Source organism: Macrosteles quadrilineatus, unplaced genomic scaffold (genome assembly GCF_028750875.1).
Source record: "Macrosteles quadrilineatus isolate MER2022 unplaced genomic scaffold, UCM_ALF_1.0 Scaffold_9__3_contigs__length_116548681, whole genome shotgun sequence".
NCBI lineage: Eukaryota > Metazoa > Arthropoda > Insecta > Hemiptera > Cicadellidae > Macrosteles > Macrosteles quadrilineatus.
Genome location: NW_026542602.1, coordinates 110225451 through 110369629, shown reverse-complemented (window position 1 = coordinate 110369629; position 144179 = coordinate 110225451). Strand labels below are relative to the sequence as shown.

General features: G+C 33.4%; 2 protein-coding genes across 2 annotated transcripts; one reads left to right on the top strand and one right to left on the bottom strand.

The window, feature by feature from the left end:
• Positions 1–25076: 25076 nt before the first annotated feature.
• On the bottom strand, positions 25077–30326 carry LOC129003728 (uncharacterized). Its single transcript, XM_054432023.1, has one exon. The coding sequence runs from the start codon at positions 30324–30326 to the stop codon at positions 25077–25079; it is 5250 nt and encodes a 1749-aa protein (XP_054287998.1).
• Positions 30327–66062: 35736 nt separating this feature from the next.
• Positions 66063–119665, top strand: LOC129003118 (putative fatty acyl-CoA reductase CG5065). Its single transcript, XM_054431356.1, has 9 exons — positions 66063–66175; positions 88809–89025; positions 91244–91492; positions 107602–107747; positions 113350–113459; positions 114824–115016; positions 115704–115952; positions 117029–117286; positions 118495–119665. The coding sequence occupies exons 2-9, from the start codon at positions 88834–88836 to the stop codon at positions 118655–118657; spliced, it is 1560 nt and encodes a 519-aa protein (XP_054287331.1). The 5' UTR covers positions 66063–66175; positions 88809–88833; the 3' UTR covers positions 118658–119665.
• Positions 119666–144179: the final 24514 nt, after the last annotated feature.

Below are 144179 nucleotides of genomic sequence, written 5' to 3'. Positions count from 1 at the left end.
ACAATTAGGGCAAAAAAACTTATAGCTAAAGCTAGAGTTGAAATGCCTAAAGAGGGGTCAGGTATCCCTGAACTTGAAAAGTTCCAGGCACACTTAAAGAAATATAAAATAACTGTGTATAATTACGATAGCAAAGGCCGGAATGTATATTTCTCTGGCGGTAATAGTGAAGCAAAGTTTAAAATCAACTTATTGTACCATGATAACCATTATAATGTAATTACAAACTTAACAGCCGCTTTTGCCTGTGGTTACTTTTGTGACGCATGTCACATACCCTATGAGCATAAAGGTGAGCACCGCTGCTCGAACATCTGTCCATCTTGTCACACCTTCTCACCTCCTTGTGTAGAGGAAGATGCCGGCATATCTTGCCGCTATTGTAACCGATTTTTCAAAAATGAACGGTGCTTTATTGCCCATCAGAGACAGATTTGTAAAACAATTAAATTCTGCCGAGGGTGTGAAAAAATGATATTCCCGACTAAACGTAAATCGGCTCATGTGTGTGGAGAGGTATATTGTCACCCTTGTGGTACATTTAAAGATCCCAATCATAAATGTTACATTCAGATAGACAAGAAAAGCCCAAAAGACCGTGACTACCTATTTATTTTCTTTGATCTGGAAACACGCCAAGATGAGTCCCTACCCTCAGATCCCGAGACTAAGTTACATAAAGTGAATTTATGTGTTTCACAACAGTTTTGTTTCAAATGCATCAATGGGGGTGAATGTGAATCTTGTTCGGAACGTTATAAAATATTTGATAGCAATCCTGTTAGGCAGTTCATGAACTATGTAATGGAAGCCCGCAAACAATTCAAAAACGTCTGTGTAATTGCACACAACGGACAAGGGTTTGACTTTCAATTTATACTTAGGTATATCCTTGAAGAAACAAAATTCACACCAAACATCATCCCAAGAGGAACTAAAATTATTTTGATGGAGGTGGCTAACGTTAGATTTATTGACTCCCTTAGCTACTTTCCCATGTCCTTATCTGCCTTACCGAAAGCTTTTGACTTACCACCTGAAAAGAAGAAAGGTTACTTCCCACATTTTTTCAATACAGTAGCAAATCAAAATTACATAGGCCCTATGCCTGATAAAAAGTACTACTGTCCCGAATCCATGTTTGAGAAATCCCATAATGACTTTGACAAATGGTACAATGAACAGGCTGCTAAAAAGTATGAATTTAATTTAAAAAAAGAATTATTGGAATATTGCATGTCAGACGTTGACATTTTAGCTCAGGCATGTATCAAATTTAGATCATTGCTACTTAAACAATGTAATGTAGATCCGTTTCTTGAGTCCCTAACAATTGCTAGTGCCTGCAATCTGGCCTTTCGCCGTAACTTTCTAAAACCAAATACAATCGGTCTGATCCCTAAAAATGGTTACCGGTCTTCTACCCAATCAGCTGTTGCTCTACAGTGGCTTACCTGGGAGGAGGAAAGACGTGGGGTGACAATCAATCATGCTGGACGTAGTAAAGAGGTTGTTATAAAGGGGATGAAAGTAGATGGGTTTGACGGCGAAAACATATACGAGTTCCACGGATGTTACTGGCACGGGTGCCCTAAATGCTTCCCCTATAATCGCGATACCCCATTAAAAGAGGACCCTTCTGATTCACTTCATCTCCGTTACGAGAGAACCAAAGCTAAAATTGAAAAGCTCGGAGATGTGGTGCAGATGTGGGAATGTGAATTCCATAAGCTGAAAAAGGATCAAAAACTCAACCATCTAGACAAATTACCTATTTTAAGTACACTTCCATTAAATCCTAGAGACGCATTTTTTGGAGGTAGAACAGGAAACGCAAAAACTTACCATAAATGCAGCCCTGGAGAGACTATTCAATACGTCGATGTTTGCTCGCTATATCCTTTTGTAAATAAATACTGTAAATATCCTATAGGTCATCCAACTATATATGTTGGTAATAAGGAATGTAGAAAGAGAGGTATGGAAGTAGATGGACTGTTGAAATGCAAGATCTTACCTCCTTTCAACTTGTATCATCCAGTTTTACCAACACGTGTTCATGATAAATTGATGTTTGTTCTTTGCAGAACATGTGGGGAAATAATGTGCCAGGGGGATTGTTTTCACGAGAGTGAAGATAGAGCATTGGTTGGGACGTGGACAATGGATGAGATTAGGAAGGCTGTAGAGAAAGGCTACATTATACAGGATATGTATGAGTTGTGGGAGTATAAGGTAGCCACATATGAGAAAGGAGGGCTATTCACTGAGTTTATTGATAAATTTTTAAAACTAAAGCAGGAGGCATCTGGATACCCTGGGTGGTGTAAGACTGAGGAGGATAAGAAACAGTACATTGCAAAATTTCTTGAGCGTGAAGGTATAGAAATGACAAAGGAACATATTGTTAAAAATGGGGGCTTAAGATCAGTAGCAAAATTGATGCTAAACAGTTTTTGGGGTAAATTTGGGCAAAGGGAAAATATGATGAAAACATCAATCATCCGAGATGCCAAAGAGTTCTTTCGGTTATTAACCAATCCTGAGGGTAAGTTAAAATACTTTCAGGCTATTAACCAAGATGTTGTGCTAGTAAATTGGCAAAATATTGAAGAGGCTAGTGAGTCTTTAAGAACTGTAAATGTAGTTATGGCAGCCTTCACTACTGCTCACGCTAGACTAAAGTTGTATGAACATCTTGATGCCTTAGGAGATCAAGTACTATATTGGGATACAGATAGTATTATATATTACTACCACGAAGGGCTGTATAGGGTGCCTACAGGAGATTACCTCGGCGAAATGACCGATGAATTGGTAGAGTATGGACCCGGCTCATACATTACTGAGTTTGTCTCTGGGGGGCCTAAAACATACGCGTACCTTGTCTGGTCGACAAATCAACAGAAATTTATCCCGGTTTGTAAAATCAAAGGGCTTACTCTCAATATTAAAACATCAAAAATTTTGAATTTTGGGAAACTAAAAGAGATGGTTTTAAGTGAAGCTTCTAAAATCGTTGAAATTGATGAGCACAGGATTAGACGAACAAAATATAGAGATATTGTAACAACAGATGAAGTTAAACAGTTTAAGGTAACTGGTCCAAAGAGAAAGTACGAAGGAGATCATGATACTCTCCCCTATGGATACAAAAAACAGGAGCATTGACCCTTACATAGGTGGGTGTCATAGTATGTTTTTAATCACTTTACCGGTAACAGTCAGCGAGAACAGACGTATCATTGGTGATCTCCTCACTTGTAATGGCTGTATTTCTGAGGTTTCTGTCTAGAAAAGACATAATTGAAAGTAAGAGGTTTGGTATTAAAACTTCAGAGTTTCAGTTTTTTCTCACTGATTCAATAGATGTGTTGGAATGGCCAAGGGCATTTTCAGACCATATCATAGGAATAATTACAGAAGACACACCCCCATCATGTTTTATTGGGGCGTTATTAACATATAAAGACACATCTGGTAATATACCATTTATTCCTATTGCAACACTTACATCAGCATCATTTTCTAATTACTTTGACAGTATATTTGCTAAAATAGAATCAATGACCGGTGTTTTAAAAATTGAAGTGACAACCGTTTCCATACCAAGCAGGTATCGTTGATACATTAAACCCTTAATCATTTAACCTAAAAACAAGTTTAATCCTTGAGCATCTATGAACATGAGATATTCCTCTTAAACTTTCTCCAGAATAGCTACCAAATAAAATGTTGGAATATGTATCAAAGTAAAGTAAATTGGAACAATGTAATTTTATATCAGAATATAAATATTAAAAATATATAATTCACCTTAAATACCAGATTATGGTTCGAGGTGTTTCCTTGTGTGTATATGAGTATGTGTACTCGCCCAACAGGCAGGCTTAAAATCCATGAGTCCAGGGGCTGGTACGGAGGTTGGCCTAAAAATCGTAAAACATTGCGTTATCCTCCCTATGTGTGAGTGTGTGTGTGTGTGTGTGTGTGTACTCGCCCAACAGGCAGGCTTAAAACCCATAAGTCCAGGGGCTGGTACGGAGGTTAGCCTAAGAATCGTAAAACATTGCGTTATCCTCCATGTCACCTAATTTCCCTTTCACCTCGGACTATAATCTGACAAAAAAATAACAAAAAATTAAAAAATCTCTGTCATTCTTAGTAAATAAAATGTCGTAGGCTAAAATGAACGGTTCGCCTAGTAAATGGCCTGATGACTTTTAAAATGAACGGGTTGACAGAGACAAAAAAACATATAAAAGAAAAATATCCTTTGTCAATGGTAAAAAGGGTTAATTGAAAGGCTTCACCGAGTAAATAACCCTTTACATTTGTCAAAGGGCAAAAAATTGGGAGGTGGCAAATCTGTTATGGAGTGGCCATCACCGTAGGCTGCGATGGTTGGGGCAGCCTACCCCAGAGGTTAGGACTCTTGGTGAAGCTCTGGGTTAACAAAAAGAACGCACTGAGACCCTACGGCCTAGCCTAACAGCTTACCGTGGTGTGGAAACTGGGTCACCTAAGCTCTTTTGAGATTAGGCAGCTACATACAATTGAAATAAGATTAAAAAAGGTTGCAGCTATAGTTTAATTATATGTCTAGGTAGTGTTGACGTCTAAAGTCTTAAGCATGGAAATGATTTTTAAAACCATTAACTTAACACCATTTACTTGAAATGAGTATACTCCTCCTCCTCTTCTTTTTCCCCTTCGTCGTCCCTCTCCTTTTCTTCCTCCATTTCCCTCATCTTATCCTCTTCTTCCTCCTTTTCCTCTTCCTCTTCCTGCTCCTACTCCTTCTCCTTTTCTTCCTCCTTCTATTTCTTCTCCACCTTCTCCTCCTTTTTCTCTTTCTTCTCCTCTTCTTTCTTCTCCTCTTCTTCCTCCTCCTCCTCCTTTTCTTCTTCCTTTTCCATCTCCTCATCCTACAACTCCTCTTCCTTCTCTTCTTCCTCCTTCTCCTCCTACTCCAGGTATAATATGTTTAATTACATATTTAGAAATTGAATACGCAACCTTTATTTTATTTTTTATCTTCTGTTCTTTATTTATCCTTATAATGGGTGTTCTATGTTTACAAGTCCGTAAAATTATTAGTTTTCATTGCTCTAAAACTAATTTCAAACACATAATAAGAAATAAATTTACTAAAATAAACAGTACAATCAAATTGTTTCTCTATAATCCCTGGTAGGTATATAACTTTTACTGTAGATTTAAGCAACCATATTAACCAATTCCCATCTGTACTCTAATTCTGTTGAAAAGTGTAACTAGTTGACCATAGCATTCAGAAATCATCTAGACATTTTAGCATAGACCTTGACAAAAGGTGGTCAGGACAGTAGACTGTGTCCATAGAAAATAATCATTAGCACTATATAGGAATGACTAAATGTTTACACTATTAACCAGAGATAATACCAATTTAACATCAGTATAAAAAAAGGATACATTAGAAGTTGTATACTAGTAAATCTAAACATAGAGCTATTATCAGTGCATTAGGTTCAATAACTTAAGTCAACATACATTCTAAGCTCTCCACTGTTGGGATATGACAGGTATAAAGAAAGATGTTAGACAATAATGCACAGGCAAAAATCATCAGGTAGTTAAAAGAGTATGTTTACAGTTACAACAACAAAAAGTCATAGACAGTAAATTAAACACTTAACAAAGCCATTGATATTATTACTATGTGGTTAGCTAAACAGAAAACTGTGAACACACAAGGATTATAACAGGTTTTAATGTAGGTAGCAACAAGTTATACAGTAAACAGCTGCTGAGGTGGTGCATAAATGTGTATGTTGATCCATGAAAATATCAACAGGAAGTTACACCAGAAACCACAATCGATGGTGATAAAGTCAACACATATCAGTATTAGTTATCATATGTACAACTCTATAAAAGTTATTGTGTATTAGAACAGTACAATTATTAAGTGTAATACAATGCAGTACAAGTAATAAGTGGGTTCAGTACAGTACAGATGTAATACAGTGCAATACAAGTGTAATACAATATATTACAAGTGTGATACAGTACAGTACACATGTAATGTACCAATTTCAAGTTACAAAGATACAGGTAATTAATTTAAATCAGGTTACATTCATTACCATAAACTTGGTAAATTACCCTATTTGTTTCTTGTTATTCAACGTTTCAATAATTCAAGCACAAGTGATAAAGCTTCATCAACACTAGTTTAATTCCAAAAAGACTTGTTTTAGACTGTATACATAACTAAGGTTCAAAGTTAAGGTTATGTCACAGCTGATTAATTTGGCAGAAACATATTACACAAGAAATACCAGATATGAAGATGGGTATTAGTAAGATACAAACCTATAACCTCTGGGATCATAGTTCACACTACTCCCACTTCAATACTAAAACTCAAAGTATTAACCCAACCAGATCGGTGACTGATAGGATTCGAACCCACAACCTCTGAATTGAGGTAGTGCATAGATATAAAAATTCGGATGTTATGCCAGAAAGATGAAGTCATTCACTTATCAGATTTACAACACTCCACAAAAGTGATAGTATATTAGTTGGGTGTATTAAAATACATTACAAGTAATAGTAAAAAGTACAGTACTCATTTTTTAATATGTTGGTGTAATCTTTTGTAGTAAATCTTCAGTGCCGGTTCGTTAGTCTCATAGTAATAGTTAAATTAAATGTTACAGTGATACAGATAAGTCTGTAATGGTTACCATTAATAAATCATTTAAGTAAGGTTATCGTCATTAATATAGAACAAGCTTTATCAGGTATTCTGTAGATGCTTTGTTAGTTAATATATCATTAAATCAAATTACACTGGGCAAATTTCATCGAGACTAGCGCTCCAGTGTCACAAATATGAATGAATAGACTTGGTATAATACAGAAAGTGAGGTTATGTTACAGATACAATCTTGGCATGGAAATTCACAGCTGATTAATTTAGCAGGTACATGTTACAAAACCATAAGAAATACCGGTTATGAAACAATTAGATACTAGTAGGGTTTAAGCCCTAGACTAAACCACTAAACTCTCTATACCATACTAAAACTCATTTTGACCAAGAATGAAACAATCAGTGGCTGGTAGGACTCAAACCCTCAGCCTCTGAGATTGAAGGTCTACACTACTACAGCTACAATACAACATCATACCAAAATCAACATATCACCCCGACCGGAAATAAACATTTAGTGACTAATAGGATTCGAACCCGCAAACCTCTGGGATCAAAAGCTCATACACAGACAGGAGACTACAATACAACACCGAAAATCAACATATCACCCCAACCGGAAATGAAACATTTAGTGACTAATAGGATTCGAACCCGCAAACCTCTGGGATCAAAAGCTCATACACAGACAGGAGACTACAATACAACACCGAAAATCAACATATCACCCCAACCGGAAATAAACATTTGGTGACTGGCAGGATTCAAACCAACAAACCTCTGAGACCAGAGGCTCATACACGGCCAACTACTAGATAGAAACATTATTCAGATTAAACATCATTCCAACAATACATAGCATATATGAAATGACCACGTTGGTATCACCATAGATAAAACATACTCCCTTAGTAGATTTCTCATCCTTATGGAACAGCTGAAGACAATTTTATTGTTAGTTCTGTACGGTTTATGTAGAGGTCGTCTTTTGTTTACAATTTTTTCCCGTTATTACAGCCATTTAAAACATCGTTTAACCAAATAATACGATCTAATCATAAACAATAACTTTTCCCCTAGTTATATAACCAAACAGCAAAGCACAAATCAAGAAAATAACCCTAAAATAATAGAAACAAAGTTTCGTCGACACTAGCGCCTTTGTGTCACGTACATGAACTAGACACGAAAAACGTGCTTCAAAATTTACAATGGGATGAGAAGTATACTTGTGTTGGTTAGTCTATGCCGTCTATGGTATCACTTAGCAAGAGTTGGCGGTATCACCTAATTACAGAGGTTATATAAGATGGCGGGAACCTACGTATGCAATACGTAAAGTGAGGCTTGGCGGGAAGATGAGGTTACGATGTTTGGCGCGATAATAAAAGTGAGGTTATATTACTTGGCGGTAAGGTGTTTTTTTTTTTCATTTAGCGGGAAGGTAAGGTTTTTTTTTGTTTGACGTGAAAATAAAAGTGAGGTTATGTCACTTGGCGGGAAGGAGAGGTTTTTTTCGTTTGGCAGGAATTGGCGGGGAGTAAGGGGTTTTTTCGTTTGGCGCGAAAATAAAAGTGAGGTTATGTCACTTGGCGGGAAGGAGAGGTTTTTTCGTTTAGCAGGAATCGGCGGGAAGTAAGGGTTTTTTTAGTTTGGCGCGAAAATAAAAGTTAGGTTATGTCACTTGGTGGGTAGATAAGGGTTTTTTCGTTTGGCGGGAATTGGCTAGAAGGTAAGGTTTTTTTTCGTTTGGCGCGAAAATAAAAGTTAGGTTATGTCGCTTGGCGGTAAGGTGAAGCTTTTTTCGTTTGGCGGGAATTGGCGGGATGGTAAGGTTATGTCACTTGGCGCGAAAATAAAAGTTAGGTTAGACCACGTGGGTAAAAGTGTGGTTAGACCACGTGGGTAAAAGTATGGTTAGACCACGTGGGTAAAAGTGTGGTTAGACCACGTGGGACACCAGGGGGCATAGTTTAAGGGGAGGAGTGGGGATGAAATGCTGCTCTCTGATTGGTGCCCGCAAGAGCTGGGTAGCCTACTCCCTGTATAAATGTTGAATAGATATTGTATACATTAGTTAAAAGACATAAACATTAGAAATTAGATTATAGCTTAACACAAGTAATACAGTGTCAGTATACAGTTATTAAATAAAAATTTACGCAGGTATAAAAATAGCAGTTTATTTACGTTAGATAGATATAAATCTATTCCCCATAAGAACCCATGTTGGGCCCAAGGTATCGGCCCTAACTACTCATTAGCTAAACGGGTTCCTTGGTCGCTGTAAAACGATCGACGAAAAACAATGGTGGTCAGAAAAACAAACCTGATACTACTTTGCAGCTATTAAATCCTTTCGTTGTGTATTTGAATGTATGGGCATGATTTGGAAAAGAAAAATATGATGATTTTTTATTTCACGTGTTTAACTACCAATACCAAATCATAAGATATAGGAAGGAACGATTCCAGCTCTGAGTGAACAATTCCGATCATCGAGCACAATCGGATGACCGTTCACTTGGCTGCACTTTTTAATTGCTTCTACTCAAAATGTTGTATGATTGATATAGATAATTGTGGGATGTATTTCAAAATTTCACAAGGGGAAATATTTCAAAATAGATTGGATGTTATAAGCTGCACTCGGTCAAAGTTAAAGTACTATAAATCAAAGGACACAAGTTTTATATTTGTAGATAGAGTTTTTATTATTAGAAATATCTTTAAGAAAATACAATCAATACGTGACTGACACTTAATCAGTTGTAAATATGAATTCTAATTTTAAATACTGTTTCTCAAATCCATAAATAAGTTTTTTTTACGTTATACAATACAAATGCATATATCATTTACAGTCAAAAAAGTATTTATTTTTCCTATATTAGAAATTTTAAATTCAAATCATCGTTGGTGAGGACAAAGAATAAAACTAAAATAATCGAGTTTGAAATTCCTGTTGGTCAATAAAACAATCAAATATAAACATTCATCAAGCAAAATAATTTTTAAATAGTTATTCAAAATATTCATGGATATATTACAAAGGAAAAATAATATAAAATAAGATTACTAAGGAAAACACTTCCTATAAACTTAGAAATCTGTATCGAATTTTAAAATCCTATGTAAAACATATTATTTGTATTATTATATTTATTTTTACAAGCCTAATAGTTGTGTTCGATTCAATTAATCACTTTCAAATTTTTATCAGATTTCTCCAGTTTCTTACAGACTTTGATCTTAAAATACTTCAAGCATTTGTCATCTAAGATTTAAGCTCAAACTGACTGTTAGCGACACCTTCACTATGATCAGATATAGCTAAGAAGAAAATGAAACCTAGTAATAGTTAAAAGTAGCTCTCCATTGCCAGTATATAAAATGTTCAAATGACAACCATAATTAAAAATTGTTCTAGCATCAACATTCTTAAAGATATATATTTAAGTATTTGTATACTTCAAACGTAAAAATTAAGATGTTTATTGACGAGGGGATCGCTTTATACAATTAGTTGTGGCTGTCAATTTGACTTACTATAGTGTAATATATCTGTAATTATTTTCTATAAATACTCTTGAACAAAATAACAAGATAAAGGAGATATATTTTCAAGCAAGACTATCTTTACTCTAAACGTCCTCTTTGACAGACGGCAATAAGAGTCAATTTTGTGTGCTTGCTTTGTAACGTAATAATCCTTTAGCAGTAGAAGCTCTGGTGTCTTATATGTTTCAGTTTTCTTACAGTTTGAGGCCGTACCCCAGCTGTCTCTGATTGGGCTTTTAATAAATGTTCCTGTTTAATGCAACAGCTGGTCTTAGTAATTAACAACGCTACACAATGCATCACACTTTATTCCAAGTGATAGTAATAATGAAAATAGCTATTTCATTAAATTGGAGTGTAAAATTATTTTTATAATCCAAAAAAATATTTCCTCATTAAGAGTAACATAGAGAGAACTTTAAATAAATTCTACTTAGACTGAGCCCCAAAAAAATAGATCTTATTTCTTTATTTATGACACATTTACAGATCAAGGCATTTCTTTAGACACCTCTACAAAGTTTGTACGTCCAAAAGTTCTCTCAATTTAGTGTGGACGGATTAAAACCACTTTTCAATAAATTATATAGTTTTATCGTGAATTATTTACCTTTAGGGTTTCACTTGTGAGCAAATAAAATAAACACTAATGCCTGTAGATTATAGACATGTTACAATAGTGTATTGTAGTAAGACACGGCCATGTCCTCACAAGGCCTCGTATAAATCCACGACAAAGCCTAGATAACAGGGATATGTTCACAGCAACAATCAGGCTGAAAGCACCACTCATGTTTCATGGATAAGTCTGCCTGGCCAGTCCCTTTGCTCCATGAGAGACATCTTGGAAATTATATAAAATCTGAAAGGGAGAAACAGTTGCAAACCACATACTAAGTGCTATAAAACATATAAAGGGAAAACATCTGTACAGAATTCTTCTACGACAAGTAGTAAGATGATTTGTAATCTCAAGTGATTTCCTAATCTCTTGAATGCAAAACCTAGAAAAAATATAAAATTGTTTTGTATGCCTTAGTGTATATAAACATAAAGACATATACAGTTTCTCCTAAAAATCGTACAGAAATAATAGACTTTGGCGCTGACACTAAATCAATACCAATAAAAGGAGGGAAATCACGCATACGCGATTCAGTTACCGTTAGCATAAGAAGGGTGCAGAAGATGTTATCAATATACGAATTCAACTTTTGAGATAGAATTGAAATTCAAATATTCAGCCGTAAGTAACTAGATGGCACTGGTGAATACAGAATAACAATCAACTGAAGAGCTTCATCTCATGTTTCATTGATGACAACGATCTCTTGGCAAAATATATTTCAAATACATAATGAAGGAAGCCTCGGTTATAACAAATTATAGGCGTTTAACTTCAAGTTATATGAGCCATCTTTTGAGTTAGCATTCCATGCACTAATTAATATACAAATAAATAAATCAAACAAAGTTTAATCCAAAATGGCAACAGTTCTGACGACTTAAGCCGTTATTCCCTAATAGGGAAAGACACATAGTCAAATTATTCAACTCAAAATTTGAAACTAAATGAGTTTTCGTATAAAAAAGTAATCATGCTCAATTGGTTATAGGTTGTTTAATATATTTTGATGCATCATTAATAGACCACTCGTTTACTTTCTGAACGTAGAAAGTTTGTTGAAATCTGTCACTATCTTAATTGATAATTAAGTTGTTGCTATAATAGCCTACTAATGTTTTGACAATCTTAATCATTGTTTGAAAAGTAAAAAGTAAAAAAATTGATTGTGATTGTATATTTTCAATTTAATAAATAAAAATCTACATATTAATCAATATATATATACAATAAAGGTATCCTTTTTAGAATTTTTTTCATTTTTTAAATTTACGTAATGCTTCGTCTAAAATAAAAATAAATGTGTGATTGAAAAGCGAGTAAGTACAAATAATCCAACTGTACTCTTGACTTTTAGTGTGATATTTTGTTAGCAATTTCAATTACTTCACGATTCATTGAATTATTTTATTATATGCATGTTTTTTTCACTTTTAAATCAATGTTTGATATGGAATATTTTGAACATCGGTGGCAAATTACATCCATGTTATCAGGAAATGGTTTGCGATCACGGGAAATTATTAATCCCTTGATCAACATTGGTTATTGGCCATTTACTAATGGCCCGGTCCCAAACTCTGAATTCCCAAGTGTAGGTAAATAACACTTAGATTGCGTAATATATCCAGCTTCCTTGTTTGTACGGCTTGCCGTTATTCTCATTTTTCGTTCACACGTCCCTTTTGTATCTCGTACATACCTAACAGTTTTGTTAGACATATTTTACGACGATAAGATAAAAATACCCCCGCCGCAGCAAACCTGTAGACTAAGCAAATTTCAACTTGTCTGATTACATTTTTACTCAAATATTTCCATAAATAAGACATATTTATTCCCTATTTAAATAACATTAGATTTAACGAGTGCTTAGGTTTGCTGCTACGGGGGAGGTAAAAAGTGTTTTTTGACCATACGTGAATAGTATGGGATGAAATAAATAAATTTGCCAAATTTTATCAATATATATCCATAAACAAGTAAACTACAACAATTTTTATTTTCTCCATAAGAATAACATGGGAATTTTAAATTATACTATTTTTGAATTTTCTCCGTGACCGTTAGGCATACAACATCGCTTCAAAATACTAAATTATTTCTTTTTTAAGCTCTACAAAACGGTTCAGAAAGAAATTGCAACATTTTTTGTTTTTAGGGTAAAAAATGGGAAAAACACATTTTTACCCCATAAAACCCCCCATAAACCCCTGTTCCCATGGTCCGATTATGCTGGATCGCGAACTCATTCGAATAAACGTAGGTTTACACGTTTGTACCAAATTTCATCAAAATCGGATCATTTATGCTCGAGTTATCGCGCTAACGGACACATACGAATTTGAACGGATGGTGTTTTTGGCCTCTAGGGACCTCAAAATGGAAAAAAATCGGTCCCGCGTCTAGGTCTTACCATGAGTACTACGGTAATAGCTTATTCCCTATATGGGAAATTCGCTAAAAACTAATTTAATAACAGTTTCTTTATGGAGGATTCAACATATTCCAGGCTATTACTTTTTTATACGTTATACAGAGTTGGGTTTACTTGCAACAATGTGGATCCTAAGTAATGTAAAATATTGTATGGTGTACTAAGCACTTAAACACGTTTCCATCTTTGGTCAAAATTTGGTTGCCTATAACACGAAATTTGTTTTTTAATTGTTTATATCTTACATAAAAATTGTATATATTTGACAACGTTAACAACAATGAAACTCAACTTATAAGCATTAATTACCTGCATTTTTGTATCACAACAACTTAATCTATTTTGGCACCAGGTTCCAGGGGAGATGAACTTAAATAGAGTTAAATAGTTAGTTAAATAGAGATAATTTTTTGTGCAACAAACTTAGAAAATCAAAAAATATCAATTCAACCTATCAGTAAAATATACAAATATGTTACTAGTTTTAAGATTCGTTTAACATGATCAGTCTTTATCATTATAAAAAAACACATTTTTAATAGCTTTGTAGCTCCAATTCAAATCCTAAAAATGCAAAACTAAAGTACATGAAATTAACAATACTTGGACGATTGTCTTTTATTAGCTATATTTTTGCAAATGACAATGCAAACAATATTTTTCTCAAAGTTGTATTAAGTCTAATCAAAATTATAATATTTATTTGAAACGAATAAATTGTTTCAATATTATACAACAAACCAGGACCGTTCTGACATCAGTTATGAACGTAACTCATACTTTAGATTCCTAAAAATATTCACATATACCCTGTGTTGTATTGCTTAAATGGGGTTTTTATTACTTGTTGGAACATGACATAAAAAACACAACTTCTGTAAGAACGAATGAAAATATCTAAAATCCTTCTAAAATCTTAAATAAACTTTGGAAAATAATTAAATCCTTTTGGAAATGTAAAACACGACTGCATTGAAATCAATACTCTCATTTTATCTAGTATTCCTATTGAGGTCATATCCACAAGTCAGGAGACGGTTCAACCCGTTCAACCCATTCCAGTGATAGGATACGGTTGTGGAGATGTTCATTGGCTGTGGGATTGCTTTTGATACAATCAGTTCCATGTCTGCCCGCTTGGCTTACTGCTTTAATTGACGAAATTAAAAAGAATAAAAATAACACAACCACTTGATACAAACTGGAGCTATATAAGTAAAATAAGATGTATTTAGACCATATATGACATGTTTAATCTAAAACATATTGCTCGTAATAACAAATACTCATAACAATCGATGGGTTATTGGTCATAGTTAGAAACAAGATGAACTATGATATCAAGATGGCAATATCGTAGATATAATTGCTTCAAATTGGAATTCATTCAAAAATTTATATTTTACCGTTTCAACCCGTCTCAACCATTTCTTTAAATGATAATTTATACGCTCAGGCTTCGTGGTAATGTAGACATAAAAGTGAGGATTAAAGATCTCTACAATCCCTTAAAATGGTAGGAAGTATAATAATAATTATACACCTAATATGATCAGAATAAAACTGTATTCCAATAATCCGTAATTTTTTAGTTAACTGATGATGAAGACTACTATCAAGCACTGTTTATATTTCAAATCTATAAGTAAATTAAAATATTTGTGTGTTTAATGAACTCATCCGATCGAATCTTCGCTGTAAATAGATTGCATTTGCATTAATCAATTATGTAACAATCTTGACAGTTTGAAAGTAATATCAAATAAAAAATAAGCAATTTCAAAACCTATAAAAGTTATTTAGAATAAAACCCCTAAACTGCATACCATATTTATTCTGTTTTTTCTAATAAATGTTCACACGCTTCTTTTTAATAGGTGCACTATAGTACCATTTTTATAAGGTACAGCTTTTCGTTAAAGACCGTTCTTTGTACAAGCACTTCATCTATTTCCCTTAAATACTCGCTAAACATAGCATTTTTTTAGATAGCTTTATGCGCTTTATATAAAAAATTGTTACCTCTTACGTTTTGTCAAATTATCATTTTACAGAATTGAGAACCATTAACGATCTGAAAATCACAGGATGTTGAATCTTCTGCAGAAACTTGAAATTAGGTTTTGGCAAACTTAATAAATTAGTGTACAGAATATGTCACTTGCAATGCCAGAGGTGGGTGATCGAAAATCACAAACTTAATTTAACCGTTAACTGAACATGTTCATTAGTATACAAAATTATGCTAGTCAATTCAAAAGACCATGCATTTACACATTTGTGTCAATGTACATTTCTCAACTGAAGAATAAATGTTATCCATACTTCACTGTAAAGTTTTTTTTATAATAATACTTTAGTTGCATGTATAAGTTAGTAGTATTTGGTGTTTGGATAGTAACGGTACAATGGTAACAGTGACTAAAATATTTTCTTGAACAATACATGGCCGATACATAAATAAAAATAAATAACACATGAAAATTATTGCTGACAACATAAACCATAAATTTCCTTGGTAATTATTTTAAAACTACTAGTATAACACATTCCTTGACTATGACACGAAGATTAGATACTCCTTGCTTAAAGTTTTTTTTTGTTTTTGTGACTTGTCTCGAGATTCAACTATAACCTTAAATATTATTTTGAAAAGACAACAGGAACTGTACCATCAACCCTGTTTTAAAGCTCACGATGTTTTTTTTTTTACAAAAAGAACCCACTTTCCTTTTAAGCGGTTAAGATTCAATAAGTGTGATTTTTACAAACTAGTATGAATATTGCATGATTTGAAAACAACACTTCAAAATGATGTATATTTTTATTCAACAGTAAAACAGTTTTAAAGTTCTAAGATCAAGATTGTTTATGTCTTCAATAAAGAAAAGATGTTAACTTGAAAACTAGGGCAAGCTAACGTCTCTGCAGCCACTTAAGTATGACAGGGTGAAATAAAAGTATATTAGAGTATGATTTTACATGTTTGTCTTTCACAAGGTGGTAAATCTTAACGAGCATAGATACCTGAACAATTTTTATGTAAATTAGTGATATTTAGGTTTTTATGTTAATAGTATACAATAAAACGTAAAATTTGTTCTTAATTTATCCCTACCATGAACTACAGTATTTTCAAATAGTCAACAGTCATTACGCTTGTTACATGTAGAATGTATTTATTTAATCCATAATAAACCATAGTTTACCCTAGTATTTTAGCTTAACAAAACGATTATGTACTAAACATATTCTTTTTCTATTGCACTCTCGTATGAATTATAATTTACGTGTGTGATATGCCAGATTATTATTATAGGCATAGGAAAACATTTAATTTCAATAACGTATAATGCATACAGCCTCAGTGTTTATGTAAAATATAGCCAAAGTATCTCTGGTCTTGTACTGACTTATTGTTACGTAGTGCAAAAAGCTTCCATCTCTATAAAATAAGATTGTATTGTGATGAAAATAAATGTATTCATATTCCCGGATACATATTACAATGAAAGATTTCAATCTCGAGTAACTAGATGGCGCTGGTGAATACAGAACTACAATCAACTGAAGAGCTTTCGTCTCATGTTTCATTGATGACAAAGTTCTTATCTTCTCCTAAGAAAATTTCAAGAAGGAATCTGATGATATACAGGATGTTTGGTGACTCTCTACCAACCTTTTAAAGTATAAGTTCTGGGATTATAACACATTTACATCATTTGTACGTCAATTAATACTCACAGAGCCACCATTTTCTTTTTTTCAAACTTTGTCTATTTGCAATAACCATGAGACTTAAAACTTTAAAATTTGCAATTATATTATTATCAGTTTCACTAGTTCATAAAAGAAATTTCAAGAATTTCCAATGTAAAAATTTTAAATGGTGCCATTTTTTCAAGAACTATAGAACCGTAAATCTTATTAAAGAAACATAACAGTTCTGTTTTGTAGTAGATATAAAGTAAAACGTAATGACACAGCAACATTGAAAATACAATATAAAATCACTAATATCAGACATTTTCGTGGTGCGCGCCTATTTGCACTTATAAAACTTGCCATATTTGTTAGGTAGTTGTCACATCATTGCAGACGTATATCCAGCGTACATTAAACACCAATAGGCGCGCACCACTAAAATGACATATCTCGGTTATCTGAGTGTTGAATTTAAAGAGTAAGGAGTCGAAAGCAACAGTAACAGAAGCTTAACTAGAGTTCCAAATTAATTAGTGGTTTTGTTTTATGCAGTTTCTTTATTTAGACTCGTTTTAAATGTAGCTCAATGCAAAAACGAATTTTTTGACAGTCTTGTAAATCATATCACAAAGCCTCTACAGTATAAAATGAAATTTATGACATTTGATGTTTTGAAACTTAAGTTTAGCCATTAAAACTACATGATCCTGCTTAAACCCATATTTTAGTAGCATTCAAACTCTTTATGTGAATATTTCAATAGCTATTATATTTATTTAAGACTAGTCTTCTAGAATAGGTTTATCTTTGGAATCCATAGGTTTGGTTTTATAATATTACATACAGTATATACTATTTATACAACCTATGAACCTTGATTATTTGAAAATATTTCGTTGAGAGAAAAAAAGTCAGAACAATAGTTCACATTTCTTTGTATCAACTTTAATCAAATGAATAACATAAAAAACTGTATTGTTACTAATATAAATAATTATACTATAGTTTTTTTTATTAAATTAAATATGTGTTTCGTATTTAAGAAAATTACCCATTACTATCTTGAGCTGTATGGATTGTACATTTTGTAATATTTACCCTTTTTAGGAATTACTTTATTAGGTAAATAGTTTACGTAAGTGTGGCCTATAGTTGTCTGTTATGGTATGTACGGTTGTTTCATAACAAACAATAATAACCGTAATGTCTCATAATTGTTCAGTTTTCCCCCTATTAGACTACTGTATTCCTTTTCTCCTTTCATGGTCGGAACGGACTGGCCTTGCAGACTTGTCCACGAAAAAAGATCAGCCTAATTGTAAACATATCGCTAATGTTCATGATACTTTGTCGTGCGTTTAGAAAATAACACGTTAGAATGATAGGTTGAACTACAATACTTTTTAAATACAGTAAAAGGGTAGAATTATATACTTTATATGCAGTGCAGCACACTGCCTTATATTTCTTTAATTTCATTCGTAGCCAATTAATTTATTATTAGATAACCATTTTTCTGTGTGTTATTTCCATTACAAGTTAGACTAAACTTGTGTTTTATTCATGGAAGTTAGACAAACTTGTAAGAATCAATAGGAATTGATCGTCCATACTGTATCTAGCAAAAAGGATCAGTGGTCCAGTTGGTAGCACGAGTGCACGACGGACTGTGATACTGTTCCAAGACAGCGATGTCTTGGGATTGCGTCTGACGCCGCCACTTAAATGTCAGTACAGTTAGTTCTCATAGTTCTCTATTTACTTTACATAAATTTAATAACACATACTATTCTGATTACGAAATTGTTTATTTGACATTATAAGCGTGGGAAGACGTTTTAGTAAAATGTAAAATACAATTTAAATATTCCGCTAAAGCTTTTGTAATTGCTCAATAAATTTGACTAGAAGCAGATTTATGTTAATACCCCCACCGCAGCAAACTTGCAGACTTAGCGAATTTCGAGACCTACTGTAATAGCTACTTCCTTATTGGGAAATTTGCTAAAAGCAGGGTAATAGGTACTGTACAAATTATCTTTTTTTATTTAATTACCATTCCATTTGTGAATTACGTATAACAACCTATTGGTTGTACTAAGTATAATACAAAATATTGCCTTATTTCTTCAAATTCAAGAAATTAAGACTTAAGTTATAATATTTAAGATAAGAATATAATTGAGCCTGAAAACAATCCTCATGAGCCCAATGACGCTACAAAGTTTAATTATGAATCTAAAAAAACCTTTTGTCACTTAACGTAGCAAGCTTCGTGGAAGGTGGGGTTACTGAAACACTCATTATGTTTAACCTAATTGAGCATTGTACAACTATTTTTATCAGATAATTTACGAAAGATCAATGAATCAAATAAGCCAAGCGGGCAGACATTGAACTGATTGTATCAAAAGCAATCCCACAGCCAATGAACATCTCTACAACCGTATCCTATCACTGGAATGGGATGAACCTTCTCCTGAATTGTGGATATGACCTCAGCAGAAATACAAGTGAACACGAGAATATTTCATCCATTGTGGTCAATACCCTTGACGATAGAAAATGTTTAATTTGCGATATCCCTTAAGTTAATCCTTTTCAGTGTCCATCTTTTGGTTTTCCTTAACTTTATAAGCTTATTTCTCATGTCCATAAAGTTTTCTTTTTTACAAGCTTTACTTTACCGGCAGTCTAGCCGGTATCTAAACAATGAAACTGGTTTAAGGCTCATTCAATGATAATTTATAATAAAATTGGTCTTTATTCTGTTTTTGTCCGTTATATAATAACCCGTAAGAAGAATAAACGTGTACCTACTCAAATTATTTGTATATCTAAATACAATTCAATTATTCTTACAACTAAATTTGTTACGTAAAATAAATTATTTATCTATAAATGAAAATGTAATCATCAACAGTATTCTCTAATACATTAATTTTAAAGTCATGAGCTTTTGTTCCTCCCGAAAAACTTGGTGATCAAGTGACAAATCGGCAATTAAAAAGTTTCCAGTCGACGATGAGTGGCATTGCAACAAAAATAACATCAACGCTAAAGTAACTTTCTTTGAAGGTCCCACTTCGGCGGTACAGTATCACACACCTGTATAAATGCCACGGTTTACAGGGGGGATGTATTAACGTGTATATGAGTTTTAAACTCTACACATTACTTATTTGCTTATAAAAAAGGTTGGATCTGGTAATACTTAACATATAAATGGATCCCAATGTAGTGTAATGGTGGGTTAACCTCAGGGCTCCCATGAGGCATACTGGCATCTACTTTGTGTGACGTAAGTCAGGGATTTAACTCAGCATTGGCTTGTAAAACCCAACTTTATTAATAGCCTATAAGTAATATAAAAAATGCTAAGATTAACAATAACTAAAAGACAGAGTAAACTAGAACAGGGTTAATAATTTAGTGTAAAACAGAAACCTTAATTTTAACAACGACTCTAAACCCCAATTTTAGCTCAACTAAACCCAAGGCCTTAGGCTCCGCCTCCCCCAGCTAAGCAAAACTCCCAGATCAAGTACAAGTACACCGACCTACTCAAAGCCTCGGCCTTCTGCAGGTCAGAATAACGAACAGATCTTTTTTAACAACACTTCTAGTCTAATCACACACCATTGTCAACAACTTTATCTTCACAATACTTTATTCCCATTATTCTAGTAGTATAAATATACATACATAATATCATTAACTATACGCAGAATAGACTTTCCATGAAATGTAAAAATTTTAGGCCAAGAAAATATATGAAGTCCAGGACCATCTCACCAGAGGGACTAGTGAATAGGTTAAATTTAAAATCAATGCAGTATCATAGCAAACACCTCATTGATTTATCTCTTGACATAGAATATTGTCGTTGTTAGTAGGCCATCTCAACAGATTGCACCACATTTTTTTGCATCAAATCTTTACATTACATGAAAGAAGTCTAAGTCAATGATAATATGCAAGAAGTGCACATGGCTCTTGTGCTTGTCATTTAACGTAGGATTTGAAGTTATTAATACATTTATTTTTGGTTATATTTAGTTATTAGTATTTTGACGCCAATTTGTAGATATAATGTGTAAAAATAAAAGTGTAATCAAAGATATAGAAAATTGACGTAAAACGTAGTCTTGAGAATTGCGGGGACAATAAAATAAGCAGTTGGTAGCCCTGTCATAAAACCGGCGACCAATCCAACAGCTGGCCGAGGACATAAAACAGCTGATTGACAAGAGCACTTATAAACAGCTGGCACTCACTTACATTGGTCTCTCGCACTGCAGTGCTTTATTGATATAAAGCTACCTGTTTTGATATATATTTTACTTAGTTATTATTTATTTGATCTATGATTCATAAATCTTACTCTTTTACAATATCGTAACGCTATTGACCATAGTGTTTTGGGTAGGTATAGGTAATCCTGCCACAGTAAACCAGCAGACTAAGTAAATTTCCATTTCACTCGTTATTTTAACTGGATTAATTCCTTAATATTATAAAATCTATTCTCTTTTTTAATTATTAAGTTGAATAAGTAGCCTACTTCAGTTAGCTAATACAACGAAGATAATGAAGTGTTTTTACGTCGTATCCAATCTATATATCCATGTATTTTATAATTTCTAAAGTGCTTTTTTGTCAGTAGGCCAAAACTTTCTTATTTCTTCAACAGTTTTCATAAATGAGGTGTCATTTTAAAGTTTTTTTACCCACTATAGGCTACGAGACAAATCACTCATTTTTCTGTAGTTTTTCGTAAAAACGATCTATTATATCATTTTGCAAGTAATTTAAACTGGAAATTTTTATTTACGTTATATTCTATTAGATGAGACATGTGAATTAAATTAATCAAAACGAACGAATATTTATTTCTAAAATCAAAATGTGTTGTTTATACTTCACCCAAGACGACAAACAAACTTTGTAAACTGTGTGCTTTTTACGATAAATAAACCCAGAGATAAAATCAGATTATACACTTTAAAGAAGTCTAAACAATAACAACTCAATAGTAAGTACCGCATGGATTCTTTAGTTTTTATATTTCTTTACTAGCGATATAGCCTTCATTTTAACACTCCTACCAACCATTCTATGTATATTTAGTTCCATCTTCAACCATCGCCTCTTATATATTTCTGTAATACAGGTTTCAATTAATGGTTATGTTGTGTTGATTTTTTACTGACAGGAAACGTTTTTTATCAGTTTTGATTCGGTTCTTTACCAAAGGACATAGAACGCTCTGTTGTATCCATTACAGTGTTTTTCAACTCATTAAGGCCTCTAGGTTCGTTACCTCATAAACTCATGCTAAAAAGAACTCTATTATTAAGTTGATGAGAAACCTAAGCTTGGTCCAAGATTGGTTGTAGCTCACTTGAGCACCTACACTAACAAAGCGAAGTTGGCTGACTCCGGTCAAAATGGCATACTACGCAATAGTCCATAATCTTTTAAAACTGACTAAGAAGGATTTTTCCTTAAAAAGTTACCTTTCCCATGATATAAAAGAAGGCACATGGACAGACGCTAACGAAGGAAGGATTGCACGAACCAGACCCAGCTTTTTACACATTCAGTTTTTGTGGCTTTGTCAAGGGTACACTTTTTCAGTGTTAACGATGTCTGTGTAAAAACAAAGCAATCAAAACAAAAATTGTATATGGCCATATTATTACTTACATAGTGTTCAAATAGGTCCTGTAAACATGTAAAAACGTAAATAACTTAACATTATATTTTGAAAAGGTCAATTATCTAAAATGTAAGCCCCCATCAATTCCTAAAGTAAGGACCCATATTTAAATCAATGATCCACTTACTATGCAGAATTAACTGTATGTTGTATACCTCTGAATAAGCGGAATTTGAGAAGGATTCAGTGCAAATACTTCGCATGGGTCGGCTAGTATATGTAAATAGCTCAGTATAACATGAATAAAATTACCAAAATCAATAAAAGAATATATCTACAGTATAAACAAGCAAACTAAAAAAATGTATTTATTCTCCTTAGTAATACCATGAGAACTTAAATTCGCAGTTTTTATATTATTTTTCTCTGGAAATTATTTGTTTAAAAACTTTAAAAACTATAAACAAAAAATATTAATTTTAGAAACATTAATGTGTACTAAATATTGTTCTTCAAAAAGCTAATTGAGACGATTTCAACAAATCATTCCGTGTAACATCCCATCCAATAATGATTAATATTTTAAAGCCATACAATCACATATTGCCATGCTGTAATAGAGAACACTGGTATAGTGGAAGGTCAGTATACAACAAAGCATATCAGGGACAACCTACAAATTATTATGGTGACAAGTACAAGGCCGAAATACATCTTTGATGTTAGTTACTCCTTCTGTCATGATATATAAGCGATGTATCCTTTGACAAGCCCTATGTGTCATCTAATATCCTCTGGTTAACTTTCGTGAATTGCTATCTTACCGGGCAGTCGGATTTGGATGACCTTACTCAATACAAGCGGTTGTCTTACATAATAAAACCAAAATAAATTGTTCATTTAAGTTATTAAATGAATTAAACTCTTCCATGTTTTATTAAATTTCTAAATACCGAGCTTATCTCAAAGTGCAGTGTAATATCTTGCCTTTAAAATATTTTATTTATTTGGATGTTCTAAGTCATTGTTTACAATAATCTAGAAAATCTCTCAAATGGGTATTTTGATACTTTGCTTAATATACTAGTTTTACACAAGGTCTTATGTTTTATACGGTATTGAAATCTTACTTTGATATAGTACTCACAATGGTAGGTAATACATTTTGTTTGGGTTTGTTTTCAAGTTTAGTGTTCACTTGTTTATATGAATCCTAATCCGTATTATATCCCAGTTCCTCACAATATAATTGTTGAAATTTTTTGATTGAAATGTATATTATCTAAAATATTTATAATTACCTCAGTTTTCATCATCAAACTCTAACAGGGCATTATTCATTGATAAATTAAATGCGTCGAAAATAATTTACCAAACCTGGTAAATTAGCTTGTATGGTAAAAGAAACTTGTATATTGGGTGGTCTAAATAGCACAGAAATATTCACACGCAATTAAAAACACACAGAAAACCATTATTAAATATAGTTGTACAGGGATTTGATCAACTTTTTAATTAACTAATCATAACATGGCCTAATGCATAATAAGGTGTCATTATAAAGTTAGCACAATATTTATTAATAATTAGTTCTAATCTTTAAACTACTTTTACAAGTATTACAGTGTATTATAGTGATAACTTGCGAATTGACATTTATTTAGTAATGATATTGGTCTATGAGTGGTTGTATACAATTCATACTATAGCACTTATAAGGATGGAACTGCGAAATTTCAGAAAACAAGGCGTTCCAAATGAAACCCAAAAAGAAGGATTGTTTCGTAACAATAACTTTAGATTTATTAATCATGAAATGAACATACGTTCAAGAAAGCTATCAAGCTAAGATGAATTGAAGTTACTACAACTGAAATAAAATTGAATGCAATAAACCTAGCAAGGTACTTTGGAAATAGTCCATAAACTTGGACAAGAAGCTATCAAACTGTTTACAAACAAGTCGTTTAGGTCAGGGTTTTTATTGAATTTATATAAGGATTTATTCCTATAGTAAACGAAAGTGTAATAAAGTAAAGTGGGTCGTGGAAAATTGGGAAATTGGGAAATCACAATTACTGTAATAGCTGCCTTTTTGCTTCTGATTACTTGCTGTATCTATAATTTAGAATAATTATTCTCCTCCTAAAAATATGTGACATCCTTATATTAGAGTGTTCAAAATGAATAGTTTAAATTATTTATTATATCTGTAAATGAAAAACTGATGTTCCTTGGTGAACATTTAAGCAACACTAAAAATCTTTATTTATTTACAAATTGGAATAGAAGCATATTTTTTGTAATCATCTGTTTAAAGAAAGACAAAGTTCAATATAATTAAACCTTTAACTAACATAACATTTTCTCCGGGGCGAGTTTAAGTCATCAGCTTGACTAGTTTAGCAGTCGGTCTTCTCCAGGTGCCGGTGGACGTTTTAATGTCTGCCACCCTCACTTGGCCATCTCGTCCAGGGTAAACAGCTTCGACTACACCCTTTGTCCACCTTCCTCTGGCTTGGTTTTCATCAGTTATTAAAACCAAGTTACCGACTTGCAGATTTACTTGTTTTGTGTGCCACTTGGAGCGTTTGTTTAGTAAAGGTACATATTCTTTCAGCCAACGTTTCCAGAATTTGTCTGCCATGTCCTGTGCGATCTTCCATTGTCTATGCAGGTGCTTCTCCGTTATAATGACAGCTGGTGTGACTCTATCTGCTCCTCCCTGGAGAAAGTGGTTTGGTGTCAAAGGGAGCTCATCATTAGGGTCGTCTGATACAGGAAATAAGGGTCTGTTGTTGATTATGTATTCTACTTCACATAGTAGAGTAGTCAACGTCTCTTCTTTAGGAGCTTGGGTGTTTAAAATCACTCTTAAACATTTCTTCACCGATTGTATAAGACGTTCATGCGCACCACCCATGTGAGGGCTCGCCGGTGGTAGAAAAGTCCACTTCATCATCTTCCCCACGCAGAACGTTTTAATTTGTTCGTTATCAAACGACTCAAGTCCTTTTCTTAATTCGTTCTCTGCGCCCTTAAAGTTGGTGCCATTGTCTGATATCAATTCCGAAGGACAACCCCGCCTTGCTGCAAATCTCCTGATCGCAAGAATTGCCGAGTCTGTATTGAGAGAAGCTGCAATCTCCAAGTGTACCGCTCGCACTGACAGACATGTGAACAACACTCCATATCGCTTTTCTCTTCTGCGACCTATAGTGACTTCCAGAGGCCCAAAATAATCCACAGCCACACAGGTGAATGGACGTCCATAAGGTTCTAATCTGTTTGCCGGAAGAGGAGCCATCTCAGGATTTTTAGGTGTGTTTCTGCGCAGCTGACAATTCTTACAATTTGCCCAACAGCTCTTAATTGCTCGCTTCAAACGGATTACCCAAAATCGTTGTCTCAAATTATTTGCCACAGTTTCTTGACCTTGATGAGCTGCCTGTTCATGTTCATGTTGGATCAATAGGACTGTAAGTCGATGTTTAGGATCTAAAATTATGGGATTTTTCAGGTCTTGACTGATTTGGTTCCCATATTCAGTCCTTCCTCTCATTTTCAATAAGTTCCCTGTCAAAATAGGGCTTAGCTTATGAAGTCGACTTTCTCGAGGAACTGGCTTGTTCTCCTCAAGATTATTCATTTCTTTAGGAAAAGATTCTAGTTGTGAAAGTCTGAAGCAGGTTTCTTCAGCTCGTTGAAGCTCTTCAACACCAAGACTCACATTTGTATTTCTCTCAGATTTACATCTCGTATTGGAAATGAATCGTTGCATCCATGCTACTGCTCTTATGAGTCTGGAGTATTTTGAAAATCTCTCCATGTCGATAACATTTTCTTTGTTTTCAGGTAAAATTGCTAAGGCTACTTCATTGCAGTCTTCTTTTCTCGGAATGCTTTCAATTTTTGGCCATTCTTTTTCTTTTTTAAGTAAGAAGGATGGACCTTGGAGCCAACGGCAATCGTTCGTTAATGGAGTTGCTGATTCCCGTGTAGTTTCATCAGCTACATTTTCTGTCGTAGGTAACCACCTCCATTGATTTCTGTCTGAGTTGCTCAGTATTTTATCAACACGATTAGCAACATAGGCTGACTTTTGCTTTTGAGTTGCTTGAATCCAGCACCACACAATTCTTGAGTCCGTCCAAAAGTATGTTTGGTCTATTTCCATTTTGTGAAACTGATAGATCAAAGATGCAATTTGACTGCCTAATACAGCTGCTTGCAGTTCAAGTCTAGGGATGGTGGACGACTTTAGGGGAGCAACACGCGATCTTGCCAGTACAAAAACAACTTCCACGCAATCTTCTGGTTTTTCAGTCCTAAAATAAGCAACCGAACAAAATCCTTTCTCACTTGCGTCACAGAAAATATGTAATGATACAGTGCAGTTTGCAGTCAAGTTGTAGCATCGAGGTATTTTCAGATTTTCCGAAATCTTCACATCTTTCATCCAATTTCTCCATGCCTTTTCCAACTGCGCTGGAATTCTTTCATCCCACTGGACATTCATTTTCCACAGATTTTGTACCAGAATTTTGCCCTTCATTGTGATTGGAGTGATAAAGCCTATTGGATTATAAATGGACATCACAGCCTGGAGCACCTGTCGTTTGGTTGGTGGCTCTTTTAGATCAACGACTTCTTTCTTCACTTTTACAAAGTTGATTTTGAAAAAGAAGAAATCCTCATGGAAATTCCAGTGTATCCCGAGTACTCGCTCTGTGTCATCAGTTGTTATTCCAACATCTTCTTCTTTCAAGTAGTTTTTTGACCAACTTTTCTTTGGCAGACAGCTCATTAACTCTGGTGAATTGCTAATAAAGTTCCTCAAATTGAAACCACCTTTTTTACATATGTTTACAACTCCTTCTATTAAGCTCTTAGCTTCTTCCACAGATTGGTTGCTATCAAGATAATCATCCATGTAGAATTGTTGATTTACAGCTAGCTTTGCATCTGGATGTTCCTCTCCATATTTTTCACTATTTTTTCTAGTTATGTAAATGGCACTGGTTGGTGAGCAAACTGCCCCAAAAATCATTGATGTCATACACCACTCCTGTAATTTTCCGTCAGTTTCTTCCCTCCATAAAAAACGTAGTGAGTCTTGATCTTCTGGAATAATCTTTATTCTCAAAAACATCTCTTCAATATCTGCTGCGTATGCGATTTCATGTTTTCTGAACTGGAACAGAATACTTATCAGGCTATTGAATAAATTTGGTCCAGGTAGTAGACAACTGTTCAGGCTCTTTCCATGTGATTTTGACGCAGCATCAAACACAAAACGGAACTTGTCCGGTTTTCTGGGATTGTAGACAGGGAAGTGAGGAAGGTACCAGGTTTTCTCACTTTTGTTCTTTACCTCATCCAAATTTAACTTTTTTGCATATCCCTTTTCAGCATAACTTGCTATTTTCTGATGATATTGTTGACATAGTTTTGGGTCCTCTTTCATTTTATTTTCAACGTAGTTAAATCTCTTCAATGCAACGGAACGACTTTCTGGTAACCATGGTTTGTCTTCTTTCCATAACAAACCAGTTTGCCAACAACCATCTTCTGTTTGTGAACAGGTATTTTCCAATATTTTTTCTGCTCTAACTTCTTCATCACTTTTATTGGATTCCTTAATCGGGCAGTCGATAAAATCCCTCTCAAAACTTTCTTTAACTAGTGTGTTAAGCTCCAACATATCTGAATTTGTTTCATGTTTAAACATAACAAAGTCGTTGTCTATACGAGTTTGATAGTTTACATTTCCAGTAGGACCATTTATTGTCCAACCTAGTTTCGACTTCAAAGCAATCGGTGCATTTGTAGGTCCAATGATTACTTTCAGAGGCACTGTCAAATGTACATGTTCATGTCCAATCAGTAGTCGTGGACGACCACGCTGAAACACTTCTTCAGGGATTTCCTGTAAATAAGACCATTTATTTTTCATTTGTTCTGAATTCATAGACTGTATTGGTAACTGCAAGGCTGTCAAAGTCTTCACGTTGTTTAGAGTCAAGTGTTCGCCTGTATCTCCTATAACTGTCAGTGTTACAGTCTGAGATTCTTTTTCTGTATAAACAGATCCATCTGTCCAGGAGAAAGATACAGGTTTAGTAGGTCCATCAATTTCGAGTTCTTCAACCAATCCCTTTTCGATGACAGAAATAGTTGAACCGTCATCAATTAAAGCAAATGTTTCAATTTGCTTGCCATTTTTTCCTACCAATGTTACTGAGAGAACCCTCAACAACACTCTTGCAACAGGTTCTTCTTGAAACCCCATATGTTCACTGTGAATTTCCAATTTAGGTGTCTCTTTATTAGCACCTTCTTCTTTTGAGGTCACGTGTAACAGTTTATTATGGAAATAGGTGCAGCCATTAACTCCACAAGCAAGTTTGTTACGACAAGTCATCGCTCGGTGTTTAGTCTTCAAGCAATTGAAACACAGACTGTTACTCTTGACTGTCTCCCATCTTTTATTTACATCATACTTTAGGAATTGCTTGCATTCTGTCAATGTATGGTCTTGTTTTTTGCAGCAAACACATATACGTTTTTTAAACTTCTTGTCACCTTCATGTTGTACTAATACAAAGTTCTTGGAGTTTGATTCATTTCTTGATGACATGTTTTTAAAGTTTCCACTAGTAGATGTACTGGGAGTACATATAATTGCTGCATCCGCCACAGAAGAGAGCCACGTCGAAAAGCTGTCGAGGCCAATTGGTTGTTTCAATTGAGACTGTGGTGAAGTGACAAACATTCCCCAGTTGAGCTTCATGTTGGTGGACAGTTTTTCTGTGAGCTCTTCCATAAGTTGTGGGTTAAACAAGTAGTGGTCCTGCTTCAAGGATTTTACCGTAACTACTAAGTTCCTTACCATGTCACTAAAAGCAACCAAAGTATCAGGCTTGTAGTCCTTAGTTGGTGGTCGACCTTTCACGCTTGCTATGAGATTTTTAATAATTATATCTGGTCTTCCGAAACGCCGTTCCAACAAATTAACAATTTCTGGTACGTTCTCAGGATATATCAACAGTGCTGATATCATTTCTTTAGCTTTTCCAGTAATACACTTCTGAAGTCTTTGAAGATTCTCCAAATCAGTGTAGTCATTAATTTCAGTAGATCGCCTGTATTCAGCTATCCAAGCGGGCCATTGGTCTAGATCTCCGCTGAAATTAGGTAGAGCTGACAATATTCTCGCCGGCATCTTCTCTCTAAATATCATTTTATCAGGTTGACAATCTCGAGGGAAACACGAAACATCTCGAGGAATTCTCCTTCCTTCGCTGAAAGCTACAGTCCTTGCTTCTCGAGGATTTTCACAGTTTTCTTCTCGAGGCTGGAAACTAGACTGTACTTCGTGATGCGGCAAGGATACCTCCTGCTGTACACTCTTCATAATATTTACTGGAACATTAGTACAAGGCTTCAAAACGTTATTTTTATTAATGTCTTCAGCTTGATCCTTTGTCTGCATCCACTTTTCAACAGCTTCCTTTGTGGGCAACGGTCGTGGAAGAGAAGAAATTGAAGTCCTAGATGATCTGCTACTGACTCTTGACGATTCCCTGCTAAGCGATGACAGTCTGTCTTCAAGTAGCTTCTTCTTCATTTATATTTCCTTCCGCTTGGCTTCTTCCTCCACTCGGGCAAGTCTTTCATCAGCTGCTGCTATTTTTACTGCTGCCTCTGCCTCTGCTTCAGCTGCTGCTATTTTTACTGCTGCCTCTGCCTCTGCTTTCTCCGCCGCCGCCTTTGCTTTAGCACATGATACAACAAGGGACGTTTCTTCTTCCTGTATCTTAATCAATTCGTCCATAACCTCTAAAACACTTTCATTCCTACTCCTACTTGAGCTAGTTTTATGAGATCTTACCGACAAAGGAATATGCTTATCACTTACTGCCTCATTATTTTTACCATCAAAATCCTGAGATTTTATAGCAGACTTCTTGACTTTGGACCTTGTAAATGCTCCAGTAGTCGACATTTAGTTGATTCGCAAAAGTTTCGGCACCAATGTTCAAAATGAATAGTTTAAATTATTTATTATATCTGTAAATGAAAAACTGATGTTCCTTGGTGAACATTTAAGCAACACTAAAAATCTTTATTTATTTACAAATTGGAATAGAAGCATATTTTTTGTAATCATCTGTTTAAAGAAAGACAAAGTTCAATATAATTAATTAAACCTTTAACTAACATAACATAGAGATTGGTGTAATGGACCTGAAAAACCAAGGAAACATAGTTACTTGAGGTTAAAATGAACTGTCACCCAATATTTTTGTGTATGCTAGCTGTAGGTCGGAGTCCTAACCTTATAATATTTTAGTACTAGCAGAGTACCCGTCCTTCGTACGGGGTTGGCATATAAGTATAAAATGCTTATTGCAGTTATGGGTGAGGACATGGTTTAAGAAAGTTTGGTTCTTTTGTTCTACCACTGCCCCTGAACCATAGAAAAAAGTAAAGGTCTCATTGTGTACCACAGCTTTTTGTGGCTAGTTGGTTCAAATTAGCTGTTGTCATAAATGCAAAAAAATAATAGTGCTGCACCCTGTAATTATGTAACTGAAATAATCCTATTATAATGAAATGACATTAGCGTATGGTTTGACAGCTCCATTTAAGTAATGTTAAATAATGTTTACATTCAGGATAGTGACATCATTATTTTAAATATGATCCTTACCCTCTCTGTTCTAATATTCATGCAGTATTTAAATGAATGTTTGAACCAGCTGTATGGAATTGTGAAATCAAAATTAATTTGACAGTTAGTACTGCTTGTTTACATTTTTAAACTTTGTAGGTTTGTTCTTTGTTGTCATGGATACCATCAATCAAAATTTACTTTGAAATCTCTCACCTCCGATTTTTGAAAGCCCACAGGGCATAGCCCTAGGACAATATTGAAGCGGGAATAGTTCTATATGTATCCTCGGAACTGTAGCTTCATGTGTGTGCAATTTGAGCCCAATAGGTTCAGTAGTTTTTGAGATTAGCTCATACAAACACACACACAGACACCACCTCTTCTTTATAATAGTATAGATTATTACTTTTTCTTTAAAACATTTAATTTACAGCAGGGATAAGAGAACAATTTCTACATTACTTCTCCAGTTTGGGGGACTTAGTTGTTCTGTTATAGCTACTTCCTTAACAGTGGTACACAGAAACTATTGACTGCTTGAGAAGACTTTTTTACAGGCACACTACGCATTTCAGTTTAATAACTTTAATTACTTAGAAAATGCCAGTTATCGATTTACTGTATTAACCACGATAACCGGTACTTTCCTGTTAAAGGGAACATTCATTATTATCGATGATTTTTAATCGATATATCGATATTTTTGTTTCCCTTTACGGTCCATTACAAATTGACAACTGATCTTTTTCAGGCTAAAATCTAGTCTATTATGGATTAAAACTGTTCTAAGCTAACCTAGCATAACCAACCAAACTTGCTGTACCATTTTAAAAATTCCGTTTGATTACAGAAAAGGCATGCGGGGAATATTAAACGGAATTTTTAAATGTTACAGCAAGTTTGGTTAGTTTTGTTCGGTTGCTTTGGAACAGTTTCATTTTAATTGTTTTTTGATACTGAACAATATTTATTTATCGTAGTTGTCAGCTGATAAGTTACAATTCGAATACCGATATATCGATTGAAAATCGTCGATAATAATTAATGTTCCCTTTAACAGGAAAGTACCCGATAACCACTTATGAAGTTGATGACAATCGTCTTTTTAAATGCAGTTTAAGTAATATAAAGTTAGAGTATGAAAATATTTCGAGTTGTCTAACGTATTGTTTCTTTTGCGCACAGCATGGTCTCGCAGCTTACAAAATGTTCGTAGTATCATTCATCGTTCATAAAAAATAAAATCGCAGTTGCTAATTGAACTGCAAACCCTTACCTTAAATTGTTTCAACTAACTAATCCAACTAAGAAATTTACAATCAGCTAAATGGTGAAAAAGGCCCTTCTGAGTCTGTTTAAATCGCTGAACATGTGCGAACGCAATCAGTTTACGAGTGGCCGTGTCAATCAGCTGTTTATGTTCCCTCCAGCTGTAGGGTTGGTTTCCGCTTTATGGCGGGACTGCCAACTACGCCTTTATTGTTTCAACAAGTCTGATGTGCGGTAAAAGTCATGCGTCCTTTAAGAAAACTTGATTAGATTTATACGTGTATATATTTGCATTGAATTTGTGTTTAATGATCGACTATATTGATCAGTTTTACACATATTAAAAATAGGAGATGATAATGTTATGGCTTTTAATGTATTCTTCTTATCACAAATAATCGTAGTCGATAATTTTGTTTTGTATGTTTAACAATATTTATTTATTTTTTATAATTCTTCACACTGCAGACCATGCATGATATCATATATACAATTTTACCATATTTTATCTTCAATGTATACCGTACACGTCGGTAACTGTATTCTATGGTTCGATAGTCTGTGATTCTATGTAGGAACAAGATATAAAGTCAATGATAGGAGGCGCTGGTCACTGAATCTTATCACATTTAAGGTATCAATCATAATTTTGTTGTCAAACTTAATACTGTTCTTAGGGAATATAACTTTCATTATATCTATTCTTATAACTTGAAATCACAACATATAAAAATAATCTACAGAAAACAAATCATTGAAATCTCCTAGAACCACAATGCCGTTTTTTAGGGTTGACATATACATTTATGGCAATATATAATTTTTTATATTTATTAGATTTGTATATTGCTCTTACTAATAAGCTGCAATTTTAAAAGGACTAAGTAGTTATGCCAACCTCAATTATTATTAGGCACACCAACCGTGGAGCCAAATGAGCCTAGTTAGTGACATAAGTGTCCTTATGCCTCCTAATGGTCCTTGCTAGGACACTCCTGACGCACCTGTTATTAAATTCACTTTAGTTTATGGCGAAGTGATATGTTTGATACATTAATACTATGAACTGGAATAACGTTTTTCATTCCTTACGGTAGTAATTTATATCTTTGAAATTTACTCTCCTGGTTTCGTAATATTTCTATAATGTTATTATAAGGTGTATAGCCTACATGATGTTTAACGAACAGTGGAAGGTGAATAGTTATTTGCGCAACTAGTGAGCAAAGTGAGCAGTTGACTCACTCGAGAGAAATCCTTACTCACGAGCCGTAGGCGAGTGAGGAATGGATTCTCGAGTGAGGCAATTGCACTTTGCACTCGAGTTGCACATTATATTTTTCCTACAGTTACCATAAAACAAATAAATTGGTAAAGAAACGTAACATTTTTTTACACAGAAGTGAACTTTTAATATGACATTTAATAATACAGAACAACAGTAAAACAGCTGACCAGCTGATTTACATCCACTGCTGCCAACGTATTTCGTGCGCATACGACCTTGTCTGCATGTTACGCGCTCACTATTTCGTGCCTTCACGTTGAAAATCTGAAATGAGACAAAATAATTAGAGTGAGACAATGTTAACATTGTCTAACTGATGAGCGAATTGGCCACTTTGCTTTCTCAAATCAGTGAGAGAACATGTACATTGTTAGGTAACTGTAGGAAAAAATAGATTTTTCCCTAACTCTGCTTTAATTATAATGCTGTAGTTTTTTTACTGAAATTTTACACACTGCAATACAACACAGTCTCTTTTGAAATTAAAGCATTCATGCCATTAGTTTGAATTAAAAATTGTTTTTAATTTTCAATTCATCTTTATAGAAGGCATGTGACCAAATTTTTTGTGTGAAAATCTGTTTACAATCACATAAAAGTTAAATATGATAATTATAAAGAGATTGTTTTAAGGCCTGTCCATTAGTACCCCCGCCCCTTAAAAAAAATTAATTTATGAAAATATTTATCTAGCAGTAGCAATAGAGCTTAAAACTGTTATTAGGTATGCATAATAAAAGATTAATTGAAATAAAATGTAATACCCAAAATATTGTTTCACATTACTGAAATACGATTTTAAGAAAGATGAAATATCATTTACCTTAAGCTAGAGACAAATGAAACGCTTTTTTTTTATAAAACTACGTATAAAACTTAGACTTAGTAAACTATAAAACTGTTTCCCCTTCAATGTCAAGAAGCCTTATCTTGTATGGCAAGATTTTGTTGTGACACTTTATCTCTGTATTAAACCCCTCTTCTGCAAACCATAAAACCAGACAACTTTATTCCTCTGGCGACCAGAATAAGCGACTAAGTCCCTGTCAAGTAGATACCAAGTTGACGATACATTGTTTGGATGTAACTCCAGCATTATTGGCTTAGTTGGTTAACATTAAGTCAAGGTGGCTCATGGTATCCGTATTTATACAAAATGGTTGTGGAAATACGTTTACTTCTTCTACCAAACAGAACAGTTTGAGAACGTGTTCTCAGGAGTCAATTTAACACCGTGCAATAAAATATCAGTTTATATTATAGCAGGCATTGTTTCACATGCTTTAAGGTCTATTCACACTTATAAGTTTCAGCGCGTCACAGTTCAGTCACACCAGTCACGTCACAGGGAAACCAGGATTTTCTTTTGCGCAATCTACACTCATCAGGCGCAGTTCCGACGCAGGCCCGTCATTCACTTTGTGGGAGTAAGTTTAGTTCTGATTTTTTCCCATCGAACACCCTTTACGACCCTCCCTGTAGCAGCAAACCTAGTTACTCTTTAAACCTAATTTTATTTAAATAGATTTAAGTGCAAATTAAATCAGGCATTTGAAATTCGCTTCGTCTGCAGTTTTGCTTATATATTTTGTTATTTAACCTATTCTAAAGTAAATCATTTTTAATCTGGATTACTTTTGTAGATCCAACTTGCATATTGTTCGTATTTCACAGCATTCCTTGAATGATTATTAAAACTTTCAATACATAGTCTACCAGTAAACAGTAGTCTAAACACTTTACACAAAAACCACAGACTAGATCAAATCGTGAGAAATTCCTCTTTGATAGATCTAAAAGCAGCACACAAAGTGGATTTTCATGGGGTCATAAGTATTTCTCACCACAACTTGAAAACATGCTTGTGTTGTAAGAGTTTGTTGTTAAATTTTATCTCAACTCAAACCCCATCTTCGGAAAACTCATAAAACAAGAGAATCTATTCCTGCCTGACCTAAATCTGCGAATCACCTGAATCTGTTATACAGTAGACTAAGCGAATTTCCATTTACCTGGCTGGATTTCTACTAAAATATTCCCTAGAAATTGTCAGATTTATTTCCTATTAAAAAAACCATTAATTTAGTTAGTATTTAGGTTTGCTGCTACAGGGAAGATGTGTGGTGTTTTTGTTTTATTGCAATGTCGATAGCTTAGTATGAAATAAACCGAATTTCCAAATTTGGTTAAAATATCAATAAAAATAACAAGCAAATTACAACAGTTTATTTATTCTCCTTAAGAATAACATGGGAATTTTAAATTTACAATTTCGTAATTATATCCGTAACCAGTTTGCATACAACAACGCTTTAATATACAAAATTATTTCTTTTTTTAAGCTCTACAAAATGGTTTGAAGAGGAATTATGAAATTTAGTTTTTTTGGGTCAAAAATGGGGAAAATCAATTTTTACCAACATAAAACACTCCACGGACTCGTTTGTATAAACGTAGGTTTACATGTTTGCAAGTATTTAAACCCCTTCTTAATTTTTATATGTGTAGGTACAAATATCAAAATCCACAAGAGAGGTCTGAGAAAACTGTGTAGGCCTTTACACATTTACTATCTTTCAACGTATTTGTTTCCAAGGAAACAAAGGAACTGAAATTTAAGAAAAATATTTGTAAAGGCATAAGCACCCTTCCCTGAGCCATAAACTAAGACAACACTATGTCCAGGAAGTCGTCAGACCGTAAGTACTCTTGAACTTGTTATTTTTTCCAAAGTCTTAAATGTAACTCATTTGGTAAATGGTAAATAATTTTTGTAAACCCTTCGATATTTGTAAACTGTTAAGATTTACTGTAACGGTAATATTTTTGCGGAGTTAGGTATTTTTTTACCAAACTGAATATTAGGTATACGAGGATCAATATTCCTAACTTAAAATAGTATAAAGTAGGTAACTAATAAAAGTTGTGATATTAGTGCAGTAGAAATAACCGAAAATATAGCTTAAGGTGGAACTTATTGCAACAGAATTGATTCTTGCTGTGAATGGTAGGTAGTATGCTTCTAATCAACATACTAAAAATATACATCCGTATTGTGGCGCAAAATACGTTTTTTGGCCGCCATCTTGAAAAAAAGTGTCAAAATTTTAATATTCGTAAAAATAACTTTTTGGGTATCATATTATAGGAAATTTAATGCTGAAAAATGTTATAATAGTGGTTATAAGCACTATTTAGAAATGCGATCGTAGTACAAAATACCCCCGCCGCAGCAAACCTGCAGATGAAACGAATTTCCATTTGTCTTAATTGATTTTCAATTAAATCTAGTAATTCAGTTTTAAAATATTTGTAAAACTGAATATAGAGTTCTACTGGACCGATTTTATCAACTAATGGTTCATTGGAAAGCAATTCGTGTGGATTTACAAATATTTATGAAAGTTTGATTTTTTTTAAGATTTGCTAGGTGAAACCCGTCAATGTCAACAATAATTAGCCTAGGTACTGTTGAGGTTGCAAACAAAATCTTTTTAACTATAAATCGATGATAGATAACTGATGATAGATCACCAGATGATAGATAACCATTTTTAAACAATTTGGGTCGTTTATGATTTAGCAGTGTGCTTTAGGTACGTCCGATCTCAATAATCAATAATTCCAATGGAATCTGGTTTTTCACTGAAGATTTAAAAAAGATAAAAACATGTAGGATAATGTAACTGCTTGACCTACATTTGAAGTAAAAATTCCAATTTAATTGTTATCGTGAGGTAATACATTTGATAGATTAATGATGACAAATATGTGCTTACATAGCTTTGAGACCACAATTATAAAAATCGGTCCGGTAGAAGAGCCAAACTAAATCGAAAAAAACTAATTTAACTCCCGTAAGTAATGTACAGGGAGGCAGTTTGTGCATAACTCAAAATATACGTCAAAATGAGTGCTGATGCTTAATAGCAAATCTATGGTGCGTCCATAGCTTTAGTTTAAAGCCGAATTTACACAATGTAGCAAAACCTGCTATATAACATTGCTTTATAGCTTTTGCTGTATGAAGAATTTACAAACAATTTTAGTGATTCTGGTGCTCGTGCTATATGTTATATGTAGCACAACCTCATTCGCATTCCGTATCGAAATGTGCGCTGAAGAGACATTGTTCGTGGCAGCTATCGTGGTGATCTTGGAAGTCAGAGAGAGAGAGACAGACAGGAGCGAAGATTTTAGCAAGTTTTAGGTTTGACCGCTTCTTGCTTCGAGAAATAAGTACAGTGTAGCAGATTTATTACGAGATCTTAATGATGATGAATACCCTGACAATCCATAATTAAAACGCTAAATAAGGCGACGGTAAATTCAAAAACGTTTTACGTATGATCACAACGCCGGTTGTCCACGGAACTGTTAAATTAAGTTTATAATATCAATAGCCCCAATAATATCATCCCGATCCTAAGCACTGCCACTTTCCGTTTCCAGTCCTTCCATTGTAAACAAAAATCGCTGAGCAAAACCGTTCAGCGCTACATATAGCAGATGCTAGACGAAAAATATATGTATATTATTGCTACATATGGCAATGTTAGATGTAGCACGTATTTCTTTTGATATTTACCGACTCCCGATGGATAGCACAATTTTAGCTATATATAGCAGGATCTGCTACATATAGCAGTGTTATATAGCACTTTTGTAAAGTTACTTTTTCTACTTCTAGCAAATGTTATATAACATTGCTAGATGTTACACAAATCTGCAATGTAGCAGGTTTAGCTACATAGTGTAAACCCGGCTTAAGGCCAAAATTATGAAAATCGGACTGGTAGAAGAGCTAACCCGACTAGGAAAAGAAAAACCAATTATTTTTATAGATGGCAATAATTGATTTACAGTACCAGTATGCATAATCTAACCATACGAAAAATGAGTTGATAATTTAACATCTTATTGTTATATTGTTTTAATTAAATTGTCTTTGATTAAATATTGTTGTTAACAATTTGCATTTGTGTTTAAAGTGATTTTCTTATGTTAAGTGTGTGATTCTAATGTTATGAGCTTAATATGTACCAAATATTAGTGAGTAAAGTGGTGTATGGATTTCATAACCATTATTTTACTAGAGGCCATTGCATTAATTTAACCACAATGGGCTCTGTTGCTAATCTATTAAATAAATAACATTAGGTTTAACGAAACTAGTACCAAGGTTTGCTGCTACAAGGAAACCAATTAAGTGCGTTTTTACTAAAATATTATTTGTTTAGTATAAAATAAATAAATCTTCAAAGTTTTATCAAAATATATCCATAAACAAGGAAACTACAACTTTTTACCATATTCTCCATAAGAATAACATGGGGATTTTAAATTTCCAATTTTTTAATTTCCCCCGTTACTAATAATTGTACAAACCCCCTTTGATATACTTAACTATTTGTTTTTTAAGCTCTTTAAAAAGGTATAGAGAGAAATTGGGAAATTTTACGTTTTAAGGGTCAAAAATGAAAAAAAAAACTAATTTAAAAAATATAAAATAACTTATAAATAAAAAACTTTTCAAATGCAACGTTTTTAAACGCACCTTTTTTCGCCCATAGTGCATCACTGTTAACAGTATATTTTAAATTCAACCATTATATTCTTTTCCAGCATGAAATGTTCTATAATTTGATAACAAACCAGATTTTTCAACAATAATTTAAAATTTTAAACTTTTTTTAAATGGCGACCAAAAAACCGTATTTTGAGGAACAGTACAAATGTATATTTTTGGTATGTTTTTTATAAGTGTATTACCTACCATTTCTAACTGGAATAATTTCTGTTGCAATTAGTTCCACCTCAAACCCTAATTCTACTGCACTATATAGGGATATTTTCATGATGATTCCTATATTTGAAAACTGCCTTTAAGCCGGATTTTCCAAGACGCAGAAGAGGAGCGCGGAGAGCGGAAAAGCAATTAACATGGTGTTCCGCTCCGCTTCTGGGAAAGCAGTAACATTAAATTACCTGAGACATGAGGAGTCCGCTCTCCGTGCCTAGGAAATCAAAGCTTTAGCAAATAGAGAATATATCAGATTATAATTTTAAAGTTAATATTGAACTAGGGCATTCACGAAGGCGTCGCTAATAGGATTGTAAAAGGGTCGTGCGGGTCCAGCTGGTAATGGCCCTGCAGGTCAGTTTGGGCTGCCTCAAGTTATGGTGGCAAGAAATATAACACTTTAGCTTGTTCAAAATTAACTATAAGTGAATAGCTCAATAAATTTTGTTAAGGTATTGGATATTGCTTTGCTTATTGAATGAAGTCAAGAAATTGACAACTTAAGTTTGCGATCGGCCGATCCTTTTCAGGTATATGCGATTTTATCTTCCTTTTTTATTATTTTAGATCCATAAAAAATTGCGTGGACATTAACGGTTTGTTATGAATTATAAAGATAAAAAGGGCTTACATTTAGGGAATTCCTAATTTAATTAATGATTGAATAACTCAAGCGTGGTTTTTCCTGAAACTAAATCAAAATTGATTTAGCTTCATTGTTTCTTCTATCTTGTCACTTCCAGCATCCCGTTGGATCAGATTATGCTAAAGGTGCAAATTATCATTAGAGATTGATAATCTGAGCCTGAAGAATGATTATGCAAAATGCTGGTATAAAACACATTAAACAAATTCTTTCATTTTGGAAATTGCTAAAGCAAATACCTTATTATTTTGGTTTAAATAAGTTACCATGGTTTTCAGTTCAATGATTTTAAAACCTGAAAAAATTGCGGTCTGGATGGAATCTTAATAACGTTTTCATTTCTTGTAACCAAAAGTAAAAATTAATATCAATAGAAATACAGTACGGTTAGCACACTAAAAAGGATGAGGAACAATTTATTGCAAATCACTAAGAATCGACTGATCCCGTAAAAGTCCGAGTAGACGACTGGACGACCATCTTCCTCCGAGCTTTACCACTGACAGGTATCTCTTCATGAGTTTCAGCAGACCGGGTAACATTTAGTTAAATGTTAAACCTCATTAATAGCACTGTGAGATCATATCTAATAAGGTATACTTACAACTTATAAAGAAACGTTTTTCATACCTGTACCTATGGTCATGAAACTCTGGCAATTTTTGTTTGTTCTAGGACGCTAGGCATGACCCCGGGATTATTTTTAACATTACTTCAGGCTAGACCTAGTGGTTGGTTTGTCTCTTAGATAAAATCCATTGGTAATTTGGTGGGATTTGAACCCGGGACGGGCTAAAGTCCCACGCTCTAGATCAGCTCGCTCCCCGGCTATTTTGAATAAGTGTATGTTACAAGTTACATCCGTTCCACAAATATTTGCGTATGGAAGTGGATAGAAAGGGTGTCAAAGATCGTAATGTCAGGAATGTGAGGCTAGACGGAGAGCCCACAGAGAAGTAAGGTACAGAGGAAACATGCTTATGGGACAACTGTGCACTTTGGGCTCTGGTATGTTGGGGCGGAAATATACTTGTGACAAGCAAGGAAGAGCCCAAACGGCAAGCACTGTGTGAAAATTCCAATCCCACAGGGCATAGGGTCTTCCTCCACCGTGAGCATGGCAGTAAATGAGGGCAATCGAGGCAGTCGGGACATTGCTCTAGACACCAGCTCTAGAGCTAGCCACCACTTGAGTGTATCATGAAGTGTATCGACTGTTTCTTACTTCTCTGTGGAGAGCCTCGCTACAATATCAACCGCGTTACTCTCAATGCTAGGTTTACGTTTTTACGCAGGGGAAAAAACAGGTGAAAAATAACAGATTAATAATAACAGAAATAACAGGAATAACAGAAATAATTTATAACACAAGACTTCTTACTATTAACAAATTTGGTACATATTTGTTTCCAGGGAAACAGGTTTAAAGGATTCTGAAATTAAATGAAAGATGCCTGACAGCTTTAAGTAAACTCTCCAATGAATATTACCTAAGACAGCGCTGTGAAAATTGTCAGGTGGTGAGTAACGTCAACAGTGTGTCATCTCATCTTCATCATGCAGTTTTGATCAAATCATAGTAGTAGCCCGACTGGCGAGCACTGTGTGGAAATTCCTATCACACAGGGTACAGGGTTTTCCTCAACCGTGAGCATTTTAGTACATAAGGGCGAGGAGGCAGTGGGACTTTGCCCTAGACACCAGCACTAGAGCTAGCCAAGGGGGTACCATGAAGTTTATCCTATGTTTCTTCTCTTCCGTTGAGAGCCTCGCTACGATATCAACCGCGTTAATCTGCGTGCTAGGGGAAATATTACCATAGTACTATCTGTAACGGTAAAGCTATTTCTTTGATTACACATGAAGTAAGAGTACGATACCATTTGGTACAGCACGACTGCACTCGCATTGACCAACGGCAGGTTAATATGTCAATACTGACTGAGTTGTACTAAAAATATTTTTAATCTTTTTAGTAAATGATATACATTTTCTAATGTAATGTTAATATTAGTAAGGGAATATGAAGAGAATGATTGTGTTGAATAGATGCAACCGTGCATAGCAGTTAATTCAGAGGCCCTTTCCATTCATCAGAACAACAACACTTTAATGTATTTATTTTATTTTTGGGGTAATACTTATTATTATTGTTTCCATGGATTACACTAACAAATACATCTTTAACAAGCAAATTAACTACACCAGAAAATATTCATCTTGTATAAAATAACATGGAATATCGAGTAACCAACGTAGGTGAGCAAATATTCTAATTACATTTGGCTGGTTATTTAACTGGTTAAGACAATTGCCCAAAAAAAACTTATATTCATTTCGGTAGGCGAAAAACCTAAATTTCATTTTGAGTCTTAACGTTTGGGTTTATAATAAATCCCAAATATAATAATAATATAATCTTAATATAATATTGTTCACAATTTATAATATTATGATCACTATAAAAGATTATTATTTTAACTATTGATTCGGAGAAACTACTTCCGATAATCAAAGGTGTAAATAAAGACATAATTTTTTAAAGCCGAGTCCCCACCAAACATGTTTGTCGAACAGTGTTTGACGGACATTTGTGATGTCCGCCGAACATTGTTCCGGTGTTGGTTTGGTAGAGACGCCTTCTCAAACATTCTGAGCCTCATGTTGGGAGTAGTGGCATGAAGCTGATGATTTAATTCTAGAAAGAAGGTTGTTGCCCTTAAACTGTTATGAGGGTGAAAAATAACAGATTATAAGATAATCGTTTAAAATTCTATCTCAATAAAAACAAAAAGTAAGGGTTCTTTTAAACTATCTATAAGGGTTCGTGAATTAGCAGATGAGTAAGAAATCGATTTGTTACTATTAACTAATATGGTATTATTTGTTTCCAGGGAAACACTGGTTTGAAAGGATTCAGAAATTAAAAATGAAAGATGCCTGACAGCCAGCCGTAAGTAGTCTCTTCTATGGATATTACCTAAGACAGCGCTGTGAAAATCTTCATATTGTGAGTAACGTCAACAGTGTGTCATCTCATTTTCATCATGCAGTTTTGATCAAATCATAGTAGTAGCCCGACAGTTTAAAGTACATATTAAAATTGTCACTACATTAATCTAAAAACATATCTGAAAACATTAATATAGCACAAGTATTGGGAGTATAAAAAAGTCTAATTTAATTTCCCACGATTAAGGTTGTATGATAAAAAGTAATTCTACATTTAAGCCTTGAACCAACACAGTTTGAATTCTAAGCATGAGAATTCCGCCAAAATCCTGTCAACTTCAAGAGTTTCAAAGTCTCTAAGCTCAATGGATGTTGCACGTAAGTAGTTATTATCATTTTGTATTTAAATTTAATATTATTGACATTAACTAGTGTATTCCTTTAAGATAACACGAGTACTGTACAGGAGGCATACAAATGTTTGTCTAGAAACCATTATAAATAACTATATTGAGTGATTGACTGATGGAGACTTCAGATCCCTTGCGATGATAGGGTTCTCCCCATAACGAAAGTATTCCAGACTCAAAGAACAAATCATATCTAAGTACATAGTAAAAATTTACTCTCCATTGCAACAATACTCAACTACTTGCCTCAAAACATTATCTCAACCTGTTGTTAACATAAAGGGATCAAGTTGAAACTTTGGTTAAAACACTGTTGCAATTGACAAAATAATATTGCAAATTTGTAAAAAAAAATTCACAAATCAAAAACTAATTTAATGAATTAATTCTATCTCTGTCTTATTACAACCTCATATTAGTGGCAATTTTAGTTAATTTTATACACATCTTGAAACTTACTGACCATAATATTGATGTTCAGATGTTCCGGATTCCATGAAGAGAAGATGAAGTTTGCTTGGATAAAAAAAGAAGATGAAGTTTGCTTGGATCAAAAAAGAAGATGTATGGTTGTTTGTGTGTGTGAGAGTAAGGGGGTGGGTTTGATAGCTAGGGAATTTGTTGAAAACAAAAACGGACCAGAAAGATTTTTATGTTATCGTTTCATAGTTATTGAACAGGTCATTTGTACTTCCGACTACGACAGGGAGGGGAACTTGCTAGACTAGCCAGGGAGAGGGAATAAAAAAAGTAGGTTAGAGGGGGGTTGTAAAGGGGGGAGGGTTTGAACATTTTACTTAGGGACGTGGGATGTATCATGGTAGGCTAGTCAGGGCCTGGGGTTATGGGGTGAAGTAGGCTAGAGGGGGGCATCGGAAGTTCTAATGACCTGTGTGTATACAAAGGCAAAAGATTTTAAAGAAATATGATTTTATCACGAAAAAGATTTTATGGGTTTAAGACATAGGGGAAAAGAAAATTGTTACTAAAATATTTTAATAACAGGTCCTTGGATCATCCATTTCAGACAGGGAGGGGGATAAAGTAGGCTAGACAGGGACGAGGGAACTTAAAAAAAGTAGGTTATTGGGGGGTTTAAGGGGGGAGGGTTCATTTTTGAGTTAGGGAGTGGGAAGTTTATTGGTAGGCCAGTCAGGGTCTGGGGTTATGGGGAAGTAGGCTAGAGGGGGGCATCGTGGTGATGGATGTTCTAATGACTTGATTCTTTTTATAGGAATAATCCTGTTTATTTCTCTGGGAATAGTGGGAATAGCAGGGGGAGGGTGGTTCTAGGTCATCTCGATCTACATTTGAAGATTCAAGACACTGGTAGAAGAGATGTTAGAAGAGGACGACATTAGAAGATGATCGTCATGACAGTGGTGTGACAAGTCTGAAGTCAAGAAACTGAGAAAAGGATATCTGGAGCATTCCATGAGGTTTGTAAATATTTAAATTATATATATATATATATATATATATTTAAAAGGTCAAACATGCATAATCAGCACTAATAAGGTAAGTATTCTTCAGGAAGTTGGCTGGATTATTTGGCTAAACTGTGTTGGTTCAATGATAAATGTGTGCACTAGTAAGGGAAAGATTGCGATTTAAAACACTTATTAGATTTTTACGGATGATAAGGAATTGTGTTTTTACGTAGAATTTAAAGATAATGGACAAAACAAATATTTAAACACTACAAGTGACAAGTTACGTTAAGAGGAAATTAATAAGTGTTTGCATTAGTACATTAACACATAGGTACCGGTGGAGAAATAATTTAAATTTTCACGGTATTTTACAAAACATTATTTTGCCGGGAATGGGTGACATTACTTGACAAACATGAATTTCTATTTCGTTTAAGATATAACTACAGTAGTGAGTTGTTTTCATCCCTCAGAGCCATCGGGTTCGTTAATAAAATATCAGGAATAAAGAAGTCTTTGCCTTTTTTGTAATGGATACCAAAGCTGGAAGATAGCAACCTCATTCGAAACCTATCAAGATGGACAGAACGACTGTGATGGGCTTATAATCACCAAGAATTTTGAAGCGGTAAGTGATCAGTAATCAAGTCTAAAAGACCCTAGCACAAATTGAGAAAGATATTTGCAAGCTCATGTTTATGACAAAGCCTCCTTTTATATTTGATTATATCTCCATTCAACTTCACTGAGACTTTGAGAGATGAATCTAACTGGCTGCCAAATTCTGTTGAGCCACTGATCCAATACTCCACCAATCCCAAGGCCTAATGAATCTACACAAATTCTTATAGGCAGCTCTGGGTCAAATGTGGCAAGCGACACATCATCAGTAGCTAAATTATTGATGTTCTCGAATTACATCTGATGTTGATCAGTCCAAATCTATTCGTAATTTGTATTAAGTAGAATTATAAGTGGAACTACGTGATTTAACAAGAGAAATGAATTTAATGAGGTAGTTCACCATACCTAGAAAAGACTGCAGCTCCTTCACATTCCTTGGAGGTTGCACAGCTTTAATCGCAGAAACCTTATGTGGATCAGGTTTTATTTGACCATTCTCAAACCTATGACCTAATAAATTCAATGACTTCACTTTAAACATATATTTGTTCTTGTTCCAAGTAATGCCTTTGTCTTGCATATTCTTAGTAGCATATCAAGTCCTTCATAAGGTAATTGACAACACCATTCAGCCCCTCGATGGCCTTAATCATCTTTCTTTGGAAATGCTCCGGAGCTGAGGTAATTCCAAATGATAGTCTTCTAAAGTAAAAGTAACCGACTTGTTTGATGAAATTTTGAGTTTCTAAGGTTTTTCATCAATCACGACCTGCTAAAAACCGCTTTGAGCATCGAGCTTAGACACCACAGAGGCTTATCCTATATTTGCCTATATTTGCTGTTCATCTGCAGGGAAATTAAGCATTTCTCTGATGACAAACTTATTTAACTCCGTGTAATCAACACAAAGTCAAATAGCACCATCCTTTTTTGGTGCTACTACTCTAGGAGTACACCAGTCAATTGTGTCTGTGACAGGAACAATAATACCGGTCTTAATCATGTTGTCTAGTTTAGCCTTTAAGAGTAGAGCTACCCGACAAGGGCTAGATACTGCAAACTGTTTGGCATAATCAGATAATTAAATGGTGTATTTTTTACCTTTTACAACTCCCAAACCGTTGAAAACATTAGGGTACCTACTAAGTCACCCACTCGACATCTGAGTCAACTTGATCCAACAACAACTCAACATACCCCCGCCGCAGCAAACCTGCAGACTAAGCGAATTTCCATTTGACTATTTAGATTTACACTGAAATGTCTACTTAAAAATATAACATTTATTCCCGATTTAAATAGAATTAGTTTAACAAGTACGTAGGTTTGCTGCATCAGGGAGGGTAAAACTGTGTTTTGTTTTTGTAAAATTTTAATAGTTAGTAAGAAATAAAAACATTTTCCAAATTTGATCAAAAGATGTTCATAAACAAGCAAACTACAATAGTTTACTTATTCTCCATAAGAATAACATGAGAATTTAAATTTACAATTTTTTTGAATTTTCTCCGTAACCATTAGGCGCATAACAACGCTTCAATATACTAAATTATTTGTTTTTTTAAGCTCTACAAAATGGTTTGGAAAGAAATTGCTAAATTTTATGTTTTTTGGGTCAAAAATGGGAAAAACCTATTTTTACCCTATAAAACCCCCCCGTAAACTCCCGTTTCCATGGTCCGATCATGCTGGATCGCGAACTCGATCGAATAAACGTAGGTTTACACGTTTGTACCAAATTTCATCAAAATCGGATCATTTTTGCTCGAGTTATCGTGCTGACGGACACACACACACACACACACATATACATATATATATATATGAATTTGAACGGATGGTGTTTTTGGCCTCTAGGGACCTCAAAACGAAAAAAAAATCGGCCTCGCGTCCAGGTCTCACCATGATTACTACGGTAATAGCTTATTCCCTATATGGGAAATTCGCTAATAAAAGGAAAATATGAACATAACGCAATGCAAACACACCCTCTTACCTATTTATCAAACTTATATTTCAGTAAACAAAAACTGTAAGCTTTTTAGCGAATTTCCCCTATAGGGAATAAGCTATTACCGTAGTACTCATGGTAAGACCTGGACCCGGGACTAATTTACTTTTTCGTTTTGAGGTCCCTAGAGACCAAAAACACCATCCGTTCAAATTCATATATACAGGGTGAGTTTTAATTGTCCCCCCCCAACTTTTTTCTACATTTTTTTCAAATATCAATCCCAGACCACTTCCAAACATTGTTGGGTAGTAAGTACTTCATTTTGACAAGGTGGTCATTTCCGGCCGCCATCTTGGATCCGCCATATTGGATGCAAAATTTTTTTTTAAATGTAAAGGTGGGTTTGTGACCCATTATTTCGAACTAGATTTCAACCCTAATTACAATGCCGCAAACTATTTTTAAAAATCTTGATTCATTCTAAAGTTATGAGGGCTTTTTAAAACTTTATTTTTAGCCCATTTTAACATTGTGCATTTACAAACTAAGACCATAATCTCAAAATAGTGCTAGATAAAGATAAGTATACACTACCAGTAATTGTTGGACTATTTTCACTTGGTTATGACTGATGTATTTTTTCGGCCGCCATCTTGAATCCGCCATTTTGAAATGTGATAAATTATTTTAAATATGAAGGGGGTGTTGGACCCATCATTTCGAACTATTTTGTAGAGCTTTAAAAAACAAATAATTTAGTATATTGAAGCGTTGTTATGCGCCTAATGGTTACGGAGAACATTCCAAAAATCTGTAAATTTAAAATTTCCATGTTATTCTTATGGAGAATAAGTAAACTGTTGAAGTTTGCTTGTTTATGAACATATTTTGATCAAATTTGGAAAATGCATTCATTTCATACAAAACTTTTACATTTTACAAAAAAATACCTTTTTACCCTCCCTGTTGCAGCAAACCTAACTCGTTAAAATAATGTTATTTAAATAGGGAATAAATGTGATATTTTTAAGGAGACACTTTAGTGGAAATCCAGTCAGGCAAATGGAAATTCGCTTAGTCTGCATGTTTGCTGCGGCGGGGGTATTTATCTTTTTTGGTAGCATTTAATAGAGATTTACATTTGCTATTTTGTAAAAACTTTTTACTGACGTCGAAATGATCTCCAACTTTTGTAAGTATATTTTTGTGTTTTAATTAATGTGTTTATGTACATACATGAAACAAAATATGCATTATATTTTACAATAGGGTAAAGAAGCATTAAATTTTAATTGTAATGCAAAGCAAAATTGGTACAAATATCAACTATACTCACGTTTATAAGGGTTTACTTTCAAGAAACCGACAGTATTCAAGTACCTTTTTTGATAAATGTTAGTTGTTTGTAACTGCTATAGTTTAAATAGATAGAATAACTAAATTACGAACATGTTGAATCTTTACTTTACGTACATTTTAATCAAATTTGTAAACTAACATGTCTCTTCTTGTCTCGTCGAATCCTGGAACCAATGTAACATTTACACAATTTTAAAAGTAAGGTTACTTACTACACTGGAGGTATGTTTTTGGATGAATTGTAAATATTTGTACTTTTAACTGATACATTATTAGGTGGCTAAGATGATCAAAAATATATTGTTTCACCTCTTAAGCGCATGTTGTACAAATAAAAATTCTACAAATAATATCTGTAGTGTTGTATATTTTTCTGTTTATTCCTTTATTAAACCACTGGCACCGAGTAAAGAATCCTTTTCAATCGTAACCAGTCAACATCATCAGGGTTGTAAAGATTCGTGATAAAAACATGCACAGGAATGATATAAGGATATGAAACCCTGTTTTAAATGTTAGTTAAATAATAATAATACTAATAATAATAGTGGACCCTGTTGTTGCCACCAGATGGCGAGTCATGACTCCACACGACAAAACATACAATCGCATTCCATTTTAAATCAATAGTTTTCATACAATTGCAATCCCGACGGAACATTTTTAAATAAGAGTTATTGTTATTATTTTGACAATGTAAACAGGGAACCAATCTAACTGGAAACATTCCGCAGAGCTACAAAGTACTGCAGTGTTAGTTCCCTTAGGACTAATGGTTTGGTTGCTACAACATAATTCATCAGTTTACCTTTATTTAGCTGTGCTCTGGGCTATATTTACCTTAAGCTACACATGTATTAAGAAGCAACTATGTATAAACTTAATTTACATATATGCTGAGATGTGTAATACCAAACTTTTCAATGTTTCCATTCTTCAATTACCAAGATAAATCCTGAAAACAGAGATATTTCCAACTCGCGAGACAAAAGTTGACTCGGCATTATCTTCCTATAGCAAATCGGCTTTACACCCGACAAAGGCAGTGTTAATCTTTTTACCAACAGTCAAGAGGTTTCTTGCCTCCCCAAGATTAATGAACAAGTTTTGATCAAAGATGCAACTACAGTGAGTACAAAGTTACTTCTTTGCGCTCCTCGCTGAACGTGTAGCCTGTTTCCCAACTTAAGGCCTTTACGCTTTATTAGTAAAAACGTCTCTTTTCTGATGCTTGGTGTATAAGAAAAGATTAAGTGTCTGCTCAGCATATCTTTTAATATATTTTTAATTGATATGAATTTTTGGACTTATAAATTATGGACACACTGTTTTCTGACGAAATACAATGTGTAAGATTTAAAAATTCAACCTTTTTTCCAAATAGATTTTTTTGCATGTGGCAATATAGTATTAATATCATCATCCTATTCAGCGAATACTGTAGCTACAAAATTACAGTTTTTATTGAAATTACCAGTTTGCCAGTTACCTTATAGTTAATATTTTGTACTATTAAAGTATTTATTTGAGTTTAACATTAATTGGACACTAAACATGTAGAGCGTAAATTATTACGATCATTTTCAGTAGTCAGATAACATGTTATACGTATATTTTTGTCTTTAACCATATAGACCGGCTTAAACGATAGTAATTAAATAGCAAGTTAAATTTAACTTCACTTAAAATGAACCATTCTTATTTTCTAAAACCTCAAATTATTGTTGCATAATTCTTGAAAATCAAACCAAAGCACAATTATCTCGGATAATCACTTTAACGGGATCTGGCCAAACTCGCTTTCAATTTCTATTGGCTAAGGAAACCTCTAATCCGAGGGACAAAAGATGATTGATGAGATCTGTTTGACCGAGAACAATCGCGCCGGGACCATCAATTCTGGCGATTGCTGCGATTAGCCACCTTCTTAAATCAATTAGGCCCTACGCTTGTGAGGTGAGGTCAACGCCTGTGCTCCAGTCAGTAGGTGACCTTGGGATGTGGGAGGTCGACCGGCGTTGCCTCACTGGGACCACGTGCCGGGCGAAGACCTTCCGCCAACATGCTACAGAGAGGAATAATCCATTGACCTTTGGTTAGTGATGTAGACATCTCATCCTTGGACCGGCTGTGGCCGAATTCTTATCCTGGTAAAATACTGTTGCATTGCCTCTCAGAGTGGCTACCGATGAAATTTAACTTTTATAACCTCAATTTGTGCAATAAACCTTTTAAAACTGGAGTATATACATGCTATCATATGGTCAAGATTTAGCGTATTTTTGTTTAAAAAGAATATACTAACAATAATCCATTCACAAAATACGTTACACTGTCAATTTTATTGTCTCGGTGAGAGTTAAGACCAGGTGAAATACTGGACAATAAATTGTATTTCCGATTTGGTTTTTTATTCCACAGAAATGAGCAATTTACTTTCGTGCATTCTGTTAGTGCCCCAATTTCTATAAGTTTATTTTCTTTAAATGCCTTCAGATTTAACTTCACATTATATCTACCATTATAAATGTTCAAAGTCTAAATGCTAAAAAATGCAAAGTCTAATCTCAGATGCTGTGGGAAAAATAAAGTGTTGAAGAGTTTACAGAATATAAATATTTTATTTTGCACCATTTGGCAGTTTTAAATTAGGAGTAGTATTGTCAATAAAATAGTGCATTTATTATTCTGTAGCTGCAAGATTTAGATTGAGTAATCTTCTAGCTTGTTTATTGAGTTTGAATCGCTTGAATCTTTTTAAATGTCTCATAAATGTACATTTATGAGACGAATATATTTGAGTTGCACTAAAAAACCAGTACCATAGTCACCATACGGCTTTGAAAATAGCATATTTCCAGGGGAGGACCCCCAGACCCCCCTGCTAGTGTGGAGCACCCCCCCCCCCCGTTAGCTCCCCTTTGACAAAGTCTTAGAACCACCACTGTTTACATAACAATTATATGAATTTTTCAGACAATATGAAATAACAATGTTAATTTTTATATTAACGGTGATGTCTTTACTCTTGTACGGTTGTAGAAAATATGGACATTTGTTAGTTATATTTATATTAATACTAGCTGTAACCCACGGGCTTTGCCCCGTTTAACTTCTTAATTTTCAAGATTATCTCGTTCGCATGGCTCAATCACGTCCTGGTTGAAGTTTGTTCGCTACGCTCACTCACCTTTAGGTTGGAACTCGTTCGCTGCGCTCACTTGCCTTCAGGTTAGCTCGTTCGCTACGCTAACTCGCTTTCAGGTTGAAGTTCGTTCGCTACGCTCACTCACCTTTTGGTTGCAAATTAGCTGTTGTAATAAATGTAAAAGAAATAATAGTGCTGCACCCTGTTGGTAATCCTTGTAACTTTAATGCTATTGAACATCATAGAACAGAACCAACTTGTTTAATTGAAACAGCTGTTAAGATTCAATAATTCCATTTCTCATAAGGTTAACATAGGAAACTCCAGAGCCACTGGGGTGGAGCCCGAAAGGATTTTTGAAATAAGAATATGCCTATATGTTCATCGGGAATGTGAGCTATCATCATGCCAAATTTCAGCACAATCCGACCAGTGTTTTTCGCGTTCACTTGTCACAAACATACATCCATACATCCATACATCCAAACTTTCTCATTTATAATATTAGTAGGATAAAATTCTCGTGTCACAGTGTTTGTCTGCAAACTCCTCCAGACGACTTCACCGATCGTTATGAAATTTGGTGTGTAAATTCTGTAGGTATGCGAATCGGACGTAAACTATTTCCCGTATCGAAATTCTTAAAAGGGCTCCGCCCCAGTGGCTCTGGAGTTTCCCATGTTAACCTTATGAGAAATGGAATTAATGAATCTTAACAGCTGTTTCAATTAAACAAGTTGGTTCTGTTCTATGATGTTCAATAGCATTAAAGTTACAAGGATTACCAACAGGGTGCAGCACTATTATTTCGTTTACATTTATGACAACAGCTAATTTGCAACCAAAAGGTGAGTGAGCGTAGCGAACGAACTTCAACCTGGAGGCGAGTTAGCGTAGCGAACGAGCTAACCTGAAGGCAAGTGAGCGCAGCGAACGAGCTCCAACCTAAAGGTGAGTGAGCGTAGCGAACGAGCTCCAACCCAAAGGTGAGTGAGCGTAGCGAACGAACTTCAACCTGGAGGCGAGTTAGCGTAGCGAACGAGCTAACCTGAAGGCAAGTGAGCGCAGCGAACGAGCTCCAACCTAAAGGTGAGTGAGCGTAGCAAACGAGCTCCAAGCCAAAGGTGAGTGAGCGTAGCGAACGAACTTCAACCAGGACGTGATTGAGCGATGCGAACGAGATCATCTTGAAAATTAAACGTAACGGTACTTTCTTTCCATCCCCGTCTTAGGGGAAACCTATAACTTAGGCGATACGAAGTTCGCCGGGTCAGCTAGTTTATTAATAAAAACACTAAAAAGCAAAAACCCAAATCACCTAATAGAATTGAAATAAACTTTAGGAAAACTTTAGTTCTATAACTTCAGTGTTAGTCGATTATCGAGTAAAATTGCTTTTACTTCAAATTGCACCCAATTCGGAAAATGATTTAGGGATTCAAGGAAGCGTTCGAAACAATCCGAGAAGTAATCAAATCTTTCCACTCCATTATCCAAAATACTTTGATGTGATTTACGAAACGATATTGGAAACCAATGGTGAACCGTATGTAGCTTCATCATCTCATTGCGTGGTCGGTATTTGTTATTGCTATGGAGGATTATGTGATCAGTTGCGCTTCGTATTTACGATACATAAAAGTTAAATTTGTTAGTATGGTAAAATGTTAGTGTTTGTGAGAGCTAAGTAAGTCACTAATCCAATTTTAAAACTAAACTAGCGGTAGCCCTACTCATTTTTTACAAGATTGAAAACCAAATATTTTTTTCAAAGCTTATCCATAGTACTATGGGAAGATCCACTTTAGGGCGGGTTTATTGGGAAGATAAAGTTTAGAACGCCGGGTTCAATTCCCACCAATCAACAATGACTTTTGTCTAAGTGAAAATACCGGGTTTAGGAGGTTTTGGAGTTGACATTAGCTGTAGTTCCACAAATCAAGTAAACAAAAAATCTATGGCTCTCAGGAAAAGTGTGCATTCTCTGTTCAGTAGATAAATCCTTACTGATTGTTGTATATGCCTAAAAAGGCTTTTTCAATCAAATGGACTGAATATAAAGGATGATGAATTTAATTTAGTTTACAAAAAAGTTATAGACTTTTGGTTAATTTAGACACGGCTCAGCTAACTGGCTCACCCCACACCTCTGTTCTGAGTCAAAGGTCTGGTAAAGTTTGGCCATACCATTTTGCTTCATTTGTAGTTCGATTGAGAAGATGTCCAAAATATGTTCACACAATTTAGTATGCGCTCAGTTTAATCAAACTAAATGAGGTTATTTACATACACAATAGAAAAAGTTAATTTTAATAAAAACAAAATATAAAAAACAATGACACAACACGATAAGGAATGAGGAAGGTAATGGAACCTTTTTTTAAAAGGGAATGTTTAAATTCATAATTTTTATCGAGAATTGTTGCGGCAATATGTATTGTGAAATCTACTCTCTCTCTCTCTCTCCCTCTCTCTCCCTCTCTCTCTCTCTCTCTCACTCACACTGTCATAAAGATCAGCTGGCCTGCTAATGAATACTGAACAATGATACATAAGGTAATTAATTAAAAAAATATATTTCCGTAAAATACAATATGCAAGCGTTACTAAGCTTACTCATGTAAAAATCAATTATTTCCCTAATCGATATTAAAAGGTGTTCAACAGATTAACACCTTGCTTAATTGTGAAAAAATAAAGCTAAATACTAAATCCACTTTTATTAATAACGAAGGTTTTTCATGAAGTATCCTTGGTAAAAAAATAAAAAATAAAAATAAAAAACTAAACCAGGAAGGATAGAATGATTAAATAACAGTTTTAATCTGTCGAGCCTCTCATAATATAAGGCAATCTAGTATCAAAACATAAAGGCGGATAACCTCAGTTCTAAGTAAAATTTCAAAAAGTATTCACGTATCTTAATTAAATTAATTTTGGATCCATCACTTGCAGTGAATATTTTCCGAAATAAACTGATACGAAAAATAAAACTTAAAAGAGTTACAGCAATACCTACTTCGTAACGTCTTTCTCTGACAATTCAATCGTACTGATTTCTGTTTACAAGAGAAACTGTAAACCGGCTAACTCTCAGTGACACTCTTCTCTTGGTGGAGGGGTAATGGAGTTTGGGGGTGGGGGGTGTACAACAGATTGACTGTTGTCAATACATCATCCGTCGGACTGTCATGGATTGATGTTTTAGCTTAAAAACTGCGAAAATCTGAGAGGTTAAAAGATTTCTTCGGAACCACTTAGCGAAAAGGTTTTCAGTCCACGTTATTGATCTTCTTTAAAATTTGTAACAAAGAGTGGTAAAGTTTACAACCTCTTTTATCTACGAGTTTAATAAACGTCATATACTGGACGTTGGTGCGTGGGACCTCTTTATTATGTGGTGGAACTTATAGAAGATTAATCGTGAGGGGTGAAGCGCATTTGAACAAGCTGTGTAGCTTAGTGGTTATAGTCCTCGCCTAGTGATCAGAAGAGGGACGTCACTAGCTTTTTGATGTTTCAAAACTTCTACCAATTGCTCTTCATTATTGGGCATTTTTAATTGCTTCAGAACCATGAACAGCAGGTCTTATTTAGTAACAAAGCTAAGGTACACAGACCGTCTCACTCCATCACTCTACAGTCACATTTAATTCATATTCTGCTTAAAATATGTAACTAAGTGAGCTTAGCTGTACAAGATTGATGTTAAACAATTGATTGTTAAAATAGTAACATTATAAATTATTATTACGATAAATAATGCATTAACTCGCGCTGTCTCTGTTGTTAAGCATAGCAGTGTCGCACACTGACTATCTACCTCAACCTGTATGAGTAGGAGCATTACAGGGAAAGTTAAAGGAAATTTACAGGGAAGTTACAGGAAGAAGGTGTTTGTGAACGAGTATGACAGTTCCCGTGAAATTTTACTGAAAAAACGTGCTTTATTACCTTCCTTGTAGCAGCAAACCTAAGTACTCATTAAGCCTACTGTTATTTAGATAGGGATTACATCTGACAATTTAACGATAAATTAAAGTGTGAATCAAATGAGAATGAAAATTCTTTTGTTCCGTAGGTATGTGATTCAGGTATTTATATTCCAACCTGCATATGAAATATTTTTTTAATTTATGCTCCTTGACAAGATCAATCAATTGTACGTGTTTGCCAAAACATCAATAAAAGTCTCATGTGTTACTGGAAGTTGTTCCATAAGTGAGAAAGTATTTGTATTATGTGGTTTCACAACTTCACATTTCAAATTTCCTATCATGTGTATGGGTCTGGTGTTATATATTATTGGGTCACTGATCTACTTACATAACACTATTTTGACAAAGTCTAGTCTCTCAGGTAATGTCCGGATATTTTGTTAGCCGAAAAACAACCGCACAAAAACTAGTTATAGAAAGTAAAAATATACTTAGATGATTGTACTAGTTCAAAATTAGCTATGTATTATTGCATCAGAGGTCAAGAAAGAATAATGTGACAACATAATATACTTCATGATGGTTTAGATTACTTAAGTGTCGAGGGATCCCTGTTTATTAAATAAATTACTACGGTTTCTGATTGGTATTGTTTCATCTTCAGTTGTTACAGACAGGATATCAATCAAATGTCATCCAGCCAATGGCATCTGTCATAACAATTCACAATATAACCTTAAAACTTAAGCGAAATAAGGATCTTAGAGGTCTAAAACCAATCATTCAACAGCTGAGTTATCTTAAAACTGTTTGATTATTTCAGTCATCCAGAGGCTAATTTACCATAAAAAGGTTATAATCTTTTAATTTCAATTTTTGACTCCGAAAATCGTTTCTCATTTATAGTGGGGAGGCGAATGGCCAAAATTCCAAAGTTGGCTCACCCCGAAAGGTAACCGGTGAACACTATGCTAGATGATATTATATAGTAGTAGAGATGATATTTTGACCGGTGTTCACTCTGTATGAGTGGGACTCTCTTTTCTGGACGCCATTTTCCAAAATGGCGGATGTCACTGTTTGATCTTAGTATAACTCGAGCAAAAATGATCCGATTTTGATGAAATTTGGTATAAACGTTTAAACTTACATTTATTCAAATGAGTTCGCGAATCAGCATGATCAGACCATGGGAGCGGGGGTTTATGGGGGGTTTTATGGGGTAAAAATGGGATTTTCTTATTTTTTGCCCCCAAAGCACAGAATTTTCCAATTTCTCTCTAAACCATTTTAAAGAACTTAAAAACAAATAATTTAGTATATTAAAGTTTTTATGTACCCTTATTGGTTACGGAGAAATTTCAAAAAAGTGTTAATTTAAAATTCCCATGTTATTCTTACGGAGGATATTGTCAACTCTTGTAGTTTGCTTGTTTATGGATATATTTTGATAAAACTTGGTAAACTTATTTATTTATACTAAGCTATTAATATTCTACTAACATTCACACTTTATTAGCTTCCCTGTAGCAGCAAACCTAGGTACTCGTTAAACCTAATGCTATTTCAATTCAACTAATTTAAAAACAAATCAGGCAAATGGAAATTCGCTTAGTCTGCAGGTTTGCTGTGATGGGGGTATTTTATTCTTGACATTTCTTCCTCAACCTACTGGTTCAGGAGATTTAAAAAGCAGTTAGCTAAAGTTAGGATTTCCTCAATGATAAATACATTGATCGGTTTTAACTGTCACCCTAATGTATCCCGTTGGGCCGTCGCACTTTTCTATATATACAATTTATCTTCTATTTTAAAAATAATGGGCCCCAATACAATCAGACATTAAATTAACTTTTATTTATTATTATCAGTTTTTACAACAATATTTCTTTAAACATAAATAATGACATTTCTTCTCATTAAACATGAAAACACTAGTAAAAGGTTCTTTGTGCAGGGTCTAACTCACGTTTTAGTATACACTAGCTGTAACCCGCGGGCTTTGCCCCGTTTAACTTCTTAATTTTCAAGATGATCTCGTTCGCATGGCTCAATCACGTCCTGGTTGAAGTTCGTTCGCTACGCTCACTCACCTTTAGGTTGGAGCTCGTTCGCTGCGCTCACTTGCCTTCAGGTTAGCTCGTTCGCTACGCTCACTCACCTTTTTGGTTGCAAATTAGCTGTTGTCATAAATGTAAAAGAAATAATAGTGCTGCACCCTGTTGGTAATCCTTGTAACTTTAATGCTATTGAACATCATAGAACAGAACCAACTTGTTTAATTGAAACAGCTGTTAAGATTCATTAATTCCATTTCTCATAAGGTTAACATGGGAAACTCCAGAGCCACTGGGGCGGAGCCTATTGGACGGATCACGAAATTGATGGTGTATAAACCTATTCCATGACATTCTACACGTATGTACCAAGTTTCGTGGCAATCGGTTCAGCGGTGTCCGAGTTTATCACCCCCAAACAAACAAACAAACAAATATATATACAAACATCCTCTTTTATATATATAGATTTAAGAGAATATATATTCAAGAGTTATACTATTTCCTCCTTATTGTCCTGATTTGAATATATATTCTTACATTTCTCTAGAGAACATCCACACACTTTGAGACATACAAACAGCTCGTTCAGTGCGGATGTACTACAGATTGTTCTCGATCTAAGTGTGTGTGTACAATAACAAGCTACCATGTCTCAAAGTGTGTGGATGTTCTCTAGAGAAATGTAAGAATATATATTCAAATCAGGACAATGAGGAGGAAATAGTATAACTCTTGAATATATATTCTCTTAAATGTATACTAAAAGGTGAGTTAGACCCTGCACAAAGAACCTTTTACTAGTGTTTTCATGTTTAATGAGAAGAAATGTCATTATTTATGTTTAAAGAAATATTGTTTTAAAAACTGATAATAATTAAATAAAAGTTAATTTAATGTCTGATTGTATTGGGGTCCATTATTTTTAAAATAGAAGATAAATTGTATATATAGAAAAGTGCGACGGCCCAACGGGATACATTAGGGTGACAGTTAAAACCGATCAATGTATTTATCATTGAGGAAATCCTAACTTTAGCTAACTGCTTTTTAAATCTCCTGAACCAGTAGGTTGAGGAAGAAATGTCAAGAATAAAATACCCCCATCACAGCAAACCTGCAGACTAAGCGAATTTCCATTTGCCTGATTTGTTTTTAAATTAGTTGAATTGAAATAGCATTAGGTTTAACGAGTACCTAGGTTTGCTGCTACAGGGAAGCTAATAAAGTGTGAATGTTAGTAGAATATTAATAGCTTAGTATAAATAAATAAGTTTACCAAGTTTTATCAAAATATATCCATAAACAAGCAAACTACAAGAGTTGACAATATCCTCCATAAGAATAACATGTGAATTTTAAATTAACACTTTTTTGAAATTTCTCCGTAACCAGTAAGGGTACATAAAAACTTTAATATACTAAATTATTTGTTTTTTTAAGTTCTTTAAAATGGTTTAGAGAGAAATTGGAAAATTCTGTGCTTTGGGGGCAAAAAATAAGAAAATCCCATTTTTACCCCATAAAACCCCCCATAAACCCCCGCTCCCATGGTCCGATCATGCTGATTCGCAAACTCATTTGAATAAATGTAAGTTTAAACGTTTATACCAAATTTCATCAAAATCGGATCATTTTTGCTCGAGTTATACAAAGATCAAACAGTGACATCCGCCATTTTGGAAAATGGCGTCCAGAAAAGAGAGTCCCACTCATACAGAGTGAACACCGGTCAAAATATCATCTCTACTACTATATAATATCATCTAGCATAGTGTTCACCGGTTACCTTTCGGGGTGAGCCAACTTTGTTATTTTACATAATTTACTATATTTGCCTCCCCACTATTACTCGTACCTCAGCTTACTCACAAGTCTTAGCAAGGCGTTTTGTTTAGATATTCTATGAATTGACACGATCGACGTATGATTTCTATTCCCGTTCAGTTGTTTAGATATCACCGTTAAACAAAGTGGTAGCATTCCTTATCTACCTAACTGCATTTTACTTCTCTTGCGTGCATTTGGCGTATAATTTGACAATGTATATGCCAGTATTCAGCAAGGCCTCGGCGAATTTGCACATCATCACGTTGATTTGTAAAATAATTACAGTCTAATTGTTTCCAGGTGATAAACAGGTCGAAGGCCATTCGCTGCTCTATGAGGCGTCACTTACCATCTCTGGCATTGCGGCGATTCAGATTATGTCTTCAGTCAGCAACTGCCAACACATCACTGCAAGTACAGATTACGTACAGTCATTGACTTCCTGGACATCATTTTGTTTCATGTCTTCATGTCTAGTAAATACATCTGTTCCTTTCACTTCGTTCTAAGGGATCAGTTCCATTGTCCCAATCCTGGTCTTGTTTTATCTAAAGTAAACCTAGTGATACAGTAGATGATATCATCAGTCCAATGGCAATGGCCAATATGGGTTGAATCTAACTAGCTTGAAAGGTAGAGTGACTTGAGATTAACAAAATGTATTTTGTCATTAATCTCTGCGCATCACAGTGAATAAAGATTATGTCCACAGTCATTGACTAAATGCCTACCGAGGATTACTGTAGTTCCAGATTATTAATATAGTCAATAACTTAATAGACATCTCTACAAGTACCAAATCACGACAATAGTGATTACTATCGAAAGTAACTCTCGGAGAATCACTGATAGTAGTAGCATGATCATATCTCGTCTATGGATTGTCACTAGGCCACTTGGTAAGAACAAAATACTGGATGTCGAATTTTCCTCTGTGGATCTTTACAAAATCATGCTAACTTGATATGTATCATTAACTTTGTTATGTTGATGAGGTACTTCGTGATCAAGATTCTAAATATTCTTATTCCACAATCAACATTATTTGTGCACAGCATCCAAGATTGATTGATATAATCGAAACATCGCCTTAGGACATGTTGGATCATTTTGCACTCCCATAACTGGAATACAATGGTTGCGATGGTACATTGTTTTCATTTCTTGCTCGATTCAAATACTGTAACGACATTTTACATATGTGCCAAGGTCTTCAACAACGGTTTTTGCTGCAAAGCTGTTTTGATACTACGGGTACATGTTGTAATTGACATACATATTACTTATGTTGTATTCTGTTCAACCGTTTATTTCTTTAATCGTACAATAGTGTCTTTTAATTTTAAAACTCAAATACTGTTACATTTTTTCATCCACAGATTATTTTAAGCATCTATCCTGCATAATCTTTTTAAATAGAAATTAAAGTAAAATATAGTAATTTTGTATACTAAGATTTTTTTTCTTTGAATTTAAATACACAAAGACGCTCAAATTATATTTCTTTTTGGTGAATTCTACTCTAAAGGTTTTTTTTTATTTGTCTACTTAGAAAATGGCGGTGGATTAATAAATAAATAATTACAATTTGGTTAGGAATCTTTTGTTCTCAGAATCAAATGAGCAGAATTGAGATTTAAAGGCTAGTTCATTAATCTTCTAGATCCAAGCATAACATTTTAGATTTGTTTTCAACTGATTTGAAAATTTAAAAAAAGTTTGGCCTTATGGGTTGCTAAGTAACTATGTTGGTTGTCAAAATAACAAGGAAAAAGTAAACAAAAGACTTGTAAGATGTGTTTATAACAAGCCATCCACGGTATACTAGCAAACCATAATAAACAGTACAAAGGGAAAACAGCAGTTGTTAACTATTGAGCAATTATTACACTGAAAAGTAGTTCCGATCAAATACTGATTATTTTACTTGGCTCTCTCCTACCAAAACTAAACCCTATGAGGCAATTAATTGTTAGCAAACTTTGATTTAACAGTGGAATGACAATTTAATAATATTATATTTATTTTATGTAAAATGTCAGCTGTTATAACTTACAACCTGTCAAAACAATGTTTGTGAAAGTATGGGATATTATAAACAAGTGATTTTTACCATCGACTGTAAAATAAATTAGTGTATTATGGATTGTGAAGTAAAAATTTCCTTCATAAGAAATTGAAATTCTACTGAGCCTTAGATAAATAAAAACAGAAATAATTTGTAAATACAGCGTGAGTTTCCTTTATATTGCTTTTACAATAATGTAAACTATACTGAGCCATGTCTCGGTCCCTGGGTACTTAAATATAAACAGAGGGAATAATACATCGTTTTTAAATTTTTCAAGGGGATCAATCAATATTTAGGTGTGTATCTCTACTTCGAAACTTATGACATCCAAGGAGCGTGTCTCAGTGGATTTGTAGAAAGTGAAAGAAATTATACGTCAGCGATTTCATAGTATATCTTTTTGTAAACTATCATTCCAGTCATGGTGGTTTTAATATTCACCGGAAATAAACAAATAAATACAAAAATTTACAGACAAACTTTAAACAACCTCTATTGTTTCATGATTCTGTAAATGAATATGGTCTGCATTAAAATTGAAGGAGAACTCAGAGAAGTGGTTTATTGAAAGGGCTATGTAAACTGGCGACGGACTGGCAAGCTTTCTCATGTGTACTTTGTTGAAAGAATACACATCCCGTGTCCACAAGGCGACAGTGTAGACAAACATGGTCCTGTGTAGGATTACGTACCTAAGCGATATCACCTTTCACTTAATATCTAATAATGTTTCACTCAGTTCTCTACCTCTGGCATAAAAGGTTTGCATTTCTGAGGTTCAGAGTATCAAATGTTTCTGTTGCTCTAAAGATTGCTATGGATTACCAGCTACAAAATTATAGTTTGGCAAAACTTATTTAAACTCCTTACTTATTGTTGTACGTGTTAGTATTTATTGTGTATTAAAATATCTTTCAGCTTCAGGATCGAACTTCGATTGTCATTGGATCGTAATTATTCAGATGACAAAAAATCATTCCAAAACAATCCACAAATTGTTAACCCTTTTCGAAGTAAGTTGTGTTACTAAACACACCAGTTCACGGAGTAATTCCTGGACAGTTTCCAGTAATAGAAACTAGTTACTGTAGTGGCATTGCGTGCGGTGACAGTTCGAAGTGAAGAAAGAGTGAAATCCGCCGATGGAAACCTGCGGAAGTCTAAGTCTTGTCGTTTGTTCATATTTTTCAACTTATACAATAATTTTAACAGATTGTTCAACATAACAGCTGATTTAACAACTTATGTAATTGGTTCATTTGCAACCACGAACATTATTTGCATAAACGATTTGCATAAACGAACATGTGATTAATAGTATATTTCGCACCTAGGGCCGAAAACGAGGTTTTGCCGGCTCGAGACAGTTTTTAAATCGATCGAGAGCTGCAAAACCATTTTCGGTCCGTGGTACGAACACTATTTTTCACCACACTACTACTATTCACAATAATAATAATGAAAACTGATAGTCAACGAAACTTGTTATGCGAAGAAGTAATTTCAGGAATCAGCAAAAATAATAATAAACAGTTGCTAGGCAACGGTGAAAATAAAGCAATTCTATTTCAATGCTATGGATACTGTTTGTGTAATTAATATGCAAGCAGACAGCTGATCGGCCCCGGGATGTAAACACCTGCTCGGTCCCCAAATTACGATGACAGCTGGCATGGCCAGCAAAACGTAACTTTCAGCCACCAATTTAGGTATGTAATACAGCCAAAAACATCATAGTGTGGTGAAAAAGATTTTAAATTGAAATCCACAAGCTCGTCTCAGTTCACATTGAGACAAGTCAACTCACGATCGTTACACTACTCAATACGATGGTGGTCTACCATTGTGTTGTTTTTTTGCGTTTGCGCAAAAAGGCTTTTCCAAAGTCTTCTGTGAGAAAAAAAAACATCCGTATGTATTTCCATTACGCCAAACCTAATAAACTAAACTAGCTTACTTTTTTCATTTCAAGGTATTTGCCATGGATAGATCATTACTTAATTAAATCTTTACATTGCAGTATACAATACCTGTTTAAATAATTACAGTAGCTCCAAAATAAAACGTTTTTCTCTTCTGTTGCATAATAGGGGAACCCAACAACTACTTACTTATGAAGTTTGAAATTACAATTGTGTACAGATTCCGATCAAATCATTTTCAAGGATAACAAATTCGAATATTAAAACATAAGTTTACTGTGATTCCTAATTGCATTTGTACAGTAACAAAACATATAATCAATTAAACCGAGTGTGGAACTTTCTCCCCAATTAAATTCGCAGATACATAACAATACATGAAAGTCCGGAATCATTTATTTTATATTGCAGCAAAACCATTCATTGGCAATTACACGAGTGCTACGTGTAAATTACATTAGCGTTAATCCGCAATAATACCCTTTCTAAAACCCGCATTTTACAACGTGTGGATTTATAGCATTGGTCCTCTCATGCTGAAAATTATAGTTATTTATTGCCACTGGTGCAATACAATACATAGTAAGGGGATTCTTTACAACTGTTTTCAGAAATTTTGTACTTAACTTTTGAAAACGCTTGCTAAAAAATCAGGAATGAAATTTTTTAAGGTCAAAACATGAAATTATAACCCAAACGGAACAAACAATTGGTTAAAATATGCATGTTAATTCGATTGAAATGTCTAAAACCAGTCTACCAATAGCAACAAGGGGAGTGTTGGATAAAAAGTGTTGGATTCATTACAATTACTCACCCAATCAAAATTGTATTCTAAGACTTTGGCTAATGAAACAAGGTTTACTTTGAAATATCAAGTACGGTTCCGTACTGGGACGTGGCTGATGTATTGGTTAGACCACAGCCACAGGTTGCAATTCTGTTCTGGCTGGAGGCCCGGGTTAAGTATATTGGCTTTTGCCTATGTGATATTGCCGGGACCAGACGATTCTGTGCCTAGCTCAAACTGCGGGTATAGATATCAATAACACGAAGATAAGTCTAGCATGAGAGGTAAGAAGTCCCTGTCTTCACAATAATTGTCTTCAGATAATAATCTCTCTTCACAATAATTGTCTTCAGATAATAATCTCTCTTCACGATAAATAAATGACAAGTCTTTGCTCTGTGTATTCAACTTAATGTTTTTCATTTGTATTTTATTTTTTTTTAATAAGTGGGTGAATTGCTTACAAGCATGTGTTATGATACTGCTGTTTAAAATTTTCGTTGATGTTTCGTAGCCTTCTTAACAAAAAATGGGACCAAAGTCAAAATTTATTACTTTTAAATGCGATCAAAGTATGAGTTAGTAGTTTCATAGCAAAATGAGTTTTCCTAAGGTTGTGACATGGTGAACTTTATTGGGTGAAATTTGGGGTTTCCATTTCTTGCCCTCAAAACATTATGCATTTGTTTCAAACTATTCTTTAGAGCTTAAATACAAAAAAAATATATTGAAGCGTTGTTGCATGCGTAAGGGTTATGGAAAAAATTTCCACGTTATTCTTATGGAGAAAACCTCTGTCTGTCTGTCTGTCTGTGTGTAGTCTTCTGTTGCAGAAAACCTCAGTCCTCTTAAAAACTAATGTCGTTTTAATACGAAATAAGTCTACCAAATTTAAAGGAGTACTTTAGTATCTAGGCAGGTAAATGGAGATTCGTATTGTCTGCAGCTGTTTACTTTTGATGTTATGTGTACTTAGCCCGGCAAGTTATGTATTTGAACACGCTCTTTAACTTGCAGTATGCCGGAACAAGAATTTAGACACATTTTCCTTGATTATAAATTAGCTTCATGTAAATCAAACTAATTATAATCACCATAAAATCAATTTCAGCAATGCTGTGTCATTGGAGGGGATGCACGCCTGTTTGCCCTTCCATTCTCGATGTCAACAGAATCTCGCAGTCAGTGCGCTCGCCTGGCCTGAGCAAGTTGCCAGCAACATTCCCGAAACGTCAACTTTCGCGCAATATTGTTTACTTTCAGTATCTGTTTTGTAGTTCGTTTCTAGCTGAAACATTATTACCGGTGAGTAAAACCTAGCAATACAAATACTAATTAAAATATTTTTGAAATTCAAACTGTAAAATGGTTTTAATTTTAAATTACAATTTACGAAAACTAATGTGTTATTTTATTTTACAGTAATAAACCATTTCAAATATTGAATTTGTCACAGTATATGGATTAAAATATTTAAAGGTTTAAAGAAACGACACATTAAATCTGTTTCTAATTTCAATACCATTATATGTTTTTAATAAAAAGGTGTACTTAATTGTTATTTTTCTAAATATAAAACAAGCCGAGCAAGAACTAAATATTTTCAAAATATTTTTCATCTTAAATAGTATAGCAGTATCTCAATAGGTTTATAAAACGTGATTTAAAAAGGGAAATCTAATAGGATAGATATTTTCAAAACAATTTATGACGTATTCGACAAGTTCTACTTCTCAATACAACAAGCGAACGATAAAACCAATATTTCTTAGAAACAAGACGAAGTTTATGACATCTGATATATTTTATTGAATTCCTATTTAACAACATCTAAGTTTACGGTCGATACCTGATATGAGCATTATTTTAATTACTATTGCAAGGCATGTCCATTTCATACAGTTTATTCTGTACAGCCATTAACAAATTTGTAATTGAAAATTTAAAAAACTGCCTATATGTAAAACAAATAAGCGACATTATGTAACCAATACAATAATAATTGTATGGAAATCATCTAATTACATTGCTAATAATAATGCTGGGTCGTGAACATTTTAACATTTTAAAACTAATTGTGTATATTGTTATGTATAACAATATATATATTGTTTTATATTGTAATATGAATATTGTTTTTCTTTGTCAATTGTCTTCTTTTAAGTTATTTTTTTATTTGTCAGTACGGGTTATTTGCAATCAATGAATAGTTTTTGATTATGTAAAATGAGACCTTTACAATTGGGTAATCTCCCCCAATGAACGTGTTGTTAGGTAGGTAAAACTTGTGATAGATTTTAAAGCTCAAAACTACAGAATGAAACAAATACATCTTAATGACTCCAAATGAAAGTATTATTTTGCAGGCCTGAAGCCCGAAGGTAGATATCACACGTGTACCAAAACTAATATCGCAATGCCAAAACCAAGTGTTTCGAAACCGCCAATTATCCTATTTCTGTCGTTCAGTAGAGTGGTTATTAAGAAGTGTGACAAGGTAAACAGCTGATGCTTGGTCTCATTCTCTGCAGCCGACAGAGTAGAAGTATCGGTAATCACCAATCAAGCTCACTTTTACGATCTTTGTCAATTGAAGTAAAAACCAAATCAATTTACGAGCCATAACCCACTTCGAGGCAGAAAACACACTCATCTTAATGACGTCGTTTAATCACCAAGCTAATAAATTATTTAAATTATTTAGTAAACTAGTTAAAGTTAGTTAAAAAATTTGTTAAAAATTTGTTAAAAATCTAGTTAAATTAGTTAAAATTAGTTAGTAAATTATTTTTGAGAATAACTACTATAAAACAGCTAAGCAGCTATTGTTATTCATATGTACCGGTACAATCTTATGAAATTCTGGAAGATACATAGCTCAAAACTAGACCCAGCTGTCCTTGATCTAGATCAACTAGTAAAAAAGTCCTTACACAGTTCGGACTGATCTTAGTTAGCAACACAGCTAAGGTACGCATCTCGATTACTCCACAGTCACCTTTAATTCGTACATTAGTTGAGTCCCCATAACAATATTGTTAAGTGATACTTACTATCAACATATAGGCTACATTATTTTTCAACAAAGATTATTTATTACCGGTAAAAAAGAACAAGTGTTTTAATAAACAAAGCGACTTGCTACAATATGACAATTATTGTTCATACGACCCTAACTTCACGAAGATAACTTCGTAGTATGGAAACACGTTTAACATCATAAACCAACAGCCGTAGTGTAATAAATGGAAAGCCGAAATCGCAGTGTCTTACAGATATATTTTTCCCTATAATTCCCTATAACTTACTATGCACTTCCATCTTTTGGTGAATGTCTTACTTTTGACTGTAGAGTTCTTCTTGTGAGGTTGCAAAACCGAGCCCTAAGGTTTGTCTTCAATCTGAGGAAGTTTGATCATATATCTGCCTATCGCAAACAGGCTAAGGTGCTCTCTTTGGAAAAACAATGTTTTCTACAAACTGTTTTGATTGTTCATAAGACACTGTCTTCTAATTTGCCTCCCTATTTGAAAAGGAAACTTGTGCCTCGAACATCCGTTAGGAAACGCTGTACTAGACAGGACGGCTTGCTTGAAATGCCGAGAGTGCGGCATGAGACAGGAAAAAGGGGTTCTCATACTTTGGACCCCACGCATACAATACCCTTCCAAGAAATATGAAAAGTCTGTCATGTAATTCTTTTAAGGCCAGATTAAAGTTAGTTTAGTTTCACCTACTGTTTGTACCGTTTGTAATTATTGTGTAAATGTATTGTTTGTGACTTATTCTTAAAGAGCATTGAATGTTTTATCAAAATGTTACTAAGATCTGATAATTTTACTTGATTAATCACAGGGGCTCTAAAAATAAGAAATTAAGCGTTCCCTGGGAATATTTTCTAAAAAGGAGGTACAGTATTGATATTCTTTAATTTATCTAAGTCTAAGTGCATTTCAATCATTATGAAACTACAAATTTTGCTTTGAACACTCCTTGTTCACATATTAGTATTTACAATAAGAATATTAAAAAGTAACTCTGAGACTTGTATGCAAAATGCATAAAATACTAAAAATATGAAGAATAAAAGCAGTATGATTGAATTATAGTAAAATTGGTCACCTTAAAGTAAATCTAACCTTAATTTCAGAATTTCAATATATAAAAATCAACGGTCCATTCTTCATAAGTACACTCAGTTTTTTAATTGTCATGTTTGGCTACTCATTTCCAAATAATTTTGTATATATTGATGAATGAGATATTTTAAATGCAATGAAATAGTGGTTCATGTCTTCAAGGCTAATAACAACAGACAGGCTTACCATTACATCAGATTTATTTATAAACATTTATATCAATTATACGAAGAATATTACCTCAAAACCATTTCCTTTATTGTCAAAATATGGTTACTAGTATTTTTAATGCACAATGAACAAATCAATTGTTTGAGTGTGTTAGTTAACGTACAATATGCCAATATACCTTCAACCAGTGAAACAAGAGAAATGTCCCAATGATGTGTTATGTTATCCCTTCACCGGAACCATAGTCCCATCCTGTGTTGCCACAAGTCATATAATGGCGCAAGAAGAATGTCAATCAATCGGTTATGGAGATTTCATGCACAAAAGTACCCGTCTAATTAAATAATGTTACTGGTGGAACATTTTAACTTTAATTTTAAGTGAGATACTATGTTTATTACACGCAAATACTTTCTAATCAATATTAGTAAATATATTAAAGTACTAATTTTTAATTTCATTTTAGAATTTAGCCTCCGGATTACGTTGAATATATTAAAATGGTGTAAATACCTGCTTCGTGGTAATCCTATTGTTGCTAGTGTCGCAACTAGTTTCGACTTTCTACAAAGTCATCTTCAGGCGAAGTCTAGACCTTGCATCCATCCCGGTCGTGTCACATCATCCCTTTACAGTTACCGTTGTTCATTTAATCGTGTTAAATGTACCGTTTTTACGTGTTAATGTCCGTTTTCGTGTTCGTGTTTTTATGTACTTTATGTGTAATGACGACCTTCATATGAAGTGACCACCATTTGACATCCTTGACGCCTTCGCCTGAAGATGACTTTGTAGAATGTCGAAACTAGTTGCGACACTAGCAACAATAGGATTACCACGAAGCAGGTATTTACACCATTTTAATACTAATTTCTTAATGCTTCAAGATTTTCAAATTCCAGTTTACAAGTTTATCTCTGATATATCCATCAATTATAGCATTGACATGTCTTGAATGAGCACGAATCTACCATGTATAATTTGTATATACAAAGTAATCACATTCAAATGTGTATCTTGCACTACTAATCGTCTGTCCTATCGCTGTAAAAATAATTTTCAAAAGTCTAAGACAGTTTGTGTCTTAATCCTGATCTTACATTCCTTTAGGCATTTCAAGTTATTCTGAGGTGAGGCTTAGAAGTAGAATCGGAAGTAAATATTGATATGTTTCTATGACATCGTATATATTTCAAAACCTGCGGTGGTTGCGTACTGATATATACACTGCCATGACATCTGAAATGAGCTAACAAGAATATTTCATCTACTTAATACAACAAGTAAATTTGTTATTCAACTGGTTAAAAAATATATAAATGTCTAAAATATGGCATTATGGATATTTCAAAACACACTTGATTTTCACCACCGTATCTTGTTTATAAGTAATATCATGAGTAATATTTTAACACTTGTAAATGAAATACACAGTATATAAAATATTCCAAAGAATTCAAGTTAAGACTATTCACACGGAGCATTACTGTTAGATATTTTGTTTGTCTCCAACTAATATGATTTTTATTATCGAGGATATTATACCTTATTATTGATATTTTATCCATCGAGGACGATGCTAAATGTGTTTATGTGTGTGGCGAGTATGTCAATTAATAACTTTAAATAATGGGGTACTAATTGAGATCACCACTAATGATTGTCTTTAGTGTCCTCTAGTGGCTTCCGGTATTTTACTAGGGTTGGTGGACGTTATTATGGAGTCACATTAGCCGAGACAATTACTCCACTAGTACAAGTTGAAGCCACTAATATCCCTCTAGAGTCTAGACCAGTGGAGGGTTTGTTAGCAGAGGAGTGTAGTGACAAAACGTGTATACAACCGAATTAAAACCGCATTTCAATGAAATAGATAAAAATGAAAATAATCTGGGACATTTTGCATAATCGTATTTATGACAGATTACTTATTCAAATCTTTAAACGAATGGACATAGCACACAAACTTCATATAGTGAGCAATTTTATACTGTAGAAAATATTGTAATCCATCAGCACATAACTAGAGAAATATTTCAAAAATAGTCACCCAAACAGTTACGATTTACTTAGAATTGGTGGGTGCTTAAAATTGTATTTATTTTTAGAACTGTTATTTGTCATGCGAAAAAATTTTTTATTTGTTGCAAAATTAAATAAACCCTAGTTTTTCTTATTTTGACATGAATAATGCAAACATTCAAAATTATTAAGTGCCTATTAAGTATTTTGCGTATTGAATGGGTCATATTAGATATTAAATTTCCAAGTGTAGTTGAAAAATGAAGTTTATTGGCTACCTGAATTTTTAAGTAGGCCTATAATGTTTACCTAAATTTCCTTTAATACTTAAACTTCGTAAGTTTAAGCTTTGTAATACATTTATACCTGCCAAGTATTTATTAGATGAAAACAAATGAAACAAACATTTTAATTTAACTTATAGATGAAGGTTATTTACTGAGCAAGCAACGAAACTACCAATACAAATTTTATTATTGATCTATTAAGTATTTTTACAAGGTTAATTCACAATGCTCAACTTTCATTTTTAGACTCATCTTCTTTGCAGGTATGCAAAATGTAACATAAACACAGTCAACAATAATTTCATTGTTATAAAAAATCTACATTCGGACCGGGGAAGTATATTTCCCTGAGGAAATAAGAGGAAAATAAAAGACATGTCCTCTTTACAGCCTGCATTGCCTGATCTGGCAACTCAGTTGGCCTGTTTTCCTGGCAGGCTGGGTAATCAGGTCTGGGGAGGTAGAATGTCAACTTACATACAACCTCCAATGATTAAACCCCTTCTTTCCACAACAATTGAAATCTACATAAAAGTTTGCCTCTGTTTACGGTAAAGTTGGAAATATTATACGCGGAATATTATATGAGTAATTTACATGTATACTAATTTGGGGGTCTTTAATCAAGTTGGTGGATATCTAGTTTTCGTTAACAAGTGCAAAAATATATTCTCACCATTTATTCAGGTAATATATTTGTTTTTTATGACTGATCAAACATCACAATAATTTATTTTTGGTGCTTTGAAGTATTGAAACAAATCTTTTAAGATCTAACTAATCTAAAAATTGGTTCGAAATCAGGATTGCCTTAAAATAAAATTGCATTTGGTAGTTATTTTTACTTAATCTCTTAATTGCTATTTTATAAGCTAAATATTTTCAAATATTAAGAAAAAAATTGAAATTTCAAATACAATCTTATGTGTTTTTCGTGTTTGTGTATCTTTCCAAATAATATATTTTGAAAGTTTTTTCCTTAGGAAATCAAAATATTTTTCTTTCGAAATCACTTATCCATTGTTGGTCAGAGTTGAGAAATACCTGTATAAAAATTAATAATTGCTGGTAGTTGATCAAATAATAGTATAATAGGAAATATAAGGAGAGTTCATTTTAGGTGTAAGCATGAATTCGACTTGTATTGCTTGTGAACTATAAAATGAAATATTGCAAGTCCCTCCGCACTTGGAAGTGAATTGCACGTTAAACTTGTAAATATTCCTCTTCTGCAACATTAAGGCGGGAACTTGATGAAATTCCCTCCAAAACTCACGGACTGTCCCGGGTACCGCAACGCCGCCCCAAGCATGAATAATGCGTAGTTCTATTGTAATTTAACTTTGTTAGCAACACAACAACCCCCAGAACAAGATTATTAGGTATACATATTTATTACCCATCAACCCCATGGACTATAAATCTAATATTAAAAAACCATGCAGCTTAGCAAGTTAATTGCTTTCAATAAACGTTTCAATGAGTCTTTCGTTGTCCCGGCGTTCGGTGACTATGATGGCGTTTTATTTATTCGTTGTGTTAAGTTTTTTTCCCTGTGCATATCGACTATAGAGATTTTAATTAGATAGGTGGCACAGCATCATTTTGATGTCCCCACCCTGTGGTTATAGGGTTTGACATTGTTCAAATATAGTTTTTTTTTTACCCTTAAAAATTAAAATGTTAAACTTGTACTCCACCCATCAATGTAATATTAAAAAAACGTAGGCTTAAAAAATAATTGTATATATTTGAGCGTTGTTGTATACGGTCAAAGGTTACGGGGAAAACTAAAAAACCACACATTTAAAATTACCATTTTATTTTATGAAGAAAACGTTAACTTCTTCATGAAAAAATAACGTTAACTGTTTTACTTTATTCACCTAATTGACTCATTTTATACCATACTATTAACATGGCACACATTGTTGTCCCTCCCTGTAGCAGCAAACCTCGGTACTCTTAAAATTAATATTATTTCAATGAAGAATAAATCTTACAAATTTGTATAAAAGTATTTTAAACATTTTAGCCAACAAATTGTAATTCGCTTAAGTCTGCAGGTTTACTGTGGCAAGATAATATTTTCTTGTATTTTATGTAGATTTTTTTCTTTTTGAAACTTTCACAAAGTTGAGTTTGAAACTAAACTAATCAGCAACATTTTGCTGCTGTATATCGGAACCACATACAGAGATGAGGGACCTCTTTTGTCATCAAATAAATCCAAGCCTTTTAAATAGTTGTTACTATTTAGTTTTAATATTATTATTTTGCAATTTCCAAAAAAAGATGGTATAAAACCGATCTAACTAGTGAATAAACTTGTAATAGATTTAAAGATAACATATAAAAATTATTAACTTTGTATTGGTTGTTTAACATTTTTAAATATTCATACCAAAATTATTTTGTTAACGTAATGTATGAATTTAGCCTCCAATCATATTATATGAGATTATTTATTACGTTGATAAATTTCAAACCAAATGGTAAAACCACTTTATTGATAAAATATAGGTAAAGCAATAAAATCTTTTTATTTATGTATATCAGTAACACTAAAACAAGCGTTACTGCAAACCACCTGTCGACCAATCGGAGAGTAATCAGGAAAACTACGATTAAATTGCCTTTAAACACCCTTTGGGAAATTTCCAGGAATTTCAGTGACCTCAAACTCTACCACTGTGTATAATGTGTCAAAGGCTTCTCATTTTATATATGAATGTGCAATATCGGTGATACAGTTAGTATTACATCGACTACATGATTATTTAAATAGTAATCATGAAATATAACACGGGTTCAAAGCAAAGTGGCTTAGAGATGTTTTAAATGATAATTAGGTTGGTTTTAATCCATTTAAATAGAATAGAATATAATTACAGTTATCCTATACATTTTGTAAAGTAATTTGGTTGTTTTGCGTTTCAGAGTTTAAAAATCCAAAACTAGTCTTATCTCAATATCTGTATGTCTGTTTTTATGTCTGAATTCCTCTCTGGCATTGTGTTTGTGGAGCAAAAATGTCCAAATACGCTGCCTACTCCAAGAGACCTAGAGTACAGGTGTTATTTTCCTGTGTTCACTGGTTTAATGGACATGTAAAATTAAAAAATGTAAGCTATTAAAACATGACCTAACCAAATAAATAAAATAACAAAAGTTCAAGCCCAATTTTGTGCGATTATGTTTTGCCTCGTTATTTTGTAATGTTTACCGAAGTCATTTATTTAATTCCAAACATCTGTTTAGAGAATACGTCACCTATGAACAGTTTTTTTCGGATTATTTCTTCAAACTGTCACTGATATGAGATCAAAAGGTGTTATATTTACCAAAGCCTTACACTTCAGGTAGTTGCTTGGACAGGAACTAATGTGTAACACTTCGCTGCATCGATGTAAAGAGTGAACGCATGCCAGTGAAAGTGCATTTCTTATGTATAATTAGAACAACTTGTCAAGAGTAAATCGGGAGATCCAACAAATTAAAAAGAATATAAGTCCTGCCACTTATATGATCCCCCCTCATATGAAGCTTTGGTGATTTCTCTTATAGCAAACAACATTGTCATATAAAAAAAAAACACCAACGTTAATCTATAAATGGGTAATATATGTGATATAATATATGAGATCCATATATCCAAATGTATATATGTATATGGGAATCGAATATCTAGTTTTACTCATGGTCAAAGCTATTGCATACTGACCTACTTACATGCTACCAAGAAAATGCCAGAAAGCTAAACTTCTGCAATCATTTAGATACATAACTCAAAGTTGAGTAAAGGAGGGACGTTTTCGATTCTCGGCACACCTACTAAACATTTTGATTTTGGACCGCTTGCTCTCAAAGCATTTAAATACACTGCAAATTGCTCCCTGTAAAAAATGGCACTGATGTAGATAACAAGACAAAAAATAACTTATTTGACCTTATTTGGACATTTGAGTCGGATAAAAGAATAGAGAAATTTTAAAACAGTTGTTATGAATTTACTAAAACGATGGATAGGATATTTTCCAGTACTGTATACTGTAATTTAGTTAGTCCCAAAAGCGGAAAGGGAAATAAGCCTGTCGGACACGCCAGCTATGTGCAACTTTGTTATTATCCTAAACACAAGTATTTGGTAACAAATTGTCATCAAAACTAATAATTATTAGTCAGAACTAGGTACAAGCTTATGCTTACCTTGAGAGATATTGTTGTATGTTTAAGACCTAGGCCATGCGTATTTATCTGTGTAAATGCAATGTTTGATTCAATACGAAAAGATTCAATTTATTGTAATTATAATTACTTGATTTAGTGTAGATATAAAATGTTTTCGTCCTCTAATGTATATTAGTAACGGTATTTAATTAAACTTTGTCTGTAAACCTAACACTTTATAAATTAGACAGAAACTTTATAAAAGTTTTGACACAAAATCATTAATTTCAGTAGAGATAAGGACAGGATGATAGATGTTCGGCCTGTGATGCTCACCTGCTTCTTTCATGGCCATTACAATCTGTTAATGACAACGGTTTGGCTTTGGCCTCCTTTAGCTTTTTAAAGTTGAAAATAAAGATGTTTTTACATCAGTAAAGGGGTTTTGAAATACCTCTAAACATACCTAAAAAACTAACGTTTTAAGATGCTGCAAAAATTGCGATATCTATAGTAATTAGCTTCTCGATCATAAATATACATGATGTTGCCTAAAACTACAGTTTTTTGCTCGCACTAACAGCAAATCTTGACTCTTGAGTCCACCCTATCTTATTGTGGGATGGGAAACTGGAGGAATGAATATTTCCGCAATTCCTTCGCTACTGGTAGAACCCGAGTGGCGGTTTAGCTGTGTACAACCATAGACAAAAAGAAGTCTATGGTACAACCCTGCGAAACTGACTCTTAAAATCCGCTCTAATGATGGTGGTGGTTTAGGTATATTTGGATGGTCATAAAACTAGTGGTGGCTAAATATTTCCCCTAGAACCACTCAGCATAAAAAGTTAACATAGCTTTTTCATACACTACGAAAAGCTGTAATCAAACATAAATTCAATATATAGGCCTATACAGGGTCTACCGAAAAGACCTTAGATGGCACTTTCGATTCACCCATAATCTTATATCTGATATCTTTACCTACATTAATGAATCTTATCATAAACTAAAATATTCAGAAACTTATCAAAACAATAAAACATCATTGAGTGTACTTGTGCTTTAAATTGGGTGATAAACTTCCCTATGTTGAGGCTGGAGAAGTGGTTGAGGGAGGGTTATAAACAACGAGACTACAATGGCGCTATAAACTTTAATGGCTAGTGTTGCCATTAACATGATATCGTCGGGGGCCCTTTTCATACAAACCCCTATATTGACATAAGTTATCGTTAACCCTCATCCCTTGCCATACGTGCAAGTGGCAATGATGTCACAGGATGGAAAAACGTGCAATATTTGTGCAAGGGGTTTTATTACTTTCAGAATTATTGTGAAAAATAAGCGAGGTATGATTTTTTTCGTTGTCATCTGTCTAGCTAAAATAGCTTTTTTAGGAATAGCAAAAAAACAAGGCTATATAGATACACACGTAAATGGGACGTTCTTCTGTAGCTAACTAAAAAATATGCGAAAATGTTTTTAAGAATTCATTCTGTGAAACTTACGAGCATTTCAAGTACGCTAGTGATGTTTGTACGATCAATTTTCGATTTAACAATTACAATTAACATTACTAGTTCTTTTTTTATCCACACAAATCTACACACTCCCTTGGAGAGATTCATTATCTATGATTGTGATATAAATAAGATACCAACTAATTTATTGACGTTATATCCTACGTGATCTATATACAGGGTGAGTTTTAATTGTCCCCCCCCCCAACTTTTATCTACATTTTTTCAAATATCAATTCCAGACCACTTCCAAACATTGTTGGGTAGTAAGTACTTAATTTTGACAAGGTGGTCATTTCCGGCCGCCATCTTGGATCCGCCATATTGGATGCAAAATATTTTTTTCAAATGTAAAGGCGGGGTTGTGACCCATTATTTCGAACTACATTTCTACCCTGATTACAATGCCGCAAACCGTTTTTAAAAATCATGATTCATTCCAAAGTTATGAGGTTTTTTTTAAACTTTATTTTTAGCCCATTTTAACATTGTGCATTTACAAACTAAGACCATAATCTCAAAATAGTGCTAGATAAAGATAAGTAAACACTACCAGTCATTGTCGACCTATTTTCACTTGGTTATGACAGATGTATTTTTTCGGCCGCCATCTTGGATCCACCATTTTGAAATGTGGTAACTTATTTTAAATATGAAGGGTGTGTTGTGACCCATCATTTCGAACTACTTTTTTAAGCTAAACTCAATGCCGCAATCCATTTTTTGTTATCAAGTTTTATTTATGATATATTGCAAATTTTTTGTTAAAAATGTCAATATTTCAAAATCAAAATATAAAAATGAAAAATGGATCATGGAATTGAGTTCAGCTTAAAAAAGTAATCTGAAATGATGGGTCACAACACCCCCTTCATATTTAGAATAAATGATCACATTTCAAAATGGCGGATCCAAGATGGTGGCCGAATAAAATACATCTGTCATAACCAAGTGAAAATAGGTCGACAATGACTGGTAGTGTTTACTTATCTTTATCTAGCACTATTTTGAGATTATGGTCTTAGTTTGTAAATGCACAATGTTAAAATGGTCTAAAAATAAAGTTTTAAAAAACCCTCATAACTTTGGAATGAATCAAGATTTTTAAAAACTGTTTGCGGCATTGTAATCAGGGTAGAAATGTAGTTCGAAATAATGGGTCACAACCCCACCTTTACATCTGAAAAAAATATTTTGCATCCAATATGGCGGATCCAAGATGGCGGCCGGAAATGAACTCCTTGTCAAAATTAAGTACTTACTACCCAACAATGTTTGGAAGTGGTCTGGGATTGATATTTGAAAAAATGTAGAAAAAAGTTGGGGGGGGGGGCAATTAAAACTCACCCTGTATATAATACGCTACATGAAACTTTGTCGGTTGAACTCCTCCGCCATTTCTTAACCGATTTTATGCATTGACGTCTCATTGGAAAGAGCGTGTCGCGTAGATTTGCAAACAGACCTTACATTTTTGAAAAAGGGCCTTGGGCTCTGCCCCAGTGGCCGTTAAAGTTCCCATGTTATCCTCATGAAGAACGTAATTGTTTACATTTTGATCAGCTGTATAATTTAATTGTTGTTATTTATTTTTCTATTCAAAGTCTTTTAAACTCATCAGAAATTATGATGGCTTATATTTCGTTTTTAAATCACTACTTTACTTCTTTGCAATTGCTCGATTTCGAGCAACGTGTTTACTAGTAAGAAATTAAACAGTCACACTTGATAATAATTGCTATCTCTATTAGGATAATGTATAAGTCAATAACACAAATATCAATTTTAATATATATTTTGTAAATAGCTATTATTGTCAATATTATGTTTGACTAATTCACGCTTTTGAAAACTTACAACTTTTTTGAAATCATCATCTATTTTATTAGGAGAAAGTCTTTATTTATAAATTGAAGAGGTATTAATAAAATAGATAAATAAGGTAGGCTATTTAAATCTTAGATAGGCTATATAGTACTTGGTTCACCCCAGATATTTTTTTGTTTAGCTTGGTGTCTTTGTCAGTTTATTGATCAATTAAACGTTAATTATATCAAACATACGAGTTTGATATATATCTATTTGTTCGAAGTTTCTCAGTTACTATATTTAAAACTATTACCATTGACTATATTCTACATAAACGCTATAATTACTATTGTTGTACCACGAGGGTGTGTGGTGGTGTATAAGAACGAAACAAAAGATTTGTTGATCGATTAAAAGTTTAACTCTGTTAAGTTTTAAACATATCGTAACAATTTTACTATTTGTTCAGGTATAATTTAAGATATGTCGATGAATACAAACATTGAACGAACGCCAAAAGATCACATCCACGACCAGTTGGTCTATAAAGCGGGATTTGGGAAACTGGTTGCATTAATGGTGGCGCAAGATGGGCCAATGTCAAGGTCGGAGGGAACTGGTTCACCGCACGACCTTGGCCAACCGTAGAGGTCATTCACTGTAGCAGATGTTACACAACCGAGGCCGGCCACTAGCGGCACCAGCTGCTGTTTGTTTACATTTGTATACGTTTTGAAACACCTACTGAAGCTGGCTGAAATCTAAGGCTGTGCCTATTTTACGTAGATCAAGGATTATTGAATCTTCTGATGTTTTTATTCTTTCGAATTACACTGTAACGCCGTGGTTTGAAGGTAGCAACGGTAAGTATGTATTCATGCATTGGTGACGTGAGGAGTACTTATTATATTGTGATTACACAACAACTTGAATTAAAATACTACACTATAATTAACAGAGTACCCATTTCACGTAAATAGTATTTTTACTTCACTTTTAATTATTTAAATATACGCGAGAATTTTCTTTGGGATGCCGATATGAGTAGGATTGAATATGTACAACGGCTCCGTCCAATAACCCTTAATTCCAAAACCATCAGTTGTTAATAAATTATATCTTCATCAAACTGTTTACTTACGTTTACTGTAAAGATAATCAAATAAACCTTACAACCGGTGTGCTTGTCTGTTGGTCTGTAATTCCATTCCAGTTGGACGCATTTCAAACTGACAGGCTCACTCTGTACCCGCCAACTAGAAGTAATTCGATTTAGCAATGCTTTGCCACCAGCAGGGGGAAAAATTTCTGTTCGACTGGGTTTTCATCTTTCATTCAGAAAACCTGATCATTAGATTATCACTTTTCCCTTTGAAAATCGCTTCATGTGAAATTCTTCCAAACACATTAATTATCTCTGTCCGCAAAATATGTTATTAGTAAAATTTATAAAAAATGAAATGACATATAATTTATTTAATTTTGTTTACAACGTAGGCCTGAAGTATTTTATTATCATGGTTGGAAATTAAAGGAAATTTTCTAAATATACTGCATTTATTTAGTACTAGAACTGTGTTGATAAAAAATTAGATTTTACTATATTAAGAGGGTGGATCCTAAAAATGATAACTGACAAAAGAGATCAAGGTGTTCACACTGTCTTATATCAGTATTTTTCAATGCCATGTGTTGAAACTCAAATACAGTATACCAGAGAACGTTCTGCATTTTATACATGCATTTCATAGTCTTGAAGGTTAGTTATTTTAAATTAATAAAAACCTCCGGGTTGACTATTCAGCATTCCGAAACTGCACGTAAATGATTCTTGGGAATACTTACAAGATTGAAAAGCGCTAGCTATGAAATCTATATACTTAATACAATAAGTGGTTTCCTGTAACATTCCTATTTTGGCCGTCTTACTGAATTGGTTTTTACTGTCTTAAAACATTTTAAAGATTATGTTCTAGCGGAAAGACGAGTCGTAACTAAAACAGTAACTTTTAGGGCTTCGCCCCCGAGCTTTCGATTCATTTCTGGAGTTCAGATTCAAAGATCCAGTGATGCCGATCAACGAAGCAAGTCATTTTACGCCCCAGTTATGAAATATACAATAAATATAAAATAGCTTATACTAATTTTATTCTCTCCTATTTTAAAACCTTTATCACTCAGAATGGTATCAATCTTCACTTTGTTCAAAAATCGGTTAAAAGTTATTTAATTTTTCAACCATTATATTATTCTTATAAGTATAATCTTGTACTAATCCCCACCAAAACCTAAACTCATCTCTACGTATGATATTGTGAAACTGTGAGGAACGTTAAATAATTAAATCGTTAGTTTATAAATATTAGAAAGATGAAGTTAAGATAGAAATCTGTTCCCATACCAAGAGATTGACAACGTTGTTGCAAGAAACAAGAGTAAAAAGATTCTACAGCAGCAACAATCTTTCCACTAGGAATGTGCTCCGTCGGCTACTGACTGGTCAAGAATGAAGCAAACTCCAGATACGGAGGCAATTTTTTAGAGATCCCCGTCCGTACGTTGAAATGCTGACGACTTTGTATAGCTTTCCTTAGCTGTTGTGGAACAGTCGAATGCGTTTGTTAAAAGTAATAATGTTTAGCACACATTTTACGTTTCCGGGTCCTTAAGACATATTCTCAAAATATGCGAGCACTTTGAATTTTAAATTTAGTGAAGCTGTTTATAGAATGTAATTTGGTAACTTATAAGGGGAAATATAGCATTAATGACACTTGCGTTTTCTTAAATAAGGGTTTAAGTTTTAATTCAATCTAAAAAATTGAATAAATTGTATTAGTTTAGTTTGTGTACATTAAAATATTGTAATTGAATGCAAACATTCAAACCTCAGAATAATAATATTTTCTCCAAGGGTTTTGTCCCAGATGTGAAAATATCCAACAAACCCTAACTAAATATTATTTATGTTTTTAATATTTACAGTAAATTCTCAACACGAAGCTAAATCGTTTTGGAAAAGTTTTCAGCAGTGTTATATTACTATTTAATTGATCCGTTTATTTTAATTATTTCTCTTCATTAACTTAACTTAAACTCTACAAACGTATTAGGTACTACAAATTCAAGAGGGCGCTTATAGTTCTAGAATGCAGGTTAAGTTTATTAACAAGCAAACTAGTAAACTAATGTGGAATAAACTTCTCTTAATCATCTTGAACTCCATTCTACGTGCTTGACTTGAGGAACTTAGTAAAACATTTCTCTAAGTAAGTTTATCACACTTCCAACTTTATATAATACAAATTAAATCATTACCAGAAATGTTGAGAATTTCAACAATTTATCATGGAGATTCTAGTTAAAATAAACCAAAATAGAATTAATAATATGCTTAGTATTGTAATTTAGAGTTAATGGTTGTTAACATAATTTACTCAATGATTGATGGATCATAATCACTTAGTTAATAAAGAAAGTTAGTGAAATAAATGTCATCATTAAATAAAATCCCAGCAAGGTCACATAAATACCTTACTTTAAAATGTTTGTACATATTTTTACAGTATTGAAGGTTTTATATTAACTATTTATTTTAGAATGTTTTGCATTTTCGATGTTAATAAATGCATTAGTACCGGTAACACGTAATCAATGTTCAACATGTATTGTGATTCCTTTTATGTGCCTCAGTTTAAATAATCTGTTGGTTTGGCTGGAGAAGTTTTGTTTTGTTTTTGAAGCTTACTGTTCCCGCTACAAACTCGCAAACCAGCTGGTTTTATATTATATATTTGAAATGTTTAACTTGGAGGTCGGACTTGGATCTCAGGCCTCCAAAATTGTAGATTTTGGTTTGCTTATGTGGAAACAAATGAAGGTCGTTCAGGTGAGAAGAACTTCCTCTGCAATGGAGAACTCTTTCATAAGGTTACAAGACAGTAACAACAGTTAATACATATATGAGAGAAATGTATCGGATAGAAGAAATGTGATAATTAATATTTCCATTAGATTGTTAATTAGTGTTTCGATTAGTGAATAAAGCTATGTTTCATGGTCGCATTACATTGGCATTACGATATTAAAATGTCGGAGACTGAATTAAAGTAATTTATCTCATTTCAACTTTACGACTTACAAACGCAAAACGCACAATAAAGAAAATAAATGAGAGGAGAAAAGTAAATGCGTTAACCATAAACATTTTTTATTGCTGATATTAGTAGTATTCATCATTCTAAACTCGAAGAATTTCATTTTACTGCATTGTCATTTTGGAAGACATATTTTCATTTATGCCTCGCTTGTAAAGAATTTTATTGCTACTAAAGTATGTCAAAGGAATGATTTCTTTCATTTTACTTTATACGTGAATTATTTGCTGTAAATAACACCCTGTGTAAATTAAATGGCAAATCTTTGGTATCTATTAAATTAATCCTTTGTAAACTTCTACCCAGTTACATAACACATTATACAGATAATGTGTAAGTTTCTATATCGGATTTAAAACAGGAAAATTGATAAATTATAAAATGCATGTATTCTTCATAGTTTGAGTTTCATTACATCAAACAAATTTAATTTGTATACTTAGAGGTGTTCTTTTAATCATTTATTTTTACTTTTATAATTAATTTTTCTTATTAAGCATAAAAATTTGTTAAATTAGTCTCAACTTATTAAACGCCTTACATTCGTCAAACCCATAAAGGGGCTTTCTTTTGGTTATAAGTGTACCCTAAAAAAACATTAAAAATGCTAATAGCATGAAAACGCAAAATAACTTAAACGCTACGTATCAACTATCTTTTGACATGTGAATGTTGGATTGGATTTGATAGGAGTGATTGAAGTTGAAGTTCGCGAGTCACATCAGATAACCTGTTATGTACTGACTGCCACAGCAGCTCGCTGAGTCAATCAGTCATTCCGTCTGTTGACGTCAATTCTCCTTTGATCGTCAATCATTGACATTGGCAGTGAACGCTTTGATCTACGGTTTACATGTTGTAAATTGCAGCATCTGTGTGTGATTAGGGTATTTAATGGGATTACATCTTATTGCAACTTGAACTTATTTGTTGTCTTATGAACTGACTTGATTTAGGGTCAAGCATGGGTATTATTTTTTATTTAAAGCTGTCCTATCAAATTACCATTTTTACCAACTCCAATAATTTCTTATGTATGCAAAATGTATAGATTTGATATAGTTTTGTTGAAGGGAGTTATCCTAGCCCAAGACCCATCGTGTTTCTCAGCAGGTTCTCTTCAGCTATATTTGAATTCCCATCTGGGCCAGCGTTCACAAATAAGTCATTACTAGTTTCGCTATTTAATAATAATTGCTATAAAACCATCAGAACAGCCCAGTCTCGTTCAAATCTTAAAATATGTGTACCAGAAAGACATACAAGGGGCATATTACTCCTGGCATCTTGTGAACCGCCAAAAAGGAGTCTTTCTAAGGGGGAAGTCATGAACAAAATGAGTTATTTCAAAGTATGTTCTAAAACTAACTAAAACTACAATTTAAGCCGGGTTTTCCTAGGCGCGGAATCGGCGAGCGGAGAGCGGACTCCACTTGTCTTAGGCAATTTAATGTTACTGTTTTCCTAGAAGCAGAGCGGAACACCATGTTAATTTCAATTCCGCTCTCCGCGTTCCTCTCTCCGCTCTCCGCTTCCGCGCCTAGGAAACCCCAGCTTTAACCGCTGGTTAAAGGTTGCGGTAATTTAATAGATGAAAAAGGCATGTAATAACGATTCTGAAATATATATTTTTTTATATATACAGTAGAGTGTCTAACATTGAAGTGAGAATTTTGCAGGGGTTATTATGTGAAAAGAAGAGAGTTGACACAATGTTTTAATATTAAACCTATAAAATATTCGGATTTACACTGGTTCAATGGTTTGTGTGCCATAAATTTTATTTTTTAACACTGATATAACATAATACATAAATTTTACTATTAGGAAGTACAAAATAATGCGGACAAGACGTATAAACTATTCTTTACCATGGCTTAGGGGCAAATGTAAGCAAATGTGAAGATTTTTCAGTTTAAACTAGCTACCAATCTTATTTCTTTCTAAAAATAGAATAAAATAAAAACGCAAATGTAAAATACCCAAAACCTGTTATGAATACTAAAGCTCGTGGTCATGAACATTCATCCCATTCCTATCAATGTTCAATAAATGTTTGAAAAATACATGCCACAAAGTTTTCTTTCCATTTCACGTGAAAGTATTTTGGTATGCGCATTACTTCTCTTGTTTGGTATTTTGCGCAAATAAAATATTCGTATTTACAACCAATTATTTAACAAATCAATAGATCCTATAATAATTTATAAATCTATACATATAAAAGTAGGTGTGGGTTTGTTTGTATGTTAGTATATTTGACAGTAATAATCTTAGACACCGCTGGACCGATGGCCACGAAACTTGGTACATATGTGTAGAATTTCATGTTATATGTTTATACACTATCAATTTTGTGGTCCGTCCAAACCTCCACCTCAGTGGCTATGGAGTTTCCCCATGTTGACCTTATGAATACTTATATTTAAATGGAATTAAAGAATCGTAACAGCTGTTTCAACAAAACAATTTTGTTCTGTGATGTTCAATAGCATTAAATGTTCAGAATATATGAATTTTTTACAGTTTTATGTTTATGTAGCCAGTTAATACTGATAGTAAATTCATAAAAGCCTATCTACAAACAGCAGAACTAGGGATAATAATAATGGTTCTCTTTAGCATTCTCAAGCTGCTTGCCATTATTTTCAAGGAACCAAAATTGTCTCTTCTGCATCTTGACCCCATTGCAAGGCATGGGTATAGCGGCTAGTATACTTTTAAAATCAATCGAACGGATTTAATTTTTTTTATTTAAGTTTAAAATAATTGTACAATCTAAACGACCCCTTGATCCTACAATCACTAACATGTTCCTCGTCCCCAAATAGGATTCTCGTAAATTACTTTTACTTTAAACGTAAACAAAGTTGTTTGAGTCACTCGACATTCCAAATTAAACCAATCCTGTATATCAAGTAAATGACATTCTGTATAGTCAGCTGGTTGTAATCAAGGCATCGTCAAAGACCTCTGGAGAGAGTGTGTTTGACAGGATCTAAAGCTTTATAGGTCTCTGACTGTGAGCGTGGAGTAATATACCTCGACAAATTATACTTGGTACCTAATACGCATATATTGCAATATCAATCAAGTTCGCTTAGTCTAATTGATTTATTTAAAATTAGAAAAGTTAAGTTTAGTAACCCAAACAAAATTATATTCATTGTAAATTGTGTTTTTAACCAATTGAATGCAATTTACAAAATTGTATCTGTTTTGGTCGGGCTATTGTATTCTGGTTATTTGATCCACTGATGTCTTATCCACTCTACTCTAACTAAAAATGAAAATCTAAGAAAAATGATTAGTACCTTTTATTAAATATGTTTCAAAGTTGAGGTTAATAGTATCAAAAACACACAATTATAACTGTTACATTATGAAAACAAATATTTAATTACCTATGGATTAGTAAATCGGACTTATATAAGCGTGAAACATTGTCATGGTCTCATGTTCTGCATAATTCAGACCACGAAAAAGATTGAACGAATAGTGTTTTGGCCTCTGGGGTCATCAAAATGAAAAAGTGAACCGGTCCCAGGCTTAGGTCTTACCATCCCAGATACGGTAAAAGCTAATTCCCTATAGGAAGATTTGTTGAAAAATTGGGTTTTCTGGGTCGAATTATTAAAATTATTAGCTATAGTGCAACGTATGTGTCTGAAATTATATCAATAAACATAATTAAAAGTTTTCAATCAGATAAACTCTTATAATTTCTAATTGAGATTGTTACATGCAGTATGTTATACTATTCTAATGATTTTTTTGATGTTTTTACAGTTTTAAAAAAGAGTTATCTAGAGAAAGTTTTGAAAAAACTTACTAGTTTAACTTTGTTATTTCCAGCCTACTGTTCTACTCGATGAGTTATTAATAAAATCCATACGAACCAGATTGAATTAAAATGCATCTAGTTGAAAATGAATTCAGTTTCACAACTTAAGATTACCCTCTCAATGCATTTCCAAGTTATCGATTTGAATTTTAAAGACCACATTAATCTTACTCCAAGACAAGTCTTGAAAAGTCGCGTTCTTCTTTGTTAAAGTTAGACAGGAACTAAGTTCTCGAGGGTTTGTGACTTAGTAAAAATAAAGATTTTAAGTTGTTGGTGATGACATATAAAATTTTCATTTTTGGTAACAAACTACATATGAAATATCTTTACAGATTCATTATTGTTATGATGTTTAAGATATAGCAATTATTTTTAAACTCAACGTAGTAGCACTTAATTTGGACCCAAACTGTTAGTTTTTAATGGTATATAACGATTAGTACGAAAAACAAATTGTTGTACCGGTATTGTATTTATTATAATGTTGTGTTTGAGTTTATGTCGGTGGCAAAGTTTATGGACATAATTTATAGATAAACCATACTCCCTTAGTCGATTTCTCGTCCAGACAATTTTATTGTTAGTTACGTCCGCTGCACTGTAGAGGTCGTGTTTTGTTTACAATTTGTTTCTTGTTATTTTAGTAATTTCAACCCTCGTTTAACCAAATAAAACGATCTAATCATAAACAGTAATTTGCCCCTTAGTTATATAACCAAACAGTAAAGCACATATCAAGAAATAAGCTCTATAATAATATAAACAAAATTTCGTCGACACTAGCTATCACTGTTACCGGACCTAAACAAGACACGAAAACGAGCTTCAAAATTTACAATGATATGAGAAGTCTACATGATATAATGTTCGTGGTCAGTAATTTCTAAACAGAATATTACCCCAACTACCGAATTGTCTAAGAAACTTACATAGACAAAGCTAAAGTAAATTTATAGAAGGAGTCTGACATTCACAATTAGTTTTCACTTGACATGTCAAAATTTACATATAGAAGTGTGACATGACATATTTGGACGATCACGTGGTTGACACAAGCGTAACGATTCCAGTTTTTTGCCTTGCCCAATACCGGTCGAGCTTGCGCAAAGTGAAACTTGCCAAGTAAAAAGTTGCGACAAAAAGTGGCCGCGAGCAATCAGAGCATTCCATACTTTGTTGACATTCCCCTCGTTCTCGCGAGCGACTCCAAGGAGATTCCTCTAGATTCCGTAATTCTCAATTACAGTAGAGTCTGGATTATTCAATATTCGGTCACTCGTCCCTCCGTGAGTCCAGATGACACGACTTGTTTTAGGCATTTGCATTTGCCTGTACTTTGTGATTGTTTTACTACGCAGAATTCTACCATTGACTAAAGAATGATACTACACTGTTCGTCAACTCCACGTTACTGCTTACTTCTTTGCTGTTTTTTGCATATAACAAATACAATTTAACTTGCTTATAATCGATGTCTTTATCACTTCGTAAAATCAATTCCATTACATTGCAATCATTAGAAATTATGCCTTTAATATTTTACGTTTAAACAAGTTCTTTTAAGTAGGGCTTGCAAACATTTGCCTCCTGGTTTGGGAAAAGATTCAGGAAATGTTAATACTACATGTATATGTTTCTAGTCTCCAGATATCATTTTTTTTTTGTCTACAGGTGTATTCCTGGTACTATGTGTGTCTGATCTCCTAATATAATTTGTTTTCCGCCTATAGATGTTCTCCTGGTTCTACATGTCATATTTTTGCCTACGTTACATTTTTTGCGAGTCTCCTGATAACACCGTTTCTGCCTACAGCTGATCTCCTGATCCCCGCAGCAGGATGACGGAAGGTATACTGGAGTGGTATGCTGACCAGACGGTGCTGGTGACTGGTGGCACTGGATTCATGGGCAAAGTTCTTCTGGAGAAGTTGCTCAGAGCTTGTCCAGACATCAAGCGCATATACATATTGTGTCGTGCTAAGAGGGGCTTTTCACCAACTACAAGAGTATCAGAAATAACTAAGCTTCCTGTGAGTAAGAGTTTATATATCAGCGATAGCGAATGTAACACGCATTTCCTATATCAAAGCATAGACTCAAAGGACTAAGGACTATAATAAATAGAGATAAGAATCATCATAACAACAGTAAAAATTTGTCAACATTTTAACCAGTTCCAAATAAAATAAAATTGTAATCATGTTTTAAACTTTTTATACATTTTTAGTTTTGTATCGAGGAAATGCTACTGTATATAGCAAATGAAATGAAGATTTTGCATAGAAATAATTGCAATCCAAACAACTGACCTGCAAGCAAACCTTTTCTGTTAAATAACAATGCTGTAAAGGTGTAAAGTGTATGACTACACTCATCTTACTAGGTATATCGTGAATTGTCTGATGGTCTGTTTTAACTGTAGCCATAGTCAAACGGACGATCAATTTTACTTAAATAAGCGTATTACAAAAAGCTAGATATTATTTATTATATAAATCAGTCAGAATGTGACCATGGTAATCAAAGTATTGTCTATTCTCATAGTAATGGATCAAAGATACCGCATTCAATTACTTTATTTGCATTATTCGGACATGTACTCATAGCTCTTGCATAAATAAAAATATTATAGTTATATTTAAGAATTATTTTTATAAGTGCTGACGGGATCACGTCTTACAGATTTCATTAAATATTCTTTAGCGAATTCAACAAAATAGTATCTTGATATTAAAGACTGTTGAAGAAGCAAGTCGCTATCTTAATGTCGTCTGACGCCTCCAGTTCCGGTGAGAGCAAACAAACTTGAAAGGTATCAGGGGACCCTTACTTCTGTAGGTTAAACGTTAAACTTACATCTAATATACTGTATAGAGTAGTTGTTATCACGTTTTGTAACAATTACAATGCGAACACCCTTTTTTAATACAATTATTGTAATTTTATGTAAAACATTTAACGGACCATATGCCTACATCTGTAAAAAAAAAAAAAACAATTTATTTTAGAGATTTTTTTATGCACTGCTAGACAGATATAAAAATTAAATGTATATTTAAACACGTACAGTAACGCACAGTTGTTATGTATATTTACTACATATTAAAACATATTTTCTTAGCTACATACATTGTTATTGTACTTATGTCCGTAACACTAGCTCGTTCATATTGGGGAAAAGATTACTTACGGATAAATTTCAACGAATGGTAAAATATTTTTGATATCGATTAAGTGGTTCGGTTCTGTAGTACGGGTAGTTTATTCAAATCCTAAAGATAGAGGACAGTGTGTTCATGTTTGCAAATTGCTAAAATGCTAAAAAGAATCTATCTAGTTAGGTAGAAACATCTCTATGTCTTAAGGATATCAAATACAAAATATTTAGTAACAATATATTCTAGCCATAAATTCAAACTGGACTGACATCGAACTTATATAAGAGCACTGAAAAAAAATCAAAAAGGACTGTGTACCAGCTGAGAACAAACACAAAACTTTCTAGAACCACAGAGAAATAAGATAATATCTTAATAATATCTTACTTCTCTGTGCTAGAACCGAAAACATGCTATTTTTAATTACTTATTTAAAAAATAGAAAAATTAATTATGGATCAGTAAACGCCAAGATTCTTCCGTGATTTCTCACAAAACACGCATCCTAGTTAGTGTTAATACAAGTGAAATATACACTGGTAAATGCTAAAGTAAAACATTAACTGTGTTTTATCAGCCCTCTGAGTCGAGGGTAAATTTAGCTCTGCCATGTTGGCAATTCGTCATGCGGTTGACAAGTTTCACAAAGCTCACACAATAACGATGTGCCAATATTTGTTCACTAAATTCTAACATTGCCCCAATCTTGTTGAGCACAGATTTCTTTCCACCACTCAACATCGTGCTCTGCCCGTTTTTGTAAATTACCTTAATATAATTATTTTTTTTTAAATATCGAATAGCATTATTTTAAAAGATATTAAAAATACCAGTAAATTTGTATCGCAGACTTCTACGGTCAGAGTAGGCTGTGAAATCTGGATCCCTTGGAGATGATTCTGTCGTCAAGGGTATTCGCCCACGTTTTGGGCTGCATAGCACTTATCTTTCTTCGACACAAACTACAATTATACTCAAGATTTGAATAGTAGTTTGTCTTAAAGATATATTGCTGTCGAGACCAAGAGTAGATTTAATGTCCATACAATATATTTACTGAATAATATCACACAATTGTTACACTCTTTAGCTATTTGACCGTCTTCGCAAGGAGAACCCGGCGGCTCTCCGCAAGCTGGTGGCAGTGGAGGGAGACCTTACGGCGGTGGACCTAGGTCTTCGTCCTGATCTGAAGACTCAACTGCTGCGGGAAGTCACCGTGGTGTTCAACGGGGCGGCGTCCCTGAGGCTGGAGTGGGGACTCAAGGCAGCCATAGAGAGTAACACCCTGGGAACATTGAGGGTGCTGGAACTGGCCGAGCAGATGAGTAACCTACAGGTAACTTAAGTTCAAATTAATTTAAGTTTGGACGGAATCCAAATAATTACGAAAATAAAATTATTTGGACGAATCGCCATGACTATTCCTTTCTGTTAATCTCTAAATTAATTATCTTTTGGCTTGTTCAGCCAGCCTAAAACAAAGTGGGTATCATTTACTTCCGTTGGTATGTCTTTATATAGTTTAAATTGAAAAACTAAGATCTCCTTTGAAAGCTGAATCGAATAAACTTCAGAGGTCTAGCTTGCCCATTTTTTTTTTTACTTAGCAAGCCACCTGAGAGAGCCATTGATTATGTGTTACTGTAATTACAACTGACAATCACTGGGTTCAAATTTGCACCTCTCGTCATATAGGAACCTTCTTGTGAAATACTGAATACTAAAAAATGCGATGTATTTCCGTGCTGTATAACTATAAACCGTGTCGAGTACATCAAGACATCTTCTTTTTCCTGTATTCGAAATATCTCGAGTGCCAATGGCTTTAGACACATTCTAATGGTCATACTGTCTGATTGTTTGAGCGCACCGTATAACATATTTCTTATAATCCTAAACCAGCAGAGGTGTCTGGTAACCCTAACGTTTAAGTCGCAGCTTAAATGGAGACCATGGCTTGGTGGATGAGTATTTTTGGCAGTTACAGTTGAGGTACTTTTCCTTTTGAAACTTATTTTAATATACATGTTAAAAATATAAACCTGGGGAAATTGTGGTTGTAATAGAAAACTAATGGAAGTCCTCCAACGCGTTTAGTAACGGGGAGTCCTTATTGATTTAATGATAATCAATACCTTTATAATGAGGGTTATTTTTTATTTTACCTTTACGCTCATGCAGTCATTTGGTCATAATATGAGCGTAAAGTCGGCTAGGTTAGGAAGGTTGACACTCGGATGGTTGAGTAAAAATATATTGAGGTCTCTTCAGGCAAGCTACAAAGATAATTTAAGCTGACGACTCTCCTATCTTAAAATAAAATATGAAATAAACCGATATAGAAATCCGCCTTAATAAAGCTGAATCAAAGTCACCTATTGAATCACTTAGCTCACTCCAATCAACTGAAAAATCCACCAGGGGGAGACATCAAAAGGCAATCATTGACTCTGCCCACAATCTATAGATTCATAGCTACTTAATAATGAGATTTCAATGCCGTATTTGGCTATAAATACATTACTACAGTATCAAGTGTTAGTTCCACTGCCTAGTCAACACTTTTTCCAGTTTTAGAACAAGAAAGAGAAGTGGATTTATGCTACCGAATAATGCGATGCCTTAATTTTTAGGTTGTGTTATGTACACCAACCTTTCACTTTGTATTCATACTAAAACAGAACAAAAGTTAACAGTAATAGTACAGGAATAACTTTTCTTGAAATAACCAAAAAATATTTACATACCAAAACAATTAATATTATAAACTCTGTTTACATAGAAAACCATTGATGCGATAAAAAAATAATAAAACAGTTGAAGTAGAAAACGCAACAACAATATTCAGGGCTTTCTCAATATGTTGTAAATGATTTTAGGTAATTTACTAAAAAGGTATAAACTTCTCACCAAAATACATAATTTGGTTTTGCATACAGAGTGCACTTGTTAGTTTAATCAAATGGTAACACTTGATAATTAAATAACGTTTTACAATTTTTTCCGGATTTATATTTTGCCCAAGGAAAATCCCAAATTTTATAGTGTAGCAAACTAGACTTACAAATTTGTTTAAAACTAATAACCTGCAAATAAATTCGATAAAGCAAATTTAACAACAAAATGCCTCATCAGCAAAATGTTTTAGTTGTTTATTTTTAAATATGATATTTGTTATTACAATTAACATTTTGTTTTAAATTTAACGTGAATAATACAAGTAAGAACGTATAAAGTAGTTTGTGAAAGATTTAAAACTTATATCAAGCACAGTGTAATACTGAAACTGTGTATCATAATCTAGAGGGTCATAAACCAACGAGCTCATGGTGTGAACTCGTAACAGAGCAAGTTATTACTTTGTTAAAGAATCATTACACATTATTAAATGATGGCCATATAATGCATCTCTTTTGAAAGAGAATCCAACAAAAAATTATACTATTACCATATAAAAATTTAATTTTATATTATCCATGGGTTTTCTTCACTGTAAACGATTACATAATTTCTCTAATAAAAGCCATAGACATATAAAAAATTTTAATATAGTCTAACTGTACGTTTGGCCGATGTTGAAATTTTGTAGTTTCAACCAAGTAAGTTTTTTTAATTCCCAAAGAAAACACATATATACTGCATTATACGACCACAAAATAATATACAACACGATAAAAAAAATATGATAACCCCTGTTACTACGCTCTTATTATCAGTCTGTACGCTCCAGAAAACTACAACACCCGACGGATTGAAAAAGTCTATGTTACCTTAAAACAAAAATAATTATCCTTTGTAATTTTCAACTTATAGACACATTAACATATCACAGTTGGAATTAGAAATCAAATATATAACATTTTAAAATGTAATGTTAATGATTTATATAACATTTATAACATTAAATAATATAAAATTTTTATTGCTATTTGTACAACCACGCAACATTTGAGTATTAAATGTGTAAATACCTCATTACATTTTTACGTTATATAATATTATGATTTATGGAAAGTAATTTTGTTAAAAAGTAGTCATTTTCTATTTTCTATTTTTAATTTAAAAGTGTTGTTGGAAAAATAAAAATAATGTCATTTTAACATTTTTCAAGACACATACAAAAATGTATTAAGCTATATCTATCGTTATTGGTCGATTATTACCGAGTAAACCAAAGACATAGTTTAATGTATACCATTTGTTTATAATTAGCCAGTATTACTTAATTTGTTCATGAAATGGAATAGAAGTCTATAATTATTCAAATTCAGCTAGTTTTTGAATTTTCTTGATCAGGGGAAAAAGCGTTAAGTGTCTCATGCCTTAACACGTTGAGTGCTGAAATTGGTTAGTATTGCGCGCCTAAAGTGCTGAAATATGATTATTGATAACTCCCCAAGTAAATGATGTGAATGCATCCAAAATGTCAATAGAAGATCCCCAGGTCTCCATTTTGGTCATTATTTGTGACGTTACTTCCGGTACGTCAATTGATGTAGTCCGCCGGTGGGGCCGGTTGGCTGAGTCACCGTGAGGAAGAAGTAGTCCGTTTACTGTCAAATTTGTGTCTAACGACCCACAAACTTGTTTCTTGACACAAAAGTTGGTAATTATTGGAATAATAACCACAGAAAATTATATACAATCCGTCCAAGTGTCATTTAGAACGATCGTCAATGCAAAAAATTAGTTCACACACAATGTCAAAAAAAGATTTATTATTATTTATAAAAACACTGATCTTACAGAGAAGACGAGTATAGTAAAATTTAAAAACTATTCAAAAACTATTTACAACCCCACCCACCACATTTACACACAAAACACAAAAATACGAGAATACCAGGGTCCCGTGCCGAAGTGAAAACCCGGAGCTGAGAACGATTCGTGCCAAAATAAACTCGAGAACTGGCACAACAGGCTGACGCGCGATACAACGTTCCCCGTCTATATCTGAGCTCACACTAAACCAATATAGTTGGAGTGGCATCACTACAGCTTTTGATGTAGTCAGCCATTCGTGCTTGTTACGTACTACATCAATTGATGTAGTCAGCACTCAACGTGTTAAGAGACCAAGTTTAAATTGATTCTTAGTTTATATAAAATACTCGTTCATTAAAACCCAATCTTCATTCAAGAACACGGACCTTATTTTGCATTAATCAAAGTTTCTCTTTTATAAGTATATAACAAGTGAACAGCTTCCACAACTTGTAGATAGACCAGGTAAGTAAATTCATTATTTTTGGTTATTGAAAGAAAATATCTCTGTCTACTAATCTATGGAAAATTGGAAGATAAAATACTAGAATTGTACTTCAATAGTTGTATAACTAAGATTAGTGCTGGCTTTCTCCTTCCTAAATAAGTACGTCAGAAATATCTTAATTACGTTTGTAGTATTAACACTCACTTGCTGTAAGATATAATTTTTTTTATCCAAGAATCTCCAGCATAGTTGATCAAATTTTTTAAACCTTGAAAATAATTGTAATGCGTTGTTTTTCTTTGAAGTTTCTGTAGAAAACAGTTATAAAATAACCCTCCAATCCTTAATAGTGTACAGAACCTTGAGTTAAAGGCAAAAAACAGTGCAAGATGTATCTACTTATATTATCTTGGAAATCAAATTGGATAAGTTCCTTTGCCCTAAATTTCATCACTGGAGATGGACTTATGTAAGTTTTGGGTTGAAACTAAAACATATACTTTTAAAACATGTACCTCATTTGTATAACGTTACCCCCAGTTTTATTCAATGGGTAAGATCAATTGTTTATGTTTGATGTATATCTTTGTACACCGATAGTTCTAAATTTTTATCTGTACCGATCAGATTATTTTAATGTATGATTAAACGTTCAATTTCAATGCAATTTTAAATTGAATTTACTTCACAAACATCTACATTAAAAACAGATATAAAGTGCGCATTCATTTACACAATTCAGACACTGAACTTAAATATTAAGACAGTGGTTAATAATGATTCCATATTTTTATTATGAACACGTATATAGCCTACAATCTGCAATGGGACAATCTTCCGATGCCCATAGGGAAGCTCTCCATTTTTATAGCAACAAACGTTAGCTCAAAGTGTAAAAGTTTCATTTCCGGTTCTACACATAACAACTTCCGGTGGGTGAAATGGGTTTTCACAGCTCCTCTTCTGACGATCAACCTAATCTCACGTAGATTTTACATTTATAAATCTAGAAACTGGGTTTGTTTGGCTAAGAGTCATTTATGAATAAACTGTTATAACAAATTAAAAGTAAACGCTCACCCGAAATTTTTGCCATACAACTTATAATGTCATAAGGCACCAAAAGATAGGTAAAACCATAGTATATCCGTACACAAAATATCAGTTGTATTTCTTTAACCACTCACCAGATATAATGCTGGTTCCAGACATTTTCAACACCCTGTATACTTGATGTTTTAAGCCTAGTATTTAACGTTTTTCGGTACTTTCCTGTTAAAGGGAACATTCATTATTATCGATGATTTTCAATCGATATATTGATATTAACGAATTGAAACCTATCAGCTGACAACTACGATAAATAAATATTGTTCAGCATAAAAAAATATTGAAATGAAACTGTTCTAAACCAACCTAACAAAACTAACCAAACTTGCTGAACATTTAAAAATTCTGTTTAATATTCCTCACATGCCTTTTCTGTAATCAAACGGAATTTTTTAAATGGTACAGCAAGTTTGGTTGGTTATGTTAGGTTAGCTTAGCACAGTTTTAATCCATAATACACTTGATTTTAGCATAAACAAACAAGATAGTTGTCAATTTGTAATGGATCGTAAAGGGAAAGAAAAATATCGATATATCGATTAAAAATCATCGATAATAATGAATGTTCCCTTTAACAGGAAAGTACCCGTTTTTTTATTAAAACTATACGTCTTATTTAAAATTAACTAATTTAAGAAAGCAGCATTATAAACAAAACGTTATGTGTCCCTATGTTTTATTTACATTTGTATCCAAAGAAATTGAACATAAATAATATAATGTAATAAATAATATATAGTGGGGTCGTTTAAATGTTATATAGTTGATAAAGTTGAATAGTTATAAGTAAGTTCAATTAGTAGGATGTGCAGAATAGTATGCTCTCTCAATATCAAAACTGATAGAAATCTTATTCAACGGTTTAGTTAATTAATTGGCCTGCCATACCATATCTAGTTTGGACTTGATTGGGACAAATGCCGCAGTTAAAACTTTATTAGTATATGGAACTGTTTAATTAGCCATGACTTTTTATAAAATCCTCATCACAATGAACAACAGCTAAAGCTTAGTAATTCTGTGCAAAACAATACTTAACGATAAAAGTGCTTGATCATAAAAGTTTTCAATAATGTCCACAGATATAAATTCTAACTAAAATTGTGCATCAGGTTTCTTCACTTTTTTCTAATCGACTAATAATGCTTTACATCATCCAAAAACAAATAACACCGTTAAGTGCTATAATAAACAATTAGAGATATAGTAATACGTTTAACAATTTGTGAAGAGTTCTTCGTGTTCTACCTTAAATAGTTTGAAAACAAATAGTGATTCATTTACATTGTATTGCACGTTAGTGAGCAGCCTATCATCTATTATAGCATTATAACACCTGATTTGCTGTTCCATTATATTGCAATGAATATATTACAAAAATCTCTGTAAGAATAATGTTCACAGAACCTTAAAACCACCACAAAAACTAAGTTCCTTATTTAAAGTGAAAGCTTTCGAAATCAATATCAAACCAAAAACATACACCATTTAACCTCTGAATTACTTTTAAAACCAAATTAATTAGGTGCAATATATTACACTACACGTTTTACCTCTTGCACACTACATTCTCTACAGCATTAACATTACTTTAGTTCAAGTGCCAAAAATTGCCACCCGTTGTGACATATACGTCTACCTGAAAATGTATATAGAAAATATTTTCAAATTACAATTTCTATAAATCCCAAAAGTAAGTCAGATAGCGTATTGTAACAAGCCCTAAATGTGTAACCTGTTCGACGTCAAAGTACTACATTTTGATTGGGTTGGGTGGAGGTCTGCGTTTTGTGGGTAAGTCCCAGACTTGTGCGGTCATTAATGACTTAACATTGGACACTTAATTAAACTTGGACTTACCAAAGACCAAGATGGAATGGATCAGTATATATTCTGGGTCAAGTAACCGACCGTTGTAACTTCTACCTTTACTCAATTGTCACCTGACTATCAATTTGACATTTCCTCATACCATGCCATAGCAAAACACATAACCTATAAATTAAAAAAATATTAAAAAACGCTAAGAGGCTAAAGGGCATCTAAAATTCTTTGTCATTATTTTCGCTTATACGAAAATTATTCATGGTATATATTTGGTTATTTATTGGTGGTTAAATTTTTTGTGGCAATCATTATTTTTAACGTACAGTTCTTAACAACACAACGTATAACAAAATACCGGGTGTCCGGTCATACTTGTTAAATAATTCAAAACCATACAGCGGTATGTCAGCAAGCACGTGTCTTGATCAATACCATAAAATTAAATGGTATTTTTAGAACTAAATACAAACATGGAACATAAGGGCAAGAGGTAGGTAAAATCAAACAAATAAAATTAAATACAATACACATCATGCAAATTCAAAACTATATAATCAAAGCTGTAAATGAAGGGTAGTTAAAATATCAACAATAATAAATAATAAACCAATTGTTATCATTGGTTAACATCTAGCTAAATAAAACTTAGAAAGGTTTCTAGACTAATTATGGTTTTTTGAATTTTATTAGTTTTTGTGTATACAATGACAAATACATAATTAATTTTAGTAATAATAATACAGGAATATAAAAACAAATTGTCCTATAATACGTTTTATTACATATTACCAATGCATAATTACAGATCCATAAACCGCTCCCTAATGATATTTTTGAAATTTTTAAGTATGGTCTGTATATGTAAATATACTCCGACATCTAAAACACCGGTTGAACACATTTCTCCCTCAGATATTTCTTATTCAAAGACTCCTTTTGTGTATTCGTCATATTTGACCTTTTTCAATCTGAAATGGAAAGCATTTTCCATTATTTACTTTCCTTTGCCTCTTTATTTCACAAGACATCGTTTCAAAAGGGAACAACGTGAAAACTGTAGTTAGTACATTAAATGTAATATTAATTATTAATTGTATCTATATAAATAAAATTAGAGTTTTGTCTGTACATTGCTCAGAATCATACATTTTTAGGTCATTTTTACGTTTTATACATTAAAGAAGCCGAAACAAGTCTCATCTAAATTTCTGTCTGTCTGTCTGACTGTCTGTCTGTCTGACACACTCAAGATGTCATTTTACGCAATCTTCTCCAGGAAAACGAGAGTACCTATCAAGACCCAAGTCATTTTAATGTATTCACTGGATTGGCGAGAGTGTCTTTAGCCATTAAAATATGGTCTCACTACTTTGTAATTAAAATTACGGCCGTTCAAAAATGCAGTTTTGTGCGATTTTTGTCAAGTTTTCTTCCAATTTGTATCACATAGTCATCTATGAAACAACGAACAGCTGTTCGGATCAAGATTATTTTTTCTAGCTGTCACTGAAATGTTTACAAATGTTGTTTACAAACACCACAACCATTTCCGATCAAGTTTTGAAGGCTAATCCCATCCAAGTGAGATTAAAAACGTTTTTATTACATAAAGGATTTAATTAATCGCAAGTGGAATAATATAGTGTAACCGTAAATTAAATAACTAGGCATCATCCAGGTCAGGAACCAGAAATATGTGTATAAAATTGTTTTGGAGTTTTGATAACCAGAAAGAAGACATTGAATCAAGATTGAATCAGTGTTGTATACGGCTGGGAAACATAAATTTACTAATGACCGTCGCCAATAGCTTAGAAACAATGTTCCACTCATTGACGGCTCTTCAATGGTGGTTGTGTAAAGTGTAAAGCAAAAAATTACAACTGCAGTGGGTGATTGTAACAGAGGTTTACGGATGATGCTGAACTCGATTTTCCAATGTGTCACTTTCTGTTCCTACCATTGACTATATAAAGTCAATAGTTCCTACTCACCGTGTGATACAATCGCTGGACCATACAGCCAATAGGCCCATAGCCCTTCTCTTGGGTACGTGTGGTACGTATGCTTACCCAATTATTTATAACAACCCTTTCGACAACGGTCCTTGATACCGGTACTTTTCCATAAAATACACGGCCTACCTAGGTACTTAAGAAATAAAATTATAAACGTCCAAAAACCCAACGTTGTGTGATTTTTGTCACATTTCCTTATAATGTTAATATACATACCAGCAACCATTGTTTAGAGAATACGTAATCTATTAAATAACAGAAAGTTATGTTGTATAAGGTTTTTTTTTCAAACTGACACCGATAAGTTTACATTAAGAGTTGTGTACAAATAAAGCAATTAATGGGAAATAACTTTGATTGCCGATAACTTTTTACGAGAAAATCCAAAACCAAGAGATCAATAACCTTGATTAACGCATATAATTGGTCGGCTGTACTACAGTTCTTAACTGTAAACGTTGGTTTTTTGTACGGTACCGGTACTGGTTCTTTTCCTTTTAACCTTTAGTAGCAGCAAGAATCATTTTTACGTACCAACACATCACAGTAATTTACAAATTAGTTATCGTTGGTGTTGCACCTTATTTATTACAGGCGTAGGCCTATTCAATTTAATTGATCTCTTAACTGTATAATTTTTGCTTTTTCTGTCTGGATTCCAAAATGTTATGCTAAGAAAACTATAACGCATTTTAGTAAAACATTTATTCAACAAACCATCATGAATTGTTCAAACACTTTGAACGTTGTTTATGTATCAATAGTTCGTGGCCTATTTTGGTAATTTTTATTACAAATTACCAATCTAAATCGTCTATAGTAGGCCTAACTGTACTTCATTTCATATAGCAAACCGATTCAGATAGCATTTCGACAGAATTTCGAGTCATCTCCGGTCCAAGCAATAAATTGTTATGATCAAATTTTATGGCATTAACAAAGATTTCAAGTACTAATTTTATACCTATTTTGTACCTTTTTATGCTTAAAGCGTAGCAGATTCCCTAATTAAGTTCGGTATTTTTGTGTGTATGTATGATGGTGACGCATTAATGTCCTTGTTTCTCAATGTTTCACGGAAAGGACAAGAGCGCCTTGATAATGAAAATGTCAACCCGAATAAAGTGTTAAATTAAGAGGTTGAGGTAGTACCTTAAATACTTTTAACCATTATGTTATAGTCCTTTAAATTCTGAACAAAATTGTACAAATCCCATTTCCGTATATTTACTCTCACCGCTTACACGTGATAAAGGTTGTTGACAAACTTATGGGAGAAAGTATGTGTCAGAATGCTGATACCGTTTATTTAGTTTAATCATTGGATATAACATATGGACCAACAAGATCCGGGTGACATTTAATTGCGAAGCATTAGTTTTGGCTTGAAACTGTCAGATACTGTATTTGCGAAGGAATAGTTTTGTCAGCATATCTGAAAGTATGCAAACCATCTGCTGTGCTTTATATAAGAAGGTTTTAACTGACTATGATAAGATCCCCGTGCGTAGAATGGGCACACAGCTAGTTACATAATAATTGCACAAATACAGCGTTATATCAGCGTTTTTTTTTTTTTTTTTGCGAATTTCCCTATAGGAATGTAGCTATTACCGTAGGTGGCACGGTAAGACCTAGACCAGGGACCGATTTACTTTTTCATTTTGATGTCCCCAGAGGCCAAAAACACCATTCGTTCAAATTTGTATATATGTATATATATATATATATATAGACTTATATATATATATACGTCCGTGAACGCGATAACTTGAGTAATTTTTGTCCGATTTTGATGAAATTTGGTTTAAACGTGTAAAGCGGGATGAACTTGAATGAGTTCGCGAACCAGCACGATCGGACCATGGGAACGGGGCTTTACAGGGGGTTTTATGGGGTAAAAATTGGTTTTTCTCACTTTTGACCCTCAAAACACAAAATTTCCCGATTTCTCTTTAGACCTTTTTAAAGAACTTAAAAAAAACAAATAATTTAGTATATAAAAGTATTTTTGTTCGATTATTAATAACGGAGAAAATTAAAAAAATTGTTAATTTAAAATTCCCATGTTATTTATTGTTATAGGTTGTTATGTATTACGAAGGGTTTATTTAATGTTGTTTTTTTATTCTCAGAGTTTATTTATTTCTATTTATTTAATCTTCTCCCCAGGTTTCACTCAATTTTTGTAGCCTACTTATTTTATTATATTTATAAAATGTTACTTTGTTTAGTACCAATGTTAGACCAGAAAGTGAGGTTATGCTAGAGAATTTTCAATTTTCAGATGATCGCTTATATTTCAATAATTATGATAGCTTCAAAGACTGGGTATTTTACTCAGAGAAGGAAACCCAATGCATCCAGTTGCTTCACTTAAATATCAGATCAATAAGTAAGCACTGGGATACTCTGAATCTACAACTTAACTTAAGTAGCTCTGCCTTTGATGTAATAATTCTAAGCGAGGTAGCATGTGATGCAAACAACATCAATTTGTACACTTTGCCAGGTTACAACAGTTTCTCTTGGCATAGGGAAACCAAAGGTGGAGGAGGTCTTATAATGTTTGTAAACACACAAAAGCTTATTTTTACACCAATTAAAACACACACTACAACATATGAAAACATAACAGATGAATTAGAGCTTCTTGGTTCAAAAAATCACACAAAATGCCTCATTCATGCGGTATACAGACCCCCTTCCTCCTGTAGTGGTTTTCCCCTCCCACAAGCGATCATAGAGATAGATGCAAAAATCAGGAACTATGATAACTACAAAAACTTAATTCTAGTTGGGGATGTAAATATAAATTTTAACGATAAAACCGATGTGTACGTTCAAGAATATGAGACTATGCTGATGTCATGGGGCCTAGATAGAGGTATCTGGGATAATACAAGAGAGGAAATAAGGCTAAATACATTAACAAAATCATGCATAGACCATATTTATTACAGATTCAGACACCCCTTTGAGAAAATACAGACAGGAATAATTAAAACAAAAATTTCAGATCATTACCCAATTGTAGCAAAGATAGAATTTACGGGAGGAGGAAAAAGAGACACACAGGTTGAAAAAACCAGATTAAATGAACCGCTTTTAGAAAGCAAACTAAAGCAGGAAAACTGGACTGTTAAAAATTATGACGATGTAAACAAAGGTTTTGAAGAGTTAGTCTTAAAGTTTAAAACGATTTATCAAGACAGTACCATTACTTTTACCACCTCAGGTGGGGGGCATATTGGGCAAAGAAGCACTCACAGGAGAAACAAGCGAAAGGAATGGATGGACAATAGGACTTTAGACCTGGTAAAGGAGAGGGACAGAATTTTTAGGTTATGGAAAGGGGACCCCTCAAACCATAGATATAGAAACCTATACAAAACACTAAGAAATCAGGCAGTTAACCAAATTAGAAACACAAAAAATAACTACTACAAGAGGTTATTTGAAGAAAACAGCAAAAGTACAAGGAAGATATGGGAAAATATAAACAGTTTGTTAAACAGAAAGAAAAAAACAGTATTGATGATACGGTAAAAAATGCCATGGGAAATATATTAAGCAAAAAAGATATTGTGAGTGGCTTTGCTCAATATTTTATTGATGGAGTTGATGATATTAAACATGATTGTAATGCAACTAGATCCTTACTACCACAGCCAGAGTTTGATATGGAATTCCCACAAAGCCTATATATACCACCTGCTACAAAAGAAAAAGTCAACGCCATAATTAAAAGTATGGCTTCAGAAAAATCACCAGGTATTGATGGTATCAGAATGAAGGACATTAAGTTAGTAGCTGAAAATATATCAGAATCACTTTCAAAACTAATTAACCTCTCAATTTCACAAGGAATATTTCCGGATTGTTTGAAGACATCAGTAATTAGGCCTATTTATAAGAGTAAAAGTAAGAAAGAATTCCAGAACTACCGTCCAATAGCAATTTTACCATCCTTTGAGAAAATAATAGAGAAATATTTATTAAACTACCTTTACAGTTATATAGAAAACAATAACCTATTGAGTAGCAAACAATTTGGCTTTAGAAAGAATCGCAGTACAGAGCACGCCCTAAAAGAATTTTCAAATACTGTAAATAGTGTCTTGAATAATACCTGCCATGGATTAGGCTTATTTATTGATTTTTCTAAGGCCTTTGATACGATAGAGCACTCAAAAATTGTCTTAGCTCTCCAAAAACTAGGTGTGAGGGGCCCCTACTTGAAATTAGTCAATAGTTACCTCAAAAATAGAAAATTTGTAGTGAAGGTCATGAATCAATTTAGCGATGAAAAGGAGATAAAATACGGTGTGCCTCAAGGGAGCCAAATTGGACCAATACTTTTCATTATATACTTAAATGATCTACTAAATAGGATAACCAACTGTGATGTATGGGCATATGCTGATGATATCCTTATTTTCTCAGGCCATAAAGATTTTAAAACTGCAGTCAAAAACTTGCAAGATGATTTTAACCTACTCAATAGATGGACACATGACAATGGTTTGATTATCAATGAGAAAAAAACGTGCATCTTGCACTTTCACCCCAGAAATATAAAACTAGATGGGAATGTCATGATAAAGTACCATGATTGTGACTGTATGCAGGGTTTAACAGAATGCAATTGTAATTACATAAAGGTCACAGTTAGCACAAACTATTTAGGCCTTACAGTTGATAATAAACTGACTTGGAAAGAGCATGTAGCTGTGCTGAGTAAAAAACTAGGTTCATGTACAGGACTGATGTATAATCTAGAAAATAAAATTACAACAGAGGTAAAAATAGCTGTTTACAAATCTTTGTTTGAATCAGTAATGAGATATGGCATAAATGTGTGGGGAACTGCTGCTAATAGCCACTTAAAAATAATAAATAGCCTACAAAAAAGATGCTTAAGGGCATTGGGTCTTAGAAGAGACCATATTAACCACATTGATACTAAATATAGTATAGGGAATTTACTTACTCCAAAGGGAATTTTTACATACAATATTTTAATTCAATATCATGGAAACTGTGTTTATAAAACCAAAATCCAAAGACCAGTACATACGAGGAATACTATAAAATACAGAACACCGATACCCAATACTTCATATGGGCAGAGACTTGCAGAGTATTTAGTACCATACCTATTTAATAGGCTACCAACAAGGATGGTATTGAGAGTTATAAGGCCTACAAAATAGCAGTCTATGAATGGCTTACAAGCAGTGAGACAGACTTACCTTAAATCCCCCAGCCTAAAAATACGATTCTAGGCCAAATTGGCATTTAACTACATGTAACACAACATACACAAACATAGACACTTTACATACACATAACTTTGCTTCTTCCACTAGCCTAGAACATAAACCACACAATCAACTACATACAACTTTGTTAGCTGGCACTATTACTACACTCCAAAACATAAACCAATCCCACAAGATTAAGGCCACAATACACAAAATACATTTTCAGGGTAGAATAGGGAAAAGAAAGCTTTAATCTAATAAAATTTGTATTTTTTCTGCTTATGAACAAAATGTGCATTTTTAGTGTAAGGTTATGTTTCAACCAACAAACGAACAAACAAGACTCAAGCTTGTCAAGCAACTTTTTTTTTCTCTCGACACTCACTCGCTCCACTGCCACCACCACACGACGAACTCACAAATCCAAAGACAACAAAATATTGCAATCTAGGTGAATGCCGTTGGTTATATGAGCTTTCACTCCTTCCTTTTATTTATTGTTTATTCGTACACTTCTTTTTAATGCTTTTAGAATTAAGTTTAGCTGCCAAAACACTCTTGTTATTAATAAGTGCCTGCCACGAACCGCCTTAGAACTAGTTTTTCATAATTAATTCATTGTACCGTACTCAGAAAACAAAACAAAAGTAAAAAAAAAATATATCTGTAAACTTTGTCATTTTTTTGAATCTATTGGTCCTCGCCGACAAGTTTTGTAAACTTGGCGAGGCCATGCTTGTAACATCCTTAATAAATATATTTGAATTTGAATTTTGAATTTGAATTCTTATGGAGAATATTGTCAAATGTTGTAGTTTGCTTGTTTATGGATATATTTTGATCAAACTTGGCAAATTTATTTATTTTGTACTTAAGCTATCAATATTTTACTCAAAAACACACTTTATTAGTTTCCTTGTAGCAGCAAACCTAGGTACTCGTTAAACCTAATGTTATTAAAATATATTTAACTGAAAATCAATTCAGACAAATGGAAATTCGCTTAGTCGGCAGGTTTGCTGCGGCGGGGGTATTTAACATTAGAATTCCTTTTAGATATAATTACATTTCCAAATCAAGAGAACCCGGCAGAGAGTATGCTACTATCGAAATTATAAAGTTTCTTCTCTTGATTTTCAATGTAAATATTACAACTCATTGTAAGATAAATGTAAATTTTAACTATAACAATATATCTCTAACCTGTTAGTCAAACTGATTCATGCATGTTTGATAAGGTAAAAATACACTTCTCTAAAACAAAAAAATACTTCGTAATAGACATCTAAATACCATGTTACCTTAATCCTCTAAGTTTTTTCATATGAAATCAAACATGATGAAGTGATTAATTAAAGCAAGTAAACAAGCTCAGACAATGATATATTACTCAGAAAATGCTGATACTAAAGATAAATGTGCTGCTGATGGCTTCTTAATTTGTTGGTTTGTGTTTCGCATCAGTCTCCTTTTTTGTTTTTGTTCTTTTGCAACAAATCTTTTGCTTGAAAGTAAGGGTGTTTTTGAAGAAAGTATTTAATCAAGTAGCTATGCATTCTAAATTTAACAATATAGGAGGCAACGTCCAGTTGACTTAGAAAGGCATTATAAGTACCAAACAGGTTAATTATAAAATAAATACAATGAGTAAAATTATATCAACTCAGTATTGGAATCTGGAGTATGGTCTCTGTGTTTTATCTTGAAATACGGCAAAATATTAAAAAAATATTGATTATACATATTGTGTATATTCTACACCGATTTCATGATCGTTTAAAACACAATGCTTTGAACTTTCTTTGACGATCGTGTACGTTGTGTTTGTAATTTATTCATAAATAAAAATATGTCTATGCCGAATAAACAGAAACCCCAGATAGACATTTGTTTGATTTTCTATGAACTTTAAAAATTCTTTCAAAATACTTTTTATGTGTTAAATTCTAAGTTATATGGATTATTTTTTTTTTTTTTAATACGACAGTAATCGTGTCATGTGATTTTACAGGCATTCGTCCACCTGTCTACAGCGTTTTGTCACTGCGAGTATGATACTTTAGAGGAGACGACCTACCCCTCCCCCGCCAACCCCCATGATATAATCCGCATCTGTCAGTGGATGGACGACACTACACTGGAGTTGATAACTGCAAGGTAGGACGGAACTCATAGAACAACATACATAAAGTAAAATAGACAGTATATTAGTTTGACTTTTCCGTAACGTAACCGCCAAGCTGTGTCAGTGTTCGTTAGTTACCGTGTAAAGATTTGTCAAGGCATTTTATCAAACACCCTTTCATCACAAAGAGTATAAGTGTGCGACTGTGCTTGCCAACATATAGATGTAATGATTAAGCAATTGCAATTAACAAATACAGTGGAAAGATAAAGTTCAAAATACTGAAGGCCTAGATGTTCTTGAGTTTATTATAATGTCTTTGACAAAGTGTTATTGGATAGTTCCTAAATCTATGTGCCTCGTAGCTTACACAGGCATTTATAAATTTATTTAAACATCGGCACCTCGGTTGATATTGTCAATATTTTCCAGACCTTAAGTTTCTGTTTTGTACGTTGGCTTTTGTACCAACGGCTGCAGTTTTCCTTCCACAATCCTACTATTCTTTGTCCAGAAGTATTTATATGCGCTGCTTTGTAATATACTAGCTGCTGTACCCGTGCTTCGCAACGGGAAGAGAAAATCAGTTTCATAATCATTGGCATAGATTTTGAATACGTAATCTTATGATAAAGTTTTAAAATAAATAATTCAACACAGTTGTGTATATATTTAATTTCTTTGGATTAGATGTCTGAAATTGTGAAATGAGCATTTTTCAGTCATTTTTGTTTATATTGAAATGAACATAATGAGTTATCTTATTCTGCCATGGAGACCAATCAGTATTTACTTTTGAAAACTTCACCTCAAAATTTTGAACATCCACGGGGTGAAGCCCAAGGGGAACTCAAGGAAGTGAATAGGCCTATGACGTTGCTAGATATATGGACCTTGTGATTAATCTTGGCTATATTGGTTTAGTATTTTAGTCGTGACAGCCACCCATACAGAAACCCAAACAGACAGACAGACAGATAGACAGTAGACAGACAGACACCACCAATTTTACTATAGTATGGATAGCCTAATTTTAGGAATGTGTTCGCTAATGTGTTTTAACGGTCAACACACTTGTATTACAATAAAGTAGACGAAAATACAAAAACTCCTATTTAACGTATCAAGCAAAGCAAGGTGTTTCACTAAAACGCTATAAGAATCCGGGATATCAATAACTGACATTCACAACTATTGTGAACCCACAACATGACTGTCGTAGATTAGTGGTCCTTCACGCTACTTCTGAGGAACCTACTTAGGCCTACCAACCCTTAAAACACAGATAATTAACTATGTCGTTTGTTGATAGTTTTATCATTATTAATCGTATAAAACTTATAGGTATCTTTTAATTTAATCAATTAAGAAATTTGTCAATCCTTGTTTCGACGCTCTAAATGTAAACATATTCAAATTCGGTAGAATCAATGTACTCAACAATTACCACAGAACAGAAATAAATTTAAATGGCTCATTAGCTAGCAGTAAAATCATTCCGATATCAAAGGCTAAATGTTTTATAAAGCCTTTGATAGTAATTTAATTAAGCGTAATTAAAGTTTGATGAAGTTTAATTCACAAATTAAAAAAAAAACTTGACGAGAAGTAACTTCTAAATAGGGAAAATTATGATAACAAATCAGAGCTGCGTGCTGAGATCTCATAAACAACTGGGAAAGCTAGAGAATTAAAACAAATTCCCGCGTCATCAGTCATGTGTTTATCTCAGCTGTTCTTTTATTTCAGCCCTTCAACAATATATCACTCCGAGATGATTTGTAAGCATTGTTGTTCTCTTGTAAAATATTGTAGCATACGATCACTTAAAATTGCTTGTTAATTTTATTCTTGGTGGGTAGCAAAATTTTCATCCCATCAGGAATTCAATTGTGAGTCTATACCACGTTTATTCTTGCTTTATCACAGTATTTTTTGTAATAGACTATCCATCGGGTCAGAAGATTTACCCTTAAAAGGTTTAACAGAATACGTGCCACCAAATAGGTCTTGCAATAACTCATAGTTTAAAATAAATAATTCTCTAAATTGTGTACTACATCTTTTGGTTTTCAAGTAAAATTCTTTAACACGTAAACTTAATTCCTAAAGTTGTATTCAGTACTACTTTATTTTATTTAGTGTGAACATAAATAAGAAAACAAATATTAGGTAACTATTTACATACTTACCAAATAAAATAAATTTAAACACCAGGCTCATGAGGTCATCTGTACCACACAACAAAGCAAGTTTAAAATTTAATAAAACTTACATCCTCAACACCTTCTGCTTCGCTTTCTGTCAAAGCAATTGATGTATCCCTATGGTTTACAATTACGCACGTCTTGTGGAAAACATATTGACGGTTAGAAAACTGCTAAATCTAGATACTGTTAGCGTACAATCAAATAAGATAAGTATTAGCATACCTCCCATATTAAAAAATACAACCAATGGATTGGTTTAAAACAAATGAAATTACTTAAAACATCAAATTTCAAAATTCAAAAGTCTACCTTTACTGAAAAATTAAATTTCCTACTTCTCATTGTTTTACAAAACCAGCATAGTTTAGCAAGTGTTTACAGTATACTAAATGAAAACACAGTCCTTATTTCAGCTAAGTAAGACGATGTTTTCCCTATACTCGAGAATATTCTATCATCCTGACACTGCCTAGCCTACAGATAGATCAGTGATTAGGATTTGATTATTAATGATTTGTGGAGAAGCTATACGCAATTAGTACCTAGCTTGAGGTTGAGTATATCAAACCAACGCCAGACTTATCCTAGACGACTTACATTTGACAGTTTTTGCTTATAATATTAACTTATATATTGGGGACCTATGCAAATGCGCATTTTAACAGATGTCAAACTTGTATAGGATGCAAAACGAATAAAAAAAATCAATAACGTTTTATCTTTATGGGATTACAACTTCTAAATTACAATAAATAAACTTTATGATTGTATATCTAAACCATATAGTGTCGTTTACCTAACCTAATCAGGCGATGAGCTTAAACTAAATTGCAGTACTCGCACTTAAAAATATTATGAAGAAATTCACAGGACCTATAAAAATAGATCGAACTGGGGGGACGAACCCCTAAACGAAATTCCCTTGTTAGTTGCCATTCGTCACTCCATTTGATCATAACCACAATACAAACAATGATATGCTTATAAATATTTGTTACGCATGGAGCAAACATACGTGTCTTATTCCAAAACAAAGTTTAGACATTCCTAAATTACAAATTACAAATTAACAATATAATATTAATTACAATATATGTTTTCCATCGTAACGTAATGATCCAAAGTAAACACACAAGACCTGTGATACCATCCAGGGTAACATCCTGACGAAAGATTTGGGAAGTGTAAAATCAAATTGGCAATCTCGTTTTACGCCCCGAGTTCACAAATACTGAGCCTGAGTCTACACGAGGGTTGTTTATGTTCAGTGGTCACTTGGGGCAGCTTGTGTGTCAACGAGAGAAACTGATGGGGCGGTTCACGTTTGCACAAACCGTTACAGTTTTAAATTAACATAAGAACACTTATTTGCTAGCAATGCACTACGTACCATTATAACTGAAAAAACTTAACACTTGAAGAGTATTGGAAATGGTGTTTTACTTATTGTATACAGTATACCCAAATGTTAACCAGCAAATATTGTTAAAGCCAATCAAGTAACAAGGTCGTTAATTTTCGAACAAATGAAATTTGATGTGTTATCAATGTTACTCCTATCGTTAACAATGATGCAGGCCAAAGGCCAATGGAATTGTTTTAGCTACGAAGTTGTGTCTTACTCCGGCGCGGGAGGGCCGGTTCAATGCCCGGTAAATATATTAACATTTTAACATATTATTAACATTTTAAAGATTTGGTCTACTTTAGTAAAATCATTTTTACTCTTAATAATTAAAAGTAAAATCATTTTTACTCTTAATTGTTTCATCCAAAATGCCTTGAACGAATATATTCTTAGTTTTACAATAATACTTACACTAGGGGACTATATGCTGAATAGTTGGACTCAAATTAACTCGAGATCAGATCCACAACCTACTAGCATGCCTTGCAACGGGATCAGTATGCAGAGTTAGTTTGTACTGTAAACGAAAAGCTATCACAATACAGGTGATGCAAAACTTGTCAATAGTGTGATTTTCATTTTTAATGAGATATTTTAGTTAAAATGTGATATAGAAAATGGATACGGTATTCACTTATCCTGCAGGTTTGTTGCGGTAAAAGTATTTAATACTGAAATAAAAATTGTATTTCAAAATATTTCTCTTAAGACTTAGGATAACAGCCGAGGTTGATACGGTCATAGAATCTTACTTATTTTACAATGAATAATTTCTTATATCAAATACGTAAAATGAAGTGCATTTGACAGTTCTGCTTGTTTACCCTATAACATTATGAGTGCTTCTTCCTCTATGTTGCAATGTTTACAAATCAATATTTACTACTAAAACTCTCACCTCAGAACTTTGAAAGCCCGCGGGGCAGAGTCCTAGGTCAATATCGAAGACGGAACAGTTCTATATGTATCCTCGGAGCTAAAGCTTTATTTTTGCCCAGTCGATTCAGTAGTTTTTGAGTTTGGCTCTTACGAACACACAGACAGAAAGACAGACAGACACCGCCTCTTTTTTATAATAGTATATGCTATTTGCATATACTGTGTTTGTTTAAATCACAGTTATGCTGAAATACTCAAATGTACATAATTTATATGCACACGTATGAACAATAGTCACATTTTATAATACTACAATGTAAAAAGAAACCGTGTGTTGAAGCTACTAACAATCTATGGTGTAAGCTCTAAGTAACATGAGAAATCACCATTGTAAATACTATCACAATATTCACATATTTCATGATAAATAACATATTTAAAACCAATTCAGCTCAGAAGTTCTGGTTTATCCGCACGATATGGAACATATGGGAGTCAGTGATTTGGAATTATGACGCGTGCAGGCTCATCCATCTGAATAAACGTTATCGCCATTAAAGTAATGTGCTTATGCGAATCACCTAACTTTGCTCGGTCATTCAATAAACACTCAATACTTTGAGATGGGTTAACTCACTTAAATAGGGTAACCTATTTCATATATTTATGAATTTGACTTTATGTCCTTATTAATGTGTTAAGTAAGTAGGCTAGGGTTTAAATCCTGCTCTGTGCTGGCTCATTGCTAGACTAATTACTAAAGAACAAAACTGTAATAATCAGCCAAGGCGCAGGAACAAATTAAATCTCTGATTACTAGCAGATATAAAATTTGAGAGCTTAAGTGATCAATCAAACTCCTAAATTGTATAAGGTGAAGTTTAATAATGATTAAAAGAACCCTCTAATTTAGTGAATGAAACTGGATTTTTGTATGAAAATGTGGATGGATATTCAAAGTACGATGTTGGAACAGAGATTTGTGAAACGGTTGCCATAAAGCTGTATATCTTGACAAAACAGCTCGTTGACCAAGTACTCGGTCAAAGATTTATGAGGATTTTCTAACCTGATATTTGATTTAGTTTACGTTATTTACAAAAAAGTGTTTAAATGACATCTTGTGTTGTTCAACAGGTTGCTTGGACCACACCCCAACTGCTACACATACTCTAAGAGATTAGCCGAGAGCCTTGTGAGCGAGTTTGGGACCCGCATACCTTGCGCTATTGCTCGTCCTTCTATAGGTATGTTTTTTTTTTATTTTTACTGTAATGGAAAAGATATGAAAATAATATGATATCTGTATGTTTTTCTTTCATAATGAGACCACGTAACCTTTTATTCTGACATTTTAAAGAATGTGTATAAATTATACTCATTGTACTGAAAAATAAGAGGCCGGAACCTAAACGTAACGGTTTAGTGATTTTTCAGATCTATTAAGGTTTGCTATTAGTTAATCTTTGTTTTAAGGGGATAAAGTACTTTGTTTTCAAAATCATTAATAAAGATTATATTTTGTTTGAGTTTCTAAATTTTTTTTAAATATAATTTAAGGGTTAACTTGATAATTTATATAAAACAATAAATGAACTAAAATTAATTACGACTTGGTTTACTCTAAAGTAATACTGTAATACACACTTTTATGATGTATCAGCATAACTGAGGACCTACAGTACATTCTCTTCTTCTGTTGCCCAAAGGCGGGGGAATTCACCCCTACTGTTTACAATTATTGTGTACATTACTGTGTGTAACCCAAGACTTAAAACGCAATGGGTCAAGTCAAATTTAAATTGATTTATCTTTGTATCAGATTTATTGTTACAATTCTGCTAACATTCTCAAAATTTGAGGGTTTCTTGTTGCTAAATTCAACTAGTAATTAAGAAATTTCGTTGTAGAATGGATAATTGTGTGTAAAATACCAGGGACAACAACTTAAATGTGATTCTTTCAGGCAAGTCACCAAAATAATACCACATATACAACTTTGTCATAAAATAAGTAAGAAAATACCCAGTGATTTTCGTTTCAAAAACCCATTGATTATTATGCGCCTGGTATGTAGGAAAGAAAATAAAATTAGCTAAGATAGACAAAAGCTAAAAGTCTAAGAGCTAAGCTATCATTATAAAGATAATCTTCATCTGATTTGAGTCACAACCTGTCGCAATGCTGCAGAACCGAATCAGCAGTAAGGAGAATCGAGAACATCCGATGTGATCAGCATTTAGTATGGTGCAGCTTACCCAAGAGTGCATCAGCATACTGTAACAGTCGCGGTTGAGGCATTGCTTAAATCATGACCTTAAAAATTATATGTCGTCTCAAGGTCTATTGTTATTGATAATTTAACTTTTTTAATTAATTTGACTACATTTATTTGCCCTTTATGGAACCTACGGTATTTAATACTTAAAAATAAAAAGTCCATTTTTCAATTTTGTGGCATAAAGGTTGCCTCTATTTTTATTATTTCGCTATTAGGGAGAATATTAAACATTTTCGATGCAAAAAAATATGATTTGGTAAAAGATTTGTTGTTTGACCAACATTGATTAATTTTAAGTTAACAGTTAACACCACTGTTACAATGTTACAGTGACTCCCGCTTACCGAGAGCCCGTGCCGGGATGGGTGGACAACCTCAACGGCCCCGTGGGTGTGATGGTCGGCGCTGGCAAGGGTGTCATCAGATCCATGTTGTGTGGGGAAGATAACAGAGCAGAGGTCATCCCCGTGGATGTCGCCATCAACGCAGTTATCACCATAGCTCACAAGCGAGCTACGCACAAGTATTTTATTTATTTGTATTCCATTTGAGAACACTTACTTTCAAAAAGGGAAGGTGGGTATTTTATTCCAAGACAGAGTAGAAGCTCCCCATAGTTTCGGTGGTTCACACCAAAAACATAAGGGAGGGAAACCCCCAAGAGAACATAGTTATCGCTGTGGCATTATTTTTTTTTTCAACTGAATTTTAACAAGCTCAAATTGAAAGGTTCAATTGTATGTAAAAACCGTACTATGTACAGTAATACATGTTTGTATTTGTTAACAACTCACTTCTATAAACTAGAATCTTATATTGTCTGTGCTAGAATTGTTTTGTTATGAAAGTAATTAGTCTCTAAAACTTTAAGACATTTAGCCAAAAAAAGTTTAATTTAAAATTTTATTCGCCCTAGAGGGGTATTACACATGGAAAACTTCATTAACAGTGGCCATGATTACGTTCTCACTTCATAATTGGAAGCAGAAACTAAAACAAACAACCTTTTTTAATACATTTCTATAACCAAATTCATAAAATTATCTAATAGTAGTTTCTAAATATCTTTAAATTTCACAGCATGTTTGACATATTATTTCTCATTTCTCATTGTACGTTGTTTGTGTAAGTTTTTTCCCCGTTGAAACAATTTTGCAACACTACTAACTCTCAAACTCTCCTTCTACTCCATTATTTCGTTTCTCCTCAGGACTGATCTAGCAGACCAAGTACCAGCCTTCAACATATCCTGTGGTGACGTAGTACCCATGACTTGGGGCGAGGTACTCAAGAGGGGTAAACACTACGCCTACGAGTACCCCTTCAACAGCGGCCTGTGGTACCCCAACGGAACCATCCGTACAAACCGCTTCGTGCACAACCTCATTGTCTTCTTCCTTCAGATTCTCCCTGCCTACTTCATTGACTTCGTGATGATCCTGATCAGGCAGAAGCGGTTGTAAGTACTTTGCTTGATATCAAAGTAAGTATTTTTGTAGAGTTGATAGTGATGTATAAAAGAGGCTAATGGTCAATTCAAATGCCAGTATTGTTCTGGATGCTTTCCAGAACCAATATTATTGAAATTATGATACGCCCTGTTTGAACTGATGGAATCCTTAAGAAAACTGTTGCAGTTTGAGAGATAACCAACATCAGGTTCAGTGAAGTATTACTAACCCTTAGCCTAATTAAATCTAATGTTTACAGTTTGCCTTGGCAATTAGATTCTTGGGCTTTTCTTTAAAGGAACGGATTTGATCTGTTCTTGTGACTACTATCAAACATCAACATTTTTCTAGTAAGTATCATTTGACAGCCCAGTGGCATATGTCATCTGGGTTCAGAATCGAATCGAACTAATAACCTTCATATTCAGATACTATAACCAGTCTGTCCCATTAAGTGGTCGAAAACCACACAAAACACAATGAACGAATAAATAACTGTGAAAGTCATGGTCGTGTATGCAATTTACATTCTTTCATATTTATGGAGTACTGTTTACTATTTAGGGCTACAGTGTTACATGTTAATATAAATCAATAGAGGTACTACATATGTTTTTTTTCTATTAATATTACTATACTTAATACGCGATTGTATTCTCATCAACCAGAGAGTAGTACAATCAAGGTGCGTTAAATATGTCAATAAAGATAACATAGGTATTTTGAAGTTTTTTTACTTAGTATTTCATCAGTCAAAGTATTTAATTATTTAAAAAAAAACTGGACAGGTGAGGTAGTGCTCTACTAGCTACCAATAGAACCTCGTATTTGTAGCTCTTGATGGTTCAGGACTCCCATCATCCCCCATCATCATCGAACTGATAAATAGTCCTGGCTAAAGAACAAGCTGATTTTCATCGGTAAATATCTATAATCACTTGCATTCAATCCCCATGCATCTAATCCCCACCATCGCCATAAAATATACTCACCCTTTTGTAACGTCAGTTTAATATAAGACACTGTTTATTTAAGAGGGTATGTTAGATCGTAAATGATTTCACACTGGTTGTACTATCCCCAGCATGGTTCGTGTCCAGAAGCGCATCTCTGTAGGGATGGAAGTTCTGCAATACTTCACGATGCGCAACTGGCATTTCCGCGTGGATCGGACCAGAGCTCTGACGGAGGATATGAACCAACGAGACAGAGAGATATTCTACCTGGCCAACATGACGTACCACATAGACGAGTACCTAGTCAACATACTGCTGGGGGCGAGACAATACTGTATGAAGGAGCCTCTTAGTAGTCTGCCTACGGCGAGGAAACATCTCACCTGGTGAGTAGAGGAGGTGTGATGATAGAACCTATTAGTTAACCTATAGCACAATGCCGTGACACAATCAAATGTATAAGTCAATGATTGTACATCTTGTGAGAACAACAATGAAAATCTACGCTGATTAAGTCATTTTATTGGAATATTTTAAGATAAAATTGTTTTGGGACTCATGGGGGAATAAATTTCAAAATCTTGTAAACAAATATAATAAAATACATCTTTAAAAACTGTTTGATATATTGACACTCTTAGTTTCAAGACGTTAGATACGTATAAAAGATTTTACATTGGCTCTCAATTTCGGGCAGTTACACCGGTATGTTTTGTAGCAACCCGGGTTGACACAGGGCTTGGAATGGACATTAACCTAAGTGCTAAGCTAACATGGTGATTGCAGGCAACTACTAGTGTACTACTAGTTTGGTACTGCTAAGTACATTATGACCAGTTGATTGGTATTAGGTATTTAGTAGTGGAGGATATCAAAATGTATGTACGGTTCTCGAATTAATAATCCATTTATTCATAATATCAAAACACTGAATTGATCATTTTATGGTATTTTCTTTATAATGTTACAAGATATTATTTGATATTTGTTGGTTGGTTGTTAAAGGGTCAGGCTACTTAAATATTCAAATAGTTCAATTGTTGTTGTTTGAATACGAACGCTGATTTTTGCAAATGTTTATTTTCCATACGATAAAAGTAGCATTTGAGGATAACACACAAGGTAAACTATGGTTGAAATTAACACTCGGCTAGCACAGTTACGGCAGCATTGTCCAGAACGCCACAGTTAGCCTATTCGTTCAAAGAATAAATTTGACTTAACTATTTAGTACCATGAAAATTGGTTGAGCAATAAGCTAATCTAGTTAGTTAAATGTTCCTAAACATTTCATTAGAACATCAACAAATAGGGAGGAGGGACCTTAAAGTAATTTAGGAAATCTTGTATTGTTGCTTATCTGTAGTCTGAAATTATTTTGAATGTGAATTCTATGGGGGGCTATAGTTTGGTCGTAAGGTTCGTTCTACTTTGGCTATTGTATAAATAGACTCACTTACTGTAACTTAATTACTCCCATGGCCATTGATACCATAGAAGGGTTTCAGTCTCGCTAACAATTGCTCGCCATCTTTCCCGGTCATATGCATACAAATGTATACTAATAAGAAGCCTGACATAATGTGTGTGTCAGGTTGTTCTGGCTGGACTGCCTAGTCAAGGCAGTGCTGGGGCTGCTAGCTGCTTGGTTCCTGGTGGGATGGGTGTCTGTGGCTCGTTCTCTACTGGACTTCTCTGCCACCCATCTACAGAGACTGCCGTTCCTCAAAGCCTTAGTCCCACACGCTAGTCCCTGAAAACACACGACAGTCAGCACTCCCTAGGTCTTTAGGTTCTTAACAAGACTATAAGCCAATTCTGAATTGTAAATGTCATAATCTTTTTCATTTTCCTTTGTTTAAAGATGTACCAAAGTACCATGAGTGATAAAAATTAATAATCAATAACTAATCGCCTCCTTTTAGTGAAAAAAAACATGTTCGAATGGGAGAGTGTCTAAAAGGTCAAATATTTAAAAGTAGTTTATGCTTAAAATTAGGAGGTAGTGTATTTGCTATTGCTCAGTGGTGAATAGCTATAAAAATCGTCTTGCTAATTTCAGTTGGGGTTTTTTGCGCTTTAGCAGTGTCATGATGACTGTATAATGTTTGTTCGTATGTTTGGGCAATAAACATCATACACAATTGAAAAACTAATAACTGTTCGGCATTCAGTGGAGATGCTGTTAAAAAAGTATCATGATCCAACGACCATGCACGTAATTCTACATTATGAACAATACAAAGCTTTGTATTGTTTAGTTGATGAATTAGTCTAACCCAGTTTGAATATTAAACGCAGCATTTGTACCGAACTAAAATTGTTAAGGTACATTTTAAGAATCATCTTGTTTCTCATAACAAACATAGGAGAACATATTACCATGATGGGGAACATTGTGGTAGTACAAATATCTCTTGATTTCATATGTATATAGGTCACAGGAAGAGAACTATTTTAAGTTTAAGATTTTGTTCAGACATTTATGGATAATATGCCGAATGTCATTGGCCTTATGTTGTCATTATGTCACACCTACGAGACTGTATCACAATTAGTTGTAGTATGAATATTTGTAGGATTTAGGTTGGGGATAATACTATTAACTCGGCACCACAATAACACCGCAGCCAACATGGGAATGTAATCGACAAACTGCTGCAGCGTGTGTTACTGTATTTAGAATGTGTGGTGCTGTACAGATCTAGCTGTTTTGATAGTGTTGTAACAATAAAGTGTTTTGAATGTTTTGGTCTTTTATTTACTCAGTTTATAGATAGCACATACATAATCCCCCCTCTGTAGAATAAACCAATATGTTGGTTGAGTAATAAATACAAAATTTTTATACTTTGTAAAATATTTTTACCTAACTTCATAGATTAACTCAGATTAATCTTCGTAAAACCTATATGTGTTCTTCGGCATAGCACGTGATATTAATTTTACGGAAAGTAGTTGAAAGTAAATCTTATAACACTTCAAATGTATGTTTACACTTAATAAAAACAGTTAATATACGTATAAAGACACTATACTGTCAGTTGTCTTGCTATATTTGTTTTAAGCATTTATAAAGTAGTTAAAGGCGTATTTTTAGTGGAATGTTATTGCTGGCGACTTACGGTATTTACTTTACTGATTTGCATATTTGTTTATTTTGATCTTTATGCTTGTTTTCCTTAAAAATGTATAAGAAAATCATGTACTGTTTATTGCTAGTTGGATGTTGTTAATGAATTACGTATTTTATACTCTTTTGTTGCCAATTGTAATGTCTAAGTGTTAAATCATATTTTAAAGTTGTAATTTAAGCAACTTGAGCAACTTATTTAGATAAGTACTGAATCCGTCATCTTGAAATACCGTAATACTACTGCATTATTGATCCCATGTTTAAAGCAAATTATACTGTTATCAAAATTTAATGTCCGTTGAAAATATAATTCAAATAAAATAAAAGATAGTAAGTGGTAGTGATTACCACAATCACACAGATATATTGGTAATCGCAATATCTTCGCTGTGTTCTCTCCTCGTGGCGGGCACAGGCAGAACAACTATTAAGTGTAAATATAATATGTTTCAAGTGTTATTATACTATTTTCAGCCGATTTCTGTAAAAACTATTAAAACCCTTATGTGGTTGGAATTTCAAAAACTATTTCAAGGCTGTAGTCCGAAATTTGACAGCTCAACTCGCATTAAACATTTTTAGTTTGAGTACTACCTAACAATAACATGCATTTTATTGTAAAAAAACTTTTCTGCTAAAGATCTATAATGATAAAATATAAACCTACAGATGACCAGAGAGCGCGTTTAGGCAATATAAGCCCTGCAGGTCTCGTAGAGCCCTCCTATACAGGGTAGAGCCTTTATTTACATGACAATATTGACATTGTGTTGGGCCGCTGCAATATTCTGCTGATGCTATTGTCTGTTGCCGATATTTGAATAAAAATCTCCAACGGACATTGACAACTTTACAAGATATAAGCAAACATAATAACTAAACTATAACTTATGCAAAGGTTGTTGGTAAATTTCGGGAATTCAACCTAGTCTAGGACAGATGGTTTTTGTTATAACCACTAGTACGGCTGTGACCCACGTACTCCATTTACTAATAGTGAATCCACTCGATAATTAGATAACACGAGCCTATTTTTTTATGTTCACCAATCCATTCCATTTTGCAATGAGTTAGTTCAGCTGGTTTAGTGGTTAGAGCGCGGGACTTCGGTTCCTGAGGTCTCGGGTTCAAATCCCGCCAAATTGCCAATGGATTTTATCTAGATATTGCCACAACCCCTAGGTCTAGCCTGAAGTAATTTGAAAAACAATCCCGGGCTCGTGCCTAGCGTCCTTGGAAAGAAAACTTGTAGTCCCTCTGCTAGCGTAAGCAGGCTATAGTATAAGTTATTCAACCTTAATGTTACACAAACCAAATATTTTATTCTTATAATACTAAGTTAAATAAATGATTATACTCATAAATATACATTTAACAATATCAATAAGTATTTGAAATAGGTGCCTCCACACGAGTTTTTAATTTTGATATACTTTGATAGTTTTTAACCTCCTGAATTAAAATGCAATTATTTTTAACCGGGAATTGATATTACTAGATGGTATTACTGTTCAAATATACGACTTTTGGAGGTTTGTTATTGGCGTTAGGCCTACTAGAAATGGCCACCTTACCATAACTAGAATAAGCTACTATTTACTGGGGTGCTAAGTGAAGGCGAGATGAAGATAAGAATAAGAACATCGTTGATTAAAAATAAAAATTATCGTACTAGGGACACTCATAAGTGTGATTAGATTAAGTAAGGAAAAGTTTGGGTTATAATGAACTGAGTTGTTGGTTTATGATTACTCCAGACTGTTTTTGTACAATTAAAACCCTGAGAAGAAACACTGCAGAAAGTCTTAAAAACGCAGTAAATTTGCCAAAATGGAAGTATGGAAAATCTCTTTTCAGTGTTAAGTGCAATTACTGTTTTAAGTATTTTAAGTTTTTTTTTTTATTTTACATGTAAATAAATTGGTTAATTTCCTTAAATCTGACTTGTGCTGTAGGTAATTATTGTTTTGCTCACATTTAATGAACTTTGAATTTTTAAATATGTAATACTAGATGTTGTACCCGTGCTTTGCAACGGGAAGAGGACACAAAATATAAACATTTTAATGTTTACATCTGTTGCATATAATTTTTACACATCCACCAACGCTTTAAGAAACAAAATTAAACTTTTATGGCCTTAATAGAAACGTTTAATTTTTTTACTTTTAAATCTGGTAAGTAGTGAATACCACCATTTTGGTTTTGATTAATTTTAAATCTTGTGTAGGCTGATATGAGAAAAACTGACCAAATCCTCGAATAAAACTTTGAAATACATGATTTACCTTCATCTCCCTTTATTGCATATCTTTTAATTTATTATTGACATTTTCAATTTCAATTTTGAAGTTGCAAAAATACTAATTAATAAATTTAAATGTTAGATTGCTTTCTTCTTTATATTAAATCACAAATCCTTCCATCTTCAGTTTCTTCGCTCTCAATAAATTATTAGCAAAACTAAGTCAGCTGTTATAAACTTTAGAAATATTGCTGTGCCTTATCAATAGTCTTTTTAAATATTAAAGAAACTATATCTATAGGTACTATAAACAATTTTTAAAAAAATTATTTGGCATCAAAGACAGCAGACAAAACTAATATGATTATCAAAGCATCAAGGACTAAAAAAGTAATAGCAATTACAGTATATGGTTCATTGCATCTCTGATTCTACTCTACAAAAATATCAACAAACAACTTAATATACAAACCAGTTCTTTTAATCAGTTTCATCGTCCATTGCCTTAACATTTTTACACTTAAAAATAAGTAAACATAGTAACATATATTTCGTTGATTTTAGAAACAAAAGAACACTGTGTACTGCTTAGTTGTATGATATTTTCCTTGGTTTAATTTAATCAGTGGTGTGGCAAAACACAAATAATAAATGTATTAAATAAATTAAATGTGAACTGAAAGCTATTTTAAGATAAAATAAGAGTATTTTGTATTACCATTTGATAATTAAATATAGTTACACATATACAACAGATTTTAGAAAACAAAAATCAATTACGTACAATTTAGTCATTGATGATATTCTTTAGTTTAATTTAAGCATAGGTTTAGCAAAACACAATAACTTAATTTACCTAAATATACATATAAAAAACAATGTGATGTGCAAGTTATGTTAAGTTAATCTAACACATGTTAAGCAGTTAGCATTTTTTTAAATGTAGCCTCCAAATTCATACAAAACATCAATACATTGTAATTTCCATACTGTTTCCATTAAAACATATCAATAACATTATTTTCATAACTTAGACACTTTAAAAAATCCAAAGCAGAGCCGGAGTTGATACAGCAACGGTTATAGAATATTTTTTCTATAATCATTGACATAGTTTTAGAATAAATAATCCATGGTAAAAGGTTAGATTAAAATAAACCTACCTCATAGTTATGGAAAATATTATATTTAGTTTCTTTGTGTCAGCTGTCTGAAATTGTGAAATATGCAGTTTAGTAGTTCTTCTTGTTTACATTTAAATGCCAAAGCAAATGTAAACAAACATTGTTAGTGTTCTCATCGCAGCCATGGAGACCAATCAATATTTACTTTTAAAATGTTCACCTCAGAACTTTTAAAGCCAAAGGGGTAAAGCCTACGGTCACTATCGAAATGTGAATAGTCCTATAATGGTCCTTGGTATGATAGCTATATTTTTGTAAAATTTAAGCCCAGTTGGTTCAGTAGTTTTTCTACCTATTTGTAATACACATACAGACATACACCATTAGATTTTTATATAATAGTATAGATTGTAATTGGGTTTTAAATTTTGTAAATAGTACGTTCAATAATTAAGGGCAATCATGTTTAGCAAATGCTGTTAATGAAGTCTTTTTGTTTTAAAATAAATGGCAAGATCTCTTTTTTTAGTAGGTATTTAAAGTGTACTATCCAACGATACCAATTTTAAAAATATCTTATAAAAAATAACTGAAATATCGTGATTTTTGTCGGAAAATGAGGAAGAATAGGGCTAAACTAGTCAGGTTTGGCTTATTTTACAACTGAAAACCGTAATATTTAATATTTCTTTTTTTCTATCTTTTTGAACTTGGTGTCGTTTGATAGGAAAATTTTAATGCTTCTAATAAAGTTGTTCAAAATATTTTGTTCTGAAAATCAGCAATTTCTTAGTAATTTAAATTTTAAAAATTAAAATGGCCACCATTTTCAAATTTGTAGTTGGATTAATTTTTTTTCTAACATGGGTCTCTTCTATCTTAACATACATACCAAGTACCATAAAGATTGGTTGACAAAATCCAATGAAAAATATGTTATGTAAAAAATAGAAAATGAATGACCATCCAAGTGATTTTGGGAAAATGTTATTCTTTATTTTGACCCATAAATCCATTGATCTGAGGTTGGTTGTTTACTTATGGTACACCGTGGGTATACAGTCGTTTTTGTAGATGTATCCAGAGATCTTACATCTTAATAGGACCTACCATATAAGTTTTTCTTAGGGGGGGGGGGGGTGCCGGAATGTTGTTACACTAGAAAAATGTCTAGAACCGGCCCGGCACAGCGAAGTGTACTTGTCAGCTACAGAGCTGGAAATGGTGTCGTTCTGTTCACAAATGATTCCAGCAACGATCGCATAAGACCAATTAGTGTTATGTGATCGTTGGATTCCAGTAAGTGGCGAGGAGCCTCGTTGCGACGTAAAAGCGAACTGCGGATTTATATGCAAAAACGGCACTTAAAAACCGCCCTCGTACTATTGACCAATGAGGCAACCCGTTTCAACGTCATATAAACGTAAAATTGATAAACAACTAAGCCTTCAATAAAAGAAATTGCCATTAAAAATAAATGAAAAACTAAGTTCGTGAAGAATGTCTGCTAATACAATATTTTTGTTTAAATCGTAAAATGTTGAAGCTGCAAATAAATTGGAATTCAATAAGATTCAAGACATGTGTAATACAGTTCAATACATAATATAGAGTTTACATAAAAGAGTAAGGAGAAGGAACCAAACATCCTCCTGGGATATCAGAGTCACTTCGTTTGTAAAGGCTCTTTGCCTCTTGTAACGAGATTTTCTATCGGTGTTTCCAACTGGCGTGCCGAGATCAAAGAATGCCAATAAATATTTAAATACGTGTATACTTACTCGAATATTACACCAAAATACCGTTGGTGCACAAATGCATAGAAGAATACCACATATAACAATATTAAAAACAAATATTTCAACTGAGTTGACTGAGAACTATCTATGAGAAATTAATTTATATTTCTAATAGGCTACATTTAATTCCAAGCAAATACTTTGGGATCGAGTTGCCGATTGTGATTAAAATTAAAGAGAAGCACGGACAACAAGCAATATACCACAGAAGGCAATATAGCCACATACTAATGCCACAAGTAGCTATATAACGTCCAATATCTATTTAGACGCAACACGTTTATGAATACTCAAATTTTAATTTATAATGCATTATTTCTTATAGGTTGAAATGGGTCAAATTTAAATAACCAAAATTGTATCAAATTAATATTTTGAGAATTTTCTGCATTCAAATTTTGTAAGCGAATTATCCATATAGATAAGCTATTACCATATGTCTTCTGTTACGTGGGACCCGGGACCGATCTAATTTACGTGTTGATATCTCCAGAGGCCAAATGTGCGTGTGTATACAGTGTGTGTGTCCGTTAGCAAGATAATATGAGCAAAAATCATCCGATTTCGATTAAATTTGGTACAAACATGTAAAACTACTTTAATTCAAACCTGTTCGCGAATTAGCATGTTCGGACTATAGGTACGAGGTTTTATGGGACAACAATTTGGTTTTAACAATTTTACACTTGAAATTATTTTTCAAATTTGTCTACAAACAATACTAAGAGATACAGTTATTGGTTACGGAGATAATTTAAAAAATATAAAATTTAAAATTCTTACATAATTCTTATAGAGAACTAGCTGTGTACCCGTTCTACGCACGGGGATCTTATAATATTCAGTTGAAACCTTCTTATATAACGAACAGCAGTTGGTTTGCATATTTTAAGATATGCTGGCCAAACTATTATACATAGCTTCATTTTATGTTGTTTTTTGTTGTTCCGGATCGGTATGACAATCAATAAAAGGTTAAATTACCTCTGTGTCTGCCGGTCGATCCTATAACGGTAGGCTTACTTTTATTTTTACTATCTGATCTCGTTTGCATGGCTCAATCACGTCCTGGTTGAAGTTCGTTCGCTACGCTCACTCACCTGTATGTTGGAGCTCGTTCGCTGCGCTCACTTTCCTTCAGGTTAGCTCGTTCGCTACGCTCACTTGCCTTCAGGTTAGCTCGTTCGCTACGCTCACTCGCCTCCAGGTTGCAAATTAGCTGTTGTCATAAATGTAAAAGAAATAATAGTGCTAGTGCTGCACCCTGTTGGTAATCCTTGTAACTTTAATGCTATTGAACATCACAGAACAGAACCAACTTGTTTAATTGAAACAGCTGTTAAGATTCAATAATTTCATTTCTCATAAGGTTAACATGGGCTTCCAGAAATTCCACGTCAAAAATCGACAAAAACTTGATTTTCAAGGGTTTACTGTTAAATATCTAACTGTCTCATATTCGATGAAATACGTCTAAAACCATCTCATATATGTATAGTATTTGGAAAATAAGTTTCAGGCGGGACAGTGCTATAGTTATTGAGGAGTAGTTGTAATAAAGTGCGTATTTTAGCGTTACCAAGAGAATGACAGATAGACAGACAGACAGACAGACAGACAGACAGACAGACAGAAATTGAGATAAGGTTTGATTCGGTTTCTCTGACCTATGAAATGTAAAAATAACCAAAAAGTTCATTATTCTAAGCAATGTACAGACAAAACTCTAATTTTGTTTATATAGATATGTAAACTGTTGTAGTTTGCTTGTTTAAGGATATATATTTAATAAAACTTTAATTATTTTATAGGAAGCTATTAATATTTTACTAAAACACACTTTATTTTCCTCCCTGTAGCAGCAAACCTAGGTAATCGTTAAACTAATTTTATTTGAAAAGATGTGAGATTATATCAGGCAAATGAAATCCGCTTAGTCTGCAGGTTCGCTGCGGAGGGAGTATTTGTTATTACTTTGTATTTAAGTACATATTAGAAAGTTAAAGATACGCCAAAACTTCAAGCTATAAACTTCAAGTTTTAAGATCCAACAAAGTTTACGTAATTTTTAGGCTTACCAAAATATAAATGATAGTGTACCTTTTAACTATCACTTATTTTATAATGCAGTTCCGTATTTTTGGCTGTTTTTCAATAAATAAACAATTAATTATCTCCACCTTAAAAATGTATAGTTTATGAGTACTTGAAAGATTAACCTAAATCTCAAGACGGTCTGATTTTTTTATACTAAAGGGTAATTCCATACCTTAACAACTCAGTTAAAATTAAAAAAATTGCATTTGTTTAAAAAATGAATCTAACAAACTTAATTATTTTTTGGTATTAAAATAATATTATACGACCTATTTTGAAGAGCACAACCATTCTTAGGAAAGACACTCCAGCTTCTAAAGAAATAAACATGCACTTTATTCGAGAACTAGGGCAAGGAACCGCTTTATAAGGTCTTAAGTTCAATGTCATTAAATAACGGTGAATATGTGGCTCTGATTTGCATTTACTTGGTTTTCAGTTTGCTGAGACACAAAAAGCAAATGGCAGTAGCCAGCAACACTGAGCATTTCAAAATTATTTAAACTATTGTGTTGAGGTTGAATGTATGCTTTCAAATTTCAAATATATTTCAAATTAAATATTCTTTTATTTTTAACCCCTATAATAGCTGAAATATATAAACAACAAATACTCCCTCTACAGCAAGCCTGCAAATTGCCCGATTGGATTTTCACTAAAATATGCCCGTAAACATTTCAGATTTATTTTCTATCCAAATATTATGATGTTTATGTTCGTAACCAAGCAAACCGTAACATTTTTTTGTTATTCCCAATAATCATGACACGGAAATTTAAGATTTACACTTTTTTCTATGTAGCCTTTAATCAACACACAGTAAAAAAAAACATTATTTTTGAGCTCAACTCAATGAATGTGATGAAAATTGGGTGGTTGTATGTTTAAGGGTAAAAATTAAAAATCAATCTTCTGAAAACCCTACAACACCCAGTTCCCTTGGCCCGATCTAGCTGGTTCACATACACGTTTGAGAGTATTTTTGAATACCAAACACTTCACGTTCATGCCGAATTTAGTAACCTACTACAGTATAGCTCTGTCAGGATAACATGTTTCATTTAATATCATTATCAACAAGATAATTCCATCCGATATCACATGCGTTGAAATAAAATATGCTAATAAATAAATGAGTTGCTTATGTACGACCTAACTTACAAATACAAAATGAATAAAAAATCAAAATAAAATACCATTACATAGTTGAGAAAGGAAAGAAAGACTCCCAAGCCTATCGACACAGGGATCTTTTGTTAAGACCAAGAGTTTAAAACATAATAACACTGTATAATCTCTCTTTCAAAAATTCTCGATTTTCAAAACCATTAGCAAATGTTGTATTACCCCAGTCACTATTTATATTTACTATGAAGATAATCAAATAAACCTTACAACCGGTGTGCTTGTCTGTTGGTCTGTAATTCCATTCCAGTTAGACGCATTTCAAACTGACAGGCTCACTCTGTACCCGCCAACTAGAAGTAATTCGATTTAGCAATGCTTTGCCACCAGCAGGGGAAAAAATTCTGTTTGGCTGGGTTTTCGTCTTTCATTCAATAAAACAAATAACCAAATGATAAACTTTATCTTTGCAAAGCATATAAGTGTAAAATTCTTCATATGTTGAAATAACATGGATGTAGTACGAAAAGTTTATTCTGTAAGCCATAATAAATATCTACCTTAACGTTGAGCCAGCTTTGGATATTCTTTTTATTACCAAGGTTTGTTGAAACCAACATTCAACATTCATTTGAACATGATTATGGAATTCAATATAAAAAAAAAAAAAAACAATGTTATCGGTAAGTATATTTGTTAAGTTGAAGAGTGTACGAGTCTTGACTTGCGAAACTCTGTAGCACAACTCTGGGGCTACACTGTTACAAAGTTAAAAGTGACTTAGGGTTTAAAATATATCATACGAAATTACTAGATAATTTTAAGTCCAACAATAATACCAAGTAAAAATGTTTATACATGTTGGCATCAACCTATGCAGTATAACTACTTCGGTGTATTAAACTAATGATATTCACAATTAAATCGCACACATGCTCACTTAAAGCCGATAGTAAAGAAAATAAAAAACACCATAAATTATTTGCAACGTTTCTGATAAGTGAAAAATATGTTTCTATGGGTGTTCATTAAGTTACCATACTAATTAGTAGTAATTACGGAATACATAATCATCACAGCGTGCTTGAAGTATGCTATACGTTTTGAGAATGTGAACAGACCAATGCTAAAAGAAAAAAATAGTGTGTTATTCAAGTACATATTATTTTGCAGTTTATTTGGATTTGCCCACAAGACATGTAATAGTACAGAATATTGCCACAGTATAACTTTACGACTCTTTAAGAACGCAGAACTCACAATAAAGAAAACGAATGAGGTTAAAAAGCAAATGCGTTAACCATAACATTTTTACAACTAGTATTAGTACTATTCATCATCCTAAACTTGACGAATTTTGTTTTACTGCGTTGGTATTATGGGAGAATGTTTTATTGTTTATGCATCTTCAGAGTGAAATAAAGTCCCGGGACGGTTAAATATTTCAAAAGGTAATAAAGTTAAAGCTTCAAACATGGCACACAGTTCTTGGACATTAAAATCATTGTAAAACAGTGATACACTACCTCCTCAGACGGGTTGTCCGCAAGGAGTCAGAAGAGCATACAAATGAAACGCAATGCTTAGTACTTATTAAAATGATACCTTGTTTTGGTAAAGTTAAGCGAAAATACTATACATTGTGTGTGTATTGTTTTATAATACTTGCAAAGTTTTTGTAAAACCCATTGATATTTGGGTGAAATTTGAAATGCTAGCTTAGATTTACTTATAATTTGAATAATTAGTGGCATAAAATTTGTATACTTTTCACAAGTAGTTAGAATTAGGCAACGTATTTAAATAAGTTTCAAGACAATGTCTTTTGGGTGGTGATTGAAGGTTTTACATATCATTAAAAATTATTACTACACTAACTTTAAGGTTGGGCAAAGAAGGTAGGTGTACCTATATTATTTTCCTACAGTCACCTGACAAAGTTGGCTTCCTTGTACTGTTTATAGTACAGAAAGCTGCTAATTGCTGCATATTTATACTTTGCCGTACGGTTTATACTTTGCCGTACGGTTTATACTTTGCCGCACATCAGGATTCCAACGAAACAACACAAAACAGCGTGGTTCTATTATGCACGTAATCCGTGTACGCTTGGAAATAGGTTGGCAACACTTAAAGATAATAATACTATGAGCAGCTGATTGACTATTATAACTACGATTTAACCTGTCATTTCATGTTTATAGTTTCGGTATTTCTGAACTTTCTGGACTTTTCTTTTAAACGTTTTTAAAACATTCCTACGATCTTAATAAACAAGAAAATACATTTAAAGCGATTTTTTAGGCGCGGAAACCACTTCAAATTACAAAAACATACGGAACTATATTATAGTCTTAAAATGCGGAGCACATTTCTTGCCGAGGAAAAATAGCGGAGTGATACGGACCGCGCGTACTACTTTCTCTAGGGCACCTATTTGTGTTGCCAGCTAACCTAAAAACGTGTTGTATAGTGTTTGAAAGACTAATTATTTATATACTTTATAGTGACTGTAGGAAAAATATAATGTGTAACACGAGTGAAAAAGGCCTTTGCTGCACTCGAGATCATTCCGCACTCGCCTGCGGCTCGTGCGTAAACATTGCTCTCGTGTGCAGCAAAGTGCCACTTTCACCACTAGTTACACAATAGTTATTTGTGTAACTAGTGCTGAAAGTGGCACTTTGCTGCACACGAGAGCAATGTTTACGCACGAGCCGCAGGCGAGTGTGGAATTATCTCGAGTGCAGCAAAGGCCTTTTTTACTCGTGTTACACATTATATTTTTCCTACAGTCACTATAAAGCATATAAATAATTAGTCTTTCAAACACTATGCAACACGTTTTTAGGTTCAGCTGGCAACACAAATGGTGCCCTAGAGAAAGTAGTACCCGCGGTCCATATCACTCCGCTATTTTTCCTCGGCAAGAAATGTGCTCCGCATTTTAAGACTATAATATAGTTCCGTATGTTTTTGTAATTTGAAGTGGTTTCCGCGCTTTAAAAAAATGCTTAAAAGGTATTTTCTTGTTTATTAAGATCGTAGGAAGGTTTTAAAAACGTTTAAAAGAAAAGACCAGAAAGTTCAGAAATACCGAAACTATAAACACGAAATGACAGTTTAAATCGTAGTTATAATAGTCAATCAGCTGCTCATAGTATAATTATCTTTAAGTGTTGCCAACCTATTTCCAAGCGTACACGGATTACGTGCATAATGGAACCACGCTGTTTTGTGTTGTTTCGTTGGAATCCTGATGTGCGGCAAAGTATAAACCGTACGGCAAAGTATAAACCGTACGGCAAAGTATAAACCGTACGGCAAAGTATAAACCGTACGGCAAAGTATAAATATGCAGCAATTAGCAGCTTTCTGTACTATAAACAGTACAAGGAAGCCAACTTTGTCGGGTGACTGTAGGAAAATAACTATTTCATCCATGAATAATTAAATCCATTATCAACAAACTTGACCATCTGCAAGTTTCATACGTCCAACACTCTTGGAGTAGGTTGATCGTTTAAAGCGAAGCTGCGGAAACCCATTTCACCTACCGGAAGTTGTTAGGTGCAGAACCGGAAATGAAACTTTTACACTTTGAGCTAACATTTGTTGCTATAAAAACTGAGATTTTTATTCCAAAATAAACCCTCAAAGCAAAAGTTGTTTCCATTATAATTCATATACACTATATAAACCGTATTTGTAATATAAGCTATTGTGCTGTAATACCCAACTTTTATTGTTTACCTTAAGGGTCAGCTACGAAAACTATTTATGGAAACCAAAGCAAATAAATCAACCCGAAATTATTACACTAATTAATGTCCCGTAGATAATTAGAATTTCCGAAAATTATTTTTACGGAGCAAAGATAATTTTTAATATTCTATTTGATAACTTTATCTGGTAAATATTACATTAGGGGAAATTTTCGAAATGCAATATCTTATGTCGTTAAGGTATACTAAAGTTTATTTTCTATTTGATTGCAAATGTTTAAATTACCAAGGAAATCTACGAAAATAATCTCTATGCATGAAAAACCAATAAAGTTATTATTAACATACACAATAGTGTTGAAATGGCAAATAGTCAATCGTAATGCATAAACTACTGTATACAATATAATAAATATGTGTATTTTTTAAATCCATTTGTAAACTCTTCTTTGTCTTTTGGATGGGTTGAAATTGTTTTGTGCCAAATTATACACAAGAAATCATGAATACAATAAATTTATAAAGAATTATGCAAGTGAGGTATGAAATAAATTAAGTATGTTAGTATTTAAGTAAATTGGATGCAACCGAAGACCGATATCATTCAATGGGTTAAGCTACGAACCATTATTGATTCATTCATCAATACCGGTATTTAGCTTTGGATTGGGCCATTAGTAAATAGCCATTGACTCATGGTAATCCAGGGATTAATAACTTGTTGTGGTCGCAACCAGTATCATAGAAACCTGGACATAACGAACCACCAATACGTAAAAACCTTTGTAATAATAGAGATTTCTTTAAAAGTTAACTGAAACTTTCAACAGACATTAACTAAAACAATATGCACCGAACATCAAAAACAAAACAAACCCACCGAAAACATTTGGAAGAAATTATTTCTTTTCCATATAGGGTGAGTGTACCTGTGAACAAAGTCCCCATTGAATGGCCGTTCCGTAAAAAACATTATATTAGGCCTTTTGTTTTGCCTAGTCTATCACAAACTGTCTTAAAACCAATTATGGAACCTAATTGTCTACTATGTTTTATGATTAAAGAAAGTGACACTCCGTTTTGTAGCATAAACAAAATTAAGTGTTCCAACCAGTGCTTCTTCAAGCTACCGATTATGGCGTCTCGGTCAAACAATGTTGGTTCTTTTTTATTGGTCTTTGGTTATTGATGGAAACTAGAATCAGTAATTCACAGTCTTCACTGATTTTAGATGGAATTCCTAACCATCAGTTACTAGTTTTATTATTTTACACATTTTATTATTACTAGAATTTCACTTGAAACGAAAGGAATTGATCTACCTCCAGAAACTGAGTAGATATTAACACAAGAAACGTTGGAAAAGTCCAAATAATAATAGTAAAATTTCATAACCATCGTCATAAACAATTTTAAATTTATTTTTTGTTATGTTGAACAGAAGTTTTTCCATTAAAATATTGAACCAGTAGTAGTATATTACGTTACTAGTCCTGAAAATAGGTGAATCGTATGGTAATCCTGCACTTGACTTCGTCTCGCACGGGAATGACCACACTCGTCAAGTAATCACATTTTGGACGAGTTAGGTACGAGATTTTATGCCATACTACTTAACAAAAAAAAATACTTATTATATATTCCCACCGAATAAATGGCTAACAATTACTACTCATAACCTCTAAGAGTTGATTTAAGCTGGGGGCAAACAGCTGTTTTCTGAACTAAATCCTTGCATTCGTTAAAACATTGTAGTGGGGTGTAAAATATCTTACATTTTGAACTAGGACATAGAAATATCCGACTCAGCTCAGCATTAGCATACATATTATTCTCCAAAACGAACAAAGTAGGCTCATATGTATGCATTTCCTTTATATCGAATCCTATGACCTAGCAAGTATCATGTATTTCTTGCTTTTATATTTCCATTAACATCCTAAGCAGATCGAGTGGTTTCACTGTACAGTGACGGTAATTTTCTTTAATCATATCAGTACGACTTTAGCACAAGTACTTTAAGGTGAGGGTAGGAAAGGTAGTGCAAGTTTCAGAGCATAGCGAGTACAATGATTACTATAGCGCCTTGGTCATATGGTGTATAGTTACCAGTTACAATACGGCCTTTGGAGAAGTATTATACATTAGTTAAATCTAAAATTTCTGAATTATTAGAAAAAAGATTAGGGAAAAAGATTTAGTTTAGTATTTAATAAAGTAATTGGAAAACTGAGTTTTCTATTTTCTGGAGGTCTTTCTTAACGAACTTAAAGGGACAAATATTATGTGATAGGCTGTAATTGTCGTATAAAATCTTGTCCAATACGAATAGGGATGCGGGTGGCTCTTCTATAACGATGTTGTGTTTCTCGTGCTCTTGGCAACGGTGTGATTCTTACAAGGAACAAACCACTGTAAAACCCATTTAGTCTATAAATATCTCGCAACATTATTTGGATAAAAAATGAACAAATGTTTTATGTTAGAGTATAAATTATTTGCTTGGACTACCCAAAATTATTATCTAAATATTACTTAACATTCTCTTAATATGAATTACTTGGACTTTTCATAAAAGGTAAGCAGTGAAATATTCTTAAGGCGTAATAAGTACAAACTGCTTGTTAAGTATGGAAAAATCTGTTTTTTAGTAGAAACTTGAAATTTTGTTTTAGCAAACACTTATAAATTTCAATGGAGAATACGTCAAGGTCAGCGCCAAAGTTTGGTATTTAAGTGGATTTTTAAAATTCGCACATTAGTTAAATAAACGTATTAAACTAATCCACCTACAAACTATAAGGTTAGGTTTTAATAAGGAACAAATGAGTAGCATTTCATCTGTTTCGTGGTGTAAACTAGTTTGGCAAGTTAATATTTCCTTTGCGTACAATTATCACCGTGAAACTTTTTATACCATAATTGAATGTATTGTGTCTTCAAATGTATTATTCCGTATTTCCACTATGAAGAAATTATACAGACGTGTATAATACGTGTTTAGCCGTACCATTATATCCTACGGTATTTATTCATTTGTATGACCAGTTTCTGGGATGGAACTATTATCTTTAATAAATTTGTAAACGGTGTCTCATTTTGTACAAACAAGTGTTGTTAATACTTCAGTTGCAGTTCTAACACACAATGGCTGATTTATATACAAGAACGACCATCCTATTAGCTCATACAATAGACCTTTGTGTACGGAGGGTCCAATAGCTTTTGGATTCAAACGAACAAACTCAGTATTAGACCACACATTGCATTTTAAAGCAAATATTTGTATTATTAAAATCCTTTTGCGTTAGATCTTTCTCTTGGTAAACAATGAGTTTTATGCAGTACCGCCATTCCTCATAAAAAATATTGAGTTGTAATTATTTTAATTTTTTCCTTAATGTGTATGTTTATTAGGATTGTTTAACATGGAATTAAAGAAACTTTAGGAAGTTAAGGCGAATTAGTTTAACACTTTTGTAATTTGAAATTTTTCAAAATGTATTATTTGCTTAGAGTAATGCAACATCATTCAAACAAATTAATTTGAACATAAAAAATCACTGCTAACACGTTAAAGCATACAGGATAATATATTGTACCTACTCTGGATGAGTACTGTAACTGTTTTATAAGCTTCAATTAACAAAATAATCTTTGTTTTTTTACTACAAAGAAAATTGACACTCTAGCCTATAGCCAGGTGCCTTAGTTTATTACGAATTGCAATTTAGGTTCACAATAAAACATATATTTGCACTTGGTGTTATTGCCATAACACATTAAAGCTAACCTATAGTTTGTATCTGTATCATTACAGTATCAATACGTACGCCTATTACAGTTACACACAGTTAATGCACAATGCACATAAATATTTATGATCAATACCCTTTCCGTTCTTATATTCGTGCAATATTTAATATGTTTGAACCATCTGTGTGGAAATGTGAAATCAAAATTCATTTGACAGTTCTGCTCGTTACTTTTAAACTTTGTGGTTTTTTTCTTGTTCTTTGTTACCATGGAGACCAGTCAATATTTACTTTTAAAACTCTCACCTCAGAACTTTAAAAGCCCACGGGGCAGATTCCTAGGTCAATATCGAATCGGGAATAGTTCTATATGTATCCTCGGACGTGTAGCTTTATTTTTGTCCAATTTGAACCCAGTAGTTCAGTGGTTTTTGAGTTCTCATACAAACACACAGACAGACAGACACCACATCTTCTTTATAATAGTATGGATCACAAATACAAGTAAAGAGAATTTATTGCATGATAGTCAACCTTTCTTGTTTGAGAATTATGGTAAAGGAGATAAGAACTTTGTCATCAATGAAACATGAGACGAAAGCTCTTCAGTTGATTGTTGTTCTGTATTCACCAGCGCCATCTAGTTACTTGAGATTGAAATCTTACATTGTGATATATACATCTCAAAATCTGAATCAATACATTTATCTATAACAAGCTTTGCAGCTTTTTAGTTTTGCCATCTTCTTATTCAATGTTTTGTTTTTTGTGTTAACAAACTAATTTCTTACAATAAAATTGCAATTCACATAAAAAGTATCTTTTTACAAACTTTTATAGAATTTTAAGGAAATCTTTATTGGAAGACTCTTAAATGTGAACTAAGTAATGCACCTTGATTATGCAATTAATACAGATTAAATCTATATAGTTTGGTTTTTTTATGAAGTTCATAGAATACATCCCACTATTATATATATCAATCATACAACATTTTAGTAGACCCAATTAAAAAGTCATGGAAGTTATCTCATCAGACCAATGAAGCCAATGGTCATATTCTCCGAGCAGTGTCCACCAGCTCACTCCCCAGTGGAATATACTAGACCTAAGACACTATGCACTGGTAAACACTAAAAAGCAAGGGAGCATTTGAGGTCTCTATAATAATAATAGTAATATAATAGTAATTGTAGTAAAAAAAATTATTAAAACTGTAATACATTAATTCTTACTAAAAAAGTACAGAACTAAATCAAACCCGTGTGTGTTTTCAATTACGTAATTCAATATAACGTTTGCTAAGATCGTGTATTAAAGCGGCTATTCACAGAAGCATTGTCTCATTGTACAATAGGCCGAGCGGTCGTGTCTGTGGTAAATAAATCTAATCTTGTGGCGTGATTACCACCGTCCTTGCATTATTGGTTTTGAAACTGGGACCTTTTTACAAAATAGAGAAAATATACATTAACAATAAATATTTCAAGTAAGTATATTAAAATATTTGCTTCATTTACAACTCTTTGGTTGTTTTAACATGTGTATAATGGATTTATTTTTACAAGAGATTAGTCAAAGTTGATTCATACCTAGAGGTCCGGCAGAAAGTCCAGTCTTTGGTATAACATTTTGCCATCTCATGGTGGTTTAGAGCAAATCGCGAGCTCGATATATACCTAAAACAAAAGTTCTTAGGTGAGGAAAATAGCCTTTAAGTTAAAGGTTAAATCGCTCCACTGAAAGCGATCTTTTATTTATTTATTTTATGTAATTAATGAAGGCAAATATCTTCAAAAACACTGTGCGTAAAACGTTCTAGAGAAAATCAAATACGCAAGAATATGTAAGTTAAAAGTTCTGTGGAGAGCAGAAACGCAATCTGCAGAGCTGTACACCAATGGTTTACTACGTCATAACTGTGTCTGAGTAATAAATAACGCTTCGTTATGAAGCCATTCATCTCGAGCCAATAACTTTTTAAACCACCTTTTTATTTTGTAATATTTTGATCGGATTGCAGGACTGATAATGCACCATGACGATAAAGGAATATTAAAATCAGTCTTACGCTTACATTTGTTCAAAATTGACATTTAAGTTCTTCTGGCATTTACCTGCACCATTTCCTTACACTTCAAAATCATAAAATCTTGACGTACAGCAAACACCACCATTTATATTATTTGCTTGGTCACAGAATTGTTTTTCATTTTTCATCTCTCTAATGTTTCATGAATAAAGGGTCCAATTGTTTCAGCAAAAGGACTAAATTGACTTAATATGTAGTGTTTGATGCATTTATGTTTTTCTTTGATGAAACCTTTAAGACCACAATGTAAGTTTGCCAAATGGTGTTACTAAAATGGAAAATGTTATTTTTTGTGTTTTACTAAAACTAAATTATCGTAATATTACTTTAAAGTTGCAAATGCCAGTGTTTTTCTGATAGAAATTTCACTTTATAGTAAAACTACAGTAGTTATTATTAATATTTACTGTTAATTACTTGTGTTCATCACACAAATGCAAAAATTCAAAAAACCTTGTAAAACATTAACACAAACTAATTTAATTCAATACCCTTGATATTAAGTAATATTTATTGTAAATCTCAATAATTTGGTTATTTTCCCATACAGCTTTGCTGCCACCAAAACATCCGTATCATGAAGTTTTCCAGTTTACTTAAATTTAATATGAAAACACCTTGAGATTTATGTTGTAAAAGACAATGTTACAAAACAAGAAGTTTCAATATTTCATGTTGCTGTAACTACAGGGTGTAAATTAAGTCTGGCACACATTTTTTATCTTTTTTTCTATAGTAGATAGAAGAAATCAATTTGCGGGAATGATTAATAACAAATGTTAGGCACTTTTTACAAATTTTGAAAATAATAATTCCCTTAAGGGCAAGGGGGGGTGGGGGGTAACTAAAAATTTTCAAATGACAACCCCCATCTTGTGACCCCTCATTTTAAAGGTCATTGGAAGACAAATCCAAAGATGTGTCTAAAAAATTTTTTTTTGCACCCTATCCAAGATGGCGGTTTAAAATGTACTTAGGGTTGAATGGGTAAATTAGGTATGGCACACATTTCTTATCTTTTTTACTCTTTGTAGATAGAAGGAATTAATTTGCGGGACTGAGTAAGAACAAATGTTTGGCACTTTTTCATAATTTTGAAAAAAAATCCCCTTAAGGGTAAGGTGGGGGTGGGGGGTAACTAAAAATTTTCAAATGACAACCCCCATCTTGTGACCACTCATTTTCAAGGTATTTGGAAGACAAATTTAACGATGTGTCTGAAAAAAATTTTTTGCATCCTGTCCAAGATGGCGGCTTTAAATGTGCTTGGGGTTAAACGGGTGGGGTCTGGAACACAATTTTATCTTTTTTGCCATTAATAGATAGAACTTATCCACTCGTGGGACTGAGCCAAAATCAGGCACCTTTTTATTTATTTGAAAAAATCCCCTAATGGTAAGGGGGGGGGCAACTAAAAATTTTCAAAAGACAACCCCCATCTTGTGACCCCTCATTTTAAAGGTATTTGGAAGACAAATTTAACGATGTGTCTGAAAATGTTTTTTTTGCATCCTGTCTAATAATATGGTGGCTTAAAATGCATTTAGCGTTGAACGGGTGAATTAAGTCTGGAACACCTTTTTTCCTTTATACTCTAATGTTTGATAGTGTAAAAATTGATTACCAATACAATAAAATAGAATACCAAATAATTACAATAATACTACAACCCTACAACAACAAAAACACAATAGCAATCAAAATTAATAGAATTCCTAAACTAAATAATAAATGTAATTGCAATAATCAACTTTACGTACTTGTTAATATTCACAAATGCTCAAACTGATGCCCAAGAGAAACTTGACAGAGCCCCAACCGATTGTAAAATTAGTTTACCACCCTGGACAGCGTTTCTTCATTAATAGATCGTGCTTCCATTATTATTCTTGCTGTGAGATCCTGGATGTTTTCTGGGCGGTTAACAAATACTCTACTTTTTAGGTGGCCCCACAAAAAGTAGTCTAACGGCGTCAAGTCGGGTGATCTGGCAGGCCATTCAATAGCTCCCCGCCTCCCTATCCAACGATCTGGAAAAAACTTCGTCCAAGTAATTTCGGACTTCAGCATTATAGTGAGGTGGTGCGCCATCTTGCTGAAACCAAATGTTCTCGTTGACAACATTTTCTTCGTCTTCCGGAGGAAACTCATGGGCAATGGCAGGTACTATCGACTCTCGCAGTAACTCCAGATAACGGTTTCCGTTTAGATTTCCTTCGATCACGAATGGCCCTATTAATTTGGTCCCGACAATGCCTGCCCAAACATTGACTTTTTGGAGATTTTGAGTATGGCATTCTTGAGCCCAATGAGGATTTTCAGGAGACCAATACCTATAGTTTTGTCTGTTCACGTGACCATGAAGACTAAATGAAGCCTCATCTGAAAATACAATTCTATTTTTGAACATTGGATCCAAAGTACACCGTTGCATCATGAGTTCACAGAATTCAATCCTGCGGTCAAAATCGTCCTCGTTCAATTCATGTATTAACTGAACCTTAAAAGGATGAAACTTCTCGGCTTTAAGGGCTTTGTGGACCGACATGTGACTTATCCCAAAGTTATTTCCAATCCTACGTGTCGATGTGTGATGATTTTCTTCAACGCTAAGAAGTATATTCAGTCTAGTTTCTTCAGTGAGTACAGATTTTGGCCTACCACTTCTTGGTTTACTTGCAACATCCCCCGTTTCAGCAAACTTATTACATATCTTAGATACTGTAGCTCGATTAATTTGGCGATCAGGGTACAAGTTGTTAAAAATATCACACGCTTCAAGTTGAGTCAGTTTTTTATCTCCATAGCCAACAATGACAAGTATTTCTATCTTCTGTTTTGTTGTTAACAACGCCATGTTAAATAAAAATAATAAAAGATGTACTTACGACTACTCCAAAGAAACTACCTACACAGACTGAAGGGGAATAAGGAAAAACTGATAAGATTGTTACCTGATTAGCCTGCAGTCTTAAGAAAGAGGATAGGAATTCCAAGTGAGTGCAACGTCCAAACCTGGAATCTCAATTATCAGATTTATTTACTAAGTGATAAGAGCTACATAAGTTTGTTTATTGCAGTTCGTCCTATTGTCCAAGTTTTTCTGATATAAACTATCAAATCTATTATAACTTTATTTTTGGTAAAAAAAAAATAAAAATGTGTTTCAGACGTAATTTACTTGTTCAACCCTAAGCACATTTTAAGCCGCCATATTGGACAGGGTGCTTAAAAAACATTTTTAGACACATTGTTAAATTGGTCTCTCAAATACCTTTAAAATGAGAGGTCACAAGATGGGGGTTGTCATTTGAAAATTTTTAGTTGCCCCCCCCTTACCATTAGGGGATTTTTTCAAATAAATAAAAAGGTGCCTAATTTTGGCTCAGTCCCACGAGTGGATAAGTTCTATCTATTAATGGCAAAAAAGATAAAATTGTGTTCCAGACCCCACCCGTTTAACCCCAAGCACATTTAAAGCCGCCATCTTGGACAGGATGCAAAAAAAATTTTTTCAGACACATCGTTAAATTTGTCTTCCAAATACCTTGAAAATGAGTGGTCACAAGATGGGGGTTGTCATTTGAAAATTTTTAGTTACCCCCCACCCCCACCTTACCCTTAAGGGGATTTTTTTTCAAAATTATGAAAAAGTGTCAAACATTTGTTCTTACTCAGTCCCGCAAATTAATTCCTTCTATCTACAAAGAGTAAAAAAGATAAGAAATGTGTGCCATACCTAATTTACCCATTGAACCCTAAGTACATTTTAAACCGCCATCTTGGATAGGGTGCAAAAAAAAATTTTTTAGACACATCTTTGGATTTGTCTTCCAATGACCTTTAAAATGAGGGGTCACAAGATGGGGGTTGTCATTTGAAAATTTTTAGTTACCCCCCACCCCCCCTTGCCCTTAAGGGAATTTTTATTTTCAAAATTTGTAAAAAGTGCCTAACATTTGTTATTAATCATTCCCGCAAATTGATTTCTTCTATCTACTATAGAAAAAAAGATAAAAAATGTGTGCCAGACTTAATTTACACCCTGTATAATAAAGTTCTAACAATATAAAACAATTTTAGTTTTATTACCAGGACGTAAAACGAATGCCTTCTGTACTATCCTCAAACACTTGGATTGATTGTCAAAACAATCTATATACTTTAACTATCTGAATGAATATCACACTCCATAAGCCCTAACTGCATTTCAAGTTCGTAATGGATTGAATCATAAGGACCATTGACGGATAAGTAAGTTTCACTGACGAGCAAGCTTATAGAGATGATATTACTGTCGTATCCTTCCTCATAACACTGCTTTATGGCCTAGTGCAAAACCCCTGCAGTAATAAGTATCTTATAAAGCGTTGATTTACATCATCACGTATGCTTATATAGATTATGAATCTACGACTATGATAAATCATATCAATTTTTATAGACAATGGTCTTTAGTTATAATTCAAATGATCAAATATAAGGGGGATATGTTAAATAAATGTTTAATATTTTAACAATGTAAACATTTTAAATACAATTTTAAAAAATAAAATAGCTTTTGCCATTGATTCACTTTGATAGTAAAATATTGTGTTTTCTCCTGAAAAAATAGTTTACTTGAACTTTTATTAGTTTACTTTTGATAGTAAATAATATTATACTAGATTAAGTCAATTTGTATCCAGAGGCACATAATCATATTTACTGCTATGTGTGATGTTTTTAGATGTTATTGATTTTCTCAACAACAACAAAACTAGTAGAAAATTTTAACGCGTAGAATGTTCAAACAAACTTTAAATTCCAGCAACATGGTATTAGTTGAACATCTTACTCCGTCTGACATCTTATTCAAAGGCTCCTTTTGTGTGTTCTTCATATTTGACCTCTTTCAATCTGTAATGGAAAGCATCCGTTATTTGCTCTCCTTTTCCATCAAAGTATTTACCCCAAACAGCATTATTTCCAGAAACTTTGGAACAAAGGTTGACATATTTACTTCGTCGTTTTTTATTCATCGGTATATTAATACATTACTATCATGATCAAAGGCACTACAACACCACAATAAATAGTTCAAAATAAGATCATTATATAATTGCTACAATATCTGTAATATGGTTGTAAAAGTAATTTATTTCAAAAATGTTACTGTTTATAAACTATGTAATGATTATATAGGATAACGTTGTGAAATTAAAGACTAGCCAATAGGTATTCCCATTTAATTTTATGATGCATAAAATGAATCGTTATTTAAAAATTATAGTTTGTTCGTGAGTCAAGGGATTGCTTGAATCCATCAGTATTTGTAACGTTATGTTTTTGTTTAGCTTTTACAATACGTAAACATGTTTACACTTACACTATATGATCTGGTAGATTAAGGATTTTTTTAGTTGAATACAATACCTTATTATATTATATCCAGTCTTTGGGAATTCTGCAGCTTACTACAAACTATGAACTGCCAACACTTGATTTTCCGTATTTCATTATATGAAATACATACATTGGTGATGAAGAAGGATAAAATCACTAGTCATGAGTAGAAAATTAGTAGGTGGTAAATACAAATGAATCTGGTGGATCTTTCAACTATGTGACTTTGATTATTCAACTGGCTACGTTAGTCCACATACAGTATATGAGATGACTACCCAAGAATCCATAGTTCACTTTTACGGGATACAAAATAAAATATGTTTTTCACATCCCATTTAATTTTGAGCTATAGTTTAATTTATTGATTAAGTCTATATATTTCAAGGCTGGCTTAGAACGGTCCATATCAACTTGTATAAAGCGATGAGTGTTGAGATAACATCTCATGTGCTGGTGTTTGATGGTTAGTGGCCATGTGTTTTGTGTAAACAGTTATCTCTACAAGAGACCAGTGTCCAACAATCATCATTAGTGGTTTTAACACTTAACACCAGCATTTGCTTACCTTGCAAAACGTTAATCATGAGTTTTACATCCGTAACATGGTAGAATCCCTCTATATAGTAAAAACGATAATAAGACCTTGGCTTAACATACTAAAAGTAGAATTTCATCCTGTTGTTAAATCTGGAGCAGTTTTTTAATGCTTTTCTTATTATGTTTGCGTTTGAATGAGGTGGTCTAGCATATGTAGGTTTTATCTCATTTTAGGTTAAATTCAGTAGTGTGCTCT

Excerpts from the sequence above, each read along its gene's own strand:
- LOC129003118 (XM_054431356.1), top strand. The coding sequence starts at position 88,834 with ATGACGGAAGGTATACTGGAGTGGTATGCTGACCAGACGGTGCTGGTG. Across the intron at positions 107,748-113,349 it reads CTGGAGTTGATAACTGCAAG|GTTGCTTGGACCACACCCCA; the intron begins GTAGGACGGAAC and ends GTTGTTCAACAG. Across the intron at positions 117,287-118,494 it reads GCGAGGAAACATCTCACCTG|GTTGTTCTGGCTGGACTGCC; the intron begins GTGAGTAGAGGA and ends TGTGTGTGTCAG.
- LOC129003728 (XM_054432023.1), bottom strand. The coding sequence starts at position 30,326 with ATGAAGAAGAAGCTACTTGAAGACAGACTGTCATCGCTTAGCAGGGAA.